Raw genomic sequence first — 144,179 nt, 5'->3', positions numbered from 1 at the left:
CCGTCTGTTACTCTCTAGCCAACATTCCAAATAACCACAAAGAAGCATATGATCCACTTGTTGCACTCCTTTTTTCTGTTAAGACCACCTGTCCAACTCTCAAAATGTTCTTTTAGTGAACCCAGAATAGACCACGATCTCCCAAAGTTAGATAGCCATTGACACCATACCTGCCAAGTAAACACACTGTAATACCCTACCACACAGAGCTTTACGCTTAAGCCGTAAAACAGAGGTGGTGTGGTATTACGACCTCTAAAATAAACTATATAGATATAGTAGCGGAAATAATATAATAAACTAGGAGCCTTGAAAAAAATAGGTAAAACAAAATCGCGAAAATAAAAGCGCAACACTCAGGAACGAGATTACTTGTATGAGAAGAAAACCAAGCTTCATAAGTATTAATAAACAGAAAGTGGAAATAGAAGGCCAAAAGTACAAAATAAAAAACTCCTAACTCAGCCTGCGAAGCTAAGGTTGGCCGGAGAATATTTACATATATACATATACATATCCCAAACCCAAAATACATAGCCAAAATCCTAGCTCTCCCTAAATCTCTAAGAGGATCAAAATAAACAAGTTATTCAGAGAGGAAGCTATGTACATATATACATAAACTATACAACAAAAGAAACCCAGAAACCACTCCGCTTCAGAAGTTCAGATGCCTAGCAAAGTGCCTCTCGACTTGCATCTGAAAAAAAAAACATAATATGGGGTGAGAATCGGAGGTTCTCAGCATGGTAAAGGTGCCACACATATAAGATATAAGGTCCTGGGAATGGTAGAGGCAATCCTAGAACCCCGACACTCAGATTATATAGCTTAATATACTAAACAGAAACCATAAAAGGGTAGCTATCTAGGGAAATCCAAACCCAACTTAAATCTAAGCTTAACACTAGACCTATCCGCCTTTCCTCTGTTCCTCTATCACTAATGATTTAGCAAAGACAGACAAATAGACAATTTCAAGCACAAGTAGAAGGCAAGTAGTGCAAGTAGCAAATATCACAATTAGCATAATATATTCAGTTAGACATTCCCAAGTAATGCATAGCAGACAAAACAAATAGAATGCACATGATGTATGTCTGTCCTATGGCTGTTGAGGCTCATCTGTCGGTTATCAAGCTAACTCGACAAGTCTGAAACCCTTGGACTGTCCCCTATCGCGCATCCCCATGAGTCTATGCATAACTTTTTCTCTTTTCATTCATAAAACATACATTCATTATATAACTTTACTCAATGGGGGTTACCATTCCTGGGAATTTATGCGTATCCGGTCACCCTTACGACACAGAGTTAACAGAGTATCGAGTATCAACCTGGTACACATAGTGGCAAGCCACGATATTCTACCTAAGAAAACTCGTATCTTAGATAACATTAAATGCATAAACCACATAAGTATTCATAATCATTAATATTCATTACATAATTGTTCATCATAACCATGGCATCATATATCCTTCATGCATACACATTCTCCTCATATACTCATCACATTTAACATTTACTTCATCCCCAAGTTACCTCTATTTCCTAACTCTAACTTGTTACTAAGCTAAACATTATGTTCTAGGGCTAAACGGGTGAAAATAAAGGTTTAGAAGTTCAAAATTGAGCTTTAAAACACAAAATACCTTTGCTGAAAACAGGGGAGTCACGCGTACGCGTGGGCCACGTGTACACGTGGGCGTGCAAACGGACCATTATGCGTACGCATCCCCTCATTACGCATATGCATGTGGACCTTACAGAATTGCACGGTTGCGCATGGGAATTTCGGGTATGCAAGCATCCCATGTCACGCGTACGCGTGGGCCACGCGTATGCGTGGGCGTACACGTGGACATGCACCCTGGCCCACTATGCGCATATGTTGTTTGTATACGCACATGAAGGAGGCAGTGACAACCGTCCATGAATGAGGCATATGCGTACGCAAAATTTCTATATCACGCATACGCGTGGGCATACGTTTTTCCAAAGATTTTACTAAGTCTAAAATTTGCAGATTTATCATTTTAAATTCCAAATTTTTGACGCGCATAATTTTTTTTATCTTAAAACATTTTCCTTTCATTTTTTGAACGGCATAAATTTTACGAATCTAATTTTCATACAAAATAAGTTTGAAATCATTTGGGGGTCCGGAAGCCAAGTTATGGCTTGCCGAAATTTGGCCAAAAACTAATTTTTCATAAAACCTCAAAACCTCAATTTTCATTAAACCATAACAAATTCCAACTACTTATACATATATCCAGCACAAACACACTTCATAACATTCCAATACAACACCACTAACCACTCATCATATTACAAACCATCATACTTCCATTCTTACCTAGTTCATACCTTAAACTTCTTACTTTCATAAAAAAAAATCACCAACACATGTTTAACTCCCATCATCAATCAATATCATATTTACTAAACATTCAATACACATAATCATTCCAGCTTATCCTATGGTTCTCTAGCCTAAGTTTTCACACGACATTATATATTAAATACGCGAAACCTAAATCATACCTTGGTCTATTTCTGCGTATACCCCGAAACACCACCAAGGCACCAAAAGCAACCCTCAAGGTTCATAATCTCCAAGGCAAGACCTCTTAATCTTCACTAAGCCTTCAATGTACTCAATCAACTTCAATATACATATATACAAGCCTAATTCACATATATCACACCCAAATTCAATACCCAATACACAAACTCAAAGAATTAACTAGGGTTGACGATCCTCACCTTATTCAAGTGTCACAAAAGCAAGAGTGAATATTTTTTTGAAGTTAATTTGAGCATAAACATCAAGACATTGAATTTCAATAACCAAAGCACCAAATTTTCGAAAATTATAAAGAATGAGAGGTTGAGATGAGAGATGAGACTTAACTATGAAAATATTTTGGTAGAATCGTAAAGCTCGACGCGGCCGCCGCGTGGTCGCAAACGGTACGGCGATCGAAACTCGGAGTGAGAAGTTATGGTGATTTGATCACAATGTTAGGTTTATGTTCTTCTTCCCTTTCACCATGGATGTTGTTTCAGTGTGTATGGTAAATGAAGAAGGAGAAGAATGTTTTCTTCTCTTAATGAATGGGCTGACTTATTGGGCTTGGACTCGGTTCAACCGGTTTGGCCTGTTCAGCCCATTATTGGGCCAAATTCTTTGAAATTAGTGTCAAAATTTTTGTTTTAATGAGCTCTATTATAATTTAATATAATATTTATATTTCTAATTTTCTTTATTAAAATTTAATTTATTGATTAATTATTCGCTAATTTTGCGGGATTTACACACATAACCCGAAAACAAGTGGTGAACATGTTCAACGTCTCTTTTACACAATACACAATACTCCTATGTAAGAGTTATTTAGCAAACCACTTTGTAGCCAGACATCTTTCCAGAATTGAGTCCTCTTTCCATCACCTACCTCCATAGACAACACAGCAATCATCTTATCCCTTACATTACTATCCTTGAACTACAACTGACAGATATCCTTCCATGGCCCATGGTGCGGTGATTTAACAACCACATACTAACTGGCAAGTGCACCGGATCGTACCAAGTAATACCTCAAGTGAGTGAGGGTCGATCCCACGAGGATTGACGGATCAAGCAACAATTGTTGATTGATGAGCTTAGTCAAGCAAACAGAAAAGAGTGTTGGATGTTCAAAGAGCATTAAACAATCATACAGAAACTAAAATAGTAAAGTAAATAGTTTGGAAATAAAATATGAAGAAAACAGTTAAGGTTTCAGAGTTATCTATTTTTCCGGGTTAACTTTTCTTACTAACAATTTTAATCATGTAGGATTTAATTTATGGCAAACTATATGTGACTAGACCCTAATTCCTTAGACCTTTCTAGTATCCTCTAAAATTTATCAACAGCCAATTACTTGGTTAATTAATTCCAATTAGAGGGTGATGATCAAATTCCAGTTTATATGCCACAAAAACTCTAATTACCCAAAAAATAAAAGGATTATATGCCACGTATCCTGTTAAATTCAGATAATTAAAATTTAGGAGAATATGTTTTCAAGCTATTGTTCAAGTAAAGAGATTTTTCAAGTTATACAAGAACTCAAATAGAAAGAAGGTCATACTTCCGTTCCACCCAAATTCATAAGATGAAGAGCGAAAACAATTCTTAAATTATAAATCCATACATGAATTAAAATAGAAAAAGTAATAAAATCAATCCATACAAATAGACAGAGCTCCTAACCTTAATAGTGGAGGTTTAGTTGCTCATGGTTCAGAGAGAAAATAAGGATTCAGGTAAAATGTACTGAGTTCTAATCTGATGGCATGAAAAGTTAACTAATGGAATCTCTTTTTATAACTAATCCTAATTAATTTTAGAAAAATCTATTTTCTAAAATTAAGTAATATCTTTTTCTAATTTAAAAATCAAATTTGAATTTAAATCAGAATTAATTATAACAATCATCAAGTCTTCAATTGATGGATGGGGACCACTTGATTCCTTCACTCTGCAGCCTCTGATCTGTGCTTTCTGGGCTGAAAACTGGGTCAAAAGCAGCCTAGAAATTGTCTCCAGCGTTTTCTGCACGTGGCACATGTCACGCATATGCATCAGTCACACGTACGTATCGATAGTCTTTTTCGCGTGTCACGCGTACGCGTCAAGTACGCGCATGCGTCGCTGTGCAAATCTTCAAATCACACGTACGCGTCATCCACGCGCATACGTCGCCATGGAAAGCTCCAAATCACGCGCACGCGTCAGGTACGCGTACGCGTCACTCCTCGCTGGTTTTCTCCTTTAATTCTTGTACTGCAGAAACTCTATCAAATTCAGCTGAATACTACCTAAAATAAACAGAAATGCACAAGACTCAAAGTAGCATCAATAGTGGCTAAAAGATAATTAATTCTTGATTAAACTCAACAATTTAAGTGCAAATTCACTAGGAAAAGATAAGAAAGATGCGCACGCATCACAACACCAAACTTGAACTGTTGCTTGTCCTCAAGCAGCCAAAACTAATATAGACTTAGGATGTAAATTTGCATGAGAATGAGAGTTCGATTAAGCTCATGTCTCTTCTTATAGTGGGGTTTATAACTGCAATCCTGAATAAGTTTGGCATTTCACTCTCCTTTGAATCAGAAGGATTTCATTGTCATTCGAAATTAGAATCTGGATAATATTATTAATTCTCTAATCTTTATATTTCAGTTTAATCCTTGAACACAGCAAAATTTACTTTAATTAATTTTTCTTTGGTGCGTTGCACCTTAAGCCTAGCCGTGACTTTAAATATTTTGTCTCAAGGGTTACTTTACACAGAAACACCACAAGCACTTAACTGAGAAACTCTCTTTGAGTTCTGATTTTTTTTCTTTCAGTTACTCCTAGACAAGGGTGCTCAAAGCCTTTGGCATACTCTATTAAACGCACTTGGTCTCGACTCTAAGTGTTCTGTCTCAAGGATTACTTGACACAATCACACCACAAGCATATGACTAGGGAAACAACTCTTTGAGCTTTTAATCATGTCTGACCTCCCTAGTCATTGATGCTCAGAGTCTTGGACCTTGCTTTTATAGTTTCTTTTTCTTCAAGGATTAATTTTTTTTGTTTCAGAGAAGTCATAATAATTCTCTAAATTTCTATTCCTTGTACATCAACATTCCTTGATTCAAATTCAAATATGCACTGTTCATGTCATGCATTCATAATCACAGAAAATACCACCACATTTAAGTAAATAAGACTACTCTTAAATATAACTCAATTTCTCATGCAATACATCACTTCTTTTTCTTTTCAATTCAAGCTTTAGTGAGTAATACATGAGAAATAGAATGAAAGGAACTCAACCACATCAGTTATGCTGGTGGTCAGCTCATTCCTTCATGAAGAACATTCTTCTCCCTTTGGTGCAAGACAGAAAAGCCATAAGTGAAGCGTCAACACCAAACTTAAAGGTTTGCTTGTCCTCAAGCAAAGAAAAACTGCAGATAGAGAGAGACATAAAAGTAATTTATATGATGAAAGAAGAATAAAAAGATAAAAGAACAAGAGAGAATTAGGATTTGGGAGGTGGATGATTTGAAATCAGGCGCTGAGGTGATTCAATTGGGCGTCGCATGCGACGCATCCGCGTGAGGCACGCGTATGCGTGGATCGCGCGAAATTCAAGTGACTCGTACGCGTCAAAGATGCGTACGCGTGGACGGCCAGGATAGGAAAACGACGCAAACATGTCAAGTACGCATCCGCGTGGTGGGGTTTGTGCATCCAGCATAGTTCCAGCCCCACACAAGCATAACTCTCTGGCTAAACACCTTTTACGCCATTTTTACTCATCCACGCGTGTGCGTGCTTGACGCGTACACGTGAGCCAATTTGTGCGCCAAGCACACCTCCTGCTTCCCTCCCGAGCAACTTTCTGTTCACTTTTTATTTTTCACGCACACACATATGACGCGTACACATCAGCGACGCTTGCGCACTGTGTGGTCATTTTTTTTTAATATTTGGTCCCTGTTCTAAGATAGCTGCACGATCAGAAAATAGTAAAAACTCAATAAAAATCAAATAAGTAAGAAAACTACTACTATGAAAAATAACTAAGGATACGAAATTATCGGGTTGCCTCCCGACAAGTGCTCTTTTACCGTCACTAGCTTGACGGTCAGCTCCTCTAAGGAGGAGGATCATAGGGGCTCAGCTCTTCACCCCTTACTTTGAACTTCTTTCTTGTGTCTCCTTAACGTAGCTCAATATGCTCCAGAGAGAGGATTCTGATTACTGTATAAACCCATGCTAGATTGCTGGTCAACACCACCTTCATTCCTGGGGAGAAACCTTCAATGGGGATCTTTTTGTTTCTCCATCCTCTGGGTACTTTCTTCTTTTTGGGAACCTCCTCCTTGGTAGATGATGCATTCCCAACACCAAACTTAGGTTTGATGTCAAGAGGAATTTTATTGATTGTTGCCATGGAAGGTTTGAGCTACAGATTCTGTTGTGTATCATCAGAGGGTTTTTGAAGGGTTGGATCAATAAGCTCAGTCTGCATCCACCTCTCTTCTTCACCTGCTGAATGTACATCTTTGAAAACATGAAAGACTAGTTGCTCATCATGCACTTTAAGCACTAATTTTCCCACTTCTACATCAATCAGAGCTCTTCCAGTGGCTAAGAATGGTCTTCCTAGATTTATAGAGGCATTCTCATCCTCTTTCGTGTCAAGAATCACAAAGTCTGCTGGGAGGAAGAACTTACCCACTTTGACCAAGATATTCTCTACTAATCTGTATGCAGGCTTCGTAGATTTGTCTGCCATCTGTAATGATATCTTTGTGGGTTGTGCCTCTTGGATTTGTAGCTTCTTCATCACAAATAAGGGCATTAGATTTATGCTTGCCCCCAGATCACATAGGGCTTTATTAAATATTGTGCTCCCAATGGTGCATGAAATTTGAAAGCTCCATGGATCTGGCATCTTCCTTGGCAAGTTATTCTGAATTACAGCACTACATTCTTTAGTAAGGACTATTGTCTCATCTCCCTTTAAACGCTTCTTCTTTGACAATAGCTCCTTCATGAACTTGACTTAGATAGGCATTTGTTCCAAAACCTCAGCAAAAGGAATATTGATTTGCAACTTTATGAAGACTTCCAAGAACTTTGAAAACTGCTTGTCCTTGGTCTCCTTTTGAAGTTTCTGAGGATATGACATCTTAGGCTTGTACTCAGGAGCCTTTGGTAATGTAGGATAAGTGTCAAGAGAGTCTGGGAATGGGTTGTCCGCACGCTTTGGAGGGGCGTGCTCTTCTTCTTCCTTCTTCTCCTCTGGAGCTTCTTTTTCAACTGACTCTTCATTGACCTTGGCCTCAGAGCCAGCTACTTTATCGCTTCTCAGTTGAATAACCATGGAAAATTCCAAATCACGCGCACGCGTCAGGTACGCGTACGCGTCGCTCCTCGCTGGTTTTCTCCTTTAATTCTTGTGCTGCAGAAACTCCATCAAATCCAGCTGAATGCTGCCTAAAATAAATAGAAATGCACAAGACTCAAAGTAGCATTCATAGTGGCTAAAAGATAATTAATTCTTGATTAAACTCAACAATTTAAGTGCAAATTCACTAGAAAAAGATAAGAAAGATGCTCACGCATCAACCCCCCTTTAGTAGGTAATGGTTGAGCTGATAACATCACATTGGGGTTCAAGTCATAGCAAGATCATACAACCTTCTTCCATAAAGAACACTCCTCTTTTGAAAAGTGCCACCACCACTTGTAAAAGAGTGCAGTGTTTATAACCACGGCATCACCGTACCCCCAACCCACCCTCCTTTTTAGGGGCTTGAACCACTTCCCACTTAACTAGCGCCAAACCATTTCTACCTTCCTCCTTGCTCCACAGTAATCATCTTTGCAACGATAACAACTTTTCTACCATAGCCTTTGACATCTTATACAGGCTCAGATAGTACACTGACAAGCTATTCAACACAGATTTAATAAGGACTAACTTACCCGCTTTATTTAGCACTTTTGCCTTCCACAAACTGAGCTTCTCCTTAACTTTATCAATTATCGGTTTCCAAGTCCTGACTAACCTTGGGTTTGCTCCTAGAGGAATGCCAAGATACCTGACTGGAAGGTTAGCCTCTTTACATCCCAATAAGTTGCACATGTTGTAAGTCCACTGTTGTTCACAGTTGATTGGGATTAAACTTGATGTATCAAAGTTAATAGTTAACCCTGACATCACCTCAAAATCCCTTAGCAACCTGGCATAGTTTATGACTGTCTCCTCCTCTGGTGGACAGAATAATATAGTGTCATCTGCAAATTGGAGATATAACAACTCTATATTGTCCTTACCAACCAGCATCGACAAAATCTGTTTCTGACTGCCTCTCCTACCATCCTATGCAAAGCATCAACAACCAGAACAAACAAAAAATGGGTCACTGGATCACCTTGTTTCAAACCCCTTTTCATATTAAAAGGTTTATATAGTGAGCTATTTATCAGGATCGATATAGACGTTGTACCAACATACTCCTTAACCCATTCCCTCTGTAACACCCTACCACACAGAGCTTTACGCTTAAGTCGTAAAACATAGGTGGTGTGGTATTACAACCTCTAAGATAAAAAAATATATATGTACGTATAATAATTGAAAAAATGTAGTATACTAGGAGCCTCGAAGAATAGGTAAAACAAAATCGTAAAAATTAAAAGCACAATGCTCAAGAATAAGGATTATTTGCGTACGAAGAAAGCTAAAGTTCATATATATATATACACACACACACACACACACACACACACACACACACACACGCACACACACACACACACACACACACACACACAGAGAAAATGAGAATAGAGGGTCAAGAGTACAAAATAATAAGCTCCTAACTCAGCCTGCGAATCTAAGGCTAGCCGGAGAATATTTACATACATAAGTAAGAAACCCATAACCCAAAATAGATAAAGGTAACCTTAGTTCTCCATAAACCTCTATGAGGTGCAAAAGTAAATGTTAAGATTAAAGATAAAGTTGAGAATGATAAGATTTGATTTGCGATGTGACTATTGTAACAACCCAAACCACCCGCTAGCACGATATTGTCTGCTTTGGCACACAAGGCCTCACGGTTTTGCCTTTGACGATAGGAATGATAGCCGAAGCCCCCACACTCACTTGTCAAAATGCGTCATGCTAGGAAGAGGTATCCACACCCTTATAAGGCATGCTTCGTTCCCCTCCCCAACAAATGTGGGACCTTACAATCCACGCCCCTAAGGGAGCCCAGCGCCCTCTCTGGCATATCGATCCGGGCTCCATCTTTGATATTATTTGTAACAGCCCAGACCACCCGCTAGCACGATATTGTCCGCTTTAGCACACAAGGCCTCACGGTTTTGCCTTTGACGATAGGGATGATAGCCGAATCTCCCACACTCACTCGTCAAAATGGTCATGCTAGGAAGAGGTATCCACACCCTTATAAGGCATGCTTCGTTCCCCTCTCCAACAGATGTGAGACCTTACAACTGTATTGAGAGGTAAATGTTGAGATTGGTAATGACCGAGTATGGCCGGAATGGTCGAGATGCCAAGGTCTGGGTGTGATCCCGCTTGCGTATTAACTTGAAAATCTTATCCGATGGCAAGTTAAGGACGGAGGATCCCCTTCCTTGTCGTGATAGGGATGTGGGGAAGGTGGAAAGTCATTCTCCTTCGTATTGTTTTCCCACATTCTTCTCTGGTTGTAAGGTGGAAAAGCACACTCCTTTGATGTAGAAATGTACTCTCCTTCGTGATATCTCCATGAGAAGGTAGAAAGGCACTCTCCTTCGTTAAAGTTCCTCTTGAAGATGCGCAACCTAGAGACAAATGTCTGAGTTAGCTACCAGATGTGACGGGTTCTGGCAGTTTAACCGACACCTGAGCTCACGGCCAGTAGGATTGACATACATCATATGCATATGTTTGAATTGCTTGCTTGTGTTTTAATTGGTCTTGCCTATTTGATTATTATCCTTACTTGCTAAACTTGCTACCTACTGTAATTGTATTCTACTTGTGTTTCTCTTTGTCTGTCTTGCTTGTCCGGGTGACTCAATTGGTGTTCTAGAGAATTTTGGAGGATGGAGATAAATTTTGGACGGATTTCGCTAGAGTTTAGTTAAGTTTAAGAACCTTAGAGGACCACCATGATTATGACTCTCATCTTTAAATCTTTAATTCTTATAATCATGAGTATCGAAGTTTTAGGATTGTCTTTGGCTTTTCCGGGACCTTATATCTTATGTATGCGGCACCATTACCATGCTGAGAACCCCCTGTGTAACACCCCATTACCCAAAGCCTTACCTCTAGCCGTAAAACAAATGATAACGAAGTGCCAGGATTGTTCTAAAGCTCATACATTAATAAATATAGGAAGAAATAGTAATACTAGGAGCCCAATGAAGGAATAAAATTCAAAATCACATAAGCGGGATTTCAAAGCGTGAAGCGTTCACACACGATAACTAAAAGCGTAGAGACTCAAGATACAACATGAGACTTAACATAATAATAATAATAATAATAGTCAAGATAGATATCCATAAGTATGATAACCATAGAGTACTAGCCGCAACCCGCGAAGTTTAGGCCGACTAGTCATAATACAGATATAACAGAGTTTTTGAGTTAAAACAGATTATACAACTTATCTCTCAAAGTAATCCTCTAGGGCAACAGAGTATAAGTACACAAGTGAGAGAAACTACAACCTAATAACCAAAATACAAGATAATAAAGGATCCTCCGCTTTGTCACCATCCGCAAACTCACCGACTTGGGTTGCGACTTGCGTTTGAAAAACAACAACAACATATGGTATGAGAACCGGAGGTTCTAAGTATGGTAACAATGCCCAATATATAAGATATAAGGTTCCGGGATGTCAAAGGCAATCCTAGAACTTCATACCAATAAGATATTCAAGCTTAACGAGATAAATAACTTAAACCATAAACAAGTAAACAGGGTTATCTTTCTTAGGGAGTTTCTAACTAAAACCAAACTGCACCGTTATATCCCACAGCCTTTGCCAACCTAACCTCTGTGCGATTCCATCACCACTGCCTTCTGATCCTCCTTAACACCAGACAAACACAAGTATATGCAAACAAGTAATACACAGGTAATATTCATGTATAGCAAGTAATTCAAGAAGCAAGTAGGCATATTATACATTTAGGAAAACTGCAAGTAATCAAAGCAAATAAGCAGATAAGAGATGCATATGATGAATGCCTGTCCTATTGGCTCGTGATATCATTTGTCGGTCCATGAATGCCAACCCGACACATCTTTTTGGATGTAGCTTTTCTGCCACGCTAGGAATATAGTGCCCTACACACTCTTACAGCAGAGAATCTGCTACGTCAGGGATATAGTGCCCTACACACTATTGACCTACGGATATAGCGCCAGGCACACTCGCATGCATAACCCAAGGATATAGTGCTTGGCACACTCTTGCAGCAGAAAAGGTTATTAATCATAATTCAATCCCAGGGATATAGAGCCCTACACACTATCGTACTTAACCCAAGGATATAGTACCTGGCACATTCTCAACATTCAACAAGATCATCAGTCCTCTCTGAGTTCTGATCATACTTAACCCAAGGATATAGTGCCTGTCACACTTTCGTTCATACTTATTCCATTAACCATAAAGATTCATTTTCAAGTTTCAATCTCATCATCCATCATCAATATCTCAAGTTCATCATCAACCCGGCTCTCTGTTAGATCACAAGACAAAACCACCCAACTGACATACCATGCCTAAGTAATCGTCTTCTAGAACCCGTATATAAATCTATTATTCTCAAGTATATCCCATCTATACTAGTCATAGGGGCCTAACTACTATCCACAAGTCTTAAGGAAAAGTTAAGGGAGTTTGGAAAGCTAGAGAGTCCTTAAAAGTGAAGAAAAACACATTTTCAGTAAAACAGGAGTCACGCGTACGCGTAAGCCACGTGTACGCGTGGAAGTGCATTTCTAAAAGATCACGCGTACGCATACGCGTGGATGTATTTTCCTTTGCTCGCGTACGCCTGCACATTTCTTGTGTACAAGAGATACCAAACCCAAAAGGGTTGGTCGCGTCACATGCAGATGGTCACGTACGCATGCTGTATCAGACCCAGAAAAATCAAATGTTGTAGAATTTCAGTTTGAAACACCAAACTTTAAATGCTCATAACTTCCTCTACAAAACTCTGTTTCCTCCAAACTTTATATCATTTAAAGCTGTTGAAATCATATTTAATTTGAGAAGAAAACCAATCAATTCTGAAAACTGAGGCTCAAGTTATGATCCGCCAAAGTTCTCCAAAATCAAGTTTTACACAAAAACATCAAAGTTCTCTAATTTCCAAATTCCATAACTAAACCAAACCAAAACATATCCAATCCATCACAAAATACTACCACACACTACAATGTACCATTCCATATCATTTTTATTAATTTCAACACATATTCCACTCATTCTCTTCCAACTCTTCCCATCACAAATCTAACACAATTCACAACTTCCAAATAAAAATATCAATATTAACTAATTTACATAATTCAACCATTCATAAATCTCATCCATCCTATGACATCTTCAATCCTCATAAGTTACATCATTCAATACCAATATCAATGCCCAACATCATTTATTAACAATAACATCATAATATCATCAAAACCATCATATTCATCAAAATCAACATGCATCATCAATCCACAATTTTCAAGAACCAACCTAATCCTATCCTAAGGTCCACTAGTCTAAGTGTCTAGAAATATTACATATTACATAAAGAAAACCAAAATCATACCTTAGCCGATTCCCAATATGCCCCAAAATACCAAAAATTGGATCCCACAAGCTTTCAATCACAACCAAGCCACCAACACAAATCCGAATGCTTCCAAATAGTCAAGACAACTCCAACAAGCACCAAAACTCAAACTTAGCCAACAAGATTAGGGAAAAAATTCAACAATATACCAATGCTAGATCACCCCTAAAAAGACAAAATAAAAAAATCTATTAAAAAACTATAACAAAAAATGCACAAAATCTAGCGCAGAAAACTGGAGCTTGATTTTTGATCTCTTACCAACAATGCCTAGCTATAAACGAATATCTCGATGAGAGGTTCATGTGACCGCGAATGGCTTGTCAATCGGAGTTTCGTAGCTCAAGTTATGACTCTCAGAAGATGGTGATGAATAGTACCACCCTCCCCTCTCTCTCAAAATTGCGTTTCTCTCTCTCTTTGGTGGTGAAATGAGGATGTAAATCCTCATTAAAGGTCTTATATAAGTTGGACTTGGGTCCAACTTGGGGCCGGTCCAACCTGTTAGTGTTTTAGGTCTATTTGGCCCATTTTGGATCAAAATCTTTAAGATTAGTGCCCGGTTTTCAACTTTAACTATTTTCTTAAGTTTTTCTATTGTTTTCATTATTCTTACACAGTACCAGACAGACTTAAGCTGGTACTATCGACTAAATTACCGGTACACATTTTTATGCACTTTTCGCAAAAAATTATTTTTTCCAACTCAAAAAATTCTATTGAATTCAAATTTCACATTTATATTTTTAAAATATCATTTCTATATTTTTGAACCTATTCTGGGTAATTAAATTATTATTTTATTAAAGCGTTTACTCTGGTTCATACACCCTGTTCTCATTCCATATGGATATTTGTGTTTTTCAGATGCAGGTCGAGAGGCACCTTACTAGGCGTTTAGAGTTCTCTGCAGCAAAGTGGATCTTTTGGGGATACTATATTTTGTTTTATCTACATATGTGCTCTTGTATATCACTCTCCTTATGCACATGTATATGTTTTACTTTTGCACCTCATAGAGGTTTATGGAGAACTAAGGTTACCTTTATGTATTTTGGGTTATGGGTTTCCTACTTATGTATGTAAATATTCTCCGGTCAGCCTTGACTTCGCAGGCTGATTTAGAAGCTTGTTATTTTGTAATCTTGACCCTTTATTCTTGTTTTTTGTATATATATATATATATATTGCGCTTTTTACTTTTGGAAAAAAGATAGATATGTCCCTAACTTTTTAAATTTTTTACAAATATATTCCTGACAAAATTTAAATACAAAAAAGTCTCTGACTTTAACAAACGGAGGACAATTTAGTTCTTCCGTCTATTTGCCTCTTATACACCAAACAGAACTGGCTGACATGGCTGAAACGGTGTCCAGGTGTCCATTACAGTGCCACGCTGGAAGGGAAATAAAATTTGAAGGACAAATAAGTCCTTGACGTCATTTTGCAAATAAAATTTGAAGGACAAATAGGTCCATGAGAATTTAGTTCATTATACTTTTATTATGCTTCTATTATGAGAATTTAGTTTATAAAATTATGCTTGTATTTTGAAATCTAGTTAACTTGTTGTATTATACAATTTAAATTATTTGTATTAAAATTGTAGAAATTGGGCTTTTTCTGTTTCTACTTTTTTTTCTTAAATTGCATTAGTTTAGATTTAGTGCATTTGAGTATTATATTAGAATTTGTTAAAATACATTAGTTCAGTTTTTATCATACCAGTGGCATTAGTTAGCATCAGTTCATTTATGCATCAAGTTAGCATTAGTTCATTTGTGCATCATTCATGTATTAAGTTAGCATTAGTGCAATTGTATATTATATTAGAACTAGTATTTTTATCCATATTAACATTACGAGAATATTTTTTTTTTTTAAATTATAGTTCACTTTGTTCTAACAGTATAAATTATGCATGGCACAAAAGATTTATAAAATCAAACTACTTTTACAAAAAAGTCGTAAGTTGACAAAAGTCTCTGGCTAAGAAGACCAAGATATCTGCAGATAAAAAATTAAATAATAAGATTTTTAGTTATTATTTTTATATGAAAAAGTTTAATTTTTTATTAATAATTAATTTTAGCATTCGTTATCTAAAATTTAAAATAATTTAATGTGTATATTTTTACATTTAAAATATTTTAATTGTAAAAAAATATCGCATGATATATTTTGATTTGTCAAATTACTAATATAAAATATAATTTTATATAGAGTAAAAATAGTAGAGAGAAATAGAAAAATGGAGAGAGGTAGATGAGAGAATTTAGAAAAGGAGTTTATTAATTTTGAAAAAAAAAAATTCTCTCAATTTTAATAAGAGTGTCATGTGACACATTTGATTATTAAATTAGATAGTAATATATGATACATAATATAAGTATATTTCAATTAGATAGTAATATATGATATATATAGAAGCATAATGAACTAAATTCTCAAGGACTTATTTGTCCTTCGAACTTTATTTGCAAAATGATGTCAAGGACTTATTTGTCCTTCGAACTTTATTCCCCTTCTAGCGTAGCACCGTAACGGACACTTGGATACCGTTTCAACCACGTCAGCCAGTTTCGTTTGGTGTATGAGAGGCAAATAGACGGAAAGACTAAATTGTCCTCCGTTTGTTAAAATCAGGGACTTTTTGTATTTAAATTTTGTAAGGGATATATTTGTAAAAAAATTTAAAAAGTCAGAGACCTATCTGTCTTTTTTTTCCCTTTATTTTTTTAGGATTTTATTTTACCTATTCTTCAAGACTCCTAGTATACTACGTTCTTTCAATTATTATATATATATATATATATATATATATATATATATATATATATATATATATATTAGAGTTTGAAATGCCACACCACCTCTATTTTACGACTTAAGCGTAAAGCTCTGTGTGGTAGGTTGTTACACCCTCCATCTCCAACAAAAGCCCATCTTTTGCAGCACAATATCCACAAAACTCCATTTTACCCGATCATAAGCCTTCTGAAAGTCTAATTTAATGATTGTCATTTTCTTCTTCCTCATCTTTAACCATTGCACTGTTTCGCATGCAATAAGTGCCATGTTATGTATTTTTTGACCCTTCACAAATGCACTCTGAGTCTCTCCTTGGCATCACCGATCTCATCCTTCTAACCATCACCTTGGATATTACTTTATATATGCAACCGACCATGCTGATCGGCCGGAGGTCTTTGATCTCCTAGGATCCAGTGTACTTAGGTGCAAGGGCCACCCAAGTAATATTGGAATCAAAAGGCAACCTTGATGACTGAAAGAAATCCAGTACAGCTTCATGAACTCTGCACCAATCTCATCCCAGTACTTCTTAATGAAATTCATATTATACCCATCACTTCCTTGAGCCTTAGATGATTCACAATCCCAAATAGCGTCTCTAATCTCCTCCATTGTCGGTATTCTCTCCAATGCTACCGACTCTTCTTCATAAATCCAATTTACCAGTCCGTTCTTAAATCCAACAACCGGTGACCTCTCCTGATGATACAAATTTTTATAAAACTCTCTAATAGCAATCTTGATCCGAGCTTGATTTCTTATCAACCTTCCGTTAATTATCAAAGCATCAATTATATTGTTCCTCCGTCTTGCCGATGCCAAGTTATGGAAGTACCTAGTGTTTTTATCCATATCCTTCGCATGCCTGAAGCGCGACATCTGCTTCCATTGTATTTCTTTTCTCACATACCACTGCTTGCAATAGCTTACTAGAGCCTTCCTTCTAGCTTCTACTGTACCATCATAAACTCCATTTTCAGCCATCTCATCTATCTTCCTGATCTCCTCCTCAAAGCACTGAATTTTCTTATCCATGTTACCAAATTTATCCTTATGCCATCTCCCCAAAGGCACCGTTAGAGCCTACAACTTATCTGTGAACTGGACCTCCCCAAGATTCTTTCGTTCCTCTCTGACCATTCTTAGGAAACATTCATGTGTAAACCAGGAATCTAAGCTCTGAAAAGGATGTGGACCACCTCTGGATATGGTATTCTCAACTATGATTGGGCAGCGATCTAACAAACGTCTTGGCCCACCTTTTAAACGAATCTCCGAAAACTTCTCAGTCCATTATACACTCACTAAAACTCTATCAATACGACTGCAAGAGCGGTCTCTAAACTATGTAAATTTACAATCATTCAATGGTAAGTCCACTAACTACATATCTTGAATTCAACTCTTAAATTCTTCTGCAGATGCTGTCAACCTGTCCTGACATTTCCTCTCTTCAAACTGTATAACCTCATTAAAATCACTTACGTAGCATATCGGGACTTGACATAAGCCAGCTATAAAGCTCAGTTCCTCCCACACAACAAGTTTTTTCACTCTAATATATATGAGGACCATAAACCAAACAGAAAGCACAACAAAATTCATTTTTTAATAAGATCCCTTCAACACATAACCATCTCTCTCCTTTGTAACAGTTATTCATTCTAAATAGCATGTCATCACAAAATAACAACAGACTCTCGGACATGCCTTTCGATCCTACAAACTCCTACCCCACCACATCGCTTCCCCAGATACGTACTATATCAAACTTAGTCACAACTAGCATTTTAGATTCAACCAAACCTAACATATTTAGTTTTTGTTTCTTTTTGAGTTCTTTTACCATACTGAACTTTTCAGCCCCCCGTAACCCTCTAAATTTCCAAGATATAAAAATCATTTTAAAACTTCGTTACACACCTTTTTGAGTTTTTTTTTTCGGTCTACATCTTCGTGCCTTTTCTTTCTGCTTTGCTAACCTCCTCTTTTGAGCTAACGCTTCATTCTGTTCTTATAAAATCATCATTATATTGTCATCTTCGTTGTACTGCACTGCTCCAGATTCAACAGCCAATTCTCATGCCTTGCTATTTTCGAGCATCTGCCCTTCCTTTTTGGAACCCTTTCCATTACTGATCTCCTGTTGTCCAGCGTCAATATCTATGCCCGCCCCAGTCTTGCCACTGCCCTCATCAATCCTCGCAGCAACCAAGGTCATACCATCCTCTAGTGCACCTTTACCATCTTCAAGGAACTCATCCCGGAAGCCCACAACCTTTTTCCCAGGCACCGAACTAGTCTCCTCGATATCTCCGTCAACCCCGTCTTCACTAGAGGGACCGAGTCCCACCGTTGCCGGCGGTGAGTTCTCAACAAGCATATGACTGCGACTTGTTGGCTCAAGCACGCCCGTGCGGTTCCCCGCCACAAAACCTGCGGCACCGTCATCTCCCCAGCTGTGTCCTTGCTCACCGTCACAGTGGTCTCCCTTGCTTCGTGGACTGGCCACTCCATCAGCATCCAGGTTCTTCTCTTCGTCCTGGTCATCAGCAGCGGCGCACAACACAGCATTCGTAGAGCAGCAACCCGGATGGATCCTAACCCGACCCGGACGCATGAGCCTGCCTTCCGTTTTCCCCTCAGCATGTTATGGGCCTTTGTTTAATAAAAAGCAGCCCATTCTCCTTCCTTCAGCACATGTGACACCCACCGTTTTCTTGGGCCAACAAATGAGCCTGTTTTGGTTAAATTTTTTTCCCCAACCACACCCTTTATTCAGCGCATCATTATTATATCCCCAACTAACCCTTTTCTATGATTCAGTATTATTAACCAAATCATAATATCCCTTAAAATCAGCAATTCCCTCTACATCAGTACCATCCGTATCCCTTGGAATTTGAATTTGAATTAATTTGCAATAACTCTATTCATTCAATATGTTTTCAGGAATTACTAATCTATCCTTTTCAGCTTCTTCCTCCCTTGACATCGCCATCACCAACTCAACCACCGAATCTCTGCTTACCACTGGCACTATCGAACTGCTAGCACCTAAGATCTTGCATGCTTTTGGGGAACAAGGTTTATCTATCTCCTCAAGCTTACACTGCAATCTAAAACTCTCGTGGCCATCCTCTTTAACTAGGACGTCAAATCCACTAATACCAATTATGATGTGAATTCACTCGTTAATTATGTCCATAATACAAGTATCAATTTGTACCCGTGCCACACTGAATGAGAGGCATGATTCCATGACTTTGTCACATCCAACCACTTCTTTCCATTGTCTTCTTATCATCTTGAACATCTCTGTTAATCACGTATACAAGGGAACACCGAATCACTCTAACCATACCCTTCGAGTTTTGCTACGCTCCTCTTCATCCCATCTCCACACACTATCAAAAAACTTAAGGAGATTGTTCATTTTGAACGTGTAGACTTCTTCAGCACTGAAAATACTATCAAAAGTCAGGAATGCTTTGTACGCTCCTAGTTCTCGTACTTCCACCACTTGAGGCAAATTCTTACCGATTTTAGTCTTCAAATACTTATAGTCAATAGCCTTTGTCGTTTCGCCTATTAGACTCCTCTATAACCAATCCAAATTCTCTTTTGCCACAGGTACTTCCATCTTCTTCTTCTATCCATTGTCGTGCGGGTCTCCTTTATTTTCCTCTTTCCTCAACTCTTTCACATTTCTCCCTGCAACCCTTTGGCTCTCTTCATGTTGAGGTTGAAGCTTGATAGTATTCTGAACGTTATTTGTCTTATGATGTCTCTGCGTATTCTTCACTTCATTTGTACGTCAATACTTAGCTTCTCCTATTGAAACAATCTTGCCTCGTAACCTCATTCTATTCATTTTTGCAATAGTCTTCATAGCTCTACCTTTCATTTTATACTGGAAGAATGCAAAAATGCATAACACTCTTATAATTATTAAATAAGTTATAGAAGATAACTAAGAAATTAATCCTTTATTTATGAGAAGATATGTTAAAAATTTTATACACACATCTATATTAAAAATGTTATTTATATATTAAAATTAACAACTAAAATTAGTTATTAATGTATTTATGTATAAATACATATGTAATTTAATTTATTTTTAATATATATTTATATTTTAATATGTATTTTATACTAATAATTAACTTTAACGGCTGATTTTGTTGTATATGCATGTAACATAGTCGATATATATATATATATATATTCAATTCATACATCATGTTCTCTAACAGTTCTAACTGTCTAGACAAAATAAAGAGCATAATGTCACTCATGCATGACGACTATATATAAATATACTTAATTGCGTCTATTTTTCTTTCATTAGATTAATGAATTGGCGTTGGTTTATATAATATAAATAGACTTATATATGAACCCGCGTATACCTCGGATTCCGGTAATCTAATTCAAATATAATCTATATAAAAGTGAATGAATCTTTTTTGAACTTAGAAGGATAGTTTGGTTTATTGTTGCTCCTTTTTGCAGAAGCGTGCGCGATGAACGGATCGAATTCAGATAGACATGCAGAAAGTTGTAATTCGCAATTCAATAAAAACACCACTGGGTTAGCTTTACCAGGCCACCTACTTTTTTTAAGCTGCTTTTGTATACAATACTAAGTTTTAAAAGTGATTCACTTTTTCTTCTTTTAGAGTGTGTTTGGATGTATGATGAAAAATAAGAAGAAAGAAAAGGAGAGAAGAGAAAATAAGAGGAAAGAAAATAGAAGGAAAAGTAGATTTTTTTATATGTTGTTTGGATGAAGAGAAAATGAATGGAAAGAAAATAGAGAGAAATTTTTCATTTGTTTGGATAGAAAGAAACTAAGAAGAGAGAAAATGAAAATATAGTAAATTTACGTTAATACTCTTTTTATATTATATATAAATTATACATTACTAATGTATTTAAGTTATTTTTTTTAAATAAAAAAAATGAGTTATTCAATTTAACGTTCAACATTTTAATATATTATTTTTATAAATATTTTTTTTATTGTCTTCCTTGTTCAATGATTTTTAAATGCTATAACAAAAAAAACTAACTCTATATTTTTTTGTCAAAAATTATATAATAAAATAATACACAAAAATCATAAACAACTTAAAGGAGGGTATATAAGTCATTTTGCTATTGATTCTCTTTCCTTCTCCAGTTTTCTTCGTATATCATGGGTGAAAAAAATTAAATGGGCCCCACGCAACTTTTTTCTTTTCCATCCTCTTTTCTCTTCCATCCAAACGACGTAAAACCAAGTTTTCCATTCATTTTCCGTTCGAAAGTTTTCTTTCTTTTTATTTTTCACAGATCCAAACAATGTGTTAGTTTATCAAATTTTATAAGAAACGTGATCATGGGGTTTATAATTGAGTCACATATGCAAGTTATTCTTGCATAGTGAGTTTTGTGAAGGGTATAACTCATTCTATTTAGGGTTAAGTTTATCTTCGTCGTCTGAGATAAAATAAGTATAGATCGACTTCAAAAGAATTGGCGACACTAAATATCTACAAAGGCACTCTAAAATAAATAAGAAGGAGATAAATATAGTGTATATTTAAAATAAATAATGTACTTTTTTTTATACTTAAAGTTTTGAATTTTATAGAGTATAAATTGCAAGTGAACGTGTTCTAAATAGTTACCTTTATTGGCCTATTCTTTAAGTAAATTATGCATATCATTCTATGACTTTTTTCTTTAAATTAGTCCTGATTATTCGTTTGTAACAGATATTCGTATTTATCAGAAGTAATAAGAAGTAAAATATGTTAAAAAAATATGTTGACGTGTGTTGGAATTGTCATTTATAGGTTTTGATGGTTAAGCTATAAGTAAGGGATCATAATCTCTAGACTTGATTTGTGGTATTTTTTTAAAGAGCCATTTAAATAAAAATGTCTAAAATATTTTTTAATAATTAAAATTTAACACATATAATTAATTAAATTGTGTTATTTTTATTAAAATTAGATCAAATAAATTAATTTAACTGAAAAAATAATAAATCAAATCTTAAAATAGTCTATATTAATATTATTTTTTATAAAAGATAACTACAATACTCTTAAATTTTCTTTTGTTGTTCATTGTCTAATATGTTTAATTTCTTATTCATATGAATAATAAGAAAATGAAATAATTTAGTGTAAGAATAAACTTAGTAGAAAGGACAGATAGCAGTTGGATGAAGCTAAGGAGGTGTAGCTAAGAATATAATTAAGAAGAATGAAATGATGAGGTGATTAAGGACAAGAAAATTTATATGTAGCGAACAAAAGAAGGGACAATAATAAAATAGAAAGAGAGAGTCGTTGAGGACTTTTTTTCTCATTCTAAAGTGGCCGATACGACAATAGCGATACGACAAGATTCTTGTATAAAGTTGTAAAGCTTGGCAGAACACGACACGACGGTGCCTTTTTCTCTTCTCAATCTCGACAAACCCAACTCTTGCTTTCTTTTCACTTAAATATCACATATTATTCTCTTCTCTCTCATTCTTTAATCTCAATCCTGTCTTTTACCATTGGATCATGATCGTATGTATGCATGTATGTATGACCATCCAAGTATATGTACTTTCACATTATTCATCATCTTTTGATAAATAATTAAAAAATTCTTTCTAGATTCATCTCATTCTGATTTCAACTATTCTATACTATTTTTGAAAGAAAAAGACGTCACGTGTAATCTGTGCCCAACCTAGTACAAGATAAATTAGGGTTACAATAATAAGGGCCAACCGATTAAACACATTTTTATGGTCTAGTTTATTTGTAAAAAGTAGGAATATTTTGTGCTCTATATTATATATAGGGCGCACGTAACCTGCCGGCCTTGCTTCCTTTTAAATATGAAGATATATTGTTTTAAAATACACACATATATATCATTTTAGTATATTTATATTTTTCTGATTACGGTGGTTATAATATTTTAAAAAATATGGTTAAAATTAAAATATTTTTATTATTTAACAATATATTTTAAAAATATTATTAAAAAACTATGACTAAAATAAAAAAAAATAATTTTAATATTATTTTATACCCGCCGTTATAACTAGTATAAATATAGACATAGTAAAATCTATCTCACTCTATATATATATATATGAAAACTTTAGATAAACTAAAGCTTTTTTATTAAAACTATTTCATATCAGAATTTAATTTTAACGTGATTGTTAACCTGTGCATCAACCGTGCTAATAAATGAGAACACATGTGTGGTCACAAGTAGACGACGAAGTGTGCCTCAAAATATGTTTTAAGGTGAAGTTGATAGTTGAGAGTCGTTAAATAAAATCACCGGCTCTTAACTATCAACTCCACGTGAAGTCGACTGCAGCTGAGTTTCTACCCATGTTTTAATTGATATCATTTATTCTATAAACCCTATAATCTAAATTGGTGTTTTAGGGGAGTATAGATAAGATTATTAACATTCATCAAGACGTCTATGGTATACACCAAATATGTTTATCTTTGATGAATGTATCCACAACCATAATTTCGAATTCAGATTCCAAACCCAACATTTGTTGTCAGAAGAGGACATATACCGACACATGCAACGAAACCCACCCAAATGTATATGGGAAATTTTCGGCTTTACAATGAAATGACATTTTTTACACTCCGAAATTACGAGATTACAAGTCATTTTTTACCTTTTATATTGTTACGTTGGATACTTCAAATTTAATTTTGTAGTTTCATAGAGCTAAATATAAAATTAGACTAAGGATCGGAATCAACCGCCGTATAAAGCTTAAAAGAATGCATAAAGTAGTTTTTCTTTTTGACTAAAATGGCTAAAATTAATTCATTGCACCAACTTGCTATCCAATTGTCCCATGCAATTATGGAACGAACATTCATCATTGTTTTGTTCTGCTTTCTTTTACTTTTTTCATAGGTGAAATGCCGTAATTAGATTTCTCAACTAATTAAGTGCACTGCACTAGTAATTTATTACCCTTAAATAAAAAATAATTAGTTGGCTTATTATGTGTCCTTTATTATCAATTTGTTTCCGGTGATATATTATTGCTTTATAAAGAAGACATTGTTATTCATACACGACATCCTTTCCTCTTCTTTTTATTTCCGTAAAATTTTGTCATCCTATTAATTCCTTACATATTATTATATGGCAGAAGTACAAAATAGATTGTCCCACAACGAATAATAATGCAAAGACAAAATTCACAAAACATTGAGAGAGAGAGAAAAGCTATTCATAATGAGTTGTTAGAATGATTATGCTTAGAAAAAGCCAAGATGACATACATGATATGCATGAAAAACCGAGCAATGTTATTTCCACAATTATTAAAAAGGAGTCTAACAATAATTATGATGTGTAGGTAGGCCATGCGTTAAGTTCATTTTTCTTGTGACTTAAATTTGTATAAGATATATATTAATATAGTTTGGCGAAAATTTCTATATGTAGGGCAAAATAAGTAGAAGAGTAGCATAATGTGATGGGAAGTAAAAAGGACGTAACATAATGGAGTGGGGGAGGGAGATAAATGAGAACACGTGCAGCAGGGTAGAAGACTTTGAATGAATGTATGTATGTATGTATGTATGTATGTATGTATGTATATGGTGGATGGAGGAGTCAACATGTTAGTGCATTGAGTGATGGGGCGGCCCCTTGTTGAGTAGCGTTGAAAACAGGATTGCATTCAGAATTCAGGACTTCAGGTGGTGGTTGTCACCAGTGTGTATGTGTGCAAATGCTTTTCTTTCTATCATCATATCGATCATATCACATATTAGCTTTTTTCTTTTAAATCAGGCCACCAAAAAGGTGACAACGACCCACCCACACCTCTACCTAGCTAGGAACATATATTCTTCACCTTCACCAAAACATTCATTATATTGTAGCCATGCCATGCCATGCCATGCCATGCCCCGTTTCTACGCTACTCGAAATTCAAATTACCTTATATTAGTACTACCATCTTTATATTCATGCTTTAATAATTTCCTTTTCAAGTATAATAATAAAGAAAAGTTTAGGGGTCAGCAGTTTTATTGAAATCTGGCCAGCAGTTAACCAGCAAAAGCAAACTGAATGATCTCTCACTCTTAGATGAAATCTCACACTATTGAAATCACTAATAATGACTAATTGATGGCTATAAATCACACAACTTGCTGCCCCTTAACACTCCTCTAATAATAATATGTTTCTTGTGCCTTTAAAATTGTTTCCTATTCCCATAATTTCGTTCTTAAGTAACATTTTCTGCCATCAAAATACTAGATGACTCCATTCCCTTCGTTCCTATCAGAACTCAACCACAGACCCTTCCCTCTCAGGTCTCATGTACCTTTTTTTTTTAAGAATAGAGAAATCATTATGCATTGAAGAGTTTTCTTTTTCTTAATAATATTAAAAAATTTTATTTCAGTATTAAAAACCTTTTGATACTGTTAAAGAAAAAAAAGGTGTAGCAGTGCAGACAACACAACTGAACTCTGACATTATTTATTTAGCACTGTGTATTGGACAAGAAAAGCTGAGGAAAGGACAGAACAATATAGGAATGCTCCCATTTTATTAATATCATCATTCTCCTTTTAATTAATAAATATACCTATGCTTACAAAAAAAAAGAAAAAAATTATAAAGTTTGTAAAAGCAAAAATTAAATAATCTTTTTTCTAAGAGGGAAAAAAGTCGACACCCATCTCCACTTTTAACGGTTTTTGTTGGTTCATCTACTAACGGTCTCTGTCTTTTCGCCGCCAAAGTGGTCTATTTACATTCCTGTAACCAAAAGCAGACGGATATTTACCAATCTTGCCCCCTCCCTGTCTTAATACTCTTCTGCCACCACTCTCACAGCAGCAGGCAGCCACTCCTCGGAGCTCTGGCGATCAGAGTAGCCGTCGTCTTCGAGCCTCACCACCAGCGAAGACTCATGGTCATTAGCGCTAGAATTTAAGGTTTTCTTCAGCTGGTGGAAGCTGGGAACCAACACTTTCTCCATCCATTCGGTAATGTTGGTTTGGCCTAGCCACACCCCACTCGCAATCTTCTCCAGAGCCCCCTCTTGTACTTCAATTGCAATCCCAATGGTGGAAAACCTTTTCGAGATGGAGGCAGAGAAACTGGCTCGAAGAAGGTCGAAATTCAACGGTTTGAACACAATGGCATCATCCACGGAATCCAACAGCTCACGGGGTACAGAGGCGGAGGGTGTCTGTAATCCTACATTGTGGAGGACATGGTTGTCTTCATGGTCCACTGTCAGGTCACTAGAATTGAGCGACCCGTCTCCTCTGTCTTCCTCTGTATCAGCAGCTTCATTGAGATCAAATGATAGACCTAAATTCAAATTTGTTTCCTTACGAGGCTTCAAGGACCTGTCTTCTTCAGATAACCAACTCGGTCTCCGTTTTGAGGCTCTCTTAGCTACTGAAAGACGAAGTTGCCAACCCCCTCTGGCTAAATTTGTAAGCTTTTCTTCGTCAAGTGGGGTGCCGTTGGACAGGTACCTAAGGTCCTCTGGCAACCAATTGGCAGTGAGGATAAACATGACGTTTCCAAGGCTAATTTCACGGCCGTGGGAATCCGGGAATCTACCTTGCTCCATGGCCCGTTTTATGCTCCCTCGAAGGAGGGCGTTGGCTTCATCGATGTCTTCGAGCATGATGACAGACTGCGGATTCCTTCTAATGGCCTCTGCAATTCGATCGAGTGCTGTTTTCCCACGGAGATGGACATCGGAGTCTCCATCTCCACGCCGTTGGGCAAGAGAGATTACAATTGGATTGGAGGAAGATACCAGCTCGGAAAGTGCTACTGCCATCTTCTTCTTGCCTACTCTGTCGGGACCCAAGAACAGCAACCACATATCACCCTTGTCTCCGACTTGGCGCCTTTTACCGTTGCCTAATTTACACTGGGTCACGGTGGTGGCAACTGCAGAAGCTGCATCCTGCTGCCACCACACTTTTTCTGTCAAACCCTTGAGGATCCTCTTGAAAGAGTCAGCATCGAGTAGTTTCTTGCTCTTTAATTCATCAAACTTGTCTCGTGTCTCGGAAGACATGCAGTTCAAGAAGTCATTAATGCGCTCTTTGTGAGTTTCTTCTGTACTGGTATCTGATTCCTTAGTTTGCCCAAGGACAAGCTCTGTTGTCACAAGACTCGGCTGCTGTCTGACTGCTGGTTCTGGTGGCTGAATAGGCACAGGATTTGGGTTCAGTTGTAAGGAGCTTCCGAGATTCTTGTTGAGTGGTATCTTGGGCTGAAGTTGGGCACCCAACAAGTTCATATTGCATAGGCCTCTCATAGAAAAAGGAATGGGAACAATTCTCTCTGTACTCAAACTTTGCTGATGAAATTTGGGATGTAGACTCAAGCAGGCATCCTGCCATTTCTTCTGCAATTCCTGTGTCCTCTTTTTCACATTCATTTCTTGGCCGTTGCACTATTAAAATACAAAGGAAAACATTTATATTTCCCATTCAGCTAACCAAAGTCATTGGGAAGTAAGTAAGCTCAAAAAGAAAAGATAAGAAATTTACCTGAGATTGGTCGACGACTTTAGCATTATCATTATTAGTTTTAGCCTTCTGCAACCACTGGGGAAGCGATGGTCGAGCTGCCTCTGATTTGGATTCGGCATCCAGTTTCTCGTTGTCCTTTAACATATCTGCTAGTTCCTGTTCATAGCTCTGGATGCATTGTGGGCAACAACCCGATATTCCTGCGGGTTCTGTGTTCTCAGAGGCGCGCCTGGGTGGAGCAATTGCCGTAGTTGGGAAGGGCTTCAACGGGGACAAGGATTCGATTGAGGTACCAAGGATACCGTTGGTCCCAAGCCTAGTTACAAGAAAATAAAATATATATGATTACACCATAGCAGAGCATGAAATGCGGGAACGAATAACCATGTTTGAAAGCCTAATCAAGTTAACTGTGCAAAGTACACTAAAAATAGAATGCTAAGTATAACAGCATTAGCATATCCGATAAGATTCTGTAAATTTTAAGCCCAAATTGATTCCATAAAAAGAATAATTCCGTAAAAACACGAGACACTGAGGCTAACTATCTCACTTGATCTTATAGCTAACATGGAAGATCACAGAAAAAGTGTTTGTAGAAGAAGAAAGAGAAGAATACCTAGGGAACATTCCAGGGAGGGGGGCTCTGCTGGTAATAGGAACAGCCTGAAGATCCCAATCATTCTCCATGGAAGGATGATAAACCTGGCACCTCAAGTATGTCTCACAGGTAGCAGTGCCCAATAACCACAGCCTTCCGGACCCGCCCTCACCGAACTTCGCCACCAGCCTCCCCATCTCCGCCACAGCAGCACGCCCCGCCTCCGCAACATTCGCCTGCTGCACGTGACCACCACCAACAGCACCGAACCCAACAGGCTGCTCCACCAGCCACTTCAAGTCACCTAAATTCACAAAAACGCCTCCAGAGCCCGTCGACCCAATCCGGGCCTCAATCATATCCCCCAACTCCTTCAACCTCGCCGGAATCTGCGCCCTCTCGGCGGGAAGCTCCTTCTCCAAATGAATCACGTGCGTATTCAACCCAACAATCCCGAGCGTACCTTCTCCCAGCTCCTTGCTCTCAATCTTCCTCAGAACCTCCCTCACCGTTGCCTCTGGCTCCGACTCACCCACCAAGATCGGGTTCCTCTTTTTCTTCCTCATCAATATATCCAAAACCCTCTTCACCTCCTCCCCCTTCTGCTGCGGCACCCCCAATTGAACACCGGAACCGGCACCGGCACCCGCTTGCTGCAGCCTTGGGTTCAAGTAAAGGCTCCTCCCCGCCGGAGCCGCTGAAGGAGCCACGGGAGAGGGGCGGAATCCAAGAGCTATCGGACTGGAATTGACCGCCGGAGACGCGGAATTGAGGGACTGTTCGATTGTGGCTTTCACGGCGGGGCTGGAGAAGCTTGCTTCGCGCATGACTCTGCTGACGCTTGGGTCGTCGAGGATGGATATGATGAGCTGCTCAAGCTCGACTTTGACGGCGAGGAGCGGCTGCTGCTGCTGCTCCGGGTAGCCGCGGCGCTGGTGCGCCTGTGCTCGCTTCAGCGCCGCCATGAGTGCGTTGGAGATTGGTGGCTCAGAGGAGGGGTTTGTGGTCTGGGAAGTGGGCAAGCGCTCGAGAGCAACGCTGAAGCAGAGCTCGAGTGCCCTGCACTGAAGAGGGTGCGATGAATTCGGGTGAGACTTTATGCAGGCCTGACGCAGGAATCCCGAGGGCGAGGCTAGGAGCGTGGCGGCCACGTGCAGCGGCGTTGTCTGGCCATGGTTGCGTCGGCCGGCCTCGGCGATGGAGTGGTTGAGGACGCCTGCCGCCTCGGGAGTTAAGGTCTGCTGGATGGTGCTCAATCCGGCTCTCATTTCGGAAATCTATGATGATGATGATGATTGTAAGTCTCCAGCTCAAAATTGAATTGGGGTAAGGAAAGGATATTATGGGAAGAAGGAAGAAGGAAGAAGGAAGAGAGGAAGGAGCCCCACAAGTTGTAGAGAAAACGAAATTAGTGTGTGGAGAGGAGAGGGGGATAAGAAAGAAAGAAAGAACACTTGAGAGTATTGACAAATTAGGATTTGCGGGTGCCTTGCCTTTGGCTAAACAATCAAAACAAGCTTTTTACAAACACAAACAAAATTCAACAAAGTAATACCCCTATCTATCTACTACTACTTTCCTTTTGCTATTGCTTCCCCGTTCAAACCAAAATATCAGATCCCTTCCTCCTCCTCCTCCTTCTTCACAACAACATCTTCTCCATTCCTTTTTCTCTCTCTATCCATCTCAATACAAGAACGAATAAGCCCTCAGAATAAATGGGTAAAGGTCCATAGATGGAGGCAGGTGGTGAATATAAAAGCTACTTTTAACCTTTTTCATTCCCCAAGCTAACTTCTTTTTTCTACAAATATTATATGCATTCAATTTCGCCTATAACTTTTCTATATCATACACCAAATATTTTAATATTCATATAAAAATATATTTATTATTAATAAAATAAAAAATATGTATAATTATTAAAAAAATATTAATATAAAAAAATAAAAAAATTATATTTTTTAACTACGCCTCTTATTATATATGTTATTATATTGTTATGTTTGTACCGCAGAGAAAAAAACAAGAGAGGGGAAAAAGAATTGGTTAACTTTATTGTGGCAAGAGAAAGAGAATTAGAGAGAAGGACACAGAAGTGGAGAGAATTTCTAGTAAACGGAGAATTGATGGTTGGGTGAAAGTACTATCTCTTGCGAAGATTTCTGGAAAAATAAAATGCTTTCGGAATAGACCAATCTCCTCTGCATTTTCCTTAAAATAATTAGAATATTCGTTCAGAATATGAAAAGTAAATATTTTTATTTTAATGTATTTAGCATGATTAAAAATGAAAATTATTATTTTCCTATAATTTTTTTTATTTTATACAGTCGATTTAATTTATGTACGTGATACTGATTATTAATTGACAGTTTTTTTGATAATAGAGTGAATATAACAGTTATTTATTGAGTTTATAAAGTCCGTTTCAAAAAGAAAAAAAGTTAAACAACTTTTCTCCGAGTCAAATTTGCGGAAATGGTATTCACACAGGGTAAGATTATTGCTAAATTATATAACCTTTTAAATAAATATTTTCGGTAGATTTTTCTATTAAATTCAAGGGGCTAATAAATTCGATACTACCATAATAGAGGAAAAGAGAACACCTTTTTGGAAAGAGAGAGATGATGATAGGAGAGAGATACTCAGGACTGAGTGAGCTCTTGGATTGACTGCCTTTTTAGTTTCTCTCTCTCTCTCTCTCTCTCTCTCTGTTTTGTTCTTTAGTAATTATTAATTAGTTGTACTGAGTATAATTTGTGCCTCAGTATATAGACTAAGTATATTATAAAAACATTATTTTTATATTTTTAATGTATTAAATATATTTAAAATTTTTTATTATTATATTGTTAAATATATTTTTAGAGTACAAATTAATTAAATCTTTTTTTAAATAATACTTCCTTAATAAAGTTATTAAAAAAATAATATTAGAATGATGAAATTTTAAATAATACTTCCTAGGAAAAGGCATATATAATTTTTTTCTATAAATTATTAACTTACCGCAGAGATTTTAAAACTGTAAATAAAAAAAGGGGTTTGAAGGGGGGAACATGTCCCACGCAGGTTTAGGGAGGTAGAGCACACGAGGCGTAAGTCATTGAAGGGTTTAAGAGGGACCCTCACGCGCCTAGGAAATGTGATACTACTTTTTTTGCATTTCAACCAATTTTCTGCTTTTCACACGCAACAGCTACAAAAGGTGTCTATCTATCTCACTCTCCTTTCACCTTTTTCAATTTTCATTCATTCGTATGCTTTACTCTCCACTCAAATTACCCCCTTCACTTTAATCTCTTGTCATAAGCCAAAGGTACGTGATCGTCTGGCAAGTTACCATTGCCACATGAAAACACCCACTCCATTTCTTTTCTCTTTTTTTCTAATCCTTAATTAATTCAACCACATTAAACAAAACTGTCCCTGTCTCTTCATTATGTCAAACTTATTTTCTAGATTTTTCTTTTGTCGCATTATTTGACATCAATTGCGACATCAACCTTATACTACTTATTCCGTTTTTGTACGTATAAATGTATTACACTATTTATTACATTCTACATACTAGTATATAAATGCTTATTAATTTGATTTTGTATAAATTCAATGTATAATAATAATAATAATAATAATAATAATAATATATGTATTCAAGTTTTCGAAATAGTAAAATTATTTATATATTTGTTTTTATTATTAATTTAACTTTTTGAAATAAATAATTTTAAGATGAATTATTTTAATATTCTGATAATTTTAACATGTATCCAGTTATATATTATTATGTATATAAGTATATATTACTTATACTTACATTAGTATAGTTAGAGAGTCCAACATGTTCTATATATTTTTTCGTTGTAATTGTTATAAATTTATTGTTTCATTTACAAAAAACAATTTTTAGATTTCTCTAAAAGCAATTTATTCAAATATAGCCATTAGTACAATGAACGCGTATGAATAATTTAAGTGACACTAAATGTGTTTGTCATTTTATTTTTGCATTAAAAATGTTTAAACTAAGCTTTGATTATATTCATAATTGTTGTCACTTCACCTTTGTTAGAAAAGAAAATATAATCCGTAATTTAAAAAAAATAGACGTATATAAGTTAACAAAAAATTTTGTAATAAAAAAAATTAATTAAAAATATAAAATATTTTATTTTATTTAATATTTATTAAACAATAATTAATAAATACTAAATAAGATAAAGTCTAATAGTATCTTTTCGAGTTTGGAGACTGAATTTTCTAAACTCCATTATCTAGTGGGTACCAACATGACTTAGTTTGTAAACTGATAATCATCTGTATGTATTTCTGAAAGGAACACCTAAAAAAATCAGGAACACACAAATTAAAGTAATCAAGATCCATAACTCTTCTATTGATTCTCTTATTGGCTTAATTATCGTAGTCCGGTCATCGCAGGTGCTTTATGCCTCACAAGGACCATGACCTAGTAACACTCAAATAACCAAGTTTAAGATATCGTCATTTGCATAAAGTCTTAAGTATCTATATCGTAACAGTTTTACGCAACTCTAGGAGTGTTAAAGACTCAACGATCCAAAATCCTGACCTATAACTAAAACATATTTTGTCAGATTTAGGTTTGTCTATTTTTACTTTATATAATTTTATTGTTGGGATGGGATCATGCTTACCCACTTCAAAATCATATTTCATAACTAAATACATATTTTATACTAAAATTAATAGTAAAATATATTGTCTTATACAATCAATGTTTTTATATTATATAGTATTGTTTTGACTTAAATAGTTTATTTTTATATAAATAATATGTAATATTTATCAAATTTAACATTTAAATGTAAACTTTCTATAAAATTTATTATATAAAACTTAAAAAGTTACATAAATTAATTACATAAATTAATTATATATTAAATTGATATAATTTAACTCAATTTATTTCAAATTATTTAAATGATAAATTCAATAAAATATTAAAATTATATCTAATTATAATTAGACCCAGCTAAATATTATAGACTAATTTATCGTAAATCTAAATTTTATTTAAGAATTTGTCATTAGCCAATTTATTGCTGCATATATAAAATAAAATTTAAACTCTCAATACTTGTTTAACATACGAGTGAACTAGACTCTACTAACTCAAAATGATTAAAGACTCATTTGGATAGGTTCATAAGTGACTTTTTTTTTACTTTTCTTATAAAAAGGTATAGTATTAATGTCTGGTATAATTTTTAAAACAAAATTGCAACTTTTTAAAAAATTATTTTGACATTTAAGGAGAAGTTAAAAAAATGACTTCTCTCGTAATAAAAAGTTTTTATTATTTTTTTAAAATAAATATTTTTAAAACTAAAAAACTAAATACAAAATAACTTATTTATAAATTACTTTTAATATAAGTATTTATTGTTTAAATTATTTTTTTTAAAATAACTTAATTAAATTATTTACCCAAACGCTAAGTTATTTGTGTAATAGTACCTGAGTAGTAAGTAGGAGTATTTTGAATAGGGGGTTTAAAAGTTTGAAATAGTTTTCTATGATTAGCGCTGAAAGAGGAGGAGCATTTAATGCATTGAAAATGGTTGTAGCCAAACCTTCACAAGCCACATACAGCCGCCCAATAATATCTAGCATTAAATTCAGTGGACAAATTCAACTTGGTTTTATATGGACCGACCTTCATTGAATCCCAAAAATAAATCACAACACTGTATTTATTAAATTAAATAAGAAAACGACATCAGCAGAACAGCTTATCTTGTTCTTCTGGTTTTGTTGGCATTTTAATTAAGAACACCTATTCAAATTATTAATTAAAATTCTTTTATAAAAAAATATATAACTTCTATATTTTTAATTATTTATTATATATTTTTTAAAATAAAAATTTGTATTAGCAATAATATTGATATGTATTCTTATGATATATATATATGTTAAATTGAATTCTTACGCCATTGATTAACTTTATTTTACAGAATAAAAAAAAAACATTATTATTCAGAAGACACTTGTCTGAAATTTTAATACATTAAAACTATAAAATTTGTTGTGTTTATTAGATTTTTTTTTATAGTCTTTTTAATTGATGTTTTAAAAACATTTATCAACAAAAATTCATGCTATATATATATATATATATATATATATATATATATATATATATATATATATGGATAAAAAATTAAAAAGGATATTTTATAAAAAAAACCATAACTTATTTAAGCAAAATATAAATTATGTTTAGATGTATATTATTTCTTTTATGTTATAATTTTCATACTATTACTGCACACAAAAAAAGTAATATTTTCTCGTAAAAGATTTTAATTTGAGAGACAAATTAATCTCGTGTTTGGAAAGTCTTCAACTTATTATATTCTCAGTAATAAAAAATAAAAGAGGAGCGCACCTTACATACAATTTAAAAGGTGTTTTTTGGTTATTGAAAGGGAATAATGTGTTCTCATTTTTTTATTTTTTAATAAAGAGGGATCAAAATGCAGTTTTAAATTATGGGAGATTGACTTGTATAAAAATATTTTTTATCTTAATATTCAGACTCTTAATTGTGTAAAAAAATGATAAATTGTGCTTTATTTATTTTATAATTTCTATTACTTTAATTATTTGGACAAGTACAGAAAGTTTTAAAATCGATACGTATTATATAAAAATAATTGGCTCTCATACTGAGAGAACATAAAATAAGAAGACATCACATCCAACTCAAAATCTTAAGATAATAAGTTTATGAGTCTTTCATCTTATAAACTTCTCACTCTTTCTTTTTTTTATGTAAAATTAACTTCAACACTTCTCACAGTTGCAACATAAATATGTAAAAAAAAAAAAGACATTTATGAAGGAGTCTACATACCAACTTCCATTGTATGTGTACATAATGTATAGAATAAAAGCAGTAAAAAATGCATATGCTTAATTGACCATTCACCAAGTTGTTTATTTGTGCAAATTAAATATACAAGAACGTTGAATCAATAATTGCACCATTAACATCCTTTAAACACAAGAATAATAATCCCTTATAAGTTACTAGTACTATATTAATTCAAATAATAATAAATGGTAGGGGGTTCCACATAGTACATAAGAAATGATAAAGAGTGCTCTAACACTAATGATCATTGTCATTATGCGAATAATAAAGGTGCATGAGCTAATAAAGATATAAGTAGTAATATAATATATCCATGGAAAAAAGATATAATAATAATATAATCGGCAGTAACTGAAAGTACACTTGTGGATAATTAAAGAATTTTCTACTAGGCCTTTAGGTTAGAGTATTTAATTTATTATTTTAATATGATGTATTGTAATTGTTTGACAAGTATCCTAATGCATTATGAGAAAATTATAATAGTAATAAAATAATGGGTAGTGTGTAGTGTACTATCTAAGCGCTTTTGGGATTCCCAACTTTATATGAGAGAGAGTAGCTTAAGGCAGAGACAGAGCAAACAACTTTTAAGCAAAAAGCAGAGAGAAACCCAAAAAATAATGGATCATGATAGTTCCTTTTGGTAACGCACGCCCTCTATACCCTCTTTTCTTTTATTTTGTTTCTTGCCTTTTACGCGTTTTTCGAGCTCTAACAATTACTTGTAGTGTATCCGTATCTATACGCTCTCTCCTCAATCCTCATACCTTCCTTCTCTCTTTTTTCACAGCTTTTGCTTTCTCCGCAGTTCATTCATGTCTTTCCAATTTAAAAAAATTTTGGTATAATACTTAATTATTAAATTTTATGATATTTTTTAAAATTATGGGAGTAGGATAATATGCCCAAATATATAATACAAGAGAGCGTATTGTCTTGCTTTCGTAATTTTAAAAAATACTATAAAATCCAATAATTAAATATTATACCAAAATTATACCCATATGCAAAAAAAATAAATGCAAAAAATAGGTATACAATAAAATCTCATTATATATTTATATTTATACTAATAGATAATTTTAATATACGTTTAACATGGTTAAATGCTATTTTAGATTTTTAAATGAAATTTAATATTTTATTCATTTCAAAATATAAGTGGATATATTATATTATAACTTATATTAGTACTAACAAAAAGCTTGAGGATTGAAGTTAATTTATAGAATGTTTGATATAATTTTTTTTTTTTTTTAATCATGAAGAGTGTTTTTTTAACAAAAGCGGAAAAAAATTTTTTGTAAGACAAAAAATAAAAAACATCATATACAATAGCTTTTTTTTTTAATTTTAATTACAAGCTTCACTTTTCATCTAATTTTATTTTTTAAAAAGATTTTTTTCCTTTTTACATAAAAGATTTTAAAGAGGTTCAGCATAAAAAGGACCAAAGTTAACTGCCTATAAATTTTGAGTTTATTTCTTATGATCTAAGTCAATTATATTTGGCAATATTTAGTGATTATAGAAAACAAATAAAAGAAATTATTAATTCTCCTTTAATTTGGTGTGTTTTTCTAGTAATATCATTAAAAAAAATAAAATATATTATTTTAAATTTTATTTTTAATATATACAAAACTTAATTATTTCATATATTTTTAAACTAAAATTTGTTTTTGATATAGTATTAGCTTAACTTTTTAATTATAAGGAATATCAAGATTTTTTATAGATCCAGTATATGTTGGACCTAATATCAAATGAAAATATCAGTGTTCTAATTTTTTTAACCGTGAATCTAAATTATAAAAAAATATATAATATATATTAATTAAAATATTTAGAATATCAATATTTTTAATATACTTAAAATTTTTCTAATAAGATGATGTAAAAAAAAAAGTAGAGGTGGTGAGAAAGGAATTAGTTTGGGGGGGTTGTTACGTGTGAAAGGGTGGAGAGACAAATTAATTGGAAAAAGCTGACGCGTGAAACTTTAGTCCTTTCCTTTTCGGGCGACCAACTGAAAAGTGATACTTTGGATTTTGAAGCTCTCATCTCATCTGCGGAGAGAGAGAGAAGCTCACCCTCTACTTTCTGCATTTATTACCACTTTTATCGCCGGACCTTCTCTTCTTCCCTTTTAGTCTTTTCCACTACTTCTCTCTACTTTTTTTTAAGCCACTATCAATCATATCCAAATCCAACTCATTTTATCAAATTTCTCCATAAATTTTCTTTTTAATATTATAAATTTTAAACATAAATCTTATTTATTACTGTAGCTTTTCATAATCTATACTTTTAAGCTTATAATTTTATATTAAAAATAAAAATTAATCAATCATTAATAATTGAATAAATTTATAATATTTGGTTAAATATTCAATTTTTTTAAATGAAGAAATACAGAGACAGATCCATAAAGTTTAGTATGGAAATGGAAGGGCCGAATTTTAGATAAAAATTTTTTAATTCCATGAAAATAATTAACATATAATTATTAGAGTTAGTTTTTCAAAAAATTTATCAATATATATAAATATATAATTGTAAATTTTTTTTCACAATTTTATTTTTAATATGATAGTTACATAAAAAAATGGGTAAAAAACCATAATAAGTCAACTGACTCCAAAAATTACGTAAATAAGCCAAAGCAAAAATCGTTTCAGCAATAAGCCAGATCGTATTTTTATATAATTCGAACCAGGTTGGTTCGAACTCTAATTGTTAGTAAATCGAACTAGGTGAGTTCGAATTAGTTTTTTTGGTTGGTAATAAATCGAACCAGCTTGGTTCGAATTAAGAATGAGTGTAATTCGAACCAGGTTGGTTCGAATTATAGAGTGACACGCTTCTGGTGTAATTCGAACCGGGCTGGTTCGAATTACACAAATCATAGTTCGAACCAGACCGGTTCGAATTAGTTTGAGACTCAGCTATATATATATGGTTCCAAACGTGAGTTAGTCTCAATAGAGGGAGTAAGATGGATAGTGAGGAGAGTTTTGTGATTTTGGTGCACCACAGAGAATCTGTTAATAGAAAAACTCGTTCCGGAGTAAAGTTCACAGATAAGAATCCTCTATGTATTATCGTAACTTCTACGACGAGTTATGATGACCTTGTTAGCGCTGTACTGATGAAGCTCGGTCTGGAAGGTGCGAAGCGGGTAAAGAAGTTTTCTATCGCATTCCAGTCACGGTGCTACAGAATACCGTGAAGTATGATTGCTTCACGATTAATAACGATGTGGACTTGCAAGTAATGTTTCTTTGTCGGTGGCAGTTTCCGGAGGTGAGGACACCAGAGTTGTTGGCACGGCTGGTTGATGTGGTATCCACTCTGGCGGTTCGAACCGTATACAACACTATAGCGAATCCAGTAGGTTCTAGTTCCCGGCCTACTGTTGCTTTCCTCCGTCCCTGTATACGAACCAGTGGTCCAACCTGTCGCCTCCCCGTCTTTTTGCTGTTGACCTCAATGGCACCGAAGGCGACGAGTAGTGGAAAGGGAAATTTGCCGAACGTTTTAGTGGGAGTTGCACCTGATGGCGTTGAGACGGTTTTTGACAGGAGGGGGTTTTAGGGCACGCTGTTGGATTCGGAGCTAGAGATGCGGAAGGGACTGCTGGTCTGACAGAGTTCCAGGTTGGTCAGCAATTCCAGGATAAAGATGAGGCCCTTTTAAGTGTGAAGACTTACAGCATCCGACGAGGGGTACAGTACAAGGTGGTGGAGTCCGATCACCGCCGGTATGTGGGCAAGTGTTCCGAGTTTGGGAATGGGTGCACATGGTTGATTCGACTGAGTCTCCGGAAGCGCAAGGGCATTTGGGAGGTCAAACGGTACAATGGACCTCACACTTGCCTGGCCACATCCATCTCGAGTGACCACAGGAGTTTGGATTATCATGTCATTTCGGCGTTCATTATGCCAATGGTTAGGGCTGATGCATCCGTGAGCATAAAGGTGCTCCTGAACGCTACGGCAGCGCACTTTGGTTTTAGGCCGACTTACCGGAGGGTTTGGATGGCGAAGCAGAAATCTATTGCCCTCATCTACGGTGACTGGGATGAGTCCTACAACGACCTGCCTAGGTGGGTGTTGGGTGTCCAGCTGACGATGCCTGGGAGTGTTGCGGTCCTGAAGACAAGCCCGGTTCGAGTTGGAGGACAGGTGGACAAATCTCAAGCGTACTTCCACAGACTTTTCTGGACTTTTCCGCCGTGCATCGAGGCATTCCGTCATTGCAAGCCGCTAATCAGCATTGATGGGACACATCTGTATGGGAAGTATGGGGGAACATTGCTCATCGCGATTGCACAGGACGGGAACTCCAACATTCTACCTGTCGCATTCGCACTAGTAGAGGGTGAGAATGCGGAGTCCTGGACGTTCTTTCTCTCGCACCTTCGACAGCACGTGACCCCGCAGCCCGGTCTGCTGGTTATATCGGATAGGCACAACGGCATCAAGGCTGCGCTTGAGGCCCCTGACGGAGGTTGGTTACCGCTATCTGCGTACCGTGCATTCTGCATACGACACGTAGCGGCTAATTTTGCCCTTACCTTCAAGGGCAAAGACGCTAGGAGGCTCCTAGTGAACGCGGCCTATGCGAAGACCGAGGTTGAATTTGATTACTGGTTTGATATTCTGCGATCTGAAGATCCGGCGATGTGTGAGTGGGCGAATCGGATTGATTACTCGTTGTGGACTCAGCATCGTGATGAGGGCCGGAGATTCGGTCACATGACGACGAACATCTCCGAGTGTGTGAACTCTATCCTCAAGGGGGTCAGAAATCTCCCTGGTGAAAGCAACATATGGTAGGCTTGCGGAACTCTTTGTTCGCAAGGGGAGAGAGGCTGAGGCCCAGATGGGAACAGGACAACAATTCAGTTAGCATTTGGTGAAGTGTATTGAGGCCAACTTGAAGACGGCCAGGTGCTTCACGGTGACGCTGTATGACTGGGATAACTCCGAGTTCACTGTAGCAGAGACCACTCCGACTGGTTCTTTCTCCTTGGGTACTTACAGAGTATCACTTGCCTCTCGGACATGTGACTGCGGGTACTTCCAAGCTCTTCATTTCCCGTGTCAGCACGAACTTGCATGCTGTGCCTACTCACGGGTCACCTGGACCTCTTACGTTCACAGCGTCTATCAGATTAGCTCGGTGTTCAGTGTGTATCGGATGGGATTCACACCTCCGATCCCGGAGGGCTTCTAGCCACCTTACGACGGGCCCACGGTGATCCCAGACCCTGGCAAGAGGCATGCGAGAGAGGGTCGTCCTAGATCCACTAGGATACGGACGAATATGAACGAGGCAGATCCGAATCGGCCAAAGAGGTGCGGCCTATGTCGCCAACCCGGACACACACGACGTAGTTGCCCACAGGTTGGAGGATCGTCTCAGACTGGTCGCCATTAGTGCGCATGTTGGTAGTGTTAGTATTATTTACGTTTAACTTTTCCTGTTAGATGCAATGTTTTAGCATGTATGTAACTAGTTGATCTTTACACATTGTACTTTGATTGTTGCGAGTAGTAATGAATATGTCTTCTTTCATTAAGAGTACTGCTACATGTCCCGTAGATGCAAAATTTAATAAGTAAAAATAAACACTAAACTGTTTCATGATTCATAGATTCTAGATAGTCAATGTCCCACAAGAAAAGTACATAACAAAAAACATAGGTGTACAGACTATAACATAACAAGAAAAGTACATATCACTATCATACATGATTGAAGTTTAGGGAACAAAATACATGAAACGTGAATCATCTAAACAGATGCGAGCCAGTACCACAGCGACGGGCTACCCGTGCCCTCTGACCTCGACGGATAAACGGCTCCTCATCCTCGATGTCATCCCCATCATCCTGTGGGGCAGGCTGTGCTGGTGGCGCAACATGCAGGGGTGCCGCCAAAATCCCTGCGACAGACTCTGATGCAGTGGTAAAGGCGGATGGAGGAGTACCTCCGAGACAGAACTGGTGACCAGCGGATGAGGATGGAGGCTCATTCAGATCAACATCTAACGGGGCATGTGTGCCTGAGGTCTGACCACCACTGCGTGGAGTCACGTCCCCCTGCATGATGGCGGTGATCTCCTCTAGGAAGCGTGGACTCCCAAAGTCCCCAACAAGCGTGTCTGACCCAACAAAGTCTGACCACTGTGATCCCGAGATGCGCCAAGGTGTCCCCCCTGCTCAGGCTGGTCATCGGCTGGCACACCAACGAAGTAATCTCCTAGAGGGCCTGATCCAAGTACATCGTCACCCATCCCTGTACCATACCACTCACCTGCATGACCCTGATCGTGTGTGCTAGTACCAGCAGCTGCAGCAGTCCCTGAACCACCCCCACCAACGTGTCTATGCTGATCGTCGTCGTCGTCCCCATGGTCAGCACGCCCCCTCGCCCTACCTCCCTGGCCTCGTCGTCCGCCTCTAGCGGGACCGGCGTCGTAATCATCGTGCACAGCATGATCAGGCCACCTCCACTCACGCTGGCTCCGCCGTGTCCCCACACCCATCCTCCTCTCAACCCTACGCCTGTCCGGCACGTCCTCAGGACGATCCATGTCAGGAACTCGCCCTGGACCCCGCTGTGAGGCCTCAGTTGGAATCGGAACTGCTCTAGGATCCCCCAACTGCGTCTCCGGAGACAAGAACCTCTTCCCATGCTGACTCCACCAATCAAGGAACGCATGCGACTGTCCGGGGTCGGCAACAACGTTGAACCTCAGCACACAGTCCTGACGAGAGTCCCAAGGAGATGCCACTTCTGCAAAGTAGACGGGAACCATCGATCGCCGCCTCTACCGTCCTTGGACATCAAAAAGTCAATGTTCAGGGCGGGATGCGGAGGGGGCTGTACCCCACCAAACCGCGGAAGAACACGATCTATCTGATGCCATTCTATCACAGCAAAGTAGATCAGCGCGGTGACAGAACGCCACAACGCCATATGCCGAGGCTCCAAAACCTCTGGATGCACAACCTGAAGTACATCGGGACTGCTGTACGGCATCCATATAAACTGCAAAAGGAACTCACCCTTGTCAGGGCAACTGTAGCACACAACTAGAAAAGCTTGATTCTAAAAGGACACTTGTTAACTAGCATACTCACCTCCCTGTCCTGTAACCGGTCTATCCTGAGCCTCCACATCTGCACTCTAGGACCCTTCTCGCTCTCGGAAGGGTTGTAACCTGACCATCTGCACCATACACATGTGTTACATCTACTGAAATATGTGTTCAAATTATGCAATAGAATATTAATGAATACGCAGTTATGTATTCAAATTGAAATAGAGAAGGCCTAGTATAGTACCTCGAGGCCAACGGCCAGCTCAACTCCTCATATCCTGCAGGCCTAAACCGAGGAAAGCGCCAAAAGATCCAAGACTGAAGTAGCTGAAGCGGGCCCGCTAACTTGACGACATGTCTGTTCGCCACTCGGCACATGCACCGGTACAACCAAGCCAGTGCGGCAGAACCCCAGCTGTAGGTACCCAGCTCCTCCAGCCTCGCTACGTACGGAAGCCATCTGATGTGAATCCGGTTCCCTGACTTGTCCGCAAACAGCTGCGTGCCCACACACATGATGTACGCACGGGCATATCGGCGCACAGTCTCATCATCTGCATCCTCAGGGCACTCACCGAAAGTCTCCTGAAACCAGCTGCAGTTCACTGCGTACTTCTGAACCTGACTGGGAGAGGTATAACTCCGAGCAACTCCTGGAACCAGACCCAGGCTGGACGGCCACCCTCGATGTATATATGGAACTCTGACAAGCACCCGCTCACGTAACGGCCGTCCACTGGCAAACCCAGCTGGTATGCCACGTCCTGGAGTGTGATCGTGCACTCTCCAAACGGCATATGGAACGTGTGCGTCTCGGGACGCCATCGCTCTACGAATGCACTGACAAGGGCCTCGTCTAGCCGGAACCATCGGTCGTTCAGCCTTGCAAGATGGTATAGACCTGACATCTGCAAGTACGGAACGTATCTGTCATCAAGTCGCATGCCCTGCTGCCGACGCATGCTCCTAATGCATCGCTGGGGCTGCGCACAAAATGAACCGCATAGTTAGAACCAGCTTAAAAACCAACCACAACCATAAGCAGCACGATAAATCATCAACATACCATTCTGCTAAATAAAACCGCATAACATTACATGAAAGATAAGCAACTGGAAAACAAATCCATAGACCCCACAACTAAACCGCTAAAATAAACCAGCCTAACGAGATCCACTAACAAGAAACAGCTTAACTATGTAAAAGAGCTAGGGTAAAACAACTACCATAAAAAAAGTCAAACAAATCACCAACATAAAACCACTAACGAAAATCACCTACCCTAAACCACTAACATAAACCGCTTGCATAAACCACTCGAAAAAATCGCTAACATAAACCACCAACAGAAACCACTAACTTAAACCACTAGCATAAACCACTAACTTAAACCGCTAACTTAAACCACTAATATAAACCACCTACATAAACCACTAACATAAACCACCATCTAACCCACATGCAAAACCACTAAGGCACAAATACCGCTAAAATCAAAAATATTTCTGTACTAACCTCCTCGTTGATGACCCCGGCTATATGAGCGACTCCGTCCAAGCGATATAACCGTGCCGGATCGTCCCCCATGAGCAGAGTATTCCGTTCAGGTCTTCCTCGGAGAGAATCTGGGTCGTTTTCTCTGAGATTTTGGGGGTAGGGGGGAGGAATAATAGTTCGAATGAGGGTGATTCGAACTCCTTATATAGCCGAATCACCCTTAATTCGAACCACCTTGGTTCGATTTATGAAGGAGCGCTCCAAGGGTAATTCGAACCACCTTGGTTCGAATTACATGCGTTGCACACTTGGCTATAGTTCGAACTAGCCTAGTTCGAATTACATGGGATTGGAGTTCGAACCACCTTGGTTCGAATTACATTGAAATCTCCACTTCCCTAATTCGAACCACCCTGGTTCGAATTACATAAAAATAGCGTCTGGCTTATTGCTGAAACGATTTTCAGTTTGGCGTATTTACGTTACACCATTCTTATTGTGGCTTATTAAGGTTTTTTGCCCTAAAAAAATATAATAATATCAATAGTACATTATAAAATTATAAAATACCAATAATTTATAGCGTGTTTAGTTAAAAATATCACATATCTTATTAATTAAAATTAATTCTTTCAAAAAATTTGAAAATTTGAAAATAAATAATAAATTATTAATTATTTGAAAGACACAATACCTTTATAGAATACAAGATATAAGATATTTTTATAGAAATTTTTCTTTCAACAACGTAAATTTAAAAGAAAAATAAGTATTTTTTATAAAAAAAAGAATATCTAAAGTACATAATGTAATTACCAAAATATAACTATGTAAGTTATTATTAATATAATAATATAAATTTTAAATATATTAATATAAAATAAACAAATAATTTTTTTAAAATAAATATAGAGATTATTATATAAAAACTAATTTAAAAGTTACAAAGATTTGATGGTATGATATTAAATTAGTTAAGTGAAAATACTAGTGAATTAAACAATTAATTAAAACACAAATTTATCATATAACAAAAAATAATACATATAAAAATATTAAATTATATAATATTTTTTATTTTTTTAAATACATATCTTATATATAAATATAGTTTTTAAAAATTTTGAGAGGCCGAGATCACTACTCATCCTCTCTAGATCCACCCTGGAGAAATATGGTTTGTGCTTAAATCATTTTTATAGTCTATGATAAATAATTACAATCTGCAATAATTAGGCTAATTTTTTTATATAAAAAGATTGTGTTTAATTCACCGTAACAGATAATTAGTGTGTGTTTTTATATGAATTTAATTTTTTAAAAAAATCAGACCTTTAAAATTAAAAAAATAAAAAAATCTAAGAGTCAAATTTTATAGTGCACAAATTAAAATTAAAGTAATTTTTTCTCTATCATAAAATAAATCAAAGAGTCTAATTTGTAAATTTAAATTTTTTTAATATTAAAATATAAATTTGAAGATCAAATTTATATATTTAAAAATTTTAAAATAAAAAAATTCAAATTTGAGATTTAAATCCAATAACAAAAATAAAAAGCGCAATAACTAATTATATTTCATTTCTTCTTTTTTACCTTGCTAGATAGGCAATTAGGGGATGATATCTTCTGACACATGGCAAGGGGTCTTGCATTTCAAAGCCTTTCAAGAAGGATATTTGGCAACATGCATTCCTTAAATTAAATAACAGCAAATGATACTGAAAATGTTAGATAATTCAATTAAATATATTAAATTATTTAATAATTTATAATATTATTTTTATCTGAAAATATTACATTTAGTCTATAAGTAATAAGTTCAACTAATGAATTATGATTAAACTGTATTGTTGAAATTAATAAAATTATGATTTAGTCTATAACTAGTATTTTTTATCATATTTTACTATATAATAGACTTTTTAATAAATATGTATTCACCAGAGTGACAGATAAACTAACTCTTTTCAAACTAGAATACACCAATTGCCTTTGTTGAGTTCATCAATTCTCGCCGTCTATGAAAATATATAAAATGCGGCACGACATTTATATCCTAAGAAAAAGAAAAAGTCAATAAAATAAACCAAACGAGCATGTTCCTCGTTCTGTGCTTTGGTCTGAAGTGTGATGCATATCATCCCATTCAGTGTTTGGGTTGGATACATATAAGATGATATTTGCTATTTTATTTTTATTTCTTTTATCTACTTTTTTATTTAATTTCGATACATAAATATGAAAACAGGCTGTTTGGAATCCAGAGAATTTATCTTCTTCCCCTCTCCTCCTCCTCATCAAAGTCAAAATTCGATAAACCTAAGAAAAATGAAAATGAAAAGTTGAGCTTTTGGTTTTAATTCAATTATATTACTTTACTAATTACTATGTTATTTACTATTTTAATATATATTTAGTAGAATAAATTGATTCTTAAAATTCGTACAATTATTTATTTTAGTCCTCAAAATTTAAATTTTTTCATAGTAATCTTTAGATTCTAATACTAATTTAATTTTTTCAACCTTTTTTTTACAATAAATCATCAAACAGAGTATTTAAGTGGCAAAATTTTGCCAAATTTTTTAACAATTAAGTGACATGACAATATTTGATTAGTAGAACTCCAGCATGGCAAGATTTTGTCACCTCAACACTTCATTAGTTGATTCGTTGCCAAAAAAATTTAAGGGACTAAATTGGTATCCGAAAAAGACTATTATAAAAAATTTTGAATTTCAAAGACCAAAAAAGATAATTACATAAATCTAAAAGACTAAATTAAAATTTACTCAAATTTTATAATCTTAATTAGTTGTGAAACGCACCAATTAATTAAGCATGAAGAGCTCTAGAAAAGGGTCCAAATTAATGAACCCAATTGATACAAAGCATATGCAAATGGGTGAGGAAGAAATAAAACTAAAAGAGTGTGAGTGGTGTGATGAGATCAGGGTTTGAAGTTGGAAGGTCAAGAAAAGCATGCACATAAGTCACATAAAGAGAAAAGGTCAATGGTTTTGAGTTTTGACCACAACACCATGTGAGAGAGAGAGAGAGAGTGTAAAAAGAATCGAAAATGGGAGTGCTGTATGCTCTGTTTCAAGTTTCAACCTTCAACTTTAGAGAAGTCATCAAAAGGCATCAAGAATAGGTTCTTTGCGTCATTCATTGCATGCCCTCATCATCAAAAAACTAAATTTCGCCTAACTCATCATTTTATGGATGGATCTACGCAAACATCATCACTATTCATCACCCTCTAATGGAAAAATACTAGCATGCATCTTTTCAAAATACGCGCAAACGCTACTTTATTACATCTATGTACGGTGAAAACTTAGGAGCAGTCGACTTCACATAAAGGTTAATAGTCGAGAGTCGTTAGATAAAAATTTAGTTAAATCAATCAAATCATCTAACGGCTCTCAATTATCAACGCATGTGAAGTCGACTGTACTTGAGTTTCCACTTTTATATATTCATATAGCTCAAATAATTTTTCTCTAAGTAAAAGATTATTATTATTTTTTTTTCGGTTCCGCTACGTTACTAACAGCATATCTGCCAACTTCTGCCAACTCTTATTTATAATTGTGTTTCATGGAAGTGTGTTCATGGATGTGTCTAATAAAAATGTCTTTTTTATATCTGTGTTTAATAGAAGTGTCTTTATAGATATATTTTCTGGATGTGTCTCTTTATATATATATTTAAAATATATTAATTATTAGACACATCTACGAACACACTTCCATGAAACACAAATATAAATAAGAGTTGGCAGAAATTAACAGATAATATGTTAGTACCCTATACTTTTTCTTTTTTTTTTTGGTTCTCTTTCAAAATACATGTTAAAATTTTATTCTTTCATCCGTCAACAGCCCATAATTTCATCAATTAATAATTAAGCACAAAATTATTTCGAAAAGAAAGTTGAAGATGTGAATATGTGAATATAAATATATTCTTGTCACTTTTCTTATATAAAAAACGGATTAATTAGGAGCTGTAGTAATTGACAACATTGCTTATTATATGTGCAACGTAACGAATACGAACGAGTTGGTTTCAAAATAATGAGGAAGTATCTCACGTATTATTCATGTGTAGTAGTACTAGATTAAGGAAATAAAAAAATATTATAGAGGGAAGGACGAACTTAATTAATTAAAAAGTGAATCGAGTTGAGATGGGAAGAGAAAATAGAGAATAATGTGAGGGGACAAGGCTGAGAGATTGTACCAGAAATAATGTTTTGTCCTTATTATGCAATTTGGGCACCTTAATCAATTGATTTTGAATGCAAAATTTATTGGGTCAAAATGGGAAAAAAGAATTTAAAAGCAATCAACAAGTGAAGCATATGCATGGTGGCCCATGGCCGAATTTCTTTCCTCCTTTCTCCATTTATTTATTTATTTATTTCATACATGAAATTGACTATGTGTTGCCTCTAGAACGTTACAAATAAAATGATAAATATTCTTTTGTTTTTTTCCCTCTTTTAATCTAATAAGAGTATAGTGTTTAGAAAAATTATATAGTTATTTTATAAAAGTAGAAACTCATGTATAGTTAACTTCATGTGAAGTTAATATCTAAAAGTCGTTAAATGATTTGACAAATTTGACTAAATTATTATTTAACGATTTTCAGTAATCAACTTCACATAAAATTAATTAGACTAGACCTGAATTTTCACCATTTATAAAACCTTTGACATTCAAACAAAATTAATTATTATATATGATGTAGTAATTTTTTTTTTGAAACTAAAGGAACTCAACACACTAGGTGGAGCATTCAACATCAAACAACACAAAAAGAATTAACTCAAAAGAAGCCAACAATAAAAATAAAGTAAAATTGCATGTCATCTCCGGCATAGCCATCAATAACATTTGGAATTGTCACCTCCTCACTTGTTGTAACTGAGCATGGCTATATGGATAATTTCTTCTACACCTGTGGTTTAATTCTGAAATATTTTCTTGTTTCTCTCCATCCAAATATGTCATATGATTGCGCAGAAGCACCTCATACGCTGAAAAGACTTTATTTTTTTCCTCATTTGAAAAGACTTTGGGTGAGTTGATGAGGCTAACCAAGACACTTGATTCAATACTTTTCCCCCTTCCTTTACCATAATTTTACTTGTTAAATTTCCCTCTCTCTCAGATTGAATTCAAGTTACTTGGATCTATCTAATCTCTCTCTTTCTGTAAAGAGTTATGATTGTGAAAAGGTGTTGTTGCTTCTTAGTTGGTTACTTGAGAGGAGAAAAGGCATAACCCACTACCACCTTCTCCCTTGGCCCCTGCCTTTTCAACCCTCATTCCCATATCCCCACCAATAATACACAAAACTATCATTCATTCCAAGACACACCCATTTTCTTTTCTCCAACTAAACAATACCTACATCACCCTTGGCCCCTTTGATTCCATTCCAAGGATCCTTTTCTTTCTCTGTATTCTCAATCCTCAAAGGATACATATATATAGTAAGAAAATAATTTAAATATTCAAATTGTATATAGATATATATATATGTATTATCTTATCTTCAATTATTATTTTTACTTAACTATCTAACTGTAATTCAAACATAAATTATATATGTAGGTGTTACTATTATTGTTATTATATATTTTGGCATAATTTTGTATGTACTTGTAAAATGTTCAACATGTTAATGATTTCCATATATCACTCTTGATTGCATTACATCATCCTTCATCAGATTAAGAAAAAGAAGGAAGAAAAGCAGATTTGCAACAAGTTAAAAAAGAAATGAATGTGAAAAATAATAAGTGACAGAGAAAAGGTGTAATTGCAAAGGCTAATTGATGGAATATAATGAGGCAAAAGGTCCCATAAAACACACTTTTTCAATATTGCAAGCCAAACCCCACCTTAGCATGTTTATATATAAAAAGGGTAGGCGATAATCATGTCATCAAGGTCAAACTTTAAGCAAACACATAAAACAGCAAAGTCACTCACTCACAATTGGGAAGGAAAGAAATAAGAACCATCTCCTCTTAAAAGCTTTTTTGGTAGCTTCTTGCACTCAAAGCAAGTAGACTTTCATGCCTCCTCCCTCTTTTTCCTTTTTTTTTTTCTAAGTTTAGATTAGAATAAAAGAAAGTGCTATTGCTTTATCAAGAGATGAAAAAATATCAGTCGGCACAAGAGCACCAATCAAGCAAAAGAAGACCGTTGGTTCCCCCTTTTTACAGTAGAAGAATTGTACCATCATTTCCTTTTCAAAAGCCAAAAAAAAAAAGAGTTTGAATATGATGTTTTGTTTATGGGAAAGTATGAGGAGCCAATGAAATATTTATACAATGTGTACAATAGAGGTTTATGGATTATTAGAGATATAATTATTAGTGTTACATTTTCCCATCAGCTGAAACTTTTGGGATGAGTGGTATCATGACATGGTATTAAAGCGTTAGATCCGAAATGTCAAGAGTTCGATTTTTGGTGAATCCAAAAATTAAACTAATTTTTCGAGAAGATGTTTATTATCCCTTGTACTCAGATGGTTATTCTAAATAGTATAGGAGATGTTCATTTCATAACTCAATAACTATTGTACACATTATACAAATAGTCCATTATCTCCCTAGCGGGATCCTTTGTTTATTATATTGTTACTCCATCCTCCCATAATTTGAACAATAAATAGAGTAAAATTACTTGTTACTCTTTCATGAACAATAACACCAACTACCTGGGACCTTTTTCATTTATACTATAAGATTAAAAACAAATTTACTAGGTACTTATTAATATTATTGTTGGGTGTGGGGCATATCTGATGTTTTAATAATTATTTTAAGTAATAATTGCTCTCTCTATTTATATACGTATGAAGAGGAAATGATAAAAGGCTAGATAGATAGCTAGGTCCTTATGATGAGAGGAGGCACCGCCCCATATATAAATAGATATTCCATTTTAATTGTTATATACTGCACTATACTAACTCCATTAATTTCTTTCTATAGGGTATGTATGAGGAGAAGACGTCAAATTCCCACCTCAAAAAATAAACAAATAAAAAGTAGCTTTAGTTTGAATGAAGAAGGCATCTTCTTTACTTTAAACTTTTCGATTACATGGAATCCTTAAAGTGTTACTAACTATAGAAAATCCCACTAGGATGAAGCCAGATGAAAAAGGTTACTTTTTCTCCACTAACTATCTAATGTTGTTCACGCTCAAGCACTTGTATTAATTATCATCACTCTTCTCTTCCCTTCATACCTTTACATACAAGCTTTTTATCTAACTTTCTAGCACAAATTAACAAAACTGACTTGAAAATGAGTCACACTTCAATTCCCCTTACATACATACCCATGCCTTATATTTATATTGAAAAGAAAAGAAAGCATGCCGTGCCTACGTAATACACTTTAACCACACCACCTAATCCTCCTTTCAATTCAAGTTGCTACAAATAAGATTCGTGTAACCCCATAAAAGCCGGGTTTAAAAATGTGCTTATTAAAGTTGTGACAAATCTTAAAGATACCCATCTCTTCAAGGGACCTACAACTTCATTCTCTCATAATTCTGCCACATATTTATTTAATTACCAATTAATATTTTTCTTGTCAAATATATATAGTTCATATGCAAGCAAGTGTGTCATAACTCGAATACTTTTAGTATATAGTATTTTTCAGTATTTAAATCCAACATTGAACAATAGTAAAGTCGATGAAATAGTCAATAAACTTGCAGATTGAACGATTCGCTAAGCTGCTTATTTAAAATGTTTGCACTTTCGTTACAAATAAAGAAAACTGATTAAATATCCCAAATGATTATAATTCCTTCCATTATCAAATACCCAACTTGTACCATGTATTTGTACTACATCACCGTATTTCATTACACATGCATTACAATAAATTAAATAGATTAAAAAAAATGACTAACACTAATAACTAATTTTAATTTTTCACCGAAAATATATTTCTAGCTGTCCACTGTATCTCCTAGTTTGAATATTGACATTTAGACTATGTTTGTTTATAGAGACAGGACACTGAAACAATGACACAAAGATACATGATCGTGTTTAGTAGAGGAGACATGGACAGAGACAATGTGTTCAGAGACATTGAATTAGTGTATTTTATGTCTATCCTGATAAGAAGGACACAGAGACACTAACAAGAGACATAACTTATTTTTTATTTTTTGTTTCATTATTCTTGTTAATTTTTCATAATTATATTTTTCATCTCAAATTTTTTGAATGAAAAAAAAAGAGAATAAATTAGATTTTCATAATTTGTTCTAATTTATCACCAAACAGAATACAAGAACACAAAATTTGGTGTTTCTGTCCATCAGTATCTTGTCGTGTCATGTTTTCAGTGTCTTGTCCTATTCTGTTCTTGAAAACAAACGCTGCTTTACTTAAGCAGACAAATGAGTTGACTGTTCGACCAATGCAAGTTAATTTTTACAACCAAAGTATTAACTTCTAACATTTTTCACAAATTTATCTCATATTTTATTTGAATACAGGGACAATCTTTTTATTTAATGTTAAATTATTCAAAAGATGAGATTTATCAAATATTTATTTATAAAGTTTAACCAAGTATGTGATATTCTAATATACCATTTTACGTTCCAACTGTGAACAAGATCTAAATTGTAAAATTTGATTTAATGGACAACATGTAAAATAGTACTTGATCTGATCATGATCATTATAATTCCGTCAAATCTAAACTATAAAGACATGTTAAAAAAAAAAAAAAAAAAAAAAACTTGTACGTTAAAAACTTTTAAAAAAAATATATTCTTTGAACTAATTTGAACATCAAAATATTCTTTAATTCAACGAATACTATGTTGAAAATACAGAAATAATTTTGTATTGTTAGCATCCTTCTAAGCATGATATATTGAGAGAATGAATTATACATGTTTAATTACAAGACATACCCTACCCTTGGGCACACCAAGAAGAACAGAAAGTTACATGTATCTTTCAAAAAGTTGGCAGCAGATAAGTTAGCTTTTCCGACATTATCTGTTATGGAGCCGAATTCTTAAGCAGCTTAGCTTTTAGAAGATAGTGGGTGTGACATTAAAGTGAAATTCTGGCCATGCTTATCTAGTAATATAGCTAGACTACTCTATATATATGTATACATGAGAACCTCTATCACTACCACAAAAACGGAGTCTAACCACTAAATTTTAACTACGAACACTGAAACGTGATAAAAATAAATGAACGTGTCTTATATTTAGCACGAAACATTGTCACAGTGGCTAAAATTTAACATTTTGCCACAAACAATATTTATCGTAGCCTTTCAATTTAAAGTTTATATTCCTCATTATTTTAGTAAAAGTGTTTTTTCTCTTCTCCTAAAAATAAAAATCAAATTATAACCTCTTCCCTTACTTGTTTCTGCTTGTTTTCCATGATCAATTTATAATATTTTTTTTAAATATCCTAACATCAACACATATTTATGAAATTAAATTTAAAAAATAAAAAAAAAATAGATAAAATAAATAATTATAAAAATAAAAGTTATATTCTAATAATTAAGTTAATTATAAAGATAAAATTTATCTAACTAAGATAAAATAATTTGGATAGGTAATAAAAAATTAGTAATTTTTAAGTAAAAAAAAATTTTCAGTAAATTTTTTACAAAAAATAAATTATTTTATTATTTGTTAAATTTAAATAATTGAAGATAAGTAAAAAAATTAGTTTTTTATTTATATAATTTAGTACTCACTACATATATTTGTGAGTACTGTACTCTTATTATATGTATAATTATTTTTTAAAAAATTATTTTATGAAATTATAAATTAAGTTTTTTATTTATACTATTATTTAATTAGAATATACTATTAATTATTTCTTTTATAATTATTATTGTAGATAAATATTAATTTTACTGTATGTTTTACTATGTTAGTATGTAAAGATAAATTAAATTTGTCAAATACAATAGCAAGTAATTAATATTTAGTACTAATTTTTTATTATATTATTTTTATTTTAATGAATCACTTTTTTATTCATAATATCCTTCGTTTTATTAGGTCACATTTGTTTCACATAATTTTTTATTTCATTAGTTAATAATAAATAATTTAATTATTTTTATTTTATTTTAAATTTTTATTTATAATATTAATTACATTTTACTTTATATTATTGTAACAAAAAAAAATAAAAAATATACAAGCTCAAACTAACAAATCAAATTCTTAATTGGATTTAATCATTAAATGAAAATAAATGAATATCATTTTAAAATAAAATATTTTAAAATATATTATAGATAAAAGTTAAAACGTAAAAGGAGAAAAAAACTCTAATAAATCCCTAAATCGAAGGTATTGGGAATCCTTCTCCTTCTGCTTAGCTTCAACCCCCTTTTTTTTGAATCCATCTTCTTCAGATTTCGATGATTCTTTGAGTTTGGTTATCTTCCTTCAACGACACTCAGGACATGCATTGCTTCAGGAAAATGTGTGTGACTTTCTTAGTGGCTGGGCTTCTAAAAGGTACGGTCTTTAGCCACGCAATAATATTACTGATACAAAATTATTGCACAAATTGGACGGAGATTTATGACAAACTCATATTTTCGTGGCAAGAATTGTATAAGGCTTTCACATCTTCGGAATTTTGATTTCCCACCAACAACACCCACCGTAGCAAAGTTGGGCGCGATGAATATTTTTGGTATCGTTCCCACCATTTTCTCCCATTTTTTACTTAAATATCTTCCCTCTATTTTGGTTAAAAGTTTTTAACTGTTCCCTCTAATTAATTTGGTGCAGCACAAAATCACACTGCCAGAGAATTGGGAAAATCTTTTATCAGGTAACACTTAACTATTATCCTTTCTTATCCTCTTTTAATTTCTGTGAGTATCATGTTTATTTATATTTTTGTGAATATCATGTTTATTTATATTGTGTAAATACAATTTCTGCAATAATTATACTAAATTTTTTTCTTATACTTCTCGTTATTTTTGTAATTGTTGTTTCTGAGTTATTTGTTGTTATTAGGTTATTGGGTGTTTGCTCTTGTTAGGTTTTTGTTATTTAGTTCTTTTACATTAATGAAAAGAAAGATATGATATGTTACTACGATATCTTTTTCTTCATGTTTTTTGTGAAAATATATAGTATTAATTTATCTATTACTTATGTTTTTTTCCTACCGTTATGATGGTCATTTTATATTTGTTGAAGATTATAGTGCATGCTTGCTGGTTGAGGCTAGTTTTATGTGAAAATAACGTCAAATTTTAATTAAAGTGATAAAAACTACATATAGTATTTAAAACTTGAATAATTACATATAAAAAAAATAAACGACAACCTTTAATTTGCATATTCAATTTTTAATGTTCAAACACATTGAAAATGCAATATCTACTTTTGTTTTTTTATTCATAGTGTATTTCGTAATATTCAGGTGATCAAAGATGGCAATTCTATCTGAGCATGTTCATACATCATTGCCCCAAATCCCACAATCTTGCAGCAAATCTTCAAATTGGATTGCTATGGAAGAAAGTGAGTTTCTTGAATGCTGTGGAAGCATCAAATTCGCTAAGGAAATGGCTTCTGCCTCTCCTTTCTCCTCGTTGCAACACGCACTCGATGTTGCCTCTAAGGTTTGGTTTAATAAGATCAATATCCATTCCTGGTTGGTGGCTCTCAATGCTCACACGAATATCTCTGAAAAAGCACCCTTCTATCGAGAATCCTACGATAGTGCTTCATCCACTAGTATGGATTCTACTCTTAAGGTTTGCCACGTTTGCCATTCTTTTTGCGTTTTGTTATTTAATTAAAAATAATCCTTTAAATGTTTCCTGGATTATGATTCATTTGAAACTTGTAGGAGATATATGCATTGAGCATGCAGTATCTGGTAAGGTTCGGTTTTCCATACTTTAAGAAAGATTCTGATTGGGATACTGATGTTATACTAATGGATTTGAAGGTAATTTTAAAAAATAATTTATTTGGCAAACAATATAAATAGCTGAATTTGAATCATTACATTTTCTTTGCAGATGAGTGTTAAAAACAAGCCGGCATGTGAGTTCCATTGGGCATGTCGAAAGCAATTCAATATCATAGAACGACATATTGCAAAGTTTTTTCAAAAGAGAGGATATGTTCGCTCTACAACTGAATCGCCAATAATCCAAACTGCTGTAAAAGACTTTGATCTGAACAAAAAGCCGTATCCTATAGATGATTTGGATCCTATTGCGCGTGACAAAGCTAGACAATTTTGTGAAATATGGTATCCAGGAGAATACTATGTTTGATGTATTTTTGTTTGTTTTACTTTTGTTGAACATAACTATTCTGTTAAATTCCAGTTCTATCTAGGCTTAGTATCTTTGTTTAATGTTATTTTTCGGTTTCAATTGAACATATCTGTCTACGTAATTGATTATTATGACTCATCTGAAAAGTAAATTTTCCATTGTAAGAGTTAATATTCTTTCAAAAATAGCATTCTCGTCCTCTAAAATTTTTATATACTAATGTGTCCAATTAGCATGATTATTGCTATTTAAACAAGCTAATTGAAATAAAATTACTATAATAATATTAGATAAACAGACACACAATACAGAAGGAATGAACATTAAATCAAATTAACATTTATTTCAAAAAAAAGTGAAATTCAGAGGCTTAAAAATAAAATAAGTTTTATTCCAATTAATAATATGTATTTAATTAAATCAAGTATCAATATTTAAGAATATTTAAATTGAATCTTTTAAGATTTTGAATTTAAAATTTGTTATAAAAAAGGATAAAAGTAACAGAAAATGATAAAAACAACGACCAATTGATAAGATAGTTCAAATATGCTTAACTAATTCCTAACCCTTTGTTTAACTAATTCCTATAAATATGCTTCATATCAAACATTATATAAGAACTAATACTCATTCTCATTCATTTGTATGTTCTTATCGAGACTAGAGATAAAGGTAAATTATTTCACAACATTATACCTTACTTCATATGATTTAAGTATACTTTATATATTTTTGGATTCATAGATAGCCTGTTCTCTCTTGTAGGACACTGAAGGTCAAATTAAAGAAGACAAATAAAGTGTGGAGCCAATCTTAATCAACTTTTTGAGATTCCAATTATCTTGAAGGTTATATTTTCTTATATTTGATTTTTTATTCCTTGTGCACCACTACTCTCTTTATTATATTTGATTTTCGGAAATATATGACCGTACTCACAGTAACCCGAGATTGACTGAAAAAGTTTGAGGAGACCAACAATTTTAAGATAAAAATCATGATAAAAGTTTTATATAAAAATAAAATTTATAAATAAAAATTATTTTTTATTACTAATATCATAAAAAATAAATATTTACAAATAAAAATTATAAAATATTATGTAATGGTACTCAGTGTTGAGAATTTTAATAAAATTTTAGTTTCCATAACTACTAATAAATAATTTTATAAAAAATTTTGGGGCCATACCCCTCCATGGTCAAACTAAAGTGTATCTGTGCATACTCATTATAAATATTTGTTAGACTTTTTTACAACCTCAAATACCCTTCTTTTTTTTTTTTACCAAAGATAGGAGACTTGAACTCGCAACCTCAAATGCCCTTACACAATACCATTGTGCATTAAACATAATTTGATATACTTTTAAATAAATCATGCTATCACTTCAGATAAATTTTATGGTGTTTATATTGCCTAACTTTTTCTTTCATATATAACATGTATAACATATTTAAAAAAAAACTATATAACATATTATATATAACAACTTTTAAAATGTTTAAAATATATTAAAAAATATCTATTTACAATTTTTTTAGAGTAAGTTATGCACCGTGTTAACAAGACCATATCGTTATCCATTACTTATTCCTTTTTATATAGAAATTTTTTTTGTATATTTTTACTCAAATATTATATAAACTTATTTGTTTTATGATTTTCTACCGTAATAATTTTTAAACTTATTATGCATAATTGATTATTGAGGACAAGGTTCATTTTTTTGTTGCGATGCAAATTGTGAGATTCTATAATATAATTTTACTTACTCTATAGCTAATTAGTGAGTAATATTAATATTAGTTTGACGATCTGTTTAGGTTAGTTCAGTAACACCTCCTTTTACACTTTATGTCAATACATTTCTGTAATTTGTTGTGTATATTAATTAGGAACTAATACATGATATGCTGATTTTTTTGTATAATTCATTGTTATGCCTTTCATATACTTATATTTTGGTACATTATTATTTAAACAGAGTCATTCAATTATGATTGATAAGAGTTGGATTCATAAATCAATTACATCAACAGAGTATAAATGCGGGGTTGAAGAATTTTTAGAGTTTGCCTTTGCTAGAGCTGCTATAAATGGAAAAATTATATGTCCATGCATCAAATGTGGGTTCAACAATATGGGGACGAGAATTGAAGTATTAACTCATTTACTACAAAAAGGATTTCCAGAAAAGTATACTTCTTGGTATATGCATGGAGAAACTATACTCCAGCCGGAAGAAGAACTATTGGGTCATAATCAGACAGAACCTGTTGAAAAACCACCACTGCATGATATGTTGACTGATGTTTTCGGTATAGATGATATCAACTATGAAGGTGATGATGATGAGCCCTTTGCTTCGAGAACTGATTCCGTTCCAATGCCGTCGGAAAATGACACTAACGAGGATTCAAGAAGAATTACAGAGTTGCTAAAAGATGGAAATCGTAAATTATATCCTGGGTGCGCAAAATATACCAAGTTATCATTTATTGTTGAGTTGTATCATATCAAGGTGTTGTGCGGTGCTACTGACAAGACATTCTCCATGATAGTCGATCTTCTCAACAATGCTTTTTCCCATGCTAACTTGCCCACTTCATTTTATGAAGCCAAAAAAATGATTAAATTGTTAGGTTTGGGATACGAGAAAATTCATGCATGTCCAAATAACTGTATGCTCTTTTGGGGAAAAGACAATGAGAAAAAAAATAAATGTGTGGTTTGTAACGCATCTCGATATAAAGTTGAAGAGAACACCAGCAGCAATACGGAAGTTGTGGAAACAAGTCAAGATCAAAAGAAAAAGATACCAGCAAAGGTGTTGAGGTACTTTCCTCTTACTCCTAGATTAAGAAGGTTATACATGTCCTCTAAGACAGCAAGACTAATGCGCTGGCATTCGGAGTTTCCTAATTCAGATGGAAAGTTAAAGCATCCTAGAGATAGCAAGGCATGGAAAGATTTTGATTTATTACATCCAGAATTTGCTAAAGATCCTCGTAACATAAGGCTCGCTTTAGCAACCGATGGCTTCAATCCATTCGGGACTCTCAGTTCAAACATTAGCATTTGGCCAGTGATGCTATATATATACAACTATCCTCCATGGTATTGTATGAAGCAAACTTCCCTTATAATGTCTATGATAATTTCTGGTCCAAAGATGCCTGGAAATAATATTGATATTTTTTTGCAACCACTTATTTGTGAGTTGAACGAATTATGAAAAGGTGTTGATGTCTACGATTCTGTTGATGGTAACAATTTTCGTATGCATGCTGCACTATTTTGGACTATTAGTGATTTTCCAGGTCTTGATAATCTGTCTGGGTGGAATACACATACGAGCCTCGCTTGTCCATCATGTAACTTCGATACAGTCTCCAGAAGGTTGAAGTTTGGCATGAAGTATTGCTTTATGGGACATCGTCGATGGTTACCCGATGATCATGAGTATAGGCACAATAAACACTCTTTTGATGGCCATACAGAACTAAGAGGCCCACCTCCGACGTTATCAGGCAGAAGGATTTTGTCCCAAATTGAGAGTAGTCGAAAAAGACCTCAAGATGCACTCAACGATGGCAACATCCCACTACAATGGAAAAAGAGGAGTATTTTCTGGGATTTACCATATTGGAAGGATAATCTTGTTCGTCATTGTCTTGACATGATGCACATAGAGAAAAATGTGTGTGATAATGTGCTTTTTACTATACTTGATGACAAACAAAGGACTAAAGACAACTTGCAAGCTCGTAAGGACTTGCAGTTGATGGGAATCAGAGAACAACTCCATCCATATCCTAATTCTTCCAAGTACCCTGCCTCATGCTTTAGAATGAAAAATATTGACAAGGATATTTTTCTAGGTGTTCTAAAGAGTGTCTCTTTTTCAGATGGTTACTCTTCAAATATTTCTAGATGTGTCGATATTAAAAAACGAAAGGTAAGCGGTCTAAAGAGCCATGATTCACACATTCTTCTAGAACATATCTTGCCAATTGCACTTAGAAGATCCTTGCCGAAGGAGGTTATATCTGTGCTTATCGAGCTGTGCAACTATTTTAGAGAAGTCTCAGGCAAATCATTATCACTAGAGAATTTAGAAAGACTACAACAACGAATTGTTTTGACGCTTTGTCACATGGAAATGATATTTCCTCCAGCATTTTTCACTATTATGGTTCATCTAGTTATTCATCTGGTAGAGGAAGCAATGATTGCAGGTCCAGTGCAGTATAGATGGATGTATCCTGTTGAAAGGTAAATTTTGGCACTCTAACAAATTTTAATTGAATCTATTTGTTACGATATATTTTTATGGATAACTAATTTTCTCTTTTTGTTATTAGGGCCCTGGGACATTTAAAATCTTATGTCCGTAACAAGGCTGCACCGGAAGGGTGCATAGCTGAAGGTTACATAATAGAGGAATGTCTAACTTTCTGCTCTAGATATTTGGAGGATGGTAATATTGAGACAAGGTTCAACCGACCAAGGCGCAACGATGACCAAAATGAAAACACTTCTAGTAGTTGCTCTACTGTCTTATCTAAGATTTTTCCAGCCTTAGGAATATCTCGTGGAGCTCATAAGATTTGTTCGTTAACACCAACAGAGAAATTGCAGGCCCATCGTTATGTGTTGACAAATTGTTCACTGGTGGACAAGTTTCGCGAGTGAGTTATGTTGTTATTTCTAACTTAGATTTCAATTATTTTCTATAACTATTACATAACTGTAATCTACTTTACCAGAAAATGTAGATGTGAGATTGCCAGAATATACCGTGGTAGAAAAAATGCAACCAAGCTCGTTGAAGAATACATCCATGCCAAATTCCATGAGTGGTTTAGGGATTATGTGAGTTAGTTACATTTTGTAAAACTTGTTTGTTCCAAAATAGAATTTAGGATCACATATTTCTAATCTATTAACACATGTAGGTTGCAAAACACAATGATCCAGATATCACTCCCGAAATCAAGTGGCTTGCAGAAGGGCCTAATGATATTGTGAAGAGGTTTGAGGAGTTTAATGTTCATGGGTTCAAGTTTCATACAATGAAGAAAGATCAAGGCCTTAAAACACAAAATTGTGGCGTGGTTATGTCTGCTATTACTAATAGTGTTTCAAATGGCAGGAACCCTATTATAGTAGCAAGCGACAACACATACTATGGTAAAGTGGTAGATATGATATAGTTAGACTACTTTGGCAAACTGGGGGTTGTGTTATTCAAATGTATTTGGGTTGATACCACACTTAACAAGGGAATCAAGATAGATCAATTTGGGATTACAAGTGTAAATTTTTCTAACTTGATACACACCGGTGATAATGAAACAGATGAGCCATTTATTCTTGCAACAGATGCAAGAATGGTTTACTATGTTGATGATCCAGTTGATGAAGGTTGGTGTTCTGTTTGTCATATGAAACCCAGAGATTTATATGATATGGGGGATTTGAATGAGGAGGAATTAGATGAATCTTTGGTGGAAGGCATACCATTTTGTGAGCAACAAGTAGAGAATCTTAAAGAGTTTCAATTGACGAGGGACGAGATTGATGAAGCAGATCAGGATGAAATGCATGTTGACGAAAATGATGATAATGACTGCGATGATGATGATGAAATAGATAATTTAGACAATATTTGATGCATTCTAGATAATTTGTTACTCTAGAGTTTCTCGAGGTCTCGAGAATTGACTTTGATCTAGATGTTTTTATAACAATAATATGAGATAATTTAATTTTATTATTTAACAACTATTAGCTTTGATGGTTTTATACGTTTAAGGTTGATTTATAGTGATAGTGAGTAATATAGTATGCACTAATATTAAAGTATCTAATGCTAGAAGATAATATTAAATATTGAATAATTACTTTTGACTAAAGTTATGAGAAATATAATAAAAGACAATACAAAAACTAAAGATAAGAGGATAATTAGCTATTTATTTTATTAAACTTATGAAAAATCTGTTAGTAACAACTTAAATTATAGAAGACATCTTTTTTTATTAATTCTTTGAAAAATTTATCATTGACGACTTAGATTAAAAAATAAATTAAAAAATAAACACTAAAAATTACCCTTAATATGAGATTTTTTAAAGGTTTAATAAACTTTCCATTCTAAGTATTGTCTAATTTTTTTTAACTAAAATATTAATTTTTCTTAGTTTTTTTTTTAATCACTCTTTTCACTCTGAACTCAAAACAAAAACAAGAAAAGAAGCACAAAATATATAAAGGGATCAAGCAAAAATTGATTCATCACCTTTCTAATAAATTGATTCACAAAATACAAAATAATGAACTAGTTTAATTTAAAATTCAAGATCGACATGAATTCATATCTGAATTAAGTTGTCAATCTTACTTGTAAGAAAATTAATACTAATAAATTAATGATTATGTACTCACTTCTATAAAAGTTCTTAATTTTATTAAGTAGTAACATAAACGAATGTGTAAAATTTATTAAATAAATTTTATAATTTTTCTTATAAAATTAAATTTTAAATATGGACTTAGTAATTAAAATTTAACAAATATTAAATTTTTTAGGTAAAAATATTTACAAAACCGAGTTAATGTATAACTCTTACTATTGTTTCGTGCAAAATAGGAAAATAATTAAATTATAGTGCATCGTTTGAATCATCATTCACATGTAGTGAGAAATTGTGAGGGTTATATATTTATTAAAATGATTTTTACGTTATTTAATATTATTACAAAAATTAAAGATAAAAATATATAGATTAAAAATTAAAAATTAAATTTCTAATCGTATTTGACCGTTAAAAAATAAATAAATAAATAACTATTGTATTAGAAATAAATTAATATAAGATTTATTTAATAGATAATAAAAAATAGAATTAAAAAAAGATTTTCAAAATTAAAAAAAAAGGTAAAAAGACGGCAACAACAACCATGACTATTCTGAATATTCAAGATTTAAAATTTCAAAGTGCGCTTAATTTTTAATATACCCTTTGGCGGAAACTTAAGATAACCACCCATCACTCTGTTCACGTCTTATTTTGAATCTGTTACTCTATAGCACGTGAAGGTACTTCCTTTAACACGTTACATGAGTCGTCTCATATGACAACATTCTCCAAATAAAAAATACCGAACAATTTTTTTTTTTCATTTTAGTGTTATTTGTTAGTTTGTTTTGGCAGATTTTCTCATGAAGCAAAAACGTAATAGTTCAGGAGAGACCCTTCTAGCAGAACTTCGACAACCACAAAATATCAATAGCAATGAAGAATTTGCAGAGGGTTTGGATGAAATAAATCTCGACCAAGGGGATGCTGGATCTTTGGGTATAGACATGACGAATGAGCGTGATACAGTGACTGCACTCACTAAAAAAGATCATAACGACCCTTTAGTTGTGAATGTCAAAGGTAGATATAATTTCAAATTTTTACGTGATTTTTTTATGTTCTAATCTTTGATTTATTTCTTTTATTCAATGTTGCATTCGTTTATAGACACTTCTACCGGAGAAATTACAGCTCGCAAAATGAGTGCCATTCAAGTTTGGTATTTGAAAAAGGAAGAAAAAGTCATGATGGAACTTGATGGCCATGGACAAGGTCGAGATAATGGCGCAAATTTATTGGTACGGTTTCTGGGTTTAATGGCCCGTAGAGCAACGCTGTGTCCAATTTCAATTCAAAGATGGGATCAGATGCCTGAAGACAACACAAAAAAGCAGTGGAACTATATTGAAGTAAGTATGTATACTTTAGAAAAAACCAAAATTTTGTCTGCCTTTTAAAATTTACCTTTATCTTTTTAATTTATGCGCCTTTTCATTTTTAATGTTTAGTTTTGTTCAATTCTTATATTTCCCCATTTAATTTCCTGTATATTATTTTGATTTCTCTTCTGTGATTTTGGAATATGATAATATTATATTAGCTTGAAAATTTTGATATGTCTTGTACTCATAAACTATTTAGATATCATGTTCTCAAAAGATGTGAGTTATGCAAACATTAAAAAAATAGCTTAAGAATAGTTAATAAAGAGAGAATTTCCGAGAGAGTACTACTTGAAATAGACAAGATAAGAGGATTGGATCTGGTATTAAATAAGAGTGATGATACCTTATTTAAATTTGGTTGTATTGTTGGAAATACAAACAATGTTGATAAACTATGAGTGTTTTGAAAAATGCATGCTGGCTAGCTTGATTAATAGTATTTGTACGTTTTAAAAAAAAGATAAAATGAGAGAAAGATATTAATGTTATTGGAAAAGTGCATGTATCTGGCTATATTTTTATTAGGTCTACTTTAAAAAATTCATTGTGTAGAATTGGTTTGTTTTTTCACTCATTAGGTCTGTTTTTTATTTTTTATTTTTAACTTAAAATGTTAAAATAAGTAAAGGGATGAACAATATAAATTTTAACATTATGTATAAATATTTTGAGTTTGATTATGCTGCTGGCATTAAATGGGCACTAAGGACATTGGGTGATCGATGGAAAGCCTACAAATATTCGTTACGGAATATTTATTTTTATCCTAATAAAACAAAAGAAGAAATTCTAGCAACTAAGATTGATTCAGATATACCTCCTATTGAATGGGCGGCTTTTGTGCATCACTACACAAATCCTAAGACAAAGGTAATAGAATAATGTTTCTTTTAGTAGTACTGTTATATTATTATTATTTTTTTATTACAGCTATCTTTTTTCTTGTTATTTTTATAACAATATTACCTTTATTTTTTGTGATTATAAATTTTAGAAACAGTGCTTGCAAAATAGAAAAAATCGAGAGAAGCTTCAAGTATCACATGCTGGTGGTAGTAAAAGCAATGCTAGAAGAGCAAATGAAATGGTATTTTAACGTTTATTCCTATTGTATTTGTAGTTGTTCTAAAAAAAGCGTTGATAATGTAACTGTCTTATGATAGGAAAAAAAGTTAGGAAGACCTGTATGTCGGAGTGAAGTTATTTTGTCGACTCTGGTGAAGAAGAATGGAAATTATGTAAATGGTGGGCACAATTTAGCGGTAAGTTATTATGTTATTTGTTTTAGTTTAATGTATAATTTAATTTTATAAATTAAAACTTGGTATACACTAATCTAATTTTTTTTCTTGTGTAGGAGCAAATATTAGAGCATTTGCCTGAAGATCAAGAACGTGCTGCTGCTGAAGGAGTACCTTCGAAAGTGTTAGCTCATCCTAATGATGCAATGGGAAAGGTCTTTGGTGCTGAAAATGTAGGGCGTGTGCGAGGTTTTAGTAGTGCTGTATGTCCAGTAGGTTTTGGCAAGTCTAAGCGTATTTTTGGATTTACAACCGGAGGAGTCTCCAGCAACGTATCTCAGCAGCATGTGTTAAATTTAGAGAAGCAGGTTGAAACATTAGAAAAAAAGTTAGACGGATATGAAGAAACCAAAATTCAATTGGCAGCTCTGCACAAATTTTTATCATCAAAATATGGCGATGAAGTACCTAGTATGTCTGGTGATATGTCAGACATTTAGTTAGTATAGTTAATAAATAATAGTTAAAATTTTAAATATATTTACTCTAGAACATGTTAGAATTTTAATTATTTATGTTAGAATTTTTCTTATTTTTTATTGTATACAAATTTAGACTTGTCATAATATTATTATTATTATTATTATTATTATTATTATTATTATTATTATTATTATTATTATTATTATGAATCTTTATTATATTTTTTATTAAAAAATATTAAATATTATATATTTATAAAGTTTGACTTACGTTATTAATGATATATACGTAAATATAATTTTAATTTAATAAAATTGTTCAATTAGCCACGGTCAAATTAAAACGAAAGCTACATATTATGACACAATAAAAAAGAAGTTAATTACAGAAAAAACGTAGCAAATTAGTATAAATTAGCCACGAATGAAATATAAAAACCAGTGCACGTTAGCTACAAAAATAGCGTGTTTAAATAACCCGGCGTTAGCCACGCAAAATATTGTAGCTGAAAAATCCGGCCTGCACAAATTAGCTACAGATGAAGTGTGGTAGAATTATACTTTTTAATTTGATAATTTTTATTTTGCCACGACATTAAGTGTGGGTAATGATATACAAATCGTGGCTCTTTGAAGGTCTCCACGGTGTTTAAAACTGTGGCTAGTAACTCCAAAATTGTGGCAAATTGAAAATGCAACCCCCTGATTAAGCACAAATATTTTTTCGTGGCCAATGTATAGTTGCTACCGTTATCTTGAAGTTTAGCCATGATTTTTTCTGTGGCTAAATCTCTTGTTTTTTGTAGTGTATATATATATATTTATATATCATTGTCATTCTCATTCATCATCTTAGGACCTACAATCGAAAATGCATTGAATACAAATTGAGAACTAAAACCACTTTCAACCACATTCATAATTGCATCTTCAATTAGTCATCTCCCTTGTTGAATGCATCTATGGATGATTAGGTGACATATTTAATAGCACGGGGCCTTTAGACAAACCAACATACACATTTTGCGAGTGGAGAGCATTGTGTTGTGTTCGCTCCATTATTTCATACTTTCCTCTTATTATTCTTTCTATTTCTAGATACATCTTTGTCATCAATACCATTTTGCCCCTATTTTTATGTTTCACTCTTCTTTTTAGTGCTAAAATCATTCATCGTGCACATATAGCGTTGTCGCGTAATCATCATAAACCTGATTCAAAAACCTATATAATATTTATTTATTTTTTTTGGGATGGTGCTCTAATCATATTTGATAAAGATTTAGTTTTAGTTTTTGTAACGGTCGTTATAGTTCGACTATACGTCATGATTCAGCTATATACGTTATAAACGTTATAAGTTGGTTATCAGTAACAGTCATCAAAGCAAATATCAAAAGGCTCAAATATATTATTACTTTTCGTTTAAAGCAAAATTACTCAAAGGCATAATCGTTACTCTTTGTTTTAGATATAAAAAAAGGGTAAGGAGATTGTTCAGATTATTGTAATTCGCAAAGCCTATTATTTATTTATTGACTTGGAGTACGTATAATTCATTCGTATAAAAAGTTTATGGATATTAATCGGCGAATAAATTATACAGCAACCAACTTTCACAAAAAAAGGTTTGAATTTTAAGATTGAGATGGATTTTAAGCGCATGTAGTACTCCTTTCTTCTCTCTAATAAGGTCCAAATTTTAATAATCATAAAAAAAATTATCATCACATACATATCAATAAGACATTTAAAACATCTATTATAAAATTTATTTTGTGGCGGCCTATAAAATATATGTTGTATTTGAATGCAACCTAACCAATTGATAATGTTTGTTTCAGAATTTGACAACAATAATATTGACATAAGATAATCCATGCTTATTCTTAACCAACTATTTTAACATTATGCCATGATTTTATGAACAGATTGGAGAAGAAGAAAATGAACATCTCCCATACTATCTAGAATAATCATTCGAGTATTATGGATAATAAATATCTTCTTAAAAATTTAAACTGATTTTGAGATTCACCAAAAATTGAACTCTTGATCTTTCAGATCTAGAGCTCTAATATCATGTCATAATACCACTCATTCCAAAAACTTCAACGGATGAAAAAAGATAACACTAATAGTTATATTTTTAATACTCTCTAAACCTCCATGGTACAATAAATATTCTATTAACTCCTTATATTTTTCCTAAAATAATTTGAATCCATCCTAAAGTAACAAGATGGTTTTTAATTTGCATTTAAGGCTTAAAATGTGGGAGGGAGACAAAACTACATAACTTTGATTTTGTGCTTGGCCTTAATTTGCAAACCCTACCGTCGTTAATTGAAAAGGATGCTACAAATGGAGGTTCAGGGATCACTAATGTGGATCAAATACTTGTCATGAACTATAGCTAGGCCCAAAGTGATTATCATATTCTCTTTCTTCGTTAGATTGTCACCTTCAATGGGCCCTGCTGGTCCACGGATGAAAATCATTGAATAGAGCTGATAATTAGTTATAATTAATTAATTAATCCCTGACCAAAAAGATATAAAAAAAAAAACCATTTTTTTTTTCAGAGAAAGCCCTATGTGGAATGTACTTTTTAAACCTGCTTTAACGTATGAAAGCCTATGATCAATTCTAAGAATTGAAATGCACTTAAAGAAAGTATGTTTGTTTAAATAACCAATAATTTTAGTAATAGATAAATTTTATAGTGTTTATTATTTAATAGTTAAGTTTTACTTAACTTATTTTTTATCTTAAATTTTAAATATTTAAAAATTATTTATTTTTATATTTTTTAAATTAAATGTTAAATTTTTAATAAATTAAACATGACCTTTTAATTTATACACCATAACAATCACCTTAGTAATATCCTACTTGTTCATTATATCTTGCTCTACTAAGTAGAGATATTTGCACGGGAAAATGTATATTTATCTTAGACTTAAAAGCAATATATAATAAATTAAAACTCCAACAGAAATGGTGTAATGATCAAAGACCTAAATAGTAAATAACATAAGAATCCGATGTGCTGTTAATTTAAGAGGAAGGTGATTAACTGCATGAGATGATAGATGGTAGACGACAAGCCAATAACATGCCTCAAAATGGCACTAAACTTCTCATAAAATTATTAGTTAATTCTTACGAAACAGGTACTTTATTGAATTGTCGTATTCGTATATTAATAAATTAATTTTTTATTAAATATATTTAGACATATTTAAATATTATGATATATCAATATATCTAATCTTATTTTTAATATGTATTATTAAAATGAATTTAGAAATAATATATATTATTATTTATTAAAACTTTTTTTAAATATTTTATATAATTAAAAATATTAAAATATTATTATAATTTATCTAAAAAAAATTATATTATATATATATATATATATATATATATATATTGTGTTTTCATATCTTATAAGAATTTAAATTTGTATATCTATGTATCATATTCTGTATCTGTGTTAATGTTTGTGCATCATAAATTCGTTTAAGTAATGACCTTCTTATAAACTTAGATTTTTTTTTTTCATTTTACATTGTCTCTAGTTATTAGGGTGTATAAGATTAGATTGAGCTGATTTAATTAGATTTAGATTTGATTTTAATATTTTACTGAATTTGTTTAAAGATTTAAATTCGAAACTAGTCCGAATTTGAAATAAACCGCTTGACCCGATATATAAAAATATTAATTAAAATATAAAATATATTTTATTTATAAAATATGATTTTAGACCGAGTTGAATCTATCAAAGTATGCTTAAATTTTTCAAAAATTTTACTGAATAAAAAATAAAAATTTTAAATTTGACAAAATATACTTTGAGTTTTACGAAACGGGCTGAACCTTAAACACCTCTACTAGCTATGATATAGTAGTATACATGTTTTTTTTTGGTCATTTCTAATCAGATAAAACTTAATTAGTCTAACTTTTAATGTGTCATTGATTAGTATTATTGTCAATTAATCTCACTTTGAAGCTGGTACAGTACACATATATAATATGATTTGGCATGATTATTCTTTGCTAGTTGGTTCTTCGAAATTTCCTCCTAATCATTGTGCATTTTGTCCTAAATACTGAATTCAATAATATTTAAAAAATAATAAAAAATTAGTTTAAATAGTCTAAAATTATTTTATTTAATATTTATTAATTATTATTAAAATAATTCTATAATTTTAAATATAATAAATATATAATTATAAATATTATTTATATAAAAATATAGATGTTATATTATATAAATAATTTTATATATTATCTCCCTAATATTTTCATAGTGGATTATATTACTGGTCTATATTATGTTTCTTGTTGAGGCCAATAACACTTTTTGGTGTCTATTATTTCCCAATATATAAATACTTGATTTATTATGTTTCTGGTTTAATTTATATATCAATTATGTCAATCGTATCTCTAAAGTGAGTAATATTTACAATTTTCACTAGCTTGTCACTCAATACTTGATGCATAGAGATGAACCTAAACTTTCAATCTCACTATTCATGCATGATTGCAAATTAGAAGTTATAGAATTTTTTTTAAGTAAAATTATAAACAAAAGAGAAATGCAAATGAATATTGGTGCATAGCAGCTATATATGGTGGTTATAGATAGTTGCTTAATTTACTAAAGAATTAAAAATTAATATTTAATTTAAAAATATAAAAAAATAATTTTAAATATTTAAAATTTATAATAAAAAATAAGTTTGATAAATTTGACACCAAAAAATGTGACATGAATATTTAGTGTTGACGTAAATAACGGCTTAATATATGGCATATAGTAGTAGTACTTGCAAGAATGTGGAGATGTCAGTGATGGGGGGAGTGCGTAGAAAGAGAATAAATAAAAGAGAGGAAAAAGCTGAGCAGAGTCAGAAAAATTGAATGTCAGAAACCAGTGAAAAGCAAAGCAATCATGTTGATTCCATTGGGGTTGGAGGGAAACAGCAAAAGAGAGACACATGCATATCGACAATAGTAGTACTACTACATTGTAATTTGTAAGCTGCTTTTTTCTTTCTAAAACCATCATAACTCTTAATTATTGTCTTAGTCGAATAATTGGCCTAATGCATTTATTCTTTTTACTATGCTAAAATCTACTCATCATGCTGTGCCCTTCACTTTTTCTTCTCTTTTACTACTTCTATACTACTACTAAGTATTAATCCGATTGAAAAACATGAATAAACTTAGATTTCTTTTATACAAAGGATTAAATATTGAAAATTTTACCACAACTTAGGAGGAGAGGAAGGGAACACAAAAAGTGGTTGGTAGTTAATGCAAAGTATAAAGTAGGTTGGTGTGAATGTGAAGGAATAAAAAGGGGAAATGGAAGGTTATATATATATATATATATATATATATATATATATAGAGAGAGAGAGAGATGGACACCGACACAATGAAGCAAGTGTTGGGAGCTGGTGATTGCTGAATCCTACTTGCATGCTTAATTGACGTTAACATTGCGTACTTTTTTCATGAGTATGTCGATGTTCATGAATTTTATCTTATTATGTACTCACATTTCAATGGATTTTTAAAATGGTGAAAACTCAGGTACAGACGTGAAGTTAAGAGCCGTTAGATGATTTGACTAATTTAACTAAATTTTTATCTAACGAATCTCAGAAGTCGACTTCATCTGAATTTTCACCTTTTAAAATGTAGCAAAATAATAACAACAATAAAATGTGTGGAAATGCTTTGTAATGATCATAGGAGAACTTCTTTCTAGTTTAAAATCTTAACCACACCTGCGATGAGTTAATTAATCATCTTTTCATGACAATAAATTTCAAACTAGCCTATATATAGTTAGTTTTCATGTTGGAAAACTTCCAGTTCTTTCATTTTTGTGGGATTAGCCGTTCCGCGTTCACTTTCCTTCTAGTTTTGGGCCTTTCAGTGTTGGGCTACGGGGTTGGTAGGTGTAGGCCCATTACACTTCAGTATGTCCAAAAACAGTTTTTTGTCCAATGTAGGGCTTTAACACAAACCTCCAAAAATACTCAGATCAAAACCCAAAAGCACTTCCAAATCAAACTGAGCCCATTCAAAGATACATTGTTTGCTCTTGTTTCCAATAATCCAATCTGAAATTAATCTGCATCACCTTGGATTAAAAACAACATGCTGTCCAAATAGAAAAACAAGGAAAGTTACACACAAGAACATGGCATAATAGTTATGCATTAATGCCATAGAAAGAAGCAAAGTGCAATGCAATTTGAATTTTGAAGGATGTACCTTAATTTGTGTCCTATTATATGTATAGGTGACATGTACTCTCCCATCACTAGCTTGAATAAGTGCAGGATATGAGAATTCCATTCCCAAAGTATCCTCCAATGTAACAACTTCATGCCATGAATCACCATCATCCTCAGATATTGCAACTTTAAGCACACCCCTTGATACTGTATTATAAGCAAGCACCAGAGTCCCATCTCTCAGCTTAACTCCATCAATACCTATCAGCAACTTCAAATGTAAGCAAATCACATTGCCAATGCTTACTACTTTCAACTAGTATGCAAGATAAACCTGCATTTGGATTGGGAAGTGGTGTAGGCTTTGCATAGCCCCATGTTTTGCCACCATCAAAGGATTCTGAAATGTAGACTCTGCCAAGGCCTGTAAACGAGCGAAGCAAGACACGCAGCGTTCCCTTACTAGTCCGGTATGGCACTGGTTGAATCACCCCAAGAGGTTTACCTTCAATGTAAATTAGACCATACTTTCTCCATGTCCTGCCAAAATCTGTTGTAACCTGTTACCATGCAACAATCTATATAAGTCAACAAAAACATTTAAAAATCAGTTCATTAAGGTCAGTTCTGTTAGAAACCTCAGACCACGACCCCCAAGAGTTCCAGCTTTCAACAGAGGATCCACACAGTAAGGCACCATTGTCCAGCAAGAGTGGCTGAAAAAGCATTAATGGCATTTGATTCTAAGAAGATACATTTATCTTGACCATGACTACTTTAAGTGGTTTTTTGTTTCACCTTATTCTTTATAGGTCCTAATATACCAGGAGGAAGTTGTTCTCTTTCTGTCCATGTTAGTCCCTTGTCATATGAGCGTTTCATGAATCCACTCCATCTGAAATTAAATAAGCTAATTCACCTCAACAGATTGGACAAAAAAAGGAAACACATTTGGGATTCATTAGAGTCCTACTATATAACATTTGTGCCATGTTTAAACTGAAAAGAACTTTATCATAAACATTGAGTACCCAAATTTTGACTCAGTTAATCATGGGTGATACAGATATTCTATGCCAACTAGAGTAGGCTGGTTGGATTAGAATCAAGTTTTGTGATGTATAAAGCTATTAGTCACAATGATAACTAGAGCAGCTTGCTAAAAAGATGCATAACTTCATAAGGAGATTGTGAGAGTTAGAAACATTACTTTTGAACATCAAGGCCTATTCTATAAAACAGCAGTAACACATTTGAAGGAGTTTTGAACAGCACAGGGTTCCACATAGGAACATTTGGTTCTTCATCAGCAATTACAGGTGATTTCCATTTGCCATTCTGCCAAATCAAGTCAAATAAGCAGTCAATAGTTTAGAGGAAAGTAACATCTCTCACCAAAGTTTCAAATTCAAAGTTACTATGATTGCATTAGAAATCCCAGTCTCTTATGAATTGAAAAGCTAGGTGTGAGAGTAGCAATTTATGCAACCTTTAAGTTTTAACTATTTACATCATTACCTTGTAAGTTTGCAGCCATATTTTGACATCAGGCGCCCCCTCAGATGTTCCCCCATAATATGCAACCAAAAAATGACCCTTCCCAACCTGGTGGAATTCAAAATAGACATCAATGTAATATGCTTCTCATCATGACAAAAGCTTCAATTTTTTTGGAAGAAAAAAGAAAGAAGAAAAAGTCATGTAATTTTGTACCTCAACAATGGTGGAAGCATGGCAGCTGTTGAAGGGAGCTGATTTTTCAGGAAAAGTGAACTCCTCCAAAAGAGGCCCTTTTATGTAGCTGTTGCCTAAACCATCTTCTCCGGAAATTGTGGAGTTTCCCCTGCAAAACTTTGCTACTTGCTTTTAGATCATTGCTGGTGAGTTATCAGTTGCAGTGTCAAGAACTCATGTTTCTATAGACACAAGGACAAAACATCAATAATATAAAAGAAATGTAATCATATACTGAACCATTCCAAAGAAGATAACAATATAGGTCACAAGTGTAGCAGAAAAGCAAATAGTGGACTGGTAATGAGAATGTGAAAGTAGTAACTGGTAAGGCATGTCGGTACCTAGAAAATGAGTGAACTCTATGGCTATGAATGATAATAGAGAGCAGGAGCACAAAATAGACAAAGGAAGAAGAAAACAATGACATGGTTTCACCCTCTAATATCTGCAATGAATTATGCAGCCTGCAAAGCAAAGCAAACTGTGTAGGAAAGAAGTAAAATAAGTAATTCATTTTGTTTTTTTGACTTGACTAAATATCAGCCCTCAAATGTACAAATTTCATCATCTACCGTTCATTTTAATTTAATGGCTGCAGTAGTTTCTAGTGTTTCTATTGCAAGGTGCTGTCAATACACAATAGTATTATTTGAAGTCAATACAATAGTCAATACTCTCTCATTTAGTTGATTTGAGTCAAGTAATGGCATTTTCTCTTGTTTATCGATAACGTGTTGGAAGAGAATGCCTTATTGAGCTGGTTGATAATGACCATTTTAGTTAAGTTTTAACTTTTAATAATGTGCCAAAAGTCACAAACTACATGAAAGAATGTTCACGAGCAAGGCCAGCTAAGTTTTATAAACTATTCTGTGATCTGTGAAATGAAGTGATCAAGTGAACAATATAAATTAATCAAATAATAAAATATAATCCATGGGAAATTGGAATGTGAATAACATTTAATACTGGATGAGGGTTGGTGGCACATATAATACTGCATATTTTTCCACCCTATTATGTACTAGTTTCTGGTTTTCTTTCTATACATCACCTCACTCATATTTGTGTTGAACATATATCTCAACTATTTTTTAAACAAATATGTGCTAACTGGCAAAAGTAACTGATTTCATTAAATTCTAATTGGCACGCGATAATGACTTAACATAAATAGTTTTAGAAATCCTCGCATTTATGTTTATTGATCTTCTTATTAAGTTAGAATGGCTTAAACTCCTGACTTTACACTTGCAATCTATCTCTGGAAACCGTTCTTTTGTTTGTTTAGTGCATCTTTTTTTCCCTCTTCTTTCATTTCAGATATCATCAACACTGAAAAAAAAAATTAACAAAACAATGTCTGAACTCTGAAGCATATTATTTGACAATTAGAAGTAAGGATAGACAATCCATGCGTCAGTCTTTGCCCCTGTACTCAGTCCTTCGATGATAGAAAAGAAGACATGGTTCTTTTTCAAGTTTATTTGGAACAATTTACACCAAATCACTATGGCCGAAGAACAACATGCTGCCAAAATAACAAATGAAAGAGCACTGTCAGGGAATGCAGATGAAATCAAGAACAGAAAAACATATTATTCTCAAACAAGAATTGAAAGCAGTTGGAAATTCTGAACAATTTAAAGGCAACACTATATAAAAGGTTAACCTTAATTTGTGTTCTGTCATATGTATAAGTGATGTGTATTAGGCCATCATTAGCCTGAATAACAGCAGGATATGAGAATTCCATCCCCACTGTGTCTTCCAATGTGAGAGCCTCTTCCCAAGAATCGCCATCATCCTTGGAGACTGCGACTTTAAGCACACCCCTTGACACCGTATTGTATGCAAGCACTAAACGGCCATCCTTAAGCTTAACCCCATCAATGCCTAGTAAACCAGATTAAAAAGTTACAATCTTAATACATGATGAAATATATTGTCAACAAGTATGCAGCAAAGTTGCAAGCAAGAAAGGTTATGAAATTGACCTGCATTTGGGTTGGGGAGCTTGGTAGCTGTTGCAAATCCCCAAGTCTTGCCACCATCAGACGATTCTGACATGCATATTCTACCGATGCCATCAAAAGATCGTAGTAGAATGCGTAATCTCCCATCTGCTGTCTGATAAGGCACTGGTTGAATCACACTAAGAGGTTGATTTTCAAGGTAAATTGGGCCATGCTTGCTCCATGTCCTGCCAAAATCTGTTGTGAACTGTTGCATACACAAGAAGCAGTGAATTATAACCAGTTGACATTTCAAATAATCAGTTAAACAACCACTAGTTCAGTTAAGACCTCAACCCAGGCACCCCAGGAGTTCCAGCTCTCAACAGATGATCCGCATAGCAGACGATTGTTTTCTAGCAAAATAGGCTGAGAAATAGTAATCAGATTTAGAACCAGAAAAAAAAGAAAATCTGTATAGTTATAAAAATTCAAAACCTCTTGCAATAGATAGATACTGTGAAATTAACTGCTTTTGTACCTTATTCTTTATAGGTCCTAGTATTCCAGGAGGAAGTTGTTCTCTTTCTGTCCAAGTAATGCCTTTATCATATGAGCGCTTCATGAAACCACTCCATCTGAAATTAAACAAAAGCATTCTTCTTATCTCATAAGGATAACAAATTGTCAAGTTAGGAGTAAATTAAAACTAATTGAATTTAGTGGCAGCTCCCGCAACTCTTTAGAGGGTCTATTTACAATGAATGACTAGCTGAGTAAATGCATTATTTTTTCAATACACTATCTGTAGTGAAATGATTTCCCTATTAAGTTCTAACATTTTCTCCTTACCAGTTTGGAATTATTTCATCTGTAAATGCAAACTTTTGTGCTGAAACTTTATGTGTTGGCATGAAGATTAAAGCCAAGCAATACTATTAAATCATGAGTTGGCATGAAAGGGGGAGGAAAAATGAATTGTATTCTAAAGAGGATAGGTCAAATCAACTGTTTCAACTTTCAATGTATATGAGGATGGTTTGCAGAAGATAAAAAATAGATACAAGAAAGGCATGAATATAGAAGCTTTACTTCTGAACTTCTTGGCCTATTTTGTAGAACAGAAGTATCTCATCTGATGGAAGCTTGAACAACACAGGATTCCACATAGGAACATTAGGTTGCTCATCAGCAACTACAGGTGATTCCCATATGCCATTCTGTCCACCAAAAATTGCAGTCAACGATGCATTCAAAATTGTAGATTGCAAAGTCAAAGACAAGATAATTTAATGAGTGAATAGAATAAAAAAAAAGAAACCTTGTAAGTTTGCAACCAGATTTTGACATCAGGTGCACCTTCTGAAGTGCCCCCAAAATATGCAACCAAAAAGTGATCCTTATCAACCTCAACAATGGTAGAGGCATGGCAGCTCTTGAAGGGAGCTGACCTTTCTTCAAAAGTGAACTGTTCCACCACTGGACCATTGATGTGGGCCATGCTTGACTGCTCAACTTGTGAGGTAGCTGCTCTGTCTTCGTTTTCAGGCGGAGAACATAACAGACAGATCTTATATAAGATCTGTGAAACAAGTTTCATTGGCAGAAACTAAAATAATGAGGTGCAACGTGTTACAGTGTCGCAAAACAGAATGCATCAACTTCAGAGTTCAGATACCATTGCACTTTGAAGCTCTCCTTTCTCATCCAGATTCTAATCACAGTAAACCCAAGTCTCAACTACTCAAGTACACCAGTTTCTCTCTCTCTCTCTATTTGTTTATTGATAATTTTTCATTTATATTTTTTTGAAGCAAATATGAGGGATCCATGAAACAAATGGGTCACTGGATTAGTATGAACCGAGTCCGACCCAAATAGCAAATTTGATGAAGCAACTAAACCAAACCAAGCTTCGCTGTCTCTTGGCCCGGGTCAGTAGCAACGCCGCAGAAGGTAGCTGAGAACTGAAACTGATGATTGTAACTGCATAACAGGATTGGGACTTGGGAGGAGGTACCATTTCAGAAGCTAAAAATGGTTGGAAAGAGATTAAGCATAACCTTAACAATAACATTCGCTGCTATTTCCTTCTCCACTGCAATCTCTGGTATGTTACACATAGAACTATTTCCCCCATGTTCTCTTTGATTGTTTATTTATTTATTTTGTATGAGTATTTACTAAAAGTTTGAAGCTTTGTACCTGCCCATGTTCTGTTAGCATATGTCTTGAGTAGAAAATGTAAGGGTTTGAAGTCCAAGATTCTTGAGCTTGAGGCATCTCTCAAGTCTTCCTTAGATAAATGTGCCTCTGAAAGGCAAGGGAGAATTAGGGCTCAACAGGTTACCCTTCTTTCAACACTCCTATTCTTCATTCATTTCCATTAACTTTAATGTTAACTTGGTTGGTTACTTGCTCTTCAATCATGTCTCAATTGGCACTTGCCACTCGCCACTGCATAAAGTTTAGTTTTTTACCCCTTTTTTATTTTGCCCCCCTTAGTTCTTTTGCTGATTCATTTGCTCAAGTATTTGCAGACCTTGAGAAAAGAACTATCACAACCTAAATCTGAAAATCTGAAGCTGACATATTACCCTATGGCACCCATTGGTACCATCCGCTCATGCTTCTCTACGAGGTAATGAATAATGTTTATTCAATAGTTCTTAATTTCAAAATTTGATCATTAAGGTCCTTAGGTAGTTAGGTGCATCATTAATATTGAATTTTTCCTATGCTTATTCAGTAGGTAACCTGCACATTGATAAATTCCTTATTCAATGCCACATTCATGATTAATGAAATATTGCTTCATACTAGTGTAGGAATGGGACACCGAGGCAACCGTTACTTGTACCACTTGCTAGAGCCTGTTTGGTTTTTAATGCCACTCGTGTTCCGCCAGCATCTCTTGAGGGTCTAGCTGAATATTCTCACTGCTGGATTTTATATGTATTTCATTTAAATACAGATCTTGAGAAACTATGGAAGCATCCATCTCAATCAGGGTTTAAGGCAAAGGTTTGTAGCTCTAGTATTAATGTCTTATCTATGTAGCATCTTCTTGCCTCATTTTATTCCCTAGAGATATTTTCCATATGGATCAGTGGATGGATAGGTGAGAGTTCCGAGACTTAAAGGAGGAAGAATGGGAGTGTTCGCCACGCGATCCCCACATCGTCCATGCCCCATTGGACTTACAGTTGCAAAGGTAAGAACACATTAGATGCTAGTGGATTTTTCTGACATGCTTTCACCAATCACAATATTATGTACTCTTCTATTGAATTATTGATTGATATCACTTGCTCCTCATGCATATTTTCAAAAAAAATTTGGAGACCGTCAAACCACTGGGGTCTTAATGGTGCACAAAGTATCCTATCCCCTTTGTCCTTCATAGATTTCTATGTATTTTCGCTTAGCGTTGCTGGATTGTTGCAAGCCTAGGAACAATTAATTTCATATTTAAAGGAGATTTAGGATCTTGGGCAGTTGGTTTGAAAGATTGGATTTGTCTTATGAAAGATCAAACCACAGCTAAGAAACTGACTTTCTCCCATATTATTGGGTAATTTTGTGAAACTTGGATACATATCCAGAAACTTCTTGTGCACCCAAGTAAGAGGCATATGTATGCTTTCCCAGTCAATGTCATAGCATACATAGATCAGCATCTTGCATCACAATTTAACTTCCGCCCAGTCCCCAAAATGTCAATCTTTTGATATTCAAATTTCAAACAAACAAAATCAAATTATGAACTAGTTTCGTAAATTTTCATTCTATTTAACTTGTACCACAGGTAGAGGCTGTACAGGAAAATATGATTTTGCTTTCTGGTGTCGATCTGGTTGATGAAACTGTAAGTCTCCATTGTTAATATATGTTTCCTTTCACATGCTACTTTGCTACAATTACATGCCACTTAGATTGTGTTTAATCCAATTTAACAAAGAGCTTGGTACCTTTTTTGGCCAATAATTGATGCTTTAATGATGAATTACGTTTGTTTTTTTGTATCTCATTGACAGCCAGTACTTGATATCAAGCCTTACCTGCCATATTGTGACAGCGTCCAAAAAGCTGTAGTGCCAAATTGGTTGATGGTAATCTTCAGTATTCTTTAGCTATATTATTTCGTGTTGTATTTTTAGGTTTATTTTTGAGTCTCTAAACAAGTTTCGGGTCCATTTTTGTTTTCTACACAAAAGTTTATCTGTGATCAAGAAAAAGGAAAAAGTATTTCTAATCTTCATGTTTGGATGAGTTTCTTAAAACTGTTGAAACAAAAACATAAAAAGCTCCTGCACATTTTTGGAGAAACAAATGGAGAATTGCTTTTGTTCAGAAGCTTATCCAAGTGATTGTTTTCTGGATATATTTTGCTCCATGTGGGAATATTGAGATACAAGTACTCGTGATGGCTATTTACTAGTCACTGAACTCTATTAGTTTTTTATTCTTGTATTCTTATTCTCTTGTAGCTTTAAATTTAAGGTCCACACTCCACATTATAATCAACAATGAAGATATTTTAGTAGTATTTTATTTTCCTTCACATTTTGTTATGGCTGCATGCTACTTGATTATGTCATTCTAAGTAAAGAACATTGTGTTTCTGAATTTTTTTAGGAGGATAGCTTACTCTCAGTATCTTCTGTAAGCTTTGCAGAGGACTTCGCTTCAGCACTCGAAAATTACTGGACAATGGCAGTGAGTTGTTAATTAATTTACTTGAAATATCAAGCACCTGCATCATGTTCACTTAGCCTTAATAATTTAATGCTGGTTTTAATAGTTTATATTTCATTTAGTGGTATATTGTATTCAAAATTTTTGTGTTAACTCCTTAAGTAACTTAACAAGTATTGGAGGCAATCTATTATGCTTTCTGGTACAAGAATTTTTGCAACATTTTTGTTATAAATTCCAAGTATGCTACTACTTGATGGTGAGGTTTTTCTATATCTTGGTTTCATCCTCCTATACTGATAATGTTGTGCTTCTTGGTTGCTACTTCAGGAAAAGAAGTCGCTTTATGCATCCCCAAGCGAGTTCCAACGCTTGATCAAGCAAGTTCTTTCATGGGATATTCGGTCATTGAGCCAAAGAAACAGGCCTCATGATGCTCTCTCAAAAAGTGATAACAATGATGAAATGTTGGTTAATACTTCTGATGTAGATGAACACCAAGATGACAGAGCTTTTTTACATGAAAAGGACCAGAATTCTGTAGATTCTAAGGACATAATATATCACCTAATTTTGGAAGGACTTGATGTCTCTTATAGAATTGATCACCATGGTAATGTGAATGTGGAAAAGGTGTCACCATCATCTTTCTTAGACAAAATCTCTAACTCTTGCAATTACTTGACTTGGGAAGACAAGCTGCAGTGAATTCTGCTTTAAGCCTTCATTAATTTTAATTTTAGTTTCTCATGAGTTGTTTTTTTTTTTTTATTTTATTTTACATAGAAAGTTCCATTAAGAGGGAAGTGAAAGCTTAGAGACTGTGGTTTTATTTTGAGGTAATGTTTTTATTTTAGTTATAAAAGTGAAAATTTTGACTCAATTTTTTCACTTCATATTCTCATTACATGATATTGTAAAGTGCATTTGTGCATGATAATTAAACTAGGTTTTTGGTCAAGGATAGAAATTTTGGATAATAAATGAGTACTTTATAACCAACTTGGGTTGGTCGAGTGGTCAGCTCACTCGTCTACTTAAGTAAGTGTCGGGAGTTTGAATCCCGTCTTGTGCATGCAGTAATTCATTGGCCAGCGGCAGACCCTTAAATGGAGTTTAGATCTGCGACAGATTAGTCCTTGACCTGTTGGGTTGGGGGATACCGTGGGCAAAAAAAAATTGAGTACTTTATATTCAAAAAGAATGGGCCTAGGGGAAGTCCACATTGACCAAAACCAGGTGCCATTGTGTCAGCCCAATTTGACAAAAAAAATTGAGAATATGAGATGGTACTTTAAAATTTTTGTTCTTCAGTTAATTAAAATTACAAGTTAAAGTGTCATTGTCCCAATCCGTCTCACACTACCCAATTGAATTGGATTGGGTTGGGTGGGAATAAGGCTTTTGTTTTTTGGATCTGGGTCCATTGTGGCCCACGGTCCTGACAAAAAAAGGTGCCATTGTTGTTCTCTATTCCTATTCCTATTCCTATTCCTATTCTTATGATCAATGCTGCAATTTCAACATTGTTATTGGGACACAAGTACACAACGCATATTCCTATCTGCCACTCCCCGACAAGCATCGTTTATCGTTAATCCTCTTGTTTCTTGTACCACACTTTTTCACTTTTACTACCATATGGACTAGTACAAATTAATCAAATTCTCCCTCTTCAACTGTACCTTCTCTCAATTTTATCCTCTTCAAATGTCTATTCGAGTGATAATATTGTTCCCACTTAAATTATTTAATCAAGTTCAAATTCAAATCAAATTAAAATATAAGTGGGTGAAAAATGTCCAAAAACATTCTAGAAGGTGAGAAAAGGAAGATAATGTGGCTGTCGTAACAAGACAAGGTAGCGTGCGTGCGGTGCGGGGTCATGCACGCCTTGTTTTACTGTCACCAACAAATGCTTCAACGTTTTTTCTCTGAAAAGTATATAAATTCGAAACTTCGGCTTTGCGATTTCAACAAGTTTTCTAGTACATTTGAAACTGCTCTTCGCTCATATTTTTAGTATTATTTACAAAAATTAAATTAAAAATTCTAACTCATCCTCTTAATTTTTTTTTTTTCTAATCAAATAGAATTTTAAATTTTAGTTAAGTATTTAAATTTTATTATTTAAATATTTAAAAATAATTAAAAATAAAGTAGGGCTCCCAATTATTATTACTTATTTACCGGCATGTTTCTATTAAAATCTACAGTATATTCAACTTAGTAGTTATTAATTTATAAATTGATATTCTTTATGCAAAATAATTGTTAAGAATTTTCATAGCCAACAGATTTAACTGACTAAAAGCGCGTGGGGGCACACTTCCCGCCGCCGTCTCCAGCCAGCGAGGCGATTATTCAACATGTTTAATGATGTTTTTACAGTATCACCCTCCTAACTACCATTAAACTACGAATGACCCATTATTAAATATTAATTGGGTGCACATTTGCATATTCTCGCTTATGTGAAAAAGTCAAATAAGTGAAACAAAATCTAATTGCAGATAATTAATATATTTGATAGCGAAATTTATTTGAAAGAATTGTTTATGTTTATAAACTTCTAGTTGTTACTTTAAAAAACTATCAGTTTTCTTTTATAAATAAATTTCAAATACATACTTATCAAACAAGATTAAGCTGGGTCATTCAATTTGGAACCATGTTCTTCACCTTTACCTGCTTAATCTCACCCGATCTCCCTCTACTTTTAGTAGATGAATAGTACTAACATCCTATATCATCTATCAACCCAACAACTAAAACTTGAAAAGTTTCTACTTGGTTGGTCTTCATTTTTCCGTGCATTAGGTTGTTTATTTTTGTAGTGAAATGCGCTTAGGTAGTTTAAAATTTCTGGTTTGCTTGGATTGGAACCTGTAGAGGGAAGTTAAACTTTCTCGTTTCAAAAGAAATAAATGGATTATATATATGACAATTTTTATCCGAAATAAAGTCATTTTATGTTTCTCTCAACTCTTAAGTGAAGAGTTTGACTTCTCTAATTAAAATGATTAAACAAATAGAAATATGCTATATTTTTCTTTTTTTTTTTTTGAGTAAAGAGACTGTAAGATAAATTTTAATCCTTGATGCAGCCCGATACCAAAAATTTTAACAAGTGAACATGGAATTGATGGCGAATTTCCTTTTGTCCTTTATTATGGCTATGCCAACTAAATTTAGTTGGAAAAAAGGGGCCAGTTAGGTAGGAGAGTAAGGTTTAAATACCTGTCTTGAATCAAAGGCAGATTGCATGAATGAAAATATGAAATAGATTAATTCAATTAGTAGATGCTCAATACTCAATGCTCTATAGTCTCTATTCATTATATAAATAAACCCAGCCATGACCTCAGCAGTCAGCACCCGGTTTAACTTTAGGGAATTCACATTTACACTGCACCAATTTAACACTCGGAGACTTCGGATAATGCTCACTTATTACGGTAGCAGCATTTATTTCGTCTTCAATTCTCGTAGATCAGGCGGTACTTAGGAGTAGCGATGGGTGGGTAAAGGGGAAATTTTGTCCTATTCAATTCTGTCCTGTCTTACAATAATTTGCATTGTATTTATTTCGCTTCTATTTACATCATTTTTCAGTTTTTATAATTATTAAAATCTAATAAATAAAATTAAATATTTAAATAGTGTTGTCACTCCTAATGATACTTATTATTGGTGTTTCCGAATATAGATAATCTAATTATTCAATCAAAATTTACGTAAGTCCATTTAATTAATTTTGTATGTAGAATAATTGTATTTAATAGGATAAAACTTGATTATACCCAATTTTAACTGGTTTAAATACCAATTTAATAGTTACAGAAACTGAACCAATAATCCAATTACTTAGATTTTTATAACATTAAAATATATATTAATTTTATTATTTTAACTCTAATTTTTTTACTAACTCGCAATCATTTTATCCCCTTTTCTTGCTAATTTATTTTATGATGCTTAAAAATTCAATGATTCATGTTATGTGATTTATTTTATAATTTTTTTTATACTTTAAAGATTTAAAATTTGTTAACTTATAGATATTAAGTGATATTTTTTTAAATATGAATTTGATGATGTATTGTAGTTTGTAATGTTCTTATTCTATTTTTTTAACTATTACATATTTACAGAATTTTTTTTCATTTTTTTATTTAATTTTTAATTAGGCATCTATTTACATGAACTAATTAAACCAGTATTTAATCGGTTTAAATTAGTTCGGATCTACCTACAAAAAATATTTTATTTAAAGTAATTAAATTTTTATTGATTTAATTCTTATTTTTTCCTAAATCCAAACCAACTTGTCGTATAAATACCTCTAGTAGTTCTTCTTTCATCTACATATACTCATGTAGTATTTTCCAATACTTTACTCATGCTGCAAAGTCCATAATATTATATAGAGGTGTTTAAGATCCGAGTCGACCTAGACTTGAAGTATATTTGTTCATATTGAGTTTATCGATTTTTGTTCAATAGTATTTTTGAATTAAGTTTAAATCATACTTCGAATTGACCTTGTTCGACCTGAAATCATGTTTTATAGTTAAAATATATATTTCACGTTAAAATTAGTATTGGAATATTATATTTTTATACTTAAATTAATATGTTTTGTATTGTATAGTGTTACTTTTATTTTATAATAACTTATTTTGATATAAATGCTATATAGTATTTAAAATCAGTCTTTAAAAGTAAGATTTTATTAATTTGTTATATAAATTTTTTAAAATTATATATTATTTACGTATCAAGTCAACCCGATTTAATCATATTTATTTTGAGTTAATTTAGAATTAGATTCAAATGTCTAAATAGTTATGATAAAATATTCGAATTAGATTCGTGTTTATTAAAACTTTGCATGATTCAAGGCAGCTATACCTTTAATGTTATGTTTATATGAATTTAATTTGAAAATGTGTAGATTACCACTTTTTTTTTATTTCAATATTAGGAAAAGCATAGAGTATAACGAGTTTATATATGGGAGTGTAGGGAGTTTCACCGACGTGTGATGGCTGTGATAAAAAAATTAGACAGTTCGATTTAAGGTTTGATAGATATACAAATCGGACTGTCCGATTTACGCACTCCCAACCACGCGTCAAACATGCATCCATTCCATCTCCTCCTGCTGGTATATTCCAAATACCCTATCTCTTTCATCCTTTTTATTTTCATTCCAACATCCTTCATTTTTCAATTCCACCTTTTTCAACCTCTATTGATGAAATCATATATTTGAAAAGAAAAAAAATTGGACCACCAGCCATCAATAATGTTAAAGAGAAGGAGAATAAAAAACGTCAATCATCCAGAATTTCACATTATCAATTATCTTGATCATCCTAATTATATAAGTTTTTATTTTTAAATATTTCAATTTAATTAAAATAATAGTGATAATGTTAGAGATTAGTAGTAATAAAGGCATAATGATAATGTTAGCGATTAGTGTAGTACTAATGTTTAAATATTTTGATTTAATTAAGATAATAGTGATAATGTTAGAGATTAGTAGTAATAAAGTATACTGATAATATTTGCGATTAGTGTAGTAGTAATGTTTAAATATTTTAATTTAATTAAGATAATATTGATAATGTTAGAGATTAGTAGTAATAAATTACAATGATAATGTTAGAGATTAGTGTAATAATAACTTTTAAATATTTTTTTATTTAATTTAGATAATAGTAATAATGTTATAGATTAATAATAATATAATAAATTATAGTGATAATATTAGAGATTAGTATAGTAATAGTTTATATTAAGATTATGGATGAATGATAATAAATTAATTATTATTAATTGTTATTAATATATTGTAGTAATAATTTTTATTAAAATGTGTAGGTATAAATGATAATAAAATAATTAATATTAATTGTTATTAATAAATTTATTGTAGTGATTTTTTTTTAAGATTATACGTGTTATAATAAATTATTATTATAAGTATGATAATAAATAAATAAATTAGTATTAATAAAATCTATGATCCGTAGATTAAGAATAAATTATTTAAAAAATAAATTTATCAACTAGGTCATCAAATGATATTGGGTAAATACCCTTTTTGGCTCCGAAGCATTTTAAATTGGGACATGTCGCACCTTTATCATCCAGAAACCTTAACCAGGTCCTCAACCATTAACATTAGTGAACGTATCGACTCCTGTGATCGGTTACTAATAGGTTGCCTGGATGACGTGTTAGGTGGAGGCTGAGTTGTCAAATACAGGTGCCACATGTAACTAGAAGCTGTTGCGGGACTAAAAACCCCCCTCCCTGCAACTGAAACGACATCATTGCGTTGGGTTCATATTCCCCCTCACCTTTGTAGTACATTTACTGTAATCTCCTTCTTGTTTTCACTCATTCACTAAAAAGTCCTAACACTTCATCTCACACCATTGTTTCCCTCCAGAACCTTTGCATGACGCTAGAACGAAAATCTGGTATAATCGAATCTGCGACAAACATGTGGAGGGTTTAGACGTTGACTGCGTGAGACGGCAGTGAAAGGTTAGTTCTATTTTTCGATTTTCACATTGTGTTAGTTGAGAATGTAATTGTTTTCTATGCATGTCTATGAGGGGTGTGAATTGCTTTATGTTCGTTTTGATCAGTATGATTAATGGATAAAGTGGTTAACAATAAACACTGTTTTTAATTAGGGTTCGTTAATGCTAGGATTTGATTAACGTAGTGAGTATTCCGGGTAATGAAATTTATATGTAGTGTTTTTAGTGATGATAATGTTGGTGGCATTGTTGTGCATTACGGTAAAACTTTAATGATCCGGGTTATAAATGTTGCAGATGTCTGTGTTTGTGATCCCTGTATTTAACCATGGCGGAAAGCTTATAAGAGCTAATGGTAAGCTACGTTACTTAGGTGGAAAGGTAGAGAAGTTTCCTCTAATGGATATTGATTTCGTAAACAAGAAGGACCTGGAGGAACTTTTCAAGGGTTTGGGGTACTTGACATACAAACAAATCTACTGGCACGACCCAACTGTTATTGAGTTCGAGGATGGTCTGCATGTGCTCTATGGTGACAAGAAGATCAACAATATGTGCGACTTCACTATGAGCCATAATTTGAATGAGTTCCACCTTTACTTTGAGCATGGAGTGGATATTCCTGTTGTAACTGAAGATGATCCTATGGTGGAGGAAGTGGTTTCTGAAGATGAGGATGTGTTGGTGGTGACAGATTCTTTAAAATAGAATATTTTTCCTCATCCTCTGATTCATACGAAAGTGCTGAAGATGAAGCTTACAAGCCCCCTCCTCCTGGGTATGAGGCTGAGAGTTCTGAGGAGTCTGTTGATGTACAAAGAAAAAAAGAAGAAAAATGGAAAGTCTTGCTCACCTAAGACTATGGCAAAGAGAAGGGCCTCCAGGAGATATACTGGTAAGAGGAGGATGAAACATGTTCTGAATAGGGAAATGGAAAGTGGGCCTAGCAGTGGAGATTCAGGGTTAGGCCAAAGCCAAGGTAGTGAAGGATGTCTTGGGCTAGATCTGGGTAATATGGAAGGCCTAACTAGTGTTGAAAATGTGGGACAAAAAGGGGTTGCAACTGAGGCTGGTGAGGAAGTCGTTGATGGTGCTCACATTGTATATGAATATGAGTCTAAGAGTTTTGTGATTTCCGTTTCATCAGATGATGAGAGGGGGGCCTACTGGTCCAGATTTTAATGAGGGAAAAACATTTGGAGAGGTGCAGTTTATGCTAGGTATGCAATTTGCAACTATGGAACAATTTAAAAGAGCACTTAAGGATTTGTTTGTGCAAGATGGAAGGGATTGTATGTATGTGAAAAATGAGCCAGGGAGAGTTAGAGAAACTTGTGCGGAGGAAGATTGTCCTTAGCTAATTTTTGTGTCGAAGAACTTGGTTACCGAGTCTTTTGAGGTCAAGACATTTCACAGTGAGCACACATGTCGCCGGGATTATAGAAGCAACTTTGCTGATAAAAAATGGGTTGCTGAGAAATTGGGATTGCGACTAAAAACGCAACCAAAGTTGATACCTAGGGAGGCAATTGACCATATGAAAGAAGACTATAGAGTTCAACTGAATTGAAAGATGATTACACGAGCAATAAAGCAAGCTAGGGAGACTGTCTTGGGCAATGAAGGGGCACAATTTGGGAAGCTGAGAGTCTATCTGAATGAGATACACAAGAGCAATCCAGGGAGCACATCAAATATGAACACCTTACCCCAACCACAAGGGCCAAACTTGTTTCAGAGATTGTATATCAGTTTTGATGCTTGCAAAAGAGACTTTAGGAATGGGTGCAAGCCACTCATCGGGTTGGATGGGTGTTTCTTGAAGGGTTACTATGGAGGCCAACTTCTTTCTGCAGTGACACAAGATGCAAATAATCATGTATTTGTCATCGCATTTGCTATAACCAGGGTTGAGAACACTGATAATTGGAAATGGTTTCTGAGTTGCCTTTAGGAGGACTTCGGGACAAGCATGCTCTTTGGATGGCATTTGATGTCTGATCAACAAAAAGTATATAAGTTACATAGGTTACACAAGAGGATCCTAGGGGCATATAAAGGAAGGCTGGCACCAGTGCAGCAAATAAATTTGGACAAATGGATTAAGCCACAAAGTTACAAGTGGAATGCTCAATGGTGTGGTGACAATGATAGGGTTGTATTCGAGGTATCCAGGAATGCACAAAAGCTTGGGGTTAACCTGAAAAATCATACTTGCACATGTAATTTATGGCAGCTCATAGGTTAGGTGTATGCATGTCAAATGTCACTTTTTTTGGTATTCTATTTGAGCTATGGATGATGTTATATTTGATACATTAAATTCTGTAGGTGTACCTTGTGTTCATGCTGTTGCAGCAATATCCAGAGTGAGGGTTAAATCAGCTGAAGACTTCATGTCTCCATTTCTCACTATGGAGGCCATAAGGAAGACATATCACATTTGTATCAACTATGTACCCAATGAAGAGTATTGGGAACCAACTGACCAATTGAAGGTTGATCCACCAAAAATTGTGAGGCCTGTTGGTAGACCAACTAAGAGGAGAAAGGAATCAACTACACCTCCAGCTCCAACTGATGGCAACAAAGTTAGAAGGACCTTCCAGGTTACCTGTAGTAAAGGCGGAGAAAGTGGCCACTATTTCAAAACATGCAAGGGAGTACCTAAAAACCCCAACTGGCAACCTAAAAGCAAAAGACATAACAAGGTATAGAAAAATTGAAAAGAAAAATAGCTTTTCTTTCTTCATCCATGGAATACTTTAACTTAATTGAATTCTTTCTTCATTTTTTCAGGGTGGAACATCTGGCCAGACTCACAACAAACCCATGCCTCAGAGGCTGAACCCTATTTTAGAGGAAATTAGGGTTAGAACTGTGAATTGACCTTTACTATGCTGCCCCTCCAGTGGTAAATGTTATTCACGGTGCTATACAATCTTACCTTTTAACTCATTTTTTTGTGAAGTAACCACATATTTTGATGTTGTTGCATAGTAATCTCAAGGTGAACCTGCAACACCAGGCCAGCCAACACCTTCACCACCGGGCCAGCCAAGTCCTACACCACCAGTCCAGACAAGTCCTGCAATACCAAGCCAGCCAACACCTTCACCACCAGGCCAGCCAAGTCCTGCACCACCAGTCCAGCCAAATGCCAGCTTCAGGCCCAAGCTGAAGACTTTTAGGCCACCAGGTCCTTTGAATCCACAATCTCTTTCAGGCCAGCCAGCAGCTACACCAAAAATGTTGAGGCTATATCCAAAGAAACAGTGGCTGCATCAAGTGGAAGAACTTCTTCAAACTTATTGAAGTTCATTCCAACACCAAATTTCAGGCCACCAAAGTAGACTTAGTTAACTAGAATTTTTAGACCATAAGACAGCTCATTGACTTATCTGTTTGTAATGCTGTTTATGTTTTTTGGTTGCTAGTCCATAATTTGAAAAACTACTACCAAGTAAGGATATATTTTTTTGGAAACCTGGCCTCACATAGTTTGTGAGTTTTATTTTGTAAATTTTGTCTAACGTAACTTGTGTGTTACCTTATGGAAACTTTGTCTCACATGGTTTGTGAGCTACATATTCCAAATCTTGGATTTGTGACAATATATAATCCTTGTGTAAATGTGCATTGTTGCTATGTTTTCAGTTTCTTTCAACTATGATCCTGTCAATCAATTACATTTAAATCATGAAATGTAGAAAATATTTATAACTGACTAAACAATGTCTATTAATCCAGAACCATAGCTTATTACAATTTCATAGTCTTTTCTTTCACTACATCCCGAAATTGTACCCATTACAAAACACTGAATTTACAAGTTCAAAGGCATATTAACATTATACAGTTGTAACTAGACTACATCTATTTCCTATTACAATGCCCAACAAAATCAACCCAAACATTTTCCATCTGCTAAGAGCACCACAGTTCTTCTCATCGTTTTTGACCTCATCCATCTTCTTCTCTATCTTTGCAATTCTTTCTTCCATCTTTTTCGTTGGGTCTGCTACTCTATCTTGTAACACTTCATCAATACAAAAAGAAGCAATATACTCATCTAGCCAGGCAAAGTATTTACAATGTCCTATGTTGTTCTATATCAAACATGCCTACTGTTAAACTCCAACAAGTTACAAAAAAAAGACAACAACCCAAAGAAAAATGATTTAAAAAAATTTACCTTAAAATAAGAACAACCAAAGAAAAGCCTCCTCAGATTTTTTGAAGTGCCAGATTCGAACAAAATGGCGTATGATCCGCAATTGCACACTGGAGGAACAAATTTCTTCTTCATCCTTCTCGATGCTCCTTCCAGAATGCTTCCATCGGCACTCATTCCATTGCCCCAGCTCTCCTCACACCCACCGCATCTTTTCTCGCGATTGAATGAAGCACCAGAATTTGCAGTATCCATGCCCGCTGTTGCCACTCCTCTCACATAGCCAGAAAATGTAAACCCTAAACCCTTTCAATCATTCGAGAATGGGAGAATATGAACCCAACGCAACGACGCCGTTTCAGTTACAGGGAGGGAGTTTTTAATCCCTGCAACAACTTCTAATTACACGTGGCACCTGCATTTGACAACTCAGCCTCCACCTGACACGTCATCCAGGCAACCTGTTGGCAACCGGTCACAGGGGTTGATACGTTCACTAATGTTGATGGTTGAGGACCTGGTTGAGGTGTTTGGATGATAAAGGTGCGACATGTCCCAATTTAAAATGTTCAGGGGCCGGAAAGGGTATTTACCCAATGATATTTAATAAGTTAATAATCACACAAGAATGTGAAAATACTAAATTTCTCAACATACATGTTTACTTGATAATTAAAAATTAAACAATTACTAATTATATGCTATATTTTACCTATGACTCTATATGCCTTAAATATTTGTCTCAAACTCAAAATCTATGTATAAATCATAATTTAAAATTATTACATATCTGCATTTACATATTGAGAAAACTTTAGTGCATGCATGACCTCCAAATCCAACGACCGCATGAAAGTCGGCTGCTGGTTTGCTAGTGCATTTGCCACATCCACCACATCTGCCACCATAGCATCGTCAGCTTGATCTTCATCTACACCCGAATCAATGACCTCATAGTTACTTTCAAATTCTTTCTCATTATCACTGTTGTAATATTCCAATTCAATACCTCGGTTCGCCGCAGATTGCTCGAACTCAATATATGGTTCGATGAACGAAATTCGGGATCGACTTTCAAGATACACTGAAAATATTTCTTGCATGCTCACTTCATCGGTCACGTATTTCGTTTGAAATTGAACGAAGCCACCAAATACAGATATAGGATATCTGTACAGAATACACGATACCCTCCTAGATATTTGAGAATCCATCTTCTCACAAATCACACTTTTTAATTCTTCAAATGACAGTGTGAATGGAATTATAATATCTAATGGATTTTCACACACAAATTTCACTCCTTCAGATGTTTGTAATAAAATTTAGGCATGATAATACACTTTTAATCTAACTCTATCATCCAGGATAATAGAGAAGAAGAGAAAGATAGAGATGAGCTTCAAAGATTTTAAGAGTGTGAGAAGAAGAAGATGAAGTGGGTAGTTCGGTTTTGGGTTGGGTATATATGAAACTGAAATTGGATCGTTCAACTGCTTTTTTGATGGTTCAAATTTTTTTGAACACTAATATGAGACAGTCCAATTAGTGGAACAACCTGCCAAAAATATTTCGTCTTCCAAAAATCGGTGGGTCCGATTTCATTGTCCAGCAAAAATTTTGTCGTGCAGCATTAAAATTGATGGATCCGATTTATTTGGACAAAAAAAATTTCACTCTCCATGCATAAAATTGGTGGGTCCGATTTCTTTACAAACAAATATACATCCACCACAAAATCGGACGGTCCGATTTGTGTTTCCTCTCACCTACAAAAAAATCGGATCGTTCGATTTTTTCCCGTCAGCTAACTGCTGTCACAACAGTGTAAAACTCCCCTAAATTTCATAACCCGACGTTACACTAAACTAGATGTCATATGCAAAAAAATTAACCTAGATTATATTCGTTATTTTTTTTTTGAAAAGGGTGTTGGTTGATAGAATTTTAAAAATCTTCGATCCATTTATTTTGATTGATTGATTGCCATATTTCTCTATTTAAAAAATTAAAAATTAATTTATTGTATATCAAATTCTTTTTTTATAAATTTATTATTGGCTAATAAATTATAAAAAAAATTTTAATTGTTGAACACTTATTAAAATAACAAATGAACTAATGGATGTACTAAAATTTGTTATGTTTTACGTATTTATAAAGGTATGGCTTTATTGTATTTGAAAATAATAAATGAGAAATAAAAAAAATAAAAAGTAAATATTTATGTATGAATTATAATACTACATAAATCTAAAAGGTAATTAAATTTTAAATTTCTCAATTTATTAATTAGTATTCAAAATCACATCCGTGCCCAAACTCAAGGAGTAAAAGAAAAAGGAGATAAAGAAAAGGACTTCTTGCTAATAAATCTTAATACTCGTTAATTAAAAAGTATAAAAAAAAAATATTTAGTAATACCGTATGACAATGGAAAGCAATGATGAGGAACGTGTTGGTTGGGTGAGTGATAGACAAATAGCCGTTGGGACAGCATCATGCCCATTTTCGTAAATAATTCTGACGCTGAAGGGCATTTGTTTTTCCCCAATATAAAAAAGACGATTCCGGAACGGCAAAGTTGCACCACCACCTTTTATTCTCAAAACTGAAAACCACCGTTCCACGACTGGGACTTTTCCTATCCTCGGAAAGTGAAAGCGCTGTCCACCCTCACTCACACCCACACGCAGCCATTTTTCCTATTTTTAATGCATATTATTTTTTAGTTGTCTTGACACACATAAATAACAAATATATACTGAATAAATAAATAAAATTCCTTTCTCTTTTGAATAGAAATCCCATTCACTCGTCTTCGTCCAACCAAGCCAGCAGTTAAGTTTCGCGCACAAGAATCGAATCCAAGAGACAGAGTGTGTGAGAGAGAGAAAGAAGGAGATGGAACCGCCGTCGGCGACGGGAGATACCAACAAGATAGCGGTGAGGTCGTCGATTGTGGAGTCGATTAGGGGATGCGGCCTCTCCGGGATGCGGATTGACAAGGAAGACTTGAAGAAGCAACTTGCCATGCCGCAGTACCTCCGCTTCGCAATGCGTGACTCCATCCGCCTCCAGGACCCTGCCGCCGGCGAGTCCCGCTACCTCTCCCGCACCAACGACGACGACTCCTCCCCTCCCTCTTCTCCCATGGTCGTCTTTATCAATCCCAAAAGCGGTGGCCGCCACGGTCCCGCTCTCAAGGAGAGGCTCCAGCAACTCATCAGCGACGAACAGGTTCTTCTCTTGCTTGCTTTTAGATGCTTCTCTGAATAAACCCGTCGTTGAACAGAGAAAATCATAGAGGGGGGAAAATCTGCTAAAAGTTGAAGATCTAGTAATAGAAGTACTGTTACAACTGAGACTGAATATGAGAAAGGAAGTTTCGTTTTCCATTTAGATTCCTTCATCATACTCTGTTGTGTTTTCGTTATTCGAGTTGCATCAATGAATTTTGTAGTGGTTAATTGATTCTTTCGATTTTCGCACCTGTTATCGTCTCTATAGTCCTGTTTATGCTGCTGGTGTTTTTCCATGCATGATTGGTTGATGTTAGGTTGGTTCTATTTACACTGCAGGTTTTTGACTTATCAGATGTGAAGCCTCATGAGTTTGTACGGTATGGATTGGGTTGCCTGGAGATGTTGGCTGCTATTGGTGATACTTGTGCCAAAGAAACTCGTGAAAAAATCAGGGTTTTGGTATGTTGATAGGGATCTGTCTATAACAGGCGATATATTTCACATGGTTTGAATGCAGAGTGTATGATGACATTTTTTTTAGTTTTAATTTTCGGTGAACTGAATTAGTTGCATGAAGTGTTGTGACTATTTTTACCTCATAGTACCTGCTATAGTGCATGGCTCTCTTCTCACTATGCATACTTAATTCAGAAATTTGAGATATTATTCTAATTAGAGGAATTAGTGGTTCTTTTTTTTCCTTCTGTATTAAAGCAGAAAAAAAAAATCGTGTGATTTGCAAGAGATGTTTGGTTTTCAAATGGAAGATAAAATACAATGTGATTGTGTGATCTGGTGCTAGTCAGCCACCATGGCAATTGTTCATACCAAGTTTAGATATTAGTAAAATAGCAGTCACATAGGGTGGATCTCGTTGATTGGGCAGGTTGCTGGAGGTGATGGTACTGTTGGCTGGGTATTAGGATGTCTCGTAGAACTTCGCAATCAAGGTCGAGAGCCAGTTCCTCCCGTGGCTATCGTACCTCTTGGTACAGGAAATGACCTGTCTAGGAGTTTCCATTGGGTAAGCATTCATATGCTTGGAAATTATAGATTAAATGAATATTGGGTTTACTATGTTAACCAGTCTTTTGGATATTTATCAGGGTGGTTCATTTCCTTTTGCTTGGAAATCAGCTATTAAAAGAACTCTGCTCAAAGCTAGTATTGGACCAATTCATCGTTTGGATAGGTAAGCTGTAACTTTTTAAGCTCCGAGTTTCAAGTATGACATTGTCTTATTGTAGACTCTTTCAAGTAGTTCTCTGCAAATAAGTAATTTTATGAAGTGTGCCATAGCCTAATGCCTGGAGGTACTGGCCTGTGGGATTTATGTTCTGGCATTGCTATGATCGATGAGACTTGATTTGTAGTTTTGTACTTCTGTACTATATCAAGTTCTACCTCATGTTATATGCACTTTGCATATTCTATCTTAAGATGGATGAACTAGAAAACATGCAGAAGTTTTTATTTTAAATGGAGAAATATTTATAGTTGGTTCTCTTTGCTATGAATGTCATATTTGAATTTGATTTATCTTTTTGTCCATTCAACACAGTTGGCGAGTTTCACTTTCAATGCCAGATGGCACACCTATGGACCCCCCACATTCTTTGAAACATACAGAAGATTTTACTATTGATCAGGTTTTGGCCGTCTTTTTTACACCATTCATTTATCTTAGCACCATGTTGCAAATTAGCTATGCTGCTTTTTGTAGTGGCAATGATACCTTGTGTACTACTAGGTAATTGGGTTGAAATGCATATGCTTCATGAATATTTAAGAAAGAAAATATATTCTTTGGCAATGTAAGTTTTCATGATTAGATTATATGGTGTTTGTTTAGATGGCTTAACTAATATATCATGTTTTACTATACAATAATCATGAGATAGCTTTATAGCTTACTGTCCCTTTCATTAATACAAGTAGCCATTACAGGGTCTTTTTGGACGGTAGCTATGGTTGTTGTTGGTCCCTAAAATAGTTTCAAAAACATTATTTTCCCTCTAAAATTAATCTTTTATAGTTTCAGAACCAAAGTATGGTAGCTTCAGTGGTCACAGTGATATTGACAAAAAAAATTGTTTTCTGGCAAATAATTGGGTGAGGAACTGTTATGGTTTGTGCTTGAGGTATCTGAACAAGAAATCGTATGAATTGATCCATTATGGGATTAATTCTTATTGGAGGAGTGCTAGGGGGCCAGCAATTTTTGTGTTTTGTAACCATCAATTGGCCATCAATGATGTTTTTAATGGTGTGAGATTATATCCAATGGTGGGAGATCACTCACTTTTCTTTTGATGGTTAAGTGCTGGCCACAAAACACAAAAGTTGCTGGCCCCCTAGACTTTCTCTTCTTATTGTGTTCCTTTTGGTACATTGTAACCAAAAAAGTAAGTGCAACGTTTAAAACTTCTGCAAATGAAATACTGTGGGGCACTTCATCTTGAGCAGTTCAAGAAAAATAGAAAATATAGCGAGGGTGGAATGATGGAAGAGATTGACATCAGTTTTTTATGGTCATTTTTTTCAGAATTCACTTGTCAGTCCCGTATGTTTGTTTCCATCAAACTTGCTCTGATGAATATTTCTGATTTTTTGTTCAGTTATTTCTTCTCATTACCCCTTTTATTAACATAACTTATTAATTTTTTCTCCCCTGACTTCTAATATGAGTGACGTATCTGTAGGGCATGGAAATTGAGGGAGAACTGCCCGAGAAAATGACAAGTTATGAAGGCGTGTTCTACAATTACTTCAGCATAGGTACTTTGATCTGTTCAACAGCAGTATCATCTGCTGACTGAAATGAATATTTGTGGAGTTGGTGTCATACTATCATCATGTACATTTTAATTAATTGGGTAATAGTTACGGTTAATCAATGAGATTTGAGAATCAAGTCACTTCATGAGTATTACTGTATGTTAATTGGAACATTATGTTGTAGCCAAACTACTCTCTGCATGGTACTTAGATATTCTAGATTACTTTGGGGTTACTACACATGGTACACATGCAATATATATTTGGCTTTTGGTCCTACAACTTTTTGTGCAATAATGCCATCAGAAGTTAAAGCAGGATGTGACCTCATCATTGGGGTTGTCACACTGAAGTGAAATGAAAATGTCTTTATACCTGTGGATATTTTGCTTTTCATCATCCGTCTTCATGTGCATGATAAAGAAACCTAAAATGCTATAAATTTCTTGGGATAGGACGTTGATTTAGGATAGAAAGCATTTTAGATGCCTCAATTGAATATCTAATTTATATTTGTGAGAAATTTTAGAATGTCTTGTTTTATTTTACAGGAATGGATGCCCAAGTGGCTTATGGCTTCCATCATCTACGTAATGAAAAACCTTACATTGCAAGTGGTCCAATAACAAACAAGGTATTAACTTTTGAGCTGTTGGATGCTCTCTTTCTAATTAAGTATTATTGATTGTACAATTTTTTTAGCAAGAAATTAGTAATCTATATCTTTTCTTTTTTCCGCATTTGTATGTTGATGTTAACAGTCCAATGGCTACTTTGACTTGTAAAAATGATATAACAGATTTTACTCCATAAAAGATTTTAGAACCTTTTTTCACTTTTTTGTTTTTTTCCTGGTTGCAGATCATATACTCTGGTTATAGTTGCACCCAGGGCTGGTTCTTCACACCTTGCACAACTGATCCAGGTTTAAGGCAAGATACACCAACTAAAACAATTTTTTCTTCTGAGAAATTTAAAAGAAAAAAAGAAAAATCATGCAACAGATTTTTTAAATATGAAACAAATATTTCTTTAGATAAGAGAATGATTATTTTACTAGTACTAGAATTGTCTCTTCTTTTCTTTTTGTAAAACAAACTAGGGTTTGAGTTACCAAAAGGTTTTCAACTCTCTCAGAGTTTGTCTCTGCTATAATGTTGTAATCTTGTGTTCTATCCACCAAAAGTAAAGAAGAAATAAGATGTTAGATACTTGCAGTTGAACAGTCATTCCAGTCTTCTAGAGTTCTAGTATGGTCGTTTGACTTAAAACTTCTGGGTCTGCATGAGACTTGTGTCTTTGGATTTATGATGTTTGGGTGTAGTGCATTTCTTTTTATGGAGTTCAAAACTGCTGGATGATAGAACATATTTTCACTGATATTTTGAGATAAACATCGATGAAAAATATTATATACACCAAAGTTTGTCTCCAAGTGGTAAAAGAAATGTTTTCTTTGCCATTTAGCATTATGTAATGTCATCTAAGGTAGATTTGGAGAAAATTTTAACGGAGAGAACTGTGATTAAAAGAGGATCTGGAACAATTAGTGGGCTAGAATTTGTTGGACTCCTCATATGTATGTTCCTCTTTGAATTGCACTTTTTTTAAATGTATGTTTTTGCTTTAAGTAAACTATTTGATATATGGATGTTTCTTTTAAATCCTTACGTCAGGGGTCTTAAAAACATTCTGCGGATGCATATCAGAAAGGTCAATTGCTCAGAGTGGGAGCAGGTTCCAATCCCTTCAAGGTGCATTTCTTCATATCCATACCTGTAGTATAATTTTTGCTAGTGCTTCCGAAATATTTTGAAAACATCATTGTGTTTCACCATGTTTTAGTTGTTGCTACTCTGCATTTTTCCTCGTCGAAGTTCTGAACTCCCGTTTCAATTCATAGAATTCTAAATTATTTGAAGTACCAATCTCTCTTTGTTGTTTTTGGTTTGTTCATTTTGCATGATAAGGTTACATTATTTCCTTTCAGTGTAAGAGCAATAGTTGCACTAAATCTTCATAGCTATGGAAGTGGAAGAGACCCATGGGGTAAACTCAAACCAGAATATTTGGAAAAGGTATTGTATTTGTGTTGCCTTGGCACCTTAATGTAAGGTTAAGTCATTAGGGTGTACAAATTTACATTGTCTTAGCCTTGTCATTGTTAGCAATTCCTCCCTTACCACCACAAAAACAAAGGGAAAAAAATCCCATCATATAAACCCATCTGATATTTTCATTTCCTGTACTTTGGTGATTATGTGTCAACACTCAACAGTGCTGTTCTGACCCATGTCTTAATATAAGCTTAATGAGAATGTTACTTGTGTTTTTTCAAAATTTAAGGGTCTTTTTCTTAAAAGGGCTTTTTTGTTGTTCTTCCAGAGAGGCTTTGTTGAAGCTGACGTTGCTGATGGCCTTTTGGAAATATTTGGTTTAAAGCAAGGGTGGCATGCATCATTTGTCATGGTTGAATTGATCTCTGCAAAGCACATTGCTCAGGTATTACTATTTGTTAATGCTTTCATGGTGATGTTCAGGGGTACACCTGAATGCAAATGTGGACAGACCACTATGTCGCGATTCTGAAAATCTCGTGTTATGTTGCATTTGTGTTGACCTGACCACCTTCAGTTTCTTCTTGTGCGTTGCTAATAAAATATGTCAACCTGTTGATTTCTTTTCTTCCTTTGTTTTTGTTGTTGATTTTTTTTTCAGGCAGCAGCTATTCGATTGGAAGTAAGAGGTGGGGAGTGGAAGAATTCCTATATGCAGATGGATGGAGAACCTTGGAAGCAGCCATTGAGCAGGGACTTCTCAACAGTCGTGGAAATAAAGAGAGAGCCTTTTCAGTCACTTATGGTCAGTGGTGAGTAACTCTTTGATGTTTTAATGTTACACTGCGGCAAGGTTTCATGCTAGGATTGTGTATAACCATAGGTATTGGCTTGGTTCTCCATTACCCGGAAAATGTAAAATCGATGTTGTAAAAATCTTCCTCTTTGTTTCTTAAGAAATTTAGTTTATTCATTAGTGGAGGAGAGTAGTTCTTTGGTAGTTTCCATTGCTGGGATTCATGTAAGACGTGTTATTATGTGCAAATCTTGGGCGATAGCACGCCATTATCTTGGTATGTATCAAAAGAGTTCTTTGACCGTGCGTATCACTTACATAATTGAAATATATACAATTACTCGATCATCAATACGTAGCTTCTCACATTTTCGAATCTCGGCTTCTAAATATGAGTTATTCAACCCTTGGACCTTGTAGCATGTGCATTTTCGTACAAGTAAAATAGCCCTTTTATAATATGGAGAAAGAGTACTTGCATTATTTTGTGTATATTTTTCTTTTCACAAATTTATTATGCTATAAAGTTTAATTTTATCTTCTATTTTTTTTATCATTTGCTTTTAATATGAAAAAGAAAAAAGTATATAAGAGATCTGTACATAAAATTAGTACATATATAATATGGTTACGTGTATTTATGGTGTGTTTTGTGAAATACTATGATAAAATGTTCGCTGTCATTGTGCCCACTCTTCTAGTATGAAGAAATCGCTTGTACCATTAGAAATTGGAATCAACTGGTGCAAGGTTATAAAAGCTGAATAATTAATTATGATTTGTACATTCATTTAAATTTATTAAAAATATAAATATTCTTTATCTATGTGTAGTGATTATAATTGGGCATTTAGATGGATAATCTTGTGACGCTTTCACTTTGTTTTATCATTATAATTGTTCATATCCTGATTCAATGCTAAGACCCAGATTCAAATAAGATAAAAATGTCCAATCCACAGATTGGCCTCCCCACATAACCGACCTCCTTAGAAGAGGTCGGATTCAACACAAACTTCACTCCGAGAAAGTCGGGATTGAATGTTAGCTGGCAGATAACACTTATTCAAATAAGTAACTGCCTCTAAAATCTCTCAATCCACTTCTAAGAGCCATATTTCAACTTCCATAAGATAAAGGGACGGTTATCCTCCTTAAAAGGTAGAATTACTCCAACGGTGGTTATTAGTTCACCACTATAAATACACTGACACCTCTCATGTACCTCTAAGTTCCAATACTCTCTAAACCTGCTTAAGCCCCTACTGACTTAAGTATCGGAGTGTCTTTGCAGGTACCATCCTCCATTCCTTCATACACACTAGCCGGACAGAGGTTCCCTAACGCGAAGCAAGTCAGAGACTTCCCTCTCCAAACGATTGGGCCCATCTAGCGAGTCCAACCCACCAATCTCTGGTTACCCAACGTAATATTGGCGCCATTGTCGGGGACCCGAGAGATCAACCAGTAATGGCGGACAATTCACGCGAAGATGGCTACACAGCATTTGATTCTGAGCAAGAGAATCAGTACATTAGGAACAACGACGCGGACATGGTCGCGCACCAAGGGGTGATCAACCAGCATAGAGAAGGCACCTCTGGGTTGAAAGACCCAAAGGCAAACTTTTCCTGAAGGGCGCGAATCAGGAAAGGAAAGACAACTACATGCAGCCGATTTCATGGGATTGTTCCATTGCCACCAAGGACGCCTGGAGCAGTTGGAACAAGAACAGGAACGACAACAAGAGGCAGAGAGAAACTTGAGGAATGAGATCGAGCGACGAAAGGAGCTTGAGGAAAAGCTCCTAAAGTTAGAGTCTACTCTCAAAGGTCAAAGCTCTCGCAGTGATCGAGAAGATTCTCCCCTAGGGGGAATGGATCCGTTCAGCGAGGAAATAATGAGGGCAAAAGTTCTAAAGAACTTTAAAAGTCTTGATATGGACCTCTACGACGGAACTACTGACCCAAAGCATCATTTGAGCAATTTTAAAAGTCGAATGTATTTGTCCGATGTTTCTGATGCTACTCGCTACAAGGTGTTCCCAACAACCCTTACTAAAGCAGCGATGAAGTGGTTCGACAGCCTCCCCCCGAGGTCGGTCACTAGTTTCGACGACTTGTCTCGAAAATTCCTCATGCGATTCTCTATCCGGAAGGACAAGGTAAAGCACACACCAAGCCTCCTAGGAGTAAAACAGGAGGCTGGAGAATCGTTGAGGGACTACATGGAAAAGTTCAACAAAGTGGGTTTGGAGATTCAAGACCTGTCCACAGAGGCAGTAATTATGAGCCTAGTAAATGGACTCCGAGAAGGTTCATTCTCCCAGTCCATCTTGAAAAGGCACCCGACCTCCTTAAGCGATGTACAGGAAAGAGTTGAGAAGTACATCAATATGGAGGAAAATGCTAGGCTTCGTGAGCCAAGTTGGCGACCTAGGCTCTCTCATAAAGAGAAAGAGAGAGAGAGAGAGCCCAAGAAAAAGGAGGAAGTCGGCCCGGAAAGGCCTAGGAGATATCACTCCTATACTCCTCTGCGAGTTTTCCTAATTGATCTCTACAGGGAAATTTGTCATACTGAAAGACTACCTCCCCCCAGACCCATCAAAAACAAAAAGGGAAAAGTCGTAGTGACTACTGTGAGTACCATAAGATATATGGTCATTCAACGAATGAGTGTTACGACCTAAAAAATGTGATAGACAAACTGGCCAGAGAAGGTCGACTGGACAGATATCTCGTTGAAAGGTCGGATCATCATGGGAAGAGGAAGCGAGACGATGAGGACCGAAGAGATCCACCACCACAGACCCCGGAAAGACATATACACATGATTTTGGGGGGATTCAGTGGAGGCGGCCTTACAAAGTCATCTCGCAAGAGACATCTGAAAGAAGTCTACCAAGTCGGAGGTGAAACTCCCGACCTCCCTACCATCTCTTTCACTAAGGAGGATGGGCAAGGCATCATTCCTGGACATGGTGATCCAATAGTGATAACCATGGTTCTTGCCAATGCCCATCTCCACAGAACCCTGGTGGATCAGGGAAGCTCAACCGATATCCTGTTCAAACCAGAATTTGATAAGCTAGGGTTGGACGAAAAGGAGTTAAGAGCTTACCCCGATACTCTGTATGGGTTGGGGGACACCCCAATAAAGCCACTGGGATTCATACCCCTGCACACGACTTTTGGAAAAAGGGGTGAAATCCAAAACTCTGAGCATCGACTTCATAGTCGTCGATGTGGGGTCAGCCTATAATGCAATACCACCCTAAATCGGCTCGGAGCAGTGGTGTCCACCCCCCACCTTTGTATGAAATTCCCAACGCTAGAGGGGATAGCAACCATCAGCGGAGATAAAAAACTGGCAAGGAAATGCTACAATAAAAGTCTGAACCTGAGAGGAAAGGGCAAGGAAGTTCACACCATAGAGTTTGGTGGAGTTAGAGCTAAGGAAGAGTTGCGACCACAACCAGGGAAAAAACTGAAGAGGTACATGTTGGGAAAGATGAAGGAAAAAAATACCAACACAGGAGCCAACTTGAAAGAAGATCTGAAATAGGAACTTATAAGGCTCCTACAAGAAAATTCTGACCTCTTCGCTTGGAAAGCCTTCGACGTGCTAGGGATAGATCCCGAACTCATGTCACATAAGCTTTTGGTGTACCCCGGATCGCGACCTATTCAGCAAAGAAGACGGAAGCTCGGACCCGAACGAGCTCAAGTGGTGGAAGAACAAGTACAAGTCCTCCTAGAAGCCAGCTTCATCAAAGAGGTTAAATATCCAGCGTGGCTGGCAAACATGGTTCTAGTCAAAAAGCAAAACGACAAGTGGAGGATGTGCGTCGATTACACTGACTTGAACAAGGCGTGTCCCAAAGACCAATATCCACTTCCAAATATTGATACCTTAGTAGACTCCAACTCGGGGTATCAGTACTTGTCGTTCATGGTTAGGGGTGGCAGGAGTACCCGAACCCGCGGTTACCCGACCCGCCCCAACCCGGTCGGGGCAGGTTTAAACCCGCCCCGCTCCGGGTGGAAGAGCGGGGCGGGGCGGGGTCGGGGTCAGGCTAAACCCGCCTACCCGCCCCGGAGTACTTATATATATATATATATTATATAATATATATATATATATATATATATATATATATATATATATATACTATTTAAGTTTTTAAGGTTTTTAACTTTCTATTCCGTACAGCCACCAGCCTAACCTAACACTGTACTCATAACTCATTTCATTTTTCCCTTTCATTTACGCGTTTCACCCTCCCCAAAGAACCCTAGCGGAGAAGACTGAAGACTGAAGAGGGAAGGAAATTAACTTCCTCTTCTCCGTAGTGAACCTCAGATCTAGTGACCTTCACTGCGCCATCGAGCCTTCCGCCGAGCTTGTCGCCGTCGCTGCACTGCCGTCCTGCCGAGCTCGTCACCGAGTCGCTGCCACTGCGCTGTCGTCCTGTTGGCATCGTGTCGTCGCCCTGCTGAACCCTCGAATTTACTCATCATTGGCTCCTTGCTGCACTACCGAAGCTACTGAGTGAACCCCTCTTTCTCACCGTCTTCCTCCAAGTGGTAAGTTTTCCTGTTTGCTGTCTCTGCGCTGCTCTCCTAGAGATTGCCTTCACAGTATCTGTAGCTTTAATTAATTTTAATTTCATAGTTTTAGTTAGAGTTTAACTAGTTAGAGACTTAGAGTTTTTACTGTATTCCCTGTTTGCTTGTTAATTTTAATTTGAGCCTTTTTTATGTGCCCACTGCCCAGTGATGAATTTAAATATTGTATATCAATTTGTATGAAACTCTAGCATAATAGTCACATAAACCACAAAAGATAACACCATTGTAATGCCATATTCAGATTATGGACTTTAGGCAGTAACGGAAAAAATAGAAGAGAGAATTAAGACTATCAGTAGTATAAAAATATATAGGTGTGGGTCAAATTGAGTATGTTGTGCTATGATACAAAAACAAAATACAAAGCACTATTCCCTATTTATAATAATATTACAAAATCAAATCTTATTTAGATGAAGAAACAAATCTGAAGTATAAGGAAATATAAACATGAATCCTAAGAGATAAACTAATAATGTAATATTTTAAGATATGATATGAGACATTATGTGATACTATAAGATACAGTATAGACATTTCTAAATTTCCAATTTATTTGTACCTCTCAAGCATTTACAGCTATAAATGTAAACAGATCCAATTTTAATATAAGAGTGGTGTTTTCTCTTCTATTTTTATGCTTATTGTAACCAAAGAACTTCATATATTTCTAATTTAAATATTTAAAAAGTTTAATCTATTTAATTTGTGGTTGGTTAATGATTAACCATAGCTTTATAAAACTTCATGCATCTAATTCCCACCTTGTACTACTATTTCAAAGTTTGTATACAACAGATGCAGTTTATTCACTTTTGTGATCTTGAAAACTCTTCTTTAGTAGTTGTGTATCTCAATGAATATCTGAATATTGTACTTGTAATTGAACCACTTTTTGTCATAATTTTTCTTTCCCATGTCACTTCCTAATTCCATGGTTACTTAACAAAGCTTAACTAAGAAAATATATTCTTAAAGTTATTAATATGTTAAATAATATTTAAAGAACAAAATGAACTTGCATAATGCATGCAATGTTCTTAAGATTAAAAAAAAAAAAAGAAAAAACTTTGATGGCAACTCCCCTGAAAGTTGATTTTAGAGCATACCTATGGTGAAGACAATGTATGCTTATTCTGACTAACTTGCTGAGTTTTGTGCTAAGCATTATGATATTGCAAAAATTTGGGAGCATATACACATGCACCTCATTATTATGGACTACAACTATTAGTGGATGAGATAGGTGTTGAGGTTTCTAAGATTTAAGCTTTTGTCCTTTTCTTTATGTTGTACCCAAAAAGCAAAAGAAAACTCATTTTTCCACTGCATTAATACTTGCTGCTTTTCTAGATTAAGCTCACCAGAATAAGTAAAGGATATCAAATCAATGAAAAGAAAATGTACTGCATCCTTAAAAGTAAATTGCTACTATTCTCCATGAATTACTTAGCGGTTGGAATTTCTAGAGTTTAAAGCTAATGCTAAATAGTAAACAATAGCAATATTCGTATTGCATATCACTCACTTAATTATAGTGCTAAGCTTCCAGTTTTGTTTCTCTATCCCTCAAGATACATGTTATGCCTTTTCCCTTTCATTTTTTGCATGAAGAATCTTGTATGCTTAATTGAATTGAGCTGATCTTGTTTGCATTTCATGTGGAAATTTTATAAAGCTATATCTTTTTCATTCAACTATTGTGCTTTAAGGAAAAAAAAAACATTTTGCTTTGGTTCTGGTTGTGGTTGCCTGCTACATAGTTCAATGACTATGTCAAGTGGTTTATGTGGTTTATTATGATTTTTAGTGTACTTCAATTTATGTTTACTTATCTTAGTAGCTTAAACTTCCAATTCTCTATTCTTTCACTTATGCATTCTACCGATATAGGTTTGTTAAGATAATTTTATGGCTAGTAATGCTAGAGAAGACACACAAAGCAATAATTTTTCTACTGATATTGAAGTTGAAGTTCAGAGTAATGCTAATCCAACTTCAGAAACTCCACAACCAACGGATAATAATACCTCAAATCCAGAAGGATCAAATCTTGTTGAAGGTGACAATAAGGCTAATGTTAAGAGTGCCTATTGGGAGTATTTTGATCGTTTCAAAGTTGAAGGTGAATGGAAGGCAAAATGCAAATTTTGCAAGAGTGTGCTTAGTGCAAATCCGAAGAATGGTACTAAGTCATTGAGAAATCATGTGGACCGCTACTGTAAAAGAATAAAAAATGCCTAGTCGCAACACAGTTAGGAAAAGACATCTTGAAGATGTTGGGGATGAGAAGCTAAAGCTAACTCTTCAACTAGATGAAAATGATAGCAGAGTGCAATAACTAGCGACATGTGGACTTCCAATCAAGAAAAGGTTACATGGTTGTCACACAGCTCACTATCTATAGTTCGTGGAAGTTGCAAATGCCCTATTGAGTACTTCATAAACTTCATAAACTTCTATATATTTGTTGTGTAGTATGTTGACATCTGAAATGCATGCATCTTTGTTTATTTTTCAGCTTTTGTTATGTTCCTTGTCCCATACAAGTGAAATTCTTACTCAATTGATGAAAATATTGTTAGAATGGAATGTTGATAGAAAACTGTCTACTGTTACATTGGATAATTGTTCTACTAATGATGCTATGATAGATGAATTATTGGGGCGGTTAGATTCTTCATTCTTGATGTTGGGGGGTAAATTGTTGCATATGCGTTGTTGTGCTCATATACTGAATTTGATTGTGAAGGATGGTTTGAGTATAGTTAAGGAAAGTATTGAAAAGATTCGTAGTAGTGTATTGTATTGGACTGCAACGCCGAAAAGGAACGAAACTTTTGCTAGTTGGTGTGCTAAAACAGCGATTCCATTTACTAAGAAATTGGTTCTTGACTGTCCGACTAGGTGGAACTCAACTTATTTGATGTTAGACACTGCATTGTTGTATAGAGCTGTCTTTCCTAGGTTAAGACAAAAGGAACCCCAATATAAAACTGTGCCAAGTAATGAAGAGTGGGAACTTGCCAAGGAAATATGTGATAGATTAAAGTTGTTTTATGATGTTACTCAACTGTTTTCTGGTTCTAAATTTCCGACTGCTAATCTTTATTTTACTCTCGTTTGTAAAATAAAAGTCTCATTGGATGAATGACAACTTTCTAGTAATTCTTTAATTGCTAATATGGCATCTAGTATGAAGAAGAAATTTGAGAAGTATTGGGATGAGATTCATGGCATTATGGGTGTTGCTGCTGTTTTAGATCCTAGGTACAAGATGGTTGGGGTTGAATTTCAATTTGGAAAAATGTATCCAGATCCAATAGAATGTTCTAAGCAAGTTGACAGAATTCATCAGTTGTGTAATGAGTTGGTTAATGAATACAATCAAAAAATGAGTTCTGATGTGTCACATGTTGGTACAAAATAAGTTGATGAAAGTGGAAATACAAGCATATTTGGGGGTGATGATTATATGGTGTATCTTAAAAGAAGAAAGATGACAAGGGGTTCATGTGTGAATGTTGAGTTTGATCATTATCTTGAGGAGGACATTCATCCTCCAAATCCAAATGATCCTAACTTTAATGTTTTGAAATGGTGGAAGAACAATCAAATGAAATTTAAAGTTTTGGCAAAAATAGCCAAGGATATATATGCCATTCCGGTATCCACTGTTGCTTCTGAATCTGCTTTTAGTACAAGTGGTCGTGTGATTTCTCCTCATCGCGGAAAGCTGAAAGAAAGTATAATTGAAGCTTTAATGTGTGGCCAAAGTTGGCTGTGGGCAGCTTTAGGGAATAAAGGTGACATATTACTTAATATTCATTTATGTTAATTTTTTACATTATAGTAATTATTTTATTAATTGCTATCTCTTTTGATCTTTAGGTTTAAATCTTGATCTTCAAACCTTTAATGATGATGAAGATGTGGAAAGTGATCAAGAATAAAGATTGAAGACTTTTTAATATTTTAACGATGTAATTTCTTTATGTTTGTATTTTAATTAAGTTATTTGACATTGTATGGACCTTTTTAAATTTCAAGTTATTTGATATTATATGAATCTTATGTTTGTATTTTAATTAGTTATAAATTTTAAGTTTGTATCTTAATTTATAAATGTGTGTAAAAAAATAAAATGTCATTTAATTTGTATAGGGGCGGTAGGGGCGGGGCGGGTACCCGTGGGGGCGGGTTAGGGTACAGGCGCCTACTACCCGCGAGTGATGGTCGAGTAGGGCTAAAACCCGCCCCTACCCGCCCCACTGCCACCCCTATTCATGGTTGCATACTCGGGGTATAACCAAATCCCGATGTACAAGCCGGATCAAGAAAAAACATCATTCATCACGCTTAGAGCAAACTATTTCTATGTGGTCATGCCTTTTGGGTTGAAAAATGCTGGAGCCACATATCAAAGGCTGATGAACAAGGTGTTTGCTCCTCACCTTGGAAATTTAATGGAAGTCTACGTGGACGACATGCTAGTAAAAACTAAGGATGAAATCGATCTCTTGACGGACCTCTCGCAAGTCTTCAACACCATAAGGTTGCACGGGATGAGGTTGAATCCTGCAAAGTGCACCTTCGCGGTAGAGGTTGGAAAATTTTTGAGATTTATACTGACACAAAGAGGGATTAAAGCAAACCCCGACAAGTGCAAGGAAGTCCTAGAAATGAAAAGCCCGACTTGCCTAAGGGAGGTCCAGTAGCTGAATGGCTGACTTGCAGCTCTCTCCAGGTTCTTGGCAAGATCAGCATTGAGATCCCTAGCACTCTTCTCTCTACTAAGGAAAGGATGCCAGTTCGAATGGACTCCTGAGTGCGAAGACGCATTTCAGGAGTTCAAAAGGTTTTTAAGCCAAGCTTCCATTCTGACCCGACCTAGAGTCGGGGAAGAACTCGTCCTGTATTTGTTCGTAGCAGACAAAACTGTAGCATAAGCTCTAATACGGGAAGACAAGGTTGGGCAGCATCCTGTATATTTTACCAGCAAAGTTCTACAAGGCCCTGAATTAAGGTATCAAAAACTGGAGAAGTTTGCGTATTCCTTAATAGTAGCCTCACGAAGGCTACAACCTTATTTTCAAGCCCACACAATAAGGGTACGAATGAACCAGCCCATGAAGCAAATCCTTCAGAAAACGGATATTGCGGGTAGAATGGTTCAATAGGCAATAGAGCTCTCCGAGTTCGATTTGAAGTACGAAACTCGGACGGCAATCAAAGTCCAATGTCTCGCCGACTTCATGGCGGAATACGCAGGAGACCAAGAGGGAACCCAAAGTATATGTGGATGGATTCTCGAACAAAATCGAAAGCGGTGTCGGCATAATACTAGTCAACCAAGAGGGAACCCAAATAGAAGTCTCCATCAAATTCGAATTCCCAGCTTCCAACAATCAGGCAGAGTATGAAGCATTGATTGCGGGATTGAAGCTGGCAGAAGAAGTCTGCGCAACCAAAGTAGTTGTTTTCAGCAACTCTCAGGTGGTGACCTCCCAAATAAATGGAGAGTACCAGGCCAAAGACCCCAACATAAAGAGGTACATAGACAAAATCTTGGAGCATCTTAGGCGTTTTGCAGAGACCGAAGTTAAATACATAACTCGGGATCTCAATAGTAGAGCAGACGCCCTCTCCAAGCTAGCTAGTACCAAGCCAGGAGGGAACAATAGGAGCCTGATACAAGAAACTCTCTGGGAGCCATCTGTCTCAAAAACAGAGGCCAAGCAAAACATCCTTGAAGTATCCGGATTAGACCTCGGATGGATGAACCCACTAATCAAATACATGAAATTCGACATCCTACCCAAAGAGGAAAAAGAGGCCAAGAAAATCCGAATGGAGGCACAGAATTACACCTTTGTGAAAAATATCCTCTATAAAAGGGGAATATCCACACCACTGCTGAAGTGCATCCCGACCTCAAGGACGATTGAAGTATTAGAAGAGGTCCACAATGGTATCTACGGAAACCACCTCGGGGCAAGGTCATTAGCCAGGAAAGTCATCCGAGTTGGGTTCTACTGGCTGACCTTACAGAAAGATTCCACCGAGTTCGTAAAAAGGTGTTAACCATGCCAAATGCATGCGAACTTCCACGTCGCTTCCCCCGAGGAGCTCATTAGCATAACTTCTACATGGTCCTTCGCAAAATGGGGATTGGACCTACTAGGACCATTTCTCCAGGCGCCTGGACAAGTAAAATACCTAATAGTGGGAGTAGACTACTTCACAAAGTGGATAAAAGCAGAACCATTAGCCACCATCAGAGCCCAAAGAAGTCAAAAATTCCTCTACAATAACATTATTACAAGGTATGGGGTACCCCACTCCATCACCACTGATAATGGTACTCAGTTCACCGACTCTACCTTTAAAAACCTAGTAGCCAGCATGAAGATCAAGCATCAGTTCACCTCGGTAGAGCACCCACAAGAAAATGGGCAAGCCGAGGCGACCAATAAGGTCATACTGGCTGGGTTGAAGAAAAGGTTGCAAGATGCAAAGGGAGCCTGAGCTGAAGAACTCCCTCAAGTACTATGGGCTTATCGAACTACACCTCAGTCTGCCACAGGAAAAACACCCTTCCGACTTGCTTATGGTATAGAAGCCATGATACCAGTTGAGATCAATGAGCAAAGTCCAAGGGTGAGCTTCTACGACGAGGTTGGCAACATGCAGGGACACAAATAAGAACTTGAGCTACTCCCTGAAGTCCGAGAACAGGCGCAGATAAGAGAAGCAGCTCTGAAGCAAAGAATGACAAACAGATACAATAAGAAAGTCATTCGAAGAAGCTTCACACCAGATGACTTGGTCTTGATCAGAAATGACATTGGAGTTAACAAGCCTGGAGATGGAAAGCTTGCTACCAACTGGAAAGGACCATATAAAATTAGTGAGGTCCTAGGAAAAGGCTACTACAAGGTAACCGACTTGAACGACACCGAATTACCTAGGTCGTGGCATGCTTGTAATATGAAAAGGTACTACAGTTAAAAGCGAACTCCACTCCTTGATGTACTCTTTTTTCCGACTTCATGGTTTTTTCCCAAAAAAGAAAAAATGATTTTCCTGAAGGGGGGTTTTAACGGGGCATCAAAGCGGAGACTAAGGGGCAACAATTTTTAAACCTCTTAGTAGCAAAAAGTACCTATACAAATAAATAAAAGATCTTTCTTTTTTTCAATCTCTTTGTAAATTCCATTAAGTTATTCTTTCTACGAAATGCGTCGAACTTAAGCTCGACAAAACGTGAAAATCCCATGACCGACCTAAGTGGTCGCCAGGATAAAACGACGAGTTACAAGTCGGTGTAAAGAGGTTATGAAAGCAGATCATGATAAACTCGGGAAACTATCGACTTACAAGTCAGAAGAACCGAAAAGAATGGAAATGTATCGCAAAAAAACCTAAGTTACAAACAATTCAAATAAAGAAAATTTGAATGAGTAAGGAATGTCAAAAAGAGATAAAAGGAAAAACCATCAAAAACGAAAGGCAAAAGCTGTGTCAAGTCTTTGAAAAATCCAACTTAGGCAAAACACAACCCGCCCAGATAAAAGGTTTTGCAAAAAGATAAAAAAAAAAAGGTTTTTACGAAAAACCCAATAGAATAAAAGTCAAAAGCATGTAAATACCAAAGATATACTAAACCCTTATACAAAAAAGGGTATTTCTAATTTTGTTAATGGCCATAAAAGGCCAGAAAATGTTAGGAACCAACCACCACAACAAACAAAACATAAAATTGTTTAAAAATAAGGGGCTCACAGGCCGGACCCCCAAATAATTAGAATCAAACAGAAGGAAGATTGTCGCCACCAGAAGAAGGATCAGCAGGAAGAGAAGTCGGAGCAGCAACAGGGGAGGACGGAGCAGACTGTTCTGGTCCTTGGCAAGGAGCCCCAGAAGAACTAGGGGATTTCTATCTTCTCGCTCCTCACGAGGAGGAGACTCTATTATTCTTTGCCTCCGAGTCTTCAGATCAGAGTCAGTCTCAGGTCAGGGAGGAGAGACAATGGCCCCATCCACTACAATTTTGTCGGGGTCGAGGGGAGAAAGGTCCAGGTCGGGAGCAATGACCCCGACCTGCTCCTTGAAAACCATCCAAGCCTCCTCCTCACCTTCAGCCACCGAGTCCTCCAGATCTTGGAAAGCCTCCCGACATACTGCCAACTCCTTCTTTAAGTCAAGGTTCTCCCCAAAGAACCTAACATAATTCTGCTCCGCCTTCTCCTTAAGGCCCTCCGCCATGGCACACTGGCCCATCAATTTCTTCTCCCTCTCCCGAAGCCGATCTTTCTCCTCCTTCAACTCGGCGATCTCCCACTTCATCCTCTTCTCCTCCTCTTGATAAAGGAAAATCCTCCCTTCAAGCTCTTCCACTTTTTGGGCAGAACCCAAAGAACTAAGGAGAGTCTTCTCTAAAATATCAAGGAGCTTCGTACATAACCTCGCTGCATGAACACTCCCCTGAACTAAGCAATTAAGATGGTTTCGAACGGAAGCATCATCCATATTAATTTGAGCGTAAGGATAGATATGATTTCGAACAAACTTGGGGCCATCAAAATTAGCTTCCCCAGAAAAAGAAAAACCAGACTCTGAAGTCTTGCGCTTCTTCTTCTCGGGTTCAGGAGAAGATCGGGGCGGAGAAGAAGGAAGAGAAGAAGCAGAAGAAGAAGAAAAAGAAGAAGAAGAAGAAGAAGAAGAAGAAGAAGAAGAAGATACCATAATGGGACGAGAGGAGGTCCCCAAGTTGGGAGGAGGAGGAGGATGAAGAGTGCCAGCAGCCCTGGCGAAGTCAACTCGGGCCTGAAACCTCTTCTTGGCATCCTGTACTTTTTTGTAAGAGGAGTTAGAAGCTTTCTTCACCATCTCTGAAAAAAGGAAAAACAAAGAATTTAGTTTTACAAAGCAAAAGTCTATAAGTCGGAAATAACAACTCAAAGATTCCAAAGTCGGAAGCAACAAAAACAAATCGGGAATTATCGTAAGTCAACAACAAATCTACCTATTTAGGCCCGAACAAAACTCGGAAACCCTTGAAGGAACTTCTTTGTGTCCAGATAAGGGGCCCTCCCCTAAACTTCTCGGAGAAACACCACAACAGCCTCCTCGACCTCGTCCAGGTCATCCATGCCATACTTGTCCACAAGAGAGACCTCTAACCAGTAAAGAGAAAAGTAGGGAGAAGAATTTTCATCCAAGAAAAAGAGATGGTGACCCTCTACGGCTTGAACTTTGAAGAAAAAGTTTTTGAAGTCATGAAAGGATTTATCAAAAAGATTGAAAACTCTCTGGCCTTGAATGGCCTGGAAAGAAAGCCACTGTTGTTTATTATTTTGCCCACTGAAGGGCTTGGTCATATGAAAAAGAAAAAAGAAAATATTCAAAGAGGTTGGAAAGTCCAGTTCTCGACTGACAAGTTGGTAAATTTTTAAGAAACCCCAAGAATTGGGGTGGTGCTGAGTTGGAGCAACTCGGCAATGGTTCAGAACTTCTATCTTAAAGTCAGAGAAAGGAAGAGACACTCTCAGGCGGGTGAAAAGACTCTCATACATGATAAGAAAATAAGGGTCTGCATCAGCAACCCTCCCAAAACAGATCCGGTCTTTAGGACCCGGGGCAACCAGTTCGTACTTAGGTTCATCCTCCTCTAACAGACAAATACTATGATGAACATGAAACTTGGAGAGATAGTTGGTGTCCACTAAAGGTTCCTCCCCAAAAACTGTAACATCCACCCACTCAGAAACGGGAGAAGACATCTTTTTAGTAAAAAAAGGGCGACGAAACCTACAAAGAAAAAGGGGAAGGATCAAAATCACTAGGTCTACAGCCAGACTCGCTATAAACTCCTCTAAACAAAACATGCAGACAATAGCATTCATTAATAAAAGAGGAGAAGAGAAAGAACTGACCTTGCTTGCGGAGAGGGACATATGCGACGGCAACTAAGGCACTCAAAGAAGGAAGAGTTTTTCTTTCGAAACAGAGTGTAGGCAGAAAGTTTCTTCAGAAAAGAAACAAGGCAAGAAGAAGGAAAAGTATTTATAAACACGTCAGGGGCATAAAAGTAAATTAGCACAATCATTTAATGAACACATCGTTACCAATGTAACTGCTCCCCACGTGTAAATACGAAAACACTAACGGACGCGACGTTTGATTATACGCGACTGTTGAGAAAGTTGAATCACGTAGGTTTTAAATCACGTCAGCTACAGGCCCGAGTTCAAATACTCGAATCCAACTCTTGGGTAAAAGAGATCGGAAATAGAGTAGAGGCATTGTTCATACCCTGACCCAATGCTAAGGCCCAGGTCCAAATAAGATAAAAAGGTTCAATCCACAGATTGGCCTCCTCACATAACCGACCTCCTCAGAAGACGTCAGATTCAACACAAACTTCACTTCGAGGAAGTCGGGATCGAAGGTTAGCTGGCTGCTGGCAGATAACACTTATTCAAATAAGTAACTGCCCCTAAAATCTCTCAACCCACTTCCAGGAGTCATATCTCAACTTCTCGAAGATAAATGGACGGTTATCCTCCTTAAAAGGTGGAGTTACTCTAACTGTAGTTATTGGTTCACCACTATAAATACACTGACATCCCTCAGGTATCTCTAAGTTCCAATACTCTCTAAACCTGCTTAGGCCCTTACTGACTTAAGCATCGGAGTGTCTTTGCAGGTACCACCCGCCATTCCTTCATACACACTAGTTAGACGGAGGCTCCCTGACGTGAAGCAAGTCAGAGACTTCCCTCTCCAAACGATTGGCCCATCCAACAAGTTTAGCCCACTAATCTCCAGTTACTCAACATAACAATAATATTAACTGTTTTGTCAAAGAATTTTTTACCAATAAAAAAATACTAATTAAGTATTACTTGAAAAAGTTGGTTTTCAATTATTATCTCAACAGTAAATAGTAAATGAATTTAATTTTTATGTACTATGCAAGTATTTAAAAGAATTTTACATAAATATTTAAATACATGGATTTGACTAAATGACTATGTAAATTAAACTTATAGTATATCGTAAACATATTTATCATAATTACGTTAAAAATAAACAAAGGTGTTTCTATTGTCCCGTAACTTATATTCAAGATTTACACGATGATATATGATATAACCACTTGAAATATATAATACACATGATAAACTCCTTAATAATCTAATACTTCTCTGTTTTTTCACCATTCACAGAGCTGGTTGTCAAATAAGAAGTGACATAAAAAGAACTTCGCCTATGATTAAGTTAATACTTAATATACCATCTATACAACTGTGTCTAGAGCAAGATTAGACTTTGGAAACCTTCTTGGACTTTCAGGAATGCTATTTGGTTCACTGATAGAACATATTTTATTCCCTTGCTTTGTAGAAACATCCATAGATTGCTTAGATTTTGCCCAACTAGGAGACATTAGAAGAAACTTTTGACTGTAGACTTTGGCTAGTGTTACGGGTTTTCTCCAGATGTTGCTTTCAGAAACCACCAAAGCTAAAAATGTGGCAATTCCTGTGATGATGAACAAGCCCGCAAAACTCTGTGAGTTAAGGCTAGGAGTACTATCTGATGATGTTGACGTTGATAATTGATCATAAGAATCATCTTCGAAATCATAGTTACTGCTTCCAAAATACTTCATCTCAATCGGTTGCATAAAGCTATCATTCTGGGTAACGTTCAATATAGCTCTTGAAAAGTAAGATGTTAAGTTGGAGTTAATTGGAAACGCCTGAAAAAGAAAACACACATGCAAAATGTGTCACAACTCAGAAACGAAATAAATACACGTGCGTATAAAGTTGTTGATCGAAAGAGAAGAGAGAAAAAATGGAGATTAATTTACATACAAAGCCAAGCCCATCAGTACGATAGTGAGGCCCAACCATGTTATACTTGGAACCATATTTTTTGAGGAACATCTTGATGTATGGTATCTCCTCAAATATAACATCAACGCCGCCTTTTGGAGTTCCTTTGTCTAAAGCCTTCTGATAATCTTCCATTTTTGTCAGATTCTTTAGCCTTGATTTATCAAACTTGAATTTGTCAACCAGCACCTCAGATAGATAGGAATCCGTTGGGTACCCTATGTTGTCACCATTTGTTCTCAAATCATCAACACTTGGATAGTTTTGCTGCAATTGGTCCACGGTCAACATAGATGACAAGTTTGCCGTGTAGCTTTGCATCAACACAAATCCCAATATCAACCATACCACCAATACAAACTTGGAGCAATTCTTGCCTACTGATTCTCCTGCTCCAATATGTGAAATGAGTTCAATTTTTAATTCTGTATAATGAATTTTAAAAGAAGAATTTAATTTTGATGCATCTAAAATATAATTTACTCTGAGGAAGGAAGAGTTGATCAATTGGAAGCCATAATATTGATATCCCTTTGAGTTGTTGGGGAGGTGGAGAGCCTTGTGCAGATTCTTCTTCATGACTATTATTATTATTATGAATGTTACGACGTTCCATGAATCGTATTGCAGCTCCTATAAAAGCACAGACTAGAATGATGGACAACCATAGATCCCAACTAAATGGCCGCAGAAATATCCACATGTTTATACCGCGGCCACCATACCCAACTCGCACCAGCATCCTCACACCTGACTCTGCATATGGTAACGTGAAATCCACATACCTTGTTCTCTCAGCTACAATTGATACGTCTCCCACCACCGCATCATACTTTAATTCATTTACATTAATAAACAACACTAAGATTGTGCAAGATTATTTTATAATGGAAACTCACATGCAGTTTATCTTTATATGAAGCTGACTAATAACTTCATATAAAGAGAATTGCATATGAATTTTCTCTTTATTTTATAGCTAGTAATTATTACTAACCTGGTGTTTAGAAACCTGTTGAACAAGTTTGTCATAAGAGCCAGCACTTTGTCCTGTTCCATTTTTTATGAATGGGCGAAACTCGTAAGAGACATTGAAATGGGAGTAGCGTTTGATATAGTCAACCGTGGCAGAAAAGATATCAATGGAGTAGCCACTGACGTGGACCAATTGGAGTGTTGTAGGATCCAGCTTGGCTTCCACGAATTCAGTGAAACCAGTTTTCAAGGGTATCCCAATGATCAATTTCTTTCCTCCTAGGAGTGGTTGAACAGAAGAGTCAACACTTTCAAACTCAGCAACTGTAATTATGAGCATGAGATACCAAGATTGAATAATAATGTAGGCAAAGTAATTTATCTTTCCCATGTTTAGAGTGAGAAATGTGTAAGGATACTATGGCCTTGGTTACGTCTTGCTTATTATATAGTATCAAGATGGTACGGTATATTATTACATTACTAAAAAAACATAATTAGCATTACAAAGAAATTACTCATACACATTTGTGACCGGGACAAGATTCGTGTATTGCTGACCCCACATCGAATATACCAGTGCGTATCGTATGCGTTAAGGTTTCTAAAGTCACAAACTTTAAAAAATTTTGATCCATAAAAAATTCTTTATTTACGATAATTAATTAAGTCAACTTGCACATTATATTTACTGCCTTAGTTAAAAGCTAGAAGAAGATACTATAATTGCATGTCAATTAGCTTTGTAACTCATGTTGAAAAGTCAACAATAATTATCGACTAGTCAGCAAATTACATTTACGGCCACTTAGCGTTGTTTTTTTTTCTCTGTGACTCAAATGTTGCTTGTGAGTGATTCGGGTGGTTTCGTGAAAAATAGATTAAGTAAAAAATAATGGTTAAGATGAGGGATTTTGAGTAAGTAAACTTGTGAGGAAAAACACTTTTAGTAATGGCAGATAAGCAATACAAGAACTAATGATGAGAAATAAAGGTGGAAAACAAGTGTTGAGACCTCTACTAATGTCACAAGAGGATGAATGAGTTTTGTTTAAAGTGGACAGGGATTGGTTAATGGTTGTCAAATGTTTTGGGAGAATACTTTAATGCCAGTTTTTTAATCGTGAAGGCGATGAATATATACAATGAAGAATAAAATAAGAGGAAATTTGGAGAGAGAAAAATATAGGTTTTTTAGCTTCTTAGCTTGAAAAGTAAGAAATGTCTAGAAGAAGGTGAAAGTGAAAGTAAAAAGTCTGGTTGAAGATCTGTGAAGAAGAAAATGATCATCAAGGTGAAAGTGAAAAAATGAGAGTGCTTTACAGAGGTGGTTTGAGGTCCTTTTTATAGTGTAAAACCATGATGAAGAGAAAATCTATTATCCAATGGTTTTTAATCTCATATTTGATTTACTACTTTTTCCAAAATATCTTTGGGTATTCATGTCACTTCAAGTCTTGTCAACTGAAAAGATAGGAAGTTGATTCTAAACTAAAGCTCCTGACATGTGACATTAGTGAAGGGACATCTAGTTTGATTTTCTTTTAACTAGATGACACATTTACACTCCAAATCCAACCAATCTACTTCCACCAATATAGTTCCCACTGAAGAGAAATTCAACTCATCAAGGTGTTCTTTTGGGTTCCATCATTTTAGCCCAATACCTTTAAGAGGAACTTAATTCTTTTTTGACCATGTTTATAGGTCATTTTTAAAATTATTTATGTACAAAAAAGGTTTATATTTTTAGTACACAATCATAAGCCCCATGCAGTTACAAAATATTCCCTCAAGCTGCATTAACTTTTTTGTACTGATCATAGCTATGATAATTTTTTTTAACACACAGCACATAATTCTAAAGAATCAAATCTCTTCTCTTTTATTTATTTTTTTTGTCATAATAAGATATGTATTTGTAAATATTATGATATTCAAATATAAATATTTTTGTATAATATGAATATAATTATGTATTCATAAAAAATGAATAAAAGAATATTTTTGTACAACTATTTTAAATATTAATAAAATAAATAAATAGATAAATAAGATTAGTAAATAAATATATTCATAATTTATTTGTATGTACGTATGTATTTATTTTTAAAAGTAATGTATGTATATATACATATACATATTATTATTATTATTATTATATATTTTAAATGAAGAAAGAGTGATGATTTGATTTAATATAATAATTTAATATATATATATATATTTACGGAAATAAGAAGGGGAGAAACTCTTACCCTTTTAATTGTACGCGTTTTAAATTTGAATACCTGAATTTGGAGAGACACATAAGGAGAGAGAATATCTGAAAGGGTAAGAGAGAGGGTGTTTCTCATCATCTCTGCAAGGGCATTTTTTATATAGCGCCGTATACTGCTATTACCACCATCATCCAAATCTTCTGTCTTCTTCAACGATTGGGAGTTTTTCTTAAGGCAAAGAACACTCCCACATTCAACTTCGTTCTGTTCTTTTTTACTCTGTCTTCTTACTTGGTAAGACCCTTTTTTCTTCTTTTTGTCTTAACCCCTCTCAGCCCCATGTATGTTGTGTTGCTAATTTTGGAATTAGCTCTAGGGATTCTTTGATAAAGATTTTTCACCTTATAACTTTGGATGTTATATCCTCATTTGTATACGTTTCCAATAAAATCACAAATAAAAAAAAGAAATTAAATTAAAATTATGAGTAATGTTCATTTGGAACCATAAATAGATATAAAAATAATTTATTATTATTATTATTATTATTATTATTATTATTATTATTATTATTATTTGTGTGTAGGAGGGTGTGATTTTAAGAAAAGCAGGATTATCTACTACTATCTTTTTTCTGCCCCTTTTTTAGGCCAAAAAAGAAAGGTACCAATAACTTTCTTACCCTATTTATGTTCTACTCTTTTTAGGAACTTGGAGGGTGGGACACTTCACTTTTTTGGACCTATTTTGTACTGCAAATTTCTTAAGATACATCATTCACATCTTTTGAGTGTATGATTGCTAATGCAATTTTTTCATGCATTGCAGGATGCTTGCAGAATAATATAACATAAACATTGGCTTTTGATAAAAAAAAGTCTGTTGGAATTAAAATTCTAACTACTAAAGCTGAAATTAAGCATAACACTTCTTTAACGTACTTGAAATTGATGGAGCGGGTGGTTGTTCCATGATCCGGATCCACCAGGATGCAGTGTCTATTAGGGTGTATTTCAGAAACAATGTAAGGACCCTCCCATTTGGGAGCCCATTTTGGCAAAGACATCTTCTTTATCACTGCGTCTACTGATTTTAGTACCAAATCTTCCTCTATGAACACCCTGGACCGAATATGCTTGTCATAAGGTAATGCTGGTCTTCTGGTGATATTCTTCCATCTTACTTTCCACAAATTCTCTTTTTTCTTCCAACTCTTGCAACTCAACTTTACGATCCTTTGCCTTTTAGAATACGCGCCAACTCCCTACAAGTAACTGGGTGTTCGCGTCTTCCTCCATATTCTCCGGATTCGTGAATGGAGGTGGTGAGGGGGTTCTATACCTCGTTTGATCTCTAGCCATCACGTCGAAGTGTACCTCCCAAGTGGAGTCACCAGATGATTCGGGTGGGTTTCGTGAAAAATAGATTAAGTGAAAAATAATGGTTAAGATGAGAGATTCGGGGTAAGTAAACTTGTGAGAAAAAACACTTCTATTAATGACAGATAAGCAATACAAGAACTAATGATGAGAAATAGAGGTGGAGAACAAGTGTTGAGACCTCCACTAACGTCACAAGAGGATGAATGAGCTTTGTTTAAAGTGGACATGGGTTGGTTAATGGTTGTCAAGTGTTTTGGGAGAACACCTGAATGCCAGTTTTTTATTCGTGAAGGCGATGAATGCAATGAAGAACAAAATGAGAGGAAATTTGGGAAGAGGAAAAGATGGGCTTTTTAGCTTCTCAACTTCAGAAGTAAGAAAGGTCTAGAAGAAGGTGAAAGTGAAAGTGAAAAGTCTGGTTGAAGGTCTGTGAAGAAGAAGATGATCATCAAGGTGAAAGTGAAAAATGAGAGTGCTTTACAGAGGTAGCTTGAGGTTCTTTTTATAGTGTAAAACCATGATGAAGAGAAAATCTATTGTCCAATAGTTTTTAATCTAATATTTGATTTACTGCTTTTTTCAAAATATCTTTTGGTATTCGTGTCACCTCAAGTCTTGTCAACTGAAAAGGTAAGAAGTTGATTCCCGCACATTAAACTAAAGCTCCTGACATGTGACATTAGTGAAGGGACATCTAGTTTGGTCTTCTTTTAACTAGATGACACCTTTACACTCCAAATCCAACCAATCCACTTCCACCAATATAGTTTTTACCGAAGAGAAATTCAACTCCTCAAGATATTCTTTTAGGTTTCATCCTTTCAGTCCAATACCTTTAGGAGGAACTTAACTCTTTTTTGACCATGTTTATAGGTCATTTTTAAATTTATTTATGTACAAAAAAGATTTATATTTTTAGTACACAATCAGTTAGTTATTAGGAAAAAAAATTCTAAATGAGCCTGAGAATTATCTTAAAACATAATAAGGTTTTTAACAAAAAAAATTCAATCTAGTTTTTGAGTTTTATTTTTATTTTTATGAAATTAATTAGTTTTTGTATAAAAAAAATTAATATTATTTTTTTTATACAAGAGTTAATCAATTTTCAAAAAAAATCAAAGAGTTGAGTTGGATATTTTTTTCTCTTACAAAATTCATAGTCCTTTCGAAATAATTGTTAGAGATGGAATAAAATATTCACTCTAGTTATTAATAGACGAGTTGATTATTTAGCCATTAATAACTTATGAATCTTTTCACCGCCATTACTAGCTACCACGCACCTTCTTTATTTTTTTTTTCTCCGCAAGACATTGGTTGTAATTTAATAAATTTAGAGACATAATAAAAATTAGTTAATATTCACTGAATATATTGGATTTGTAATGTAAGTTCCTGCCTCAACAATTAAGGTTATTGTAGTGTGCTGACTGCTGACCGTTTCCTCATCAAATAGGGAGATTTGTTCAACCGCTAATTGTTTGATTACTTGTGAAGTACTACAAGTCAATGCATTATATATAAAATACTCAAGAATTGATCTAAACTTATTATTTTTTATCATTAGTTTTAGATATTAACTTAATTCTTTTAATTTAATAATTTAATAATATATTTTTAATTATATTTTTAAATATCAATAATTAATTATTAAAAAAAATAATAAATTTTGCTGAGTCTGTAGCTTTCTTTCTATATTTTACTAACGTTAGTTAATTATTTCCTTTAATTTGCTAGACTCAACAGTGCCGTTATCCTAACAACCAACAAGGTCATTTCTTATATTTGAACTGAGAATCAAAACAACGTAGTCAATGCATGTAATACATAATCAGGGTTGTTGATGATCGTAATTTGAATTTGAGGCTTGCTACACATACAAGCCTTTTTGACTTACAAATTTTACAAGTTGCTACACATTAGAGTCTTTTAATGCGTTATTTAATTTCCAAAGCGCTACACTCACCGTGAATTATGAACGACTCCTCTTCCTCTTCCTCTTCCTCTTCTTCTTCTTCACTCACCGTGAATTATGAACAACTCATCTTCATCTTCCTTTTCCTCTTCCTCTTCCTCTTCTTCTTCTTCTTCTTCTTCTTCTTCACTCACCGTGGATTATGAACAACTCATCTTCCTCTTCCTCTTCCTCTTCCTCTTCTTCTCCTTCTTCTTCTTCTTCCTCCTCCTCCATGTATTTCTTCGTTATTCTCTTTGCCTTTTCATTAGTTGTTTTATTTGCGTTTATTACTGGTATTCTTGCTTCGTTTTTTTCGATTTTCATGGTTTCTGAAATCAAGCTTTGAAATCGTTTTGAAGATAATGAAACTTCAGAAATACACCCAAACGATTATAGAAAATACACCCAAACGATTATAGAAAATACACCCAAACGATATTTCTTCGTTATTCTCTTTGCCTTTTCATTAGTTGTTTTACTTGCATTTATTACTGGTATTCTTGCTTCTTTTTTTTTCGATTTTCATGGTTTCTGAAATCAAACTTTGAAATCGTTTTGAAAATAATAGAACTTCAGAAATACACCCAAACGATTATAGAAAATACACCCAAACGATATTTCTTCGTTATTCTCTTTGCCTTTTCATTAGTTGTTTTACTCGTTTATTACTGGTATTCTTACTTCTTTTTTTTCGATTTTCATGGTTTCTGAAATCAAGCTTTGAAATCGTTTTGAAAATAATGAAACTTCAGAAATACACCCAAACGATTACAGAAAATACACCCAAACGATTATAGAAAATACACCCAAAGGACACTTTATGCATAATTCAGAACTCTTTCTCTTTCTCCTCCTCATATTCTGCTGCTTCTTCTTCTTCAAAAATGATTTCAGAGCTTGATATCAAAAAATAATGGAAATCAAGAATAACGAAAAAAGAAAACAAAGAGAAAAGCACGTAAATGAAGAAGGAGAAAGAGAAGGCAAAAAACGAAAGAAAAGAAGAAGAAGAAGAGGAGGAAGAGGAAGAAGAATGTGCAGCAAAAAGAAGAAGACGATGCAGTAAAATTGTGCAGTAACGGTTGAAGAAGGAGAAAAAGAAAGTAAGAAACGAAAGAAAAAAAGAAGAAGAGAAAGAGGAAGAAGAACGCGCAGTAACGTTCAAGCGCGTTAATATAATAACTTGTAAAGACTTGTATAAAAAAATACTTGTATATGGAGAATTTCTCTTTGAATTTTATCTTTTATTCTTTTATACAGAAATTAAAAATAAGGAAAAATAGATTAAACTAAAGTTTCCTAATCGAGAATATAGGTATATTCTTGTCACATAGTAGAATGAATATCTTGAGAAAAGCCTATTGGTTAAATTAAGAGAAAAGAAATAAGAAATATATTACTATTTTAAGTTTGTTTTGTACGTTCATCAATGGCAATGGCTTAGCCGCTTAGGGATATAGCTTCTGAGTGTTCTCATGGCCAGGATATAATAAACAAAATAATGTGGATTCCATCAATCCATTGTTCAAGTTTATGCATAAAACAACAAGGAGTACGTACGTTATGGCTCTATGTGACAAAAGATAAGAAAACGCGTATTCTGGAGAAACGCGTGTACGATTTCTTGAAAGAATATATTGAATAGTGCCAAATAAGCTTTCAAATATTGGAATTCGCTTGGCTAGAAAAATCAAAATGAAAGCATTTTTCAAAATAAAGAATTAGGCGTAGTGAAAATTATTAATAAGTCGTATAATAAGAGCTTCTAATATAAGAGTGGAATAGTATTGATCTTTATGATTATTGTTTTGTTTGCTCTTTTAGTTGTGTTGAGCTCCTTATTTTTTTTTTAAAAAATACGGGAGAACTTTCATATCTATAACGAGAACTACGTTTCTTCAGTTCCTTCCAATGGAGTCAAAGTTTTCAAGCCTAGCTAATTATTCTGATTATGTATAACGTTCATGACTACTTCATATATAAAGCGAGTCTTGATTGACTTTCCGACGAAAAAGGGAGTGGAAAACCATGGTGGAAGAAATGAAAATAATCAAACCAACTGGATCTAGTCATTTTCACTTAACTAGGCCAATTGAGAATATTCTTACACATTCAAATCATATCAAATTAAACCGTATTTTTTTAAAAGAAAAAAAAATAGAAATCAACTTTTTTTCAATTAACAATTAGTTAGTATAGTTTTTAAATTTTTAAATCTTGATTCATCTATTACATGTAGTTGATTGTTAGTTAGTTAAAGAAATATTGAATTCTTAGCAAAACGATCCTTAAGAGATACACATATGAGATTTCACTAAATATAATTGTTACGTGGTTAACCTGAAATAGGTGGATTGGGCTTGTAGGATTGGTCCAAGCGTCAATAGAAGGTGGTCTCCGATCCGACTTGTGCACGATCAGGAGTCACCGTCCGAGTTGAATGTTTTGAAGAATGGGGGGTGGTACCTGTAAAGACACTCCGATGCCTAAATCAGCAAGGGGGTAAGCAGGTTTAGAGTATATTGAAACTTAGTTTTACCTGAGTGTATCAGTGTATTTATAGTAGCGATCCAATAACCACCGTTGGAGTAGTTCCACTTCTGAAGGTGGATAACCGCCTCTTTATCTTAGGGTTGTTGAGATATTGCTTTTGGAAGTGGATGAGAGATTTTAGGGGGCGGTTACTTATTTGAATAAGTGTTATCTGCCAGCTCATCTCAAACCCTGACCTCTTTGGGAAGGGGCTCACGTCAAACCCGATCTCTTTCATGGGAGATCGGTTAGGTGGTAAGGCCAACCTTTGGATTGGGTCTTTTTGGCTTACTTGGGTCTGGACCACAGTGTTGGACTAGGATATGAACAGTGCCCCTACTCGAGTCTGATCTCTTTGCTATGAGTCGGATTCGAGTATTAATTGAACTCGGATTTGTCCAAGTCGGGAACCAACGTGATTTGAGTTTAAAAACCGACGTGATTTTGAATTTCTCAACCGTCGTGTCTAATTAAGCGTCGCGTCCGTTTAGGTTTTCGCATTTACACGTGGAGGCAGTTATATTGGTAACGGCACGTTTCTTTAATGAATGCATCATTTTACCGTTGTGCCTCTGGCATGTTATAAATACTTTCCCTCTTTCTTTCTTTGTTTTCTTTCGTCCTCTCTTCGAAGTTTCTTGCCTGTGCTTTCGCTTGTCCAAAGAATTCTTTTAGTCTTCCATCTCGGGGTGCTTCGTTGCTTTCCACTGCTGCGACTATTTCTCATTGATTCTTCAGAGAAAGGTTAGTCTTTCTTTTACCTTGTTCAGTTATTTGTGTAGTGCTTTGTCTCTGTTCAGAATGCTTTTGTGTGTTTGAGGAGATTTTCATGTTTTTACTACTCCTTTACTTGCATTGTGAGGTGTTAGCATTTTCGCAAGTTTACTAGATGTCGTCGTTGTCGTCTAGATTTCTTTGTAGGTCTTATCACCTCTATACCTACTTCCTTTTTGTCGAAAAAAATGTCTTCCCGTATCTCTGAGACCCTTTCAAGATGGGTAGATGATTCTGTGCTTGATGAGAAACTTTTAGTGGATGTGGATTTTATTACCGAGCTCCACACCCATCATAGGATTTGTAGTTTGAAGGATGATGAGCCTAAGTATGAACTGGTGGCTCCGGATCCTGAGGACCGGATTTGCTATGGGAGGACTACTGATTCTGACCCGCATTTTTTCTTTATGTATCATTGTCTTTTTACCCGTTTGGGGGTTTCCTTCCCTTTCTCTGACTTTGAAATGGAGGTCTTGGGCCATTACTAAGTTTTTTCTACCCAACTCCACCCCAACTCTTGGGTTTCATGAAAATCTAACAACTCGTCAGCCAAGAGCTGAACTTCTCGACTTCTTTAACGATCTTTTTTTATCTTTTTCACTTGACAAAGCCATTTAGTGCTCTGAATAATAAGCAACAGTGGGTGTCCTTCCGAGTTATTCAGGGACGGAAGGTTTTTTTCAATCTTTGATGAATCCTTCCACGACTTTAAAAATTTTTTCTTCAAGGTCCATGTTGTAGAGGGCCACCATCCCTTTTGTCTAGATGAGAACAACTATCCTCGATTTCCTTTATACTGGTCGGATGCCTCTCCTGTTGAGAAGTATAGCCTGGATGATTTGGACGAGGTTGAGGAGGCCATTGTGGAATTTTTCCGAGAGACTTGGGGGAGATCTCCCAATCTTGACACTAAGAAATTTCTCATTGGTCCTCCGAGTTTTATCCAATTCAAGCTAGGTAGTTTTGGTTTCTTTGTGATTATTTTTGTTGAATTTCGACTTGTAACATTTTTCTTTCTAATTTGTAAGCTGATTTTTATTTCCTTCTTTTAGAAATGGTGAAGAGTGGATCCAGTGCTACCTACTAAAAGGTCTAAGAGGCCAAGAGAAAGGCTCGTGCCCGAGCTGATGCAGCTAAATTCGAAACTACTAGCGCTCCTCCTCCTCCTCCTCTCCATGACTCGAGGACTTCCTCTCGACCAATCTTGGTAGCCTCTGCCTCTGTTTCTCCTCTCCTTCCTCCTATCCCCCAGTCTAACCTCCTTCCGAATCTGAGAAAAAAAACGCAAGACCTCAGAGACTGGCTCTTCTCCTTCTAGGGAGGCCAAGTTTGATGGTCCGAAGTTTGTTCGAAAGCACATCTTTTCTCATAGTCAGATCGCTATGGATGATGCTTCCCTTCGAAATTATCTTCAAATTTTGTTTCGAGGGGGAGTTCGGACTGCTGGTGTTTGCACTACTCTTCTTGATATCTTGGACAAAACTCCCTTGAGTTCTTTGGGCTCTTCTAAAAAAACTGTAGAGGATCTTCAGGGGAGGATTGTCTTGTATAAAGAAGAAGAGAAGCGGCTTCAAAGGGAGAATGCCTGGCTGTAGGATGAGCTATCCCGACTTCAGGAGAGGGAGAAGAGGCTAATGGGTCAGTGTGCCATGGTGGAGGGCTTGAAGGAGAAGGCAGAGCAAAATTATGTCAGGATTTTTTCTGAAAATATTGATCTTCAAAGGCTGCTGGAATCGAATTGGGAAGCCTATCAGGAGCTGAAGGACTTAATTGTTGAGAGCTCAGAGGAGGCTTGGAGGGTGTTTAAGGAATAGGTCGGAGTTATTACTCTTGATTTGGACCTTTCACCTCTCCACCCTGATAAGGTGGTCGTTGATGGAGCGATTGTTTCTCCTCCTCGCCCCGAGACCGACTCCGAGCTGAAGACTCGTGGGCAAAGGATTGTTGAGTCTCCTCCTCGTGATGAGCAACAGGAGGGATTCCTGTCGAGTTCTTCAGAAGCTCCGATTTTTGCTGCCGAAGAGACCACTCTGACCCCTCCGACTCCCATAACAGATCCGAGCTCCCTTTCTCTTGGTGACTCCAATCTTCCTTCTTAATGATTGTAGTTATTAGGGCCCGGCTTGTGGGCCCTTTTTAAACAATTTATTTTATGTGTTCGCATGGTGGTAGTTCCTAAATTTTTTTTTACCTTTTTTATGTTCATTAACGAAAAAGGTTGTTTTCCTTGGTTGCCCTTTTTTGGATAAGGGCCTTTTACAAAAACATTTCGTTCATGTATGCTTGCAGTCGTCTTGATGCTTTATAAGGTTTTCATAAAAAATCCTTTGATTTTGTGAAAAAATCTTTTTGTTGTGTTGACTGTTTTGTCTAAGTTAGACAATTTTGCTGAAAAGCTCTTTTTGAAGATTTTGACGATCTTTATCCTTGAGGGTTTTTCTTATCTCTCTTGTATTCCTTACATATTCAATTTTTGCTTATTGAATTGTTTTCGTAACTTATATTATTTTTGCGATGCATTTCGATTCGTCTTAGGTTTTTCAAGTAGTGAGTCGCTTGTTCCCGAGTTATTATGATAACCTTTTGTAACCTCTTTACACTGACTTGTACCTCGTCATTTTATCCTGCCGACCACCTAGGTCGGTCATGGGATTTTCACACTTTTTTTAGCTTAAATCAGTGCGTTTTGTATATAACAATGGAATTGTAAAGAGATAGACTAAAATCTTTATTGATTAATGGAGCTATCTTTTATAAAAGTTTAACTTAGCTACTAAGGGATTTTAGGACTATTAACCCTTATTCCCCACTTTGATGCCTCGGTAAAATCCCTCTTCAAGAAAATCCTTTTTGGAAAAAAATCATGAAGTCGAAAAAAAGAGTACACCAGGGAGTGGAGTTCACCTCTAGCTATAATACCTCCTCAGGTTGCAAGCATGCCACGATCTCGGGAGCTCGGCTCCACTCAAGTCGGATACCTTATAATACCCTTTTCCGAGGACTTCACTTATCTTGTATGGCCCTTTCCAATTAGCAGGGAGTTTTCCTTTAGCTGACTTATTAACATCGATATTGTTCATACCCTGGGTCGAGCTATCCGACCTGGGATGATCGACGACAAAGCGACCGACCTCTTCAGGTCAAGCGGACCGACTTCTTCATAAAGAACTTGGCCGAGTCAACAAAGAGAGCCCAATAAAGGGCCCGGGTAGAGGAACACGACTCAAATCCTAAGGCAGCCCAAGCCTATAGAGATAAAGGCGGTTCCATTGAAGATACGCTGACCTCAACTCAAAGATAAAAGATAAGATAAGATAACTAACTTATCTTATCCAAAAGGTCACATCTCACCATTATAAATACACTGGAGCACCCAGGTATAACTCATACTCTGACTCTACTCAATACCTACTTAATACCCTTGCTAACTTAAGCATCGGAGTCCCTTGCAGGTACCCCCACCCTCCGGGGACAAAGGAATCAGCACCACCACCAAGTCCAACAAGTCAGACACAACAGCTCCGACCGTCTCCCATCAGCCGGACACGTTAGCACCGACCAGTACAGAAGATCTCATCCGAGATCGACCTCCAGTTTTAGGTAACCCTCGGAATATTGGCGCCGTTGCTGGGGATCTTGGAAGTCATCCCAACACCATGGCAGACGACCATGACAACGACCACAATTCAGGTCTGGAGGATCGAACACCGCACAAAAACGCGGATGTCACGCTACAAAACACTCCGGAAACCAACAAAGACAAAGACTCACCAAATTCAGGGGCAATAGAAGCACTCCTGGATTATCTAAAACAACTGGAAAAAGAAACCCAACTACAACGGGAAATTGGAAGAGATCTCCAAAGAGAGGTGCGTCGACATCGGGAGTTGGAAGAAAAACTACAGCAATTGGAAGCCGATCTCAAATCAAAAGCACCCCGGGCTAATCTCGAGAAAAATTCACGCAAAGAGCAAGACCCGTTCACCAGGGAAATCATGAAAACCAAAATTCCAAAAGACTTCAAGCTCCCGGATATGACCCTGTATGATGGCACCACGGATCCCAACCACCACCTCAGCAACTTCAGAAGTAGAATGTACCTCACTGACGCCCCAGATGCCATTCGCTGTAAAGCTTTTCTAACAACTCTCACAAAGACAGCAATCCGATGGTTCGACAACCTACCCCCGAAGTCCATCTCAAGCTTTGATGACTTAGCTAAAAAATTTCTAGCCAGATTTTCCATTCAGAAAGATAAAGCCAAGCACGCCCCCAGTTTACTAGGGATCAAACAAGGAGATCGGGAGAGCCTCTGCAACTACATGGAGAGATTCAACAAAACATGCATGGACATACAAAGTTTACCAACGGAGGCCGCCATTATGGGACTCATCAATGGCCTACGAGAGGGACCTTTCAGCCAATCTATCTCAAAAAGTACCCGACTTCCTTAGACGAAGTACAGGAACGAGCAGAAAAATACATCAACATGGAAGAAAATGCTCGGTCAGGAGAGACCTCAAAATCAGGGGCCTCCTACCGAGACAGAGACAAGGAATCCCAGAGAAAAGAAGATCGACAAGGGGAGAAAGTCAAAAAATACCATAATTTCACTCCTCTCAGGGCATCCCTGGTCGAGATATACAAAGAAGTCTGCCATACAGAAAAAATCCACCCAGCACGGCCACTTAAAGGCAAAAGGGGAGGAGGAAACCGGAAGGAATATTGTGAATACCATCGAGTCCGAGGACACACCACAAATGAATGCTTCGACTTAAAAAATATCATAGAAAAATTGGTGAGAGAAGGAAAATTAGATCGATTCCTGGCCACCCGAGATGATGATCAAAGAAAGAGACGAATGGATGAAGATACCGAACGAGCAGAACGATCACCTCGAACACCAGAAAGACATGTCCACATGATACACGGCGGATTCACAGCAGGTGGGATCTCCAAATCCTCTCGCAAAAGATATCTCAAAGAAGTATATCATGTCGAAGGAGAGGAGAAAGCACTCAACATTCCGGTAATTATATTCACTAAAGAGGACGCATCCGGCATCATCACAAGACACGATGATCCCATGGTTATCACCATCATATTGGGAAACGCCAACCTACACCGCACCTTAATAGACCAAGGGAGTTCTGCCGACATCTTATTCAAAACAGCCTTTGATAAACTCGGCTTGGAAGAAAAAGAACTTAAAGCATATCCAAACAGCCTGTTTGGGCTAGGAGATACCCTAGTTCGACCACTCGGATACATACCACTACATACAACCTTCGGAAAAAGGGATCAATCCAGGACCCTCAAAATAGACTACATCGTAGTCGATGTAAGTTCAGCTTACAACGCTCTCATAGGACGGACAACACTCAACCAACTCGGCGCAATAGTCTCGACCCCACACCTATGTATGAAGTTCCCAACCCCAAAGGGGATAGCCACAATCAAAGCAGACCAGAAGACGGCACGTCGCTGTTATAACGAAAGTCTAAACCTCAGAGGCAAAGGAGGAGTGTTCCACGCAATCGAGCTGGGCGGAGTTCACCGACGAGAAGAACTTCGTCCCCATCCAGAAGGCGAGATAGAAAAGATTCAGATCGGGGACACCTCGGAAAAAATAACCAATATCGGCACAGTCCTAAAAGGAGATTTAAAAGAATTACTAATACGATTCTTGCGAGATAACATCGATCTCTTCGCGTGGAAAGCCGCAGACATGCCAGGCATAGACCCTAAGCTAATATGTCATAAGTTGGCAGTTTATCCAGGATCTCGACCGGTGCAGCAGAGACGAAGAAAACTTGGGCCAGAGCGATCCCAAGCTGTGGACGAGCAAGTACAGGCACTATTGGAAGCCGGATTCATAAGAGAAGTCAAATACCCGCTATGGCTAGCCAACGTTGTCTTGGTGAAAAAATCAAATGGGAAGTGGCAAATGTGCACCGATTACACCGATCTCAACAAGGCTTGTCCAAAAGATCCATACCCACTCCCAAGTATTGACGCTCTAGTAGATGCTTCCTCCGGATACAAATATCTCTCGTTTATGGACGCATACTCAGGGTACAATCAAATCCCCATGTATCCACCAGATCAAGAAAAAACCTCATTCCTAACACCGAAAGCAAACTACTGTTATATCGTGATGCCTTTCGGTCTCAAGAACGCAGGAGCTACTTATCAAAGGCTAATGAATAAAGTCTTCTCAGATCACATCAGAAAAATCATGGAAGTTTATGTGGACGACATGTTGATAAAGACACAAAGCGAAGATACATTATTATCCGACCTGACTCAAGTGTTTTACACTATAAGGAAGCACAACATGCGGCTCAATCCTGCAAAATGCACCTTCGCAGTAGAAGCAGGCAAATTCTTAGTCTTCGTGCTCACACAAAGGGGAATTGAAGCAAATCCAGACAAATGTCAAGCCATACTCAACATGAAGAGCCCAACTTGTGTCAAAGAAGTACAACAACTCAACGGAATGTTGGCCGTCCTGTCCCGATTCTTAGCAGGAGCTGTGATAAGATCTCTCCCCTTCTATGCTACTTTAAGAAAGGGAAAACAGTTCGAATGGATGACAGAATGTGAGCAAGCCTTCCAAGACTTCAAGGAGTTCTTAGGACGGCCACCTATCCTATCTCGACCACGAGAAGGAGAACCGCTCATATTATATCTCGCAGTAGGGAGCCGGGCAATAGCCTCAGCACTAGTCAGAGAAGACGAAAATGGGCAACAACCCGTCTACTTCATTAGCAAAGCGCTACAGGGATCCGAGCTGAACTACCAAAAAATAGAAAAATTTGCCTATACCCTCATTCTAACATCTCGACGACTCTGCCTGTACTTCCAGGCTCACACCATTAAGGTTCAAACTAACCAGCCCATAAAAGGAATATTACAGAAAACAGATCTGGCAGGCAGAATTCTACAATGGGCAGTCGAGTTGTCAGAGTTTGACCTCCAATATGAAGCTCGGACGGCCATCAAATCACAGTATCTGGCCGACTTTATCGCAGAATTCACAGATGCCCTAGAAACTCCCATAGAATGGAATCTTTACGTGGACGGTTCTTCAAATAAATCTGAAAGCGGCGCAGGCGTGATAATAGAAAGCGACTAAGGAACCCAAGTTGAGCTCTCCCTCAAGTTCGGGTTCTCGGGCTCAAATAACCAGGCAGAATATGAAGCATTATTAGCTGGTTTGAAGCTGGCTAAAGAGGTCGGAGCTCAAAAACTCAACATTTACAGCGATCCACAAGTGGTCACATCACAAATAACAGGGAGCTACCAAGCCAAAGATCCCACCATAAAAAAATATTTGGATAAAACCAAAGAACAGCTCGGACAAATCGGGGAGTATAAAATCTGCCACATACCCCGCGAACAAAATGCCCGAGCTGATGCACTCTCAAAACTAGCCAGCACCAAACCAAGGGGCAACAATAGGAGCCTCATCCAGGAAATGTTGCAAAACCCGTCAATCTCGGAAGAAGAAAAAGTCCTGACTATAACAAGTCAGGACCAAGGATGGATGACCCCCATAATCAACTACCTCAAAACAGGAACGCTCCCCACAGAAGAAAAGGAGGCAAAGAGGTTAAAAAGGGAGGCACAGTACTACACCATCATAAACAACATCCTGTACAAAAGAGGAATCTCAACACCTTTACTAAAATGCGTGCCGACCTCCAACACAAGGGAAGTGCTAGAAGAAATACATGGCGGCATTTGTGGCAATCATCTCGGAGCACGAGCTCTCGCCAAAAAAGTACTTCGGGCGGGATTTTATTAGCCAACTCTATAGAAAGAAGCTACAGAATTTGTAAAGACATGTCCACCATGTCAGAAACATGCCAACTTTCACATCGCCCCGCCAGAAGAGCTCATTAGCGTGACCTCGCCTTGGCCGTTTGCAAAATGGGGACTCGATCTTCTCGGCCCCTTCCCACAGGGATTAGGACAAGTTAAATTCCTCATAGTAGGGGTAGATTACTTTACAAAGTGGATCGAGGCAAAGCCCCTAGCCAATGCCACTGCTCAGAGAAGCCGAAAATTCTTATATAGAAACATTGTCACAAGGTTCGGGGTTCCATATTCAATAACCACAGACAATGGCACTCAATTCACAGATGCAGGCTTCAGAAAACTAGTAGCTGACTTGAATATAAAGCACCAGTACACAAGCCAATGGACAGGCTGAAGTTGCTAACAAAGTCGTATTGGCCGAATTAAAACGGAGATTACAAGACGCAAAGGGAGCCTGGACGGAGGAGCTTCCACAAGTCTTATGGACATATCGAATAACGCCACATTCCACCATAAAGGAATCCCCCTTCTGATTAGCATACGGAATAGAGGCGATGATTCCAGTAGAGATTGAGGAAGGGTTTCCTAGAGTAGTTCACTACAATGAGGGAGCAAACTCCCAACTTCAGAGAGAAGAGCTCGACTTGTTACCCTAAATCCAAGAAAGAGCTCGGATCAGGAAAAAAGCTCTAAAGCACCGAATGGCTTCCAGATATAATCAAAAGGTAGTGCCGAGAAGTTTTGCAGAGAATGATCTCATCCTAATCCGAAATGATATTGGAACAACTCGACCAGGAGAAGGAAAGCTGGCAGCAAACTGGAAAGGACCCTACCGAGTTGTAAAAGTACTTGGAAATGGCTACTACAGACTGTCTGAACTCGATGGACAAGAGCTTCCCAGGTCATGGCACACCTACAACCTAAGAAGGTACTATAGTTAGAAAAGACAAAGGATCTCATCATTTGATGCACTCTTTTTCCTGAAAAGGTTTTTTAGTGAGGCACCAAGTTGAGATTCAGACAATCCCATATATATATATTCGCACTTTTTCCTTTAAATAAAATATATTTTAGATATTCTACAAAGATTTCAAGACGCATTAATCTGAAGCATTCATCGTCCGAGATCGGCAGAAAGTGAAAAATAATTTCACTGCACGATCACGATAAAGACAACCATCCGACAAAGGTGAAAACGCGATTCACCCAAAGGACGATCTAGAGATGACAACCACTTTCTACAAATCAGCAAAGATGAACACAGAATAATGTAAGAAGTTATCGAAAGTGATCTAAAAAAGAACCTGACGAGGTCTTACAGATCGCTAAAATAATAACTTAAGGACTGGTCGAACGTTAAGAAGTCAAACAAAGTCAACCCAAGTTATAAGTAAACCCTGGAAAGAGGTCTGGCCAACCCTATTAAAGAGGATTACTTTAACTTAGAAGGGCCTGACATAACAAAGTCAGCCCAAAACAAAAAGTTATACAAGTAGTCCCTGAAAGAGATCTGACAAAGATCCAAGAAAGAGGACTACAAAAAATAACTTAAAGGAGACCGACATAACCAAGTCGGACTCCTACCACTAAAAAGTTATACAAGTAGTCCCTGAAAGAGATCTGACAAAGATCCAAGAAAGAGGACTACAAAAAATAACTTAAAGGAGACCGACATAACCAAGTCGGACTCCTACCACTAAAAAGTTATCAAAGTAATCCCTGAAAGAGATCTGACAAAGATCCAAGAAAGAGGATTACAAAAATAACTTAAAGAGATCGACCTAACGAAGTCAATCTCCTACAGAATGAAAAGATTATAAAAGTAATCCCTGAAAGAGACCTGACAAAGATCCAAAAAAGAGGATTACATAAATAACTTGAAGGGGGACCAGCACAAAAGAACCACCAAGAAACAAGTTGGACCCATAAGTCACAACCTCAAAGGATCCAAGCTACAAACAATAAAACAAAGCAATCCAAGGAGGTCGAGATACAAGATTTCAAACATCAGTAGAAAACTGAAAAGATGCCAAGTCAAAAAACTATCTCTGTTACTCTACAAAAGTTATAAGGCCTGGAAGGCCACCAAAACCTACCGTGAAGGGATAGCGAGCTACCTTTTGTTTTTCAAAATAAAAAGTTGCTAAACAAGCAACTAGAAAATGTTAGCAATTAAATAAAAAGTTTTAAAAAGCCCACAAGCCGGGCCAACTACATGTCTAGAAAAGAGATCAGCAAACATCAGGAGCCTTCTTGGCAGCATCAGGGCAAGGAGAAGGAGGACGAGTCTGAATCGGCACAGCGTCCACAGTCCCATCCTCCCGGTTCAGAATCTGGCAATCCGAGTCAGGCGCAACCGAAGGAGCAGAAGAAGTCGACACTTTGGCAGAGGACACAGGGGGGAGGAGCAACCTCATCATCATCATCCTCATCATCAGGGACAATCTTGCCATCCCTGACAATGTTATCCAGGCTAAAGGAGCTGAGATCGGCCTCGGGAGCAATGACTCGAACTTGCTCTTTCAAATTCTCGTAAGCAGCAGTCACGCTGCCAACGAGATGACTTTGGAGCTCAGAATAATCTTCCTGTACATTGTCGAGCTCCCCCCACAGGCGCATCACCTCCCGATAAGATGTAACATAACTCTCCTTATGCATCATGGCTGTGTCCTCAGCCAACCTCAAAGAAGCTGCCAGAGATTGAGAACTCGCCTTCTCGTTCTCTAAATCCTTCTCCAGCTTGGCTACCTTTATTTCAAGTTCCTCCTTTAAATCCCTCATCCGATCAAACTCCTGCTTTGCCTCCTCCATGAACGCTTTAGTAGCATGGAGAGGGAGATTCTGAGCAGTCCGATATATGGCAGCCGCCATATACGCCATCTTTACGTGATTTCGGGCCATAAATTCCAAGTGACGGAGGATGGACACGTCGTCCATGGAAAGGGCACCATAGGGACCGATCTGCTGATCCACAAATTCAACGGCATTAAAATCAAGAGCATCGAGGTCGAAGGGCTCAGCTGTTTTTTGTTTTTTATTGGGAGGAGCAATAGATGGAGCGGCAGAAGTAGGATGAGGATCCACCAATCGGACTCGGGGTATAGGGATCACCTTCTTCACCCCAGGGAAACTCGGCACGGATGGCTTCTTGCGCACTTGGGAGGACCCCTCCCCAGCCGCCTTGGCCGCAATATTTCTGGCCTCTGCGCCCTCTTAAAAGCTTTCATGGATTCATTGTTCTTCATTGCCTCTGCAAATAAAACAAAAATCAAGCTACAAGTCGGACAAGTCGGAAAGACAACTACAAGCAACATAAACAGATAATATAGGAAACACAAGATACCCAGTTCAATTCGAAGAAGAGCAGGATTGGTTAGAAATTTCTTTGTGTCAAGATGGAGAGGTTGACCCCAGCGTTCTTCCAAGACAGTCACAAAAGCTCGCTCAGCCTCATCTAACATTTTCCACGAATATCTGGAGACTCTCACATCTTTTTACCATTCCAAAGGAAAAGCAGGTTCGTCATTTTCATCCAGAAAAAAGGGCCGAGCTCCTTCAACAGCTCGGACCTTGAAAAAGTAGTTTTTAAATCACGGAATGACTCGTCAAACATGGAAAAGACCTTCTTTCCTTGGGTAGAACGAAAGGAAACCCAAGCCGACTTCTTTTTTACCACACCAGGCTTAGTCAAGACAAATAGATAGAAAAGGAGAGATTGGGAAGCAGGAATACCAAAACCATTGCACAACAATTGGAAAATTTTTATGAAACTCCAGGAATTGGGGTGAAGTTGAGAGGGGGCAACATTACAGGACCACAACAAGTCAGTTTCAAATTGAGTAAAAGGAAGGGTAATACCCAGCGGACCGAAGAAAAAATCATAAACATAAAGGAAAGGGCGATCATCAACAACCTGAGTAGAAAAGCGGACTCTCTCGTCAGAAGAGGGAGGAATAAGCTCGTAGTTCTTCTATCACTGGATTTACTACAAACACTATGAAACTGCCTAAGCTGCGCACAAAACTCAGAATCAATCAGATAGACACACATAAGAACCATCGAGTCCACCCAATCGGCTATACCCTCAGGAACCTGGGAAGGCATCTCTACAACGTTATTTCGGGAAGACATGAGGCCAACTAAATCCTACAAAAAGAAAAGAAGAAAGGATTACTCAAAAACATCTCGGACAAGGGGCAAAACATCTCGACGGGTGAATACACAGAAAAGGAAAAACCCCAAGACTCAAACTAAAAGTCCCGGGGCATCCTTTGGAGGCAGTAACAAAGCAATGAGAAAGACAAAACACAAACAAAATAGAAAGTCATATTCCTACAGTCTATCAGCAGGAAACAAACATACCAGGCAAAAAGAGTCAAAGATGCAACCTTTTTTCAGAATCAAACAAAGTTATCATTCCAAAGCTTCAAAATCAAAAGCATTTCACAACATGCAAAAGCCCTAAAGGTATCAAGCAACAGGAAAAGCAAAAAAGACCATGCAAAAGACGAAGAAATTACGAGACGCACAGTGATCAGGCATAGCAAAAAGCAGAAAAGATCCAAACTTTTCCCAACCAAGATAAAAACTTTCTCAAAACAGACACAAAAATGGCGTAGAGGGAGGAAGAAAGAAGAACCAAACCTGGGAAAACGAGAGAAAGCTGCGAAGAAAAGCAGAGGAGCGGAAGGCAAAATCCAGAAATCACCCCTTCTACCACGAAAAAGCGAAGTCACAAAGCAACGTCACTAGGCTGAAACGTGAAAACTACAGGCGGAGGCTTCAGAAAAGTCAAAAGGAAAAAGTTGAAAATGAGAAAGTAAAGGGAGAAGTTACGAAGAAGAAGTGAAGAAGAGAAACCGTTTCTGATCGAGAAATTCAAAATAAAAACCAAGAGAAAATGAGGGTAATTAATGCCAATTAAATGCGGATATTAAAACCGCTTGCGTTCCCAAAAAAGCGCTGATATAAAAGCGCGCGCTTTTAGAGAAAAACGTTCTACATTCAAAAGTTGCTACAAAAAGGAATCGACAAAATGCTTGAGTTCGGTTTCACTAGAGAAGGACCGAAGTCAAGGACTCGACCTCGACAAAGAAGACCAAGCTCAAGCAGGGGCACTGCTCATACCCTGGCTCGAGCTATCCGACCTGGGATGATCTACGACAAAGCGACCGACCTCTTCAGGTCAAGCGGACCGACTTCTTCATAAAGAACTCGGCCGAGTTAACAAAGAGAGCCCAATAAAGGGCCCGGGTAGAGGAACACGACTCAAATCCTAAGGCAGCCCAAGCCTATAGAGATAAAGGCGGTTCCGTTGAAGATACGCTGACCTCAACTCAAAGATAAAAGATAAGATAAGATAACTAACTTATCTTATCCAAAAGGTCACATCTCACCATTATAAATACACTGGAGCACCCAGGTATAACTCATACTCTGACTCTACTCAATACCTGCTTAATACCCTTGCTAACTTAAGCATCGGAGTCCCTTGCAGGTACCCCCCACCCTCCGGGGACAAAGGAATTAGCACCACCACCAAGTCCAACAAGTCGGACACAACAGCTCCGGCCGTCTCCCACCAGCCGGACACGTTAGCACCGACCAGTACAGAAGATCTCGTCCGAGATCGACCTCCAGTTTCAGGTAACCCTCGGAACAGATATCATTCCTGATCAGGACCAAGTCGTTTGAGGTGAAGCTTCTTTGAATGATTTTCATGTTGTATCTATTTGTCATCCTTTGCTTCAGTGCTGCTTCTCTTATCTGGGCTTGCTCTCGAACTTCAGGGAGTAGTTCAAGTTCTTCTTTGTGGGCCTGAATGTTGTCAACCTCATCGTAGAACATCACCATTGGACTTTGCTCGTTGATTTCAACTAGTATCATGACTTCTATGCCACAAGCAAGTCGAAAGGGTGTTTCTCCTATGGCAGACTGAGGTGTAGTCCGATATGTCCCTAATACTTGAGGGAGTTCTTCAGCCCGGAATCCCTTTGTATCTTGTAACATTTTCTTTAATCCAGCCAGTATAACTTTGTTGGCTGCCTCAGCTTGTCAATTTGCTTGTGGGTGCTCAACTGAGGTGAACTGATGCTTGATCTTCATGCTGGCTACCAAGTTTCTGAATGTAGAGTCAATGAACTGGGTACCATTATCAGTGGTGATGGAATGGGGAATTCATACCTTGTAATGATATTCTTGTAGAGAAACTTCCGACTTCTCTGAGCTGTGATAGTGGCCAATGGCTCTACTTTGATCCACTTCGTAAAGTAGTCCACTCCCACTATTAGGTACTTCACTTGTTAAGGCGCTTGGGAGAAGGGTCCGAGTAGGTCCAACCCCCATTTTGCAAAAGGCCATGGAGAAGTTATGATGATGAGTTCCTCGAGGGGAGCGACATGGAAGTTAGCATGCATTTGGCATGGTTGACACTTCTTTGCGAACTCGGTGGCATCCTTCTGCAAGGTCGGCCAATAGAACCCGGCTCGGATGACTTTCCTAGCCAAAGACCTTGCTCCGAGATGAATCCCGCAGATACCATTGTGAACTTCCTCTAAGACTTCTGTTGTCTTCGAGGTTGGGACACACTTCATCAATGGTGTGGATATTCCTCTTTTATAGAGGATATTTTTCACCAAGGTGTAGTTCTGTGCCTCCCTCTCGATTTTCTTTGCCGCTTTTTCCTCTTTGGGTAGGATGTCGAATTTTATCTATTCAATTAGTGGGTTCATCCATCCGAGGTCCAATCCGGATATCTTCAGGACATCTTATCTAGCCTCTGTTTTTGTGACAGAGAGTTCTTGGAGAGTTTTTTGGATCAGACTTCTATTATTCTCCCTTGGTTTGGTACTTGCTAACTTGGAGAGGGCGTCTGCTCTGCGGTTGAGATCCCGAGTTATATGTTTGACCTCGGTCTCCCAGAACCGCCTAAGGTTCTCCAAAGTTTTGTCTAAACACCTTTTCATATTTTGGCCTTTAGCCTAATACTTCCCATTAATTCGAGAGGTCACTACTTGAGAGTCGCTGAAGATCACTACTTTGGTTGCACCGACTTCTTCTGCTAGTTTCAACCCGGCAATCAAGGCTTCATATTCTGCCTAATTGTTGGAGGCTGGGAATTCAAATTTCAGGGAGACTTCTATTTGAGTTTCCCCTTGGTTGACAAGTATTATGCCTGCACCGCTTCCGATTTTGTTAGAAGAACCATCCACTGATCCACATACAATTTCCAGGTTGTGGAGGCCTCCTCTTGATCTCCCGAATATTCTGCAATGAAGTCGGTCAGGCACTGGCTTTAATCACCGTCCGAGTTTCATATCTTAAGTCGAACTCGGATAGTTCTATAGCCCGTTGAACCATTCTGCTCGCAATGTCTGTTTTTTGAAGAATTTGCTTCATGGGCTGGTTCGTTCGCACTTTTATTGTGTGAGCTTGAAAATAAAGCCGTAGCCTTCGGGACGCCACTATTAAGGCATATGCAAACTTTTCGAGTTTTTGGTATCTTAACTCGGGGCCTTGTAGAACTTTGTTGGTGAAATAAACTGGATGCTGCCCGACCTCATCTTTCCGTACTAGCGTTGATGCTACAACTTTGTCGGCTACAGACAAATATAGGATGAGTTCTTCTCCGACTTTAGGTCGGGTCATAATGGGAGGTTGGCTTAAAAACCTTTTAAACTCCTGGAAAGTTTCTTTGCATTATGGAGTCCATTTGAACTGGTATCCTTTTCTTAGTAGAGAAAAAAGTGGTAGGGATCTCAATGCTAATCCTGCCAAGAACTTGGAGAGAGCTGCAAGTCGGCCATTCAACTGTTGGACCTCCCTTAAGCAAATCGGGCTTTTCATTTCTAGGATTGCTCTACACTTATCAGAGTTGGCTTCAATCCCCCTTTGTGTTAGCATAAACCCTAAAAATTTTCCAGCTTCCACCGTAAAGGTGCACTTTGCGGGATTCAGTCTCATCCCGTGTGTCCTTATGGTGCTGAAGACTTGCGAGAGGTCGGTCAAGATCTATGCCTTATCCTTGGTTTTTATTAACATGTCATCCACATATACTTCCATTAAACTCCCAAGGTGAGGTGCAAACACCTTGTTCATCAGCCTTTGGTATGTGGCTCCTGCATTCTTTAACCCAAAGGGCATAACCACATAGCAATAATTTGCTCTACGCGTGATGAAATATATTTTTTATTGATCCTGCTTGTACATCGGAATTTGATTATATCCCGAGTACACATCCATGAACGACAAGTATTGATATCCCGAGCTTGAATCTACTAGGGTATCAATATTTGAAGAAGATATGGGTCTTTTAGACACGCCTTGTCCAAATCGGTGTAGTCGACGCACATCCTCCACTTGCTATTCTGTTTCTAGACTAGCACCACATTTGCCAGCCAAGCCGGATATTTGACCTCTCTGATAAAGCCGACTTCTAGGAGGGCGTGTATTTACTCTTCGACCACATGAGCTCGTTCATGGCCGAGTTTTCGCCTTCTTTGCTGAACAGGTCTAGATCTTGGATAGACTGCTAATTTGTGCGTCATGAGCTCGGGATCTATTACGGGCATGTCGAAGGCTTTGCAGGCAAAGAGGTCAGAATTCTCTTGTAGGAGCTTTGTCAGCTTCTGCTTCAAGCCTTCTTTCAAATTGGTTCCTATGTTGGTGTTTCTTCCGTCCTCTTGCCCGATCTGCACTTCTTCAGTCTTCCCTCTAGGCTGTGGTCGCAGCTCTTTTTTAGCTCAGATTCCTCCGAGTTCAATAGTATTAACCTCCTTGCCTTTACCTCTCAGGTTTAGGCTTTCATTGTAGTATTTTCTCGCCAGCTTCTGATCTCCCCTAATGGTTGCAATTCCCTCTGGTGTTAGGAATTTCATGCAAAGATGGGGGGTGGATATCACTGCTCCAAGCCGATTTAGGGTCATTCTACCTATTAAGGTGTCATAGGCCGAGCCCACATCAACGACTATGAAGTTGATGCTTAGAGTTTTGGATTTTATCCCCTTTCCAAAAGTTGTATGTAGGGGTATGAGGGCCCGTTTGGAAAGCTTCAAAAGTAACTTTTTTGAACTTTTGACTTATGAAAAGTAGTAGTATTAATGTCTGGTGCAATTTCCAAAACCAAATTGCGGCTTTCTAAGAAGGTATTTAAGAGCTTATAGAGTAGTTAAAAAAATGACTTCTTTTATAATACTACTACTTTTTACCACATTTTTATAAAATAAGTATTTTTAGAACTAAAATCCAAATACAAAATAACTTATTTATAAGCTACTTTTAATATTGTCATTTATTATTTAAGCTATTTTTTCAAAAAGAACTTAATTAAGTTGTTTACCCAAACTGGACCTGAATCCTAGTAGTTTTATGGGTGTGTCTAGCAAACCATAAAGGGTATCAGGGTATGCCCTTAACTCATTTTTGTCCAATCCCAACTTGTCAAATGCTGGTTTGAACTGGATGTCAACCGAGCTTCCCTGATTCACCAGGGTTCTGTGCAGATGAGCATTGGCAAGAATCGTGGTGATCACTACCGGATCGTCATGTCCAGGGGTAATTCCCTGCCCATCTTCTTTGGTGAAACAGATTGTTGGAAGGTCGGGCAGTTCGCCCCCGACCTGGTAGACTTTTTTCAGGTGTCTCTTACGAGATGACTTTGTGAGACCTCCTCCAGCAAACCCTCCTGAGATCATATATATGTGTCGCTCTGGGGTTCGTGATGGATCTCTCCTATCTTCTTCATCTCGCTTTCTTTT

General features: G+C 35.8%; 12 protein-coding genes across 13 annotated transcripts; 6 read left to right on the top strand and 6 right to left on the bottom strand.

The window, feature by feature from the left end:
* Window positions 1–8,450: 8,450 nt before the first annotated feature.
* On the bottom strand, window positions 8,451–16,549 carry LOC130932400 (uncharacterized). The gene is made up of 2 exons (XM_057861723.1): window positions 16,454–16,549; window positions 8,451–8,957 (listed from the first exon to the last, which is right to left on the bottom strand). The coding sequence occupies exons 1-2, from the start codon at window positions 16,547–16,549 to the stop codon at window positions 8,451–8,453; spliced, it is 603 nt and encodes a 200-aa protein (XP_057717706.1).
* Window positions 16,550–16,636: 87 nt separating this feature from the next.
* LOC130932389 (uncharacterized) lies at window positions 16,637–17,320 on the bottom strand. Its single transcript, XM_057861712.1, has one exon. The coding sequence runs from the start codon at window positions 17,318–17,320 to the stop codon at window positions 16,637–16,639; it is 684 nt and encodes a 227-aa protein (XP_057717695.1).
* An 8,552-nt stretch (window positions 17,321–25,872) lies between these two features.
* LOC130968122 (protein SUPPRESSOR OF MAX2 1) lies at window positions 25,873–30,203 on the bottom strand. Its single transcript, XM_057893217.1, has 3 exons — window positions 28,484–30,203; window positions 27,883–28,180; window positions 25,873–27,785 (listed from the first exon to the last, which is right to left on the bottom strand). Exons 1-3 carry the CDS (start codon window positions 29,731–29,733, stop codon window positions 26,166–26,168), a joined length of 3,168 nt encoding a protein of 1,055 aa, XP_057749200.1. The 5' UTR covers window positions 29,734–30,203; the 3' UTR covers window positions 25,873–26,165.
* An 8,194-nt stretch (window positions 30,204–38,397) lies between these two features.
* On the top strand, window positions 38,398–40,640 carry LOC130932381 (uncharacterized). Its single transcript, XM_057861701.1, has 4 exons — window positions 38,398–38,580; window positions 38,697–38,792; window positions 38,984–40,236; window positions 40,355–40,640. Exons 1-4 carry the CDS (start codon window positions 38,398–38,400, stop codon window positions 40,638–40,640), a joined length of 1,818 nt encoding a protein of 605 aa, XP_057717684.1.
* A 14,891-nt stretch (window positions 40,641–55,531) lies between these two features.
* On the top strand, window positions 55,532–56,389 carry LOC130932371 (uric acid degradation bifunctional protein TTL-like). Its single transcript, XM_057861691.1, has 3 exons — window positions 55,532–55,858; window positions 55,954–56,055; window positions 56,129–56,389. Exons 1-3 carry the CDS (start codon window positions 55,532–55,534, stop codon window positions 56,387–56,389), a joined length of 690 nt encoding a protein of 229 aa, XP_057717674.1.
* A 2,005-nt stretch (window positions 56,390–58,394) lies between these two features.
* Window positions 58,395–62,073, top strand: LOC130932356 (uncharacterized). The gene is made up of 6 exons (XM_057861685.1): window positions 58,395–59,520; window positions 59,638–60,673; window positions 60,763–61,089; window positions 61,177–61,273; window positions 61,357–61,599; window positions 61,684–62,073. The coding sequence occupies exons 1-6, from the start codon at window positions 58,395–58,397 to the stop codon at window positions 62,071–62,073; spliced, it is 3,219 nt and encodes a 1,072-aa protein (XP_057717668.1).
* Window positions 62,074–71,665: 9,592 nt separating this feature from the next.
* On the bottom strand, window positions 71,666–74,942 carry LOC130968107 (uncharacterized). The gene is made up of 9 exons (XM_057893193.1): window positions 74,291–74,942; window positions 73,926–74,055; window positions 73,731–73,817; window positions 73,423–73,550; window positions 73,011–73,107; window positions 72,851–72,928; window positions 72,547–72,772; window positions 72,250–72,473; window positions 71,666–72,135 (listed from the first exon to the last, which is right to left on the bottom strand). The coding sequence occupies exons 1-9, from the start codon at window positions 74,461–74,463 to the stop codon at window positions 72,112–72,114; spliced, it is 1,167 nt and encodes a 388-aa protein (XP_057749176.1). The 5' UTR covers window positions 74,464–74,942; the 3' UTR covers window positions 71,666–72,111.
* A 277-nt stretch (window positions 74,943–75,219) lies between these two features.
* Window positions 75,220–77,504, bottom strand: LOC130968115 (uncharacterized). Its single transcript, XM_057893204.1, has 7 exons — window positions 77,226–77,504; window positions 76,997–77,124; window positions 76,446–76,542; window positions 76,256–76,333; window positions 75,947–76,172; window positions 75,622–75,845; window positions 75,220–75,480 (listed from the first exon to the last, which is right to left on the bottom strand). Exons 1-7 carry the CDS (start codon window positions 77,502–77,504, stop codon window positions 75,460–75,462), a joined length of 1,053 nt encoding a protein of 350 aa, XP_057749187.1. The 3' UTR covers window positions 75,220–75,459.
* A 17-nt stretch (window positions 77,505–77,521) lies between these two features.
* LOC130968091 (uncharacterized) lies at window positions 77,522–81,625 on the top strand. Of its 2 annotated transcripts, XM_057893177.1 has the most exons (10): window positions 77,522–77,627; window positions 77,719–78,014; window positions 78,128–78,249; window positions 78,445–78,545; window positions 78,733–78,928; window positions 79,026–79,118; window positions 79,713–79,772; window positions 79,942–80,016; window positions 80,543–80,623; window positions 80,933–81,623. In XM_057893177.1, the coding sequence occupies exons 2-10, from the start codon at window positions 77,942–77,944 to the stop codon at window positions 81,308–81,310; spliced, it is 1,179 nt and encodes a 392-aa protein (XP_057749160.1). In that variant the 5' UTR covers window positions 77,522–77,627; window positions 77,719–77,941; the 3' UTR covers window positions 81,311–81,623. The 2 variants fall into 2 exon arrangements, with proteins under 2 accessions (XP_057749160.1, XP_057749165.1); XM_057893182.1 differs by lacking the exons at window positions 77,522–77,627; window positions 78,128–78,249 and having other exon boundaries at window positions 77,923–78,014; window positions 80,933–81,625.
* Window positions 81,626–93,940: 12,315 nt separating this feature from the next.
* LOC130968081 (diacylglycerol kinase 7-like) lies at window positions 93,941–100,516 on the top strand. The gene is made up of 12 exons (XM_057893168.1): window positions 93,941–94,579; window positions 94,921–95,043; window positions 95,471–95,608; window positions 95,691–95,776; window positions 96,146–96,233; window positions 97,287–97,362; window positions 97,914–97,996; window positions 98,224–98,294; window positions 99,039–99,116; window positions 99,353–99,440; window positions 99,748–99,864; window positions 100,081–100,516. Exons 1-12 carry the CDS (start codon window positions 94,244–94,246, stop codon window positions 100,237–100,239), a joined length of 1,443 nt encoding a protein of 480 aa, XP_057749151.1. The 5' UTR covers window positions 93,941–94,243; the 3' UTR covers window positions 100,240–100,516.
* A 6,241-nt stretch (window positions 100,517–106,757) lies between these two features.
* LOC130932340 (zinc finger BED domain-containing protein RICESLEEPER 2-like) lies at window positions 106,758–108,276 on the top strand. The gene is made up of 3 exons (XM_057861683.1): window positions 106,758–107,031; window positions 107,432–107,921; window positions 108,042–108,276. The coding sequence occupies exons 1-3, from the start codon at window positions 106,758–106,760 to the stop codon at window positions 108,274–108,276; spliced, it is 999 nt and encodes a 332-aa protein (XP_057717666.1).
* A 7,657-nt stretch (window positions 108,277–115,933) lies between these two features.
* LOC130949688 (glutamate receptor 2.8-like) lies at window positions 115,934–118,132 on the bottom strand. The gene is made up of 4 exons (XM_057878363.1): window positions 117,753–118,132; window positions 117,239–117,587; window positions 116,735–117,144; window positions 115,934–116,616 (listed from the first exon to the last, which is right to left on the bottom strand). The coding sequence occupies exons 1-4, from the start codon at window positions 118,119–118,121 to the stop codon at window positions 116,152–116,154; spliced, it is 1,593 nt and encodes a 530-aa protein (XP_057734346.1). The 5' UTR covers window positions 118,122–118,132; the 3' UTR covers window positions 115,934–116,151.
* Window positions 118,133–144,179: the final 26,047 nt, after the last annotated feature.

This window comes from Arachis stenosperma, chromosome 1 (assembly GCF_014773155.1).
Source record: "Arachis stenosperma cultivar V10309 chromosome 1, arast.V10309.gnm1.PFL2, whole genome shotgun sequence".
NCBI lineage: Eukaryota > Viridiplantae > Streptophyta > Magnoliopsida > Fabales > Fabaceae > Arachis > Arachis stenosperma.
Note: the sequence above shows the minus strand (reverse complement) of the source record. Positions and strands in the feature narration are given on the sequence as shown.

Bases quoted from the DNA above. Each gene is read 5' to 3' on its own strand.
- LOC130932400 (XM_057861723.1), bottom strand. From the start codon at position 16,549: ATGGCACTTATTGCATGCGAAACAGTGCAATGGTTAAAGATGAGGAAG. The intron at 8,958-16,453 runs GTAAAATGGAGT...TGCTTTGCATAG, and splicing joins TTCAGAAGGCTTATGATCGG to GATGGTAGGAGAGGCAGTCA.
- LOC130932389 (XM_057861712.1), bottom strand. From the start codon at position 17,320: ATGGATAAGAAAATTCAGTGCTTTGAGGAGGAGATCAGGAAGATAGAT.
- LOC130968122 (XM_057893217.1), bottom strand. From the start codon at position 29,733: ATGAGAGCCGGATTGAGCACCATCCAGCAGACCTTAACTCCCGAGGCG. The intron at 28,181-28,483 runs GTATTCTTCTCT...TCTTGTAACTAG, and splicing joins CTCCCTGGAATGTTCCCTAG to GCTTGGGACCAACGGTATCC. The intron at 27,786-27,882 runs GTAAATTTCTTA...GTATTTTAATAG, and splicing joins AAGTCGTCGACCAATCTCAG to TGCAACGGCCAAGAAATGAA.
- LOC130932381 (XM_057861701.1), top strand. From the start codon at position 38,398: ATGGATAGTGAGGAGAGTTTTGTGATTTTGGTGCACCACAGAGAATCT. The intron at 38,793-38,983 runs GTAGGTTCTAGT...GGTTTTTGACAG, and splicing joins ACAACACTATAGCGAATCCA to GAGGGGGTTTTAGGGCACGC. The intron at 40,237-40,354 runs GTAGGCTTGCGG...GAAGACGGCCAG, and splicing joins CCTGGTGAAAGCAACATATG to GTGCTTCACGGTGACGCTGT.
- LOC130932371 (XM_057861691.1), top strand. From the start codon at position 55,532: ATGGCAATTCTATCTGAGCATGTTCATACATCATTGCCCCAAATCCCA. The intron at 55,859-55,953 runs GTTTGCCACGTT...TGAAACTTGTAG, and splicing joins GTATGGATTCTACTCTTAAG to GAGATATATGCATTGAGCAT. The intron at 56,056-56,128 runs GTAATTTTAAAA...TTTTCTTTGCAG, and splicing joins TTATACTAATGGATTTGAAG to ATGAGTGTTAAAAACAAGCC.
- LOC130932356 (XM_057861685.1), top strand. From the start codon at position 58,395: ATGATTGATAAGAGTTGGATTCATAAATCAATTACATCAACAGAGTAT. The intron at 61,090-61,176 runs GTGAGTTATGTT...CAGAAAATGTAG, and splicing joins CTGGTGGACAAGTTTCGCGA to ATGTGAGATTGCCAGAATAT. The intron at 61,274-61,356 runs GTGAGTTAGTTA...TAACACATGTAG, and splicing joins ATGAGTGGTTTAGGGATTAT to GTTGCAAAACACAATGATCC.
- LOC130968107 (XM_057893193.1), bottom strand. From the start codon at position 74,463: ATGAATTACTTATTTTACTTCTTTCCTACACAGTTTGCTTTGCTTTGC. The intron at 72,929-73,010 runs GTGAAACAAAAA...ATGCTTTTTCAG, and splicing joins TAGGACCTATAAAGAATAAG to CCACTCTTGCTGGACAATGG. The intron at 72,136-72,249 runs GTACATCCTTCA...CTATTTGGACAG, and splicing joins ATAATAGGACACAAATTAAG to CATGTTGTTTTTAATCCAAG.
- LOC130968115 (XM_057893204.1), bottom strand. From the start codon at position 77,504: ATGAAACTTGTTTCACAGATCTTATATAAGATCTGTCTGTTATGTTCT. The intron at 76,173-76,255 runs GTCTTAACTGAA...TGTATGCAACAG, and splicing joins CCTGGGGTGCCTGGGTTGAG to TTCACAACAGATTTTGGCAG. The intron at 75,481-75,621 runs GTTAACCTTTTA...TTATTTTGGCAG, and splicing joins ATGACAGAACACAAATTAAG to CATGTTGTTCTTCGGCCATA.
- LOC130968091 (XM_057893177.1), top strand. From the start codon at position 77,942: ATGGTTGGAAAGAGATTAAGCATAACCTTAACAATAACATTCGCTGCT. The intron at 78,546-78,732 runs GTAATGAATAAT...ATACTAGTGTAG, and splicing joins CGCTCATGCTTCTCTACGAG to GAATGGGACACCGAGGCAAC. The intron at 78,929-79,025 runs GTTTGTAGCTCT...GTGGATGGATAG, and splicing joins AATCAGGGTTTAAGGCAAAG to GTGAGAGTTCCGAGACTTAA.
- LOC130968081 (XM_057893168.1), top strand. From the start codon at position 94,244: ATGGAACCGCCGTCGGCGACGGGAGATACCAACAAGATAGCGGTGAGG. The intron at 95,044-95,470 runs GTATGTTGATAG...TTGATTGGGCAG, and splicing joins GTGAAAAAATCAGGGTTTTG to GTTGCTGGAGGTGATGGTAC. The intron at 99,441-99,747 runs GTATTGTATTTG...TTGTTCTTCCAG, and splicing joins AACCAGAATATTTGGAAAAG to AGAGGCTTTGTTGAAGCTGA.
- LOC130932340 (XM_057861683.1), top strand. From the start codon at position 106,758: ATGGCTAGTAATGCTAGAGAAGACACACAAAGCAATAATTTTTCTACT. The intron at 107,032-107,431 runs GTACTAAGTCAT...AAATATTGTTAG, and splicing joins TAGTGCAAATCCGAAGAATG to AATGGAATGTTGATAGAAAA. The intron at 107,922-108,041 runs GTTTTCTGGTTC...TATGGCATCTAG, and splicing joins TTTTATGATGTTACTCAACT to TATGAAGAAGAAATTTGAGA.
- LOC130949688 (XM_057878363.1), bottom strand. From the start codon at position 118,121: ATGGGAAAGATAAATTACTTTGCCTACATTATTATTCAATCTTGGTAT. The intron at 117,588-117,752 runs GTTAGTAATAAT...AATGAATTAAAG, and splicing joins AACAGGTTTCTAAACACCAG to TATGATGCGGTGGTGGGAGA. The intron at 117,145-117,238 runs GTAAATTATATT...ATATTGGAGCAG, and splicing joins TCAACTCTTCCTTCCTCAGA to GAGAATCAGTAGGCAAGAAT.